We start from the raw sequence: 105573 nt of genomic DNA, 5'->3' as shown, positions 1-105573 counted from the left end.
TGTCCCCGTGGAGCTGGGGACACCTCTGGACCCTGTCACTTGTGTCCCCACAGAAGAGCACCCACGGGTGTGATCCTCAGGGCCCGCCCCGACTCCCTGCCTCAGTTTCCCTCACAGCCCAAGTGGCACCCATCCATCGCGGTCAGCCTCCGTGGCATGGGATGCCACCGCTGGTGGCACAGTGACAGCGGGACAGCCGCAGGTGCCACCGCCGGGCTGTGCCAAAGAGCCGTGCCCGGGGCCGGGCCCCCGAGGGCTCATGGCACGGGGGACACGCGGCTGCGCCCGCTCCGTCGCCTGCCATCTCCATCAGCCTCGGCGGGGACAGCGGGACGCGATGGCAAGTGACAGGCGCCGCCAGCGCCGGGGGTGAGCGAAGGACGCGGGGATGGGGGAGGGCGACACGGACACACGGGCACAGAGCGGCCCGGGGCCACCGCCAGTGCCATCCGCCACAGCGCTTGGGTGACAAAACTGAGGTGGCATCAACCTCAGTGGCACCTGTGAGCTCCATAGGGTCATCAACCCCCTGCCCCCCAAAAAACACCCTGAGGGGGCTTCCCCTCATCCCCCTCACTGCCAAAGCCCAGGGGACACACGGGGGACAAGCCCCAGCCCCGCCCCACAAGAGGGGGAACCAAGGGGACTTTTGACAGGCATCGATCGCCCCCGCATGTCCCCCGGCTCCCGCAGAGGCTTTAATCAGCCAGCAGAAATCAATTAGCTACCTTTAAGGAGGCAATTATTGCTGGGGTCTTTACAAGGCTGGGGAGGGGGAGAGCATTTTGGGGTGGGGGCGCTGCCAGCACCGTGTCCCCCCCTCAAAGTTTGTCACCAGCTGTTTCCCTGATGCTTTTCTCCATCATTTTTGTCACCCCCCCCTGCACACCCCCCCATTCCTCGTTATCTTTCTGCTTTAACAAGTGCCTAAAAATACGCCTGGCGAGGTCACGGGCTGCGTGAGTCACCAGCAGCACGGGGACAGGGTGGCCCGGGTGGGCAGGGGGCTCTGCGTGGGGACAGGGTGGCCGTGGTGGAGACACAGAGGGAGGACAGGCCCACGCTGGGGCCTCGTCTCACCTGGAGGCTCAGGGGACATCCCTGGTCGTGGCTGCTGCATCCTCGTGGTGGGGACACTGCCCCAGGTCACCTTGTTGCCACAGGACATCGTGTCCCCTTGGCATAGTCACCACCCCAGGCCACAGCATCACTCTGGGCCGCCCTGTCCCCATGGCAAGGCCACCACTCTTGGCCACCCTGTCCCCAAGCTGTGGCATTACAGAGCCAGGATGGCCCGTGGGACAGCAGCACCCCAGGTGACACTGCTGGAGCCCCTGAGGCGCTCCCTGTCCCCAAGCCCCTTGAACCAGCTCCATGCACAGGGAATGGATGGCAAAGCTCCAAATGGCCACACTTGGGAGTGCAGGAGGTGGGAAAGGGACAAAGGCGGGAGGTGGCAGCAGCAGTGGCTGCCGTGGTTGTGGTGGCAGCGATGGCAGCAGCGATTGCAGTGACAGCATGACTCCTGTGGGAGTGGTGGTGGCCACAGTGGCTGTGGTGACAGTGGTGGCAGCAGTGGTGACAACAGTGGCTGTCACAGCTGCAGTGGTTGTGGTGTGGCTGCAGCGATGGTGTTGGCAGTGGTGGCTGTGGTGACAGTGGTGGCTGTGGTGACAGCAGTGGCTGCAGGGGTTGCAGTGGTGGCAACGATGGCCGTGGTGACAGCAGTGGCAGTGGCGGCTGCAGGGGTTACAGCAGTAGCTGTAGGGGCTGTGGTGACAGTGGTGGCAGCAGTGGCTGCAAGGGTTGTGACAGTGGGTGGAGAGGATGCGGTGACAGCAGTGGCAGCAGTGGCAGTGGTGGGTGCAGAGGATATGGTGACAGCAGTGGCAGCAGTGGCGGCAGCTGTTGCGGTGGTGACTGTGGTGGTGGCTGCAGGGGTTGTGATGACAGTAGCGGCTGTGGTGGCTGCAGGGGATGTGGTGACAGCAGTGGCAGTGGTGGCAGCAGTGGCTGCAGGGGTTGTGGTGGCTGCAGCGGCAGCAGTGGCTGCAGCTGTTGTGGCAGTGGGTGCACAGCTGGATGCGGTGACAGCAGTGGCAGTGGTGGCTGCAGAGGATATGGTGACAGCAGTAGCTGCAGCTGCGGTGGCTGCGGTGGCTGCAGGGTTGTGACAGTGGGTGCAGAGGATGCAGTGACAGCAGTGGCAGCAGTGGCTGCAGCTGTTGCGGCAGTGGCTGCGGTGGTGGCTGCAGGGGTTGTGGTGGCTGCAGTGGCAGTGGTGGCTGCAGCTGCTGTCACGGCGGTGGCTGCGGTGGCTGCGGCTCCGCTCGACGCCCGCCGCTCCTCTGCAAAGGTTAAGCAAACAGCAGCTCCCGCAGAATCGATGCCGGCCCAGCCCTTGGCTGTTTGCTTTGGCAACGCGGGCGGGGGCGGCTGGGCCGTGCTGGGGACGCCGGCAGCGGGGACGGGGACGATCGATGCTCCAGGGGCGCAGCTTGGGCCGGGGGTGGCTGTGCCCGACACCCAGCACCTCCTGGAACTCATGGAGGAGGATTTGGGAAAGGGAAGCGTGACCGGGCCAGGGCAGGGGGCTAGTGGGGCTGGCACTGTGCCCTGCCTCAGTTTCCCCTCCTGGCATTGTGGCAGATGGTGCCCATAGGACCACGCTTGGCATGGGGGACAGGGACATTGTGCCACCGTGGCTCAGCATGGGCAGGCTCAGCTGGAATTAGGACAGAGCTGGACACAACCAATGAGCCCAATGTCATCTCACGGTGACAAGCAGCCATTTGCAGGCCCCAAGGAGTCGGGTTGCTGTCCCCCAAATTCCAACTGTGTCCTCAGGATGGGCTCTGGAAGGACATGGGACATGGGATGGGGACATTCTGCTGTGGGCAGGGAGGCCCAGCTGTCTGCTGGCCTTGAAGGACAAGTGGATGGCTGGGTGGTGAGCAGGTGGTTGGTGGCCAAGTGGCTCACTGGCAGTGACCAGGCTGGTGGGACACCCAGGCGGGGTGGGCTGGCTGGTGGCTTGGTTGCCTGGCTGGCCAGTTGGCTAGATGGCTGATTGGCTGGCTGGCCAGTGGACCACCAGCCTGTCCAGCTGTCCATCTGCTTGTCTGGCTAGCTGAGCAGTTGGCTGGTGGCCAGCCAACACCGTCCCAACATGTCCCGGCCCCACATCAGGCACTGTCCCCATCCCCACTGTCCCCAGCCCAGCACCAGGCACTGTCCCCATCCCCACTGTCCCCAGCCCAGCACCAGGCACTGTCCCCAGCCCAGCGGGGACAGCCCGGCCGCAGGCAGGGGGAGGGCACAAGGTGTGGGGGGCACATCCCCGTCGCTGTCCCCGTCACGCCGCCTCTCATTACGGACACGGCGGGGCTGTCACCCTCCCACCGCGCGGCAATTAAGGGCTGCCAACACCGCAGTTAATTAGCGCCGGCGGTGAGCGCTGCGAGGCGACGGCCACACGGCTGGCGGAGGGGACGGGCTCGGGGACGTGTCCCCAGGGGGAGCAGCCGGGATTTGGGGTGCTGGGACAGCTGTGCTGTCGCGGGGTGTGCTGTCGCGGGGTGTGACACGGAGGGGGTGCCAGCGATGGGGTGTGCCGGGGTGGCATCGGGAGTGTCCTGCACCCCGGGCTGTGCAGTGATGGTGACAGTGGGTGACACGCCGTGGGCCGTGCAGTGACAGTGACACTGGGTGATCCACTGTGGGCCGGCAGTGACGGTGACAGTGGGTGACACGCCGTGGGCCACGCGGTGACATAGCGTTGTGTGACAGCCCCAGCACCAGGCGCTGACGGTGACTCTGTGTGACAATCCACGGGAGCTGCAGTGACACTGCGTGGCACCCGGCGGCCCCACAGTGACAGTGACACCCTGTGCACCGCGCGGTGACAGTGACACCATGTGACACTCCGGGGAGCAACAGTGAAGCTGTGCAGCACCGCAGGGCTGTGCAGCAACTCCGTGTGACACGAGTGGGGCTGTGCAGCCACGGTGACACTATGTGCCACCCCGGGGAGGTGTGCAGTGACACTGACACTGTGCCACACCCCGGGGCCGTGCAGTGACAGTGACACCTGTGACAACAGATGCCATGCAGTGACACCACACTCACAGCCCCGGCTTGTTCCCCCTTGTGGCTATTGAGGTGCCCACCCAGTTCACACCTGGGGACATGTCCCATGGGGGGACATCACCCTGTACCTGCAGCTTCGTGAGGGGACATCTGACCCCTCTTCCTGGCCAAGTGGGTGTCCCATGGAGGGTGTGCCAAGGAAAGGGGGCTCCAGGAATGGGGTACACCAGAGAAGGGGGGCTGCAGGAATGGGGTACACGAGGGAAGGGGAGCTCCAGGAACGGGGTACAGCAGGGAAGGGGGGCTCTAAAGAAGGGGTTACCCCAGGGAGGGGGTGCTCTGTGAAGGGGGTGCTCCAAGGATGGAGCTCCAAGAAAGGAGGGCTCCAGGAATGGGGTACACCAAGGAAAGGGGGCTCCAGGAATGGGGTTACAGCAGGGAGAAGGGGTTCCAGGAATGGGGTACAGCAGGGAGAAGGGGCTCCAGGAATGGGGTACACCAGGGAAGGGGGCTCCAGGAATGGGGTACAGCAGGAAAGGGGGTGCTCGGTGAAGGGGGTGCTCCAGGGATGGAGCTCCAGAAAAAGGAGGTTTCAGGAATGGGGAATGGATGCTCCAAGGAAGGGGTGCAGAGGAGAGGGGGCACCCCAGGAATGGGGTACACTGAGGAAGGAAATGCTCCGGTTCGGAAGGGGCTGCAGGAGCAGGGGTGCGGCAGGAGCAGGGTCCGTCTGTCACAGCCCCCGCCAGCCGCAGCAGCATCGATCCGGCCGCCAATTTGCACAGTCAAATATTTGGCTTCGCGGCGCGGGGCCGGCTCTGCTCGAGCCGCCCCGGTGGGCGCGGGGCCCGCGGTGACGGTGGCGGCGGCTCCGCGATCGATGGCGGGACGTGCGGGGAGCTGGGGCGGCCTCAACGCGCGGGGCCAGGGCTGGGGTCGAGGTGCAGCACCCGCGACCCTCCATCAGCATCCACGACCCTCCATCAGCACCCATAACCCTCTATCAGCACCCAGGGGCTTTGGGAGCCCACGTGGGCTCAGGGGGCAGAACCTGTTCCAGGAGCTCAGGGGCTCAGCCAGGGCGTCCTCCAGGGCCACCTCCATGGTCACTGATGGCCGGTGCAGGGAGCTGAGCCATCTGTCACCGACGGGATGGCTGAGGCTTGGCCACACGGCCACTGGTGGCCATGGAGCTCCATCCCTGGAGCACCCCCTTCACAGAGCACCCCCTCCCTGGGGTAACTCCTTCCTCAGAGCACCCTTCCCTGGTGTACCCCATTCCTGGAGCCCCCCTTCCCTTCTGTACCCCATTCCTGGAGCCCTCTTTCCTGGTGTACCCCATTCCTGGAGCCCCCTCCCTTGGTGTACCCCATTCCTGGAGCCCTCTTCCCTGCTGTACCCCATTCCTGGAGCCCCCTTCCTTGGTGTACCCCATTCCTGGAGCCCCCTTCCTTGGTGTACCCCATTCCTGGAGCCCCCCCTTCCTTGGTGTACCCCATTCCTGGAGCCCCCTTCCTTGGTGTACCCCATTCCTGGAGCCCCCCTTCCTTGGGCTTGTCCCCGAGGGGGTTTGGCTGGGGTGTGGGATGTTCAGGAGTGGGGCTGGTGCAATCCTGGGGCAGCTCCCACCGACACAACTCCATAGCCACGCTCCAGAGCCCTTTCCCCGTGGGTGCAGCCCACGCAGGGGGCTCAGTCCAGGCTCCCCCGGCCTCAGCATCCCCCTGGATCCTCTCGCTTTCCCGGCCCCGCTAAACTCGTTAGCGGCGGGTGAACGAACGTCAGCCGGGCGGGAGCGCAGCGCCAAATGCGATTATTCCCCGTCTTGCTCCATCCTCCCACCCCGGGCTCCATTTATCCGAGGGAGGCGGAACTGGCTCTTATCTCGGCCGAGAAATCTCGCTCCGGCCCTGATTGATGGCTGCCTGCGAGGGATTCCAGCGGCATTGCACAATTAGGGAGCGTTTAGAGCAGGAGGGGTCAGCGCTGGGGTACAGCTAAGGGAGGCTCCCTGGAACTGCACAGGGACCACCAGGTCTCTCCTCTCTCAGGAGAGGATGGAGGTGGAAGAGTGTGGCCCCAAAAAGGGGCAGGTGCTGGCTGGGGACACCCTGGGAAGGTCCCTGTGCCTAAAAGATGGCACAGGGGACAGGCAGGACAGGCTCAAGGGCAGGCAGGAGGGTGGGAACACCCTGGAGGATCCCAGGGATCACCATGGTCATGGTGTGGGGACAAGCAGTGGCATTGGGGACAGGGGGAACAAAGAACCACAGCAGAGCCAGGATCACATCCCAACAAGCCAGACCCACCCCAGAGCCAACACTGAGCCACAGTCCCCCCAAAGGAAGGTCATGATGATCCAAGCAGCTCCTGGAGCAGCTCAGGGATGTTTACTGGGAAAAGCAGGAGCAGGCAGCAGCTCTTCCTGCGTGTGCTGAACTTTACAGAGTGCAGCCGTGCCCAGGCATAGGAACAGCCTGGGAAGAGCCACGGGATGTGCAGCAGCTGCTTGCAGTGTTTTATTAAAACAAAAGTGAAGACCCAGCACCCGCCTCGCCCGGGCTCGGCTCTCCCACCAGGGAACTGCTGCCAAAGGAAGCTCAAACAGCAGGAAATGAGTTGGAATGAGGCAGAGCCCTGGTCTCAGCCTGCTCCAGGCTGGATCACAGCCCTGGATCCAAAGCCAAGGGTGACCCTTGAGTGATGGCCACAGAGGCAGAGGGGAGGAGCAGCAAGCTGAGCACCCCATCCATGTGAATGAGGTGCTGTCCTCCCCCTCACTGATTTAACAGCTTTCCTTTAAATCAACATGAAAGAAAGAAAATCCCAAATCTAAATTTGCATTAAGAGGGCTGAGCTACGGGGAATCACCCCAGGGGACACTGCAGGCCTGAGAAGGCCCCAGCCCTAGGGAGGAGATGGTCCTAGAAGACATTAAAGTGAGATTGTACCTGATTAAAGTGGTATTGTCCCAGATTAAAGTGAGATTGTCCCAGATTAAAGTGCCTCAACTCACTGAAGTCCCACAGTGGACCCACATGGGAACGAGGGCATCATCCCACAGGCACAGCTGGTGGGTGAGAACCTGAGCAGGAAGAATGTGCCTGAAAAAAACCTCTGGCTGTGTTCACCTTGGGAAGAGTGCAAGGAGACGCCTCTGTCTGCATTCAGCTGGCAAAGCTCATTAACAGAGGTGGCCTTTCAGTGCCCTTTTCAAACGGGGAAATTCAGGCCCCCTTCCCTGCCTAAGAGAAAAGGTGAATTAAGAGATGAAATGCCGGATGAGGAGGAACACCAGCCCGCCCAGCCCGGCCACAGCCGTGCCCACGGCCAGCCGTGCCCAGAGGAAATCCAGGGAATCCTCGAGGCGGGTGTGCAGCTGCAGGACCTGCCGGCGAGTGCTCTCCCAGTCCCCGGAGTTGTCGATGACGTGCGTGGCCCACCTGCGCTTCTCCTCCAGGGGCAGCTGCGAGCTGATCCGAGCTTCGGCCTCGGCCACGCCCAGCCCGCTCCTCCTCATCAGCCGCGCCAGCTGAGTCGGGGGGTCACTGCAGGGCGGAGCACGGGGATGAGCTGGGGGTGGGAGGGATGAAAGGGGGATCTGCCCTCCTCGGGATAAAGTGGGAATGAGAGAGGTGCCCCCTTGTCATTTCTGGGGGAGCAGCCTGCACTTGGAGCAGCAGAGGCACGGCTGCCTGGGCTGTTCTGAGCATTGACACAATGCCCCAGATGCTGCCCTGATAGAACATGGGCTGTGGAAAGCCCAAGGGCAGTGAATTCCCCTCTATGATGGTGCCAGGGAAGCTCAGGAAGGCCCTCATGCACTACAAAGGGAGATATCACTTCTCTCAATTGCACCAGGGCTGAGGCTGAACCTCCAGAGTGGATGATGGTCCCCTCTGAGAGAGGTGGCTTTGTCCCTGTCCCCGTGGTTCCCAGAGCACTTACCAATAAACCAGCACTGTGTATTTCATCAGCCTGGTCAGCCCACGGGTCTCAAAGAGCAGAGGGATGTCGAGGATCACGTAGCGGTAACCTGTGGAAATGGAAACATTCCCCAAAAAAAAGGAACAGAGTTAACCCCCATTCCCAAATCCCTTCATGCTGCACACACACCATGACCAGGAAAAGCAAAGCAAGCAGGAGATCTTCAGCTCCATGATCACAGCCGAGCACAGCAGAGCCTGCTGGCCCTCCTCCCTCTCACAGGGAGGAAATGGTTTCATTCCAAGTTTCCAGAGGGGAAAAAAAAATAAAAAATCAACCCTAACCTGGCTGCTCCAGAGCAAAGGTGAAACTGCAGAAATATAATGAGGAGCTGAAATGAGGAGCTGAAATGAGAGCAGCAGTGCCTGGCTGGCAGCAGCAGCAGCTGTGTGCTGTGCTGGCCTCTCCTGGGAAGCAGTGCCCACAGCAGGATCTGCTCTCCTCTCCTTCTCTTGTCCAAGACTTCACCAGGCTGCAGCCATCTGAGCCAGCATTTCCCTGCTCAGCTTTCCTCCCTTTATGAGAAGCTTTGGTTAAACAGCTCCATTTTTCCAAGGGGAGCAAGGAAATCTCCACAGACCTCCTGCAGCTGTGACACTGAAATGTGAGGGGAGCCTCCAGGCACAGCCCAGGGGCTGAACTTTCACCAAAACTGGCTGAGTTTGGTTTAAAACCTCTGACAGCACAGGGAGCAGAGCTTCTCACAGCCAATCACTGTTCCCCTGGCTCTCTCCATGCCTCTGCCCTTGGGGAGGTGGGAGATGTTCTGGTGAGTCTGGGGGAGAGGGAAAAGCTCTAAGTCAGGATTTCACTTCCCTGTGTGTCTCCCTGTAATGGGGACATCTCAGGTTTTGTTGGTGTCTCCTCTTTATAATCCCTCTAAAACCGAGCTGCCCACAGCAAATCTTGACAAAGACATCATCATCCAAGGGGCTTTTCAGCTTTTCACAGTCCATCACTGTCCCCCCGGTCCTCTCCATGCCTCTGCCCTTGGCCAGTGTTTGGGGAGGTGGGAGATGCCCTGCTCAGTCTGGGGGAGAGGGTGAGGAGAGGGGAAAGTTTTAAGTCAGGATTTCACTTCCCTGTGTGTCCCCCTGTAATGGGGACATCTCAGGTTTTGTTGGTGTCCCCTCTTTATGATCCCTCTAAAACCGAGCTGCCCACAGCAAATCTTGACAAAGACATCATCATCCAAGGGGCTTTTCACAGTCCATCACTGCCCCCCTGGTCCTCTCCATGCCTCTGCCCTTGGGGAGGTGGGAGATGCCCTGCTGAGTCTGGGGGAGAGGACAAAGCTCTAAGTCAGGACTTCACTCCCCTGTGTATCCCCCAGTCATGGGGACATCTCAGGCTGGTGTCCCTTCTTTATAACCCCCCTAAAACTGAGCTGCCCACAGCAAGTGAAATCTTGACAAAAGACATCATCATCCAAGGAGCCACCATTCCACCGGCACCTCCTCCCTGAGAGGCTTCTCATGCCCTCTGATTCAATCGATCAGAGCTTTCCTTACACAGCCATCCTCAGAGACATCATCCAGCTATCCCAAATCATTAAATCCTGACTAATGAGGACAAAGCAGCCTGCTGAGGCCACACAGAGCTCTAGCCAAGGGCCAGGACAGCATCCGCCTCCTCAGCCCGCAGCCCCGAGTTCAAGACTCCATCTCTGGCTCCTGGCACTCCTGCCTGTTGCTTCCTTTGTGCTTCCTCCTCCTCCTCCTCCTCACCCCGCAGCAGAGCTCGGCCCCGTGGTGCCCCAGCCTGTTCAGCTCTCTCAGGGCTCTGATAAGCAGCACCAATCCAGACTGACTCTATTAAGGCATCCTTCTGTCTACACGGGGACCTCTGGAACAGCTGCTGATCTTATCTGGCATTTCCCCAGCCCAGCCTGACAGCTGCATTTGTTCCTTTTATCAGGGGGAACGTGGCACTTTGGAAGCCACAGCTGTCAGCCCATCCCTCACCTTATCAACACTCAGAGGGCTCCAGAGCTTGCAGTGAAGCCGGAGCAGGCAGGGGGCAGGGAGGGATGTGTGGCCATTTCAGGATTGTGGCATTATCCAGTGGGGAATCTCAGCAAAGCTGCTCCCAGGCCCTACAGATACACTTGAAACCACAGGGGAAAGCGGTGAAGGGCAGCAGTGAAAGGCAGGAGTGAATCAGGAATGAATCCTCCAAACACTGACACCAAAGATCACTGCAGGCAGAGCACAAAGGCTGTCACTCAACGTCCTGTCCCTCCCTCTGTCACCCCTGTCCCTCTCCCCACATTCAAGGGAGCAGGAGCCTGGACAAAGCCTCTTACCAAGCACAAAATACTTCAGGATCTGCTTCAGCATCTCCTTCAGGATCTCAGGGTGGGTGATGGAGTTCAGCAGCCGCCGTTTCTCTGGCTGGGAGAAGATGATGCTTCCGAGAGCCTCGCGGTTTATCTCACCGTTCTCCAGGAGGATCTCGGTGCCAAAGTGCTGCAGGATCTGCTGATGGGCCTTGGAGTGGGGCTGCACCACTGAGAACATCAAACAGCTGGGGGTGAGAGGCAGTTTTACAGCTTTACACTTGGTGTTTGCATCAGCAGTCGCCCTCAGATGGGCTTTGCTCATTCACCACAGAGCTGATGCTCGCCCTGGCAGCACATCTGTCCTGGCACCACATCTGCAGCTGCTGCCAGCCCAAGGTCCCTAATCCCTTTGCTGACATGAATTCAGCACCACAACCCTCGTGGCACTCTGTGCTGCTGCTCAGGGTGACCATTCAGCAGGGAGGACAAGGTGATGGCCACAAGCCAAGGCTGGGGGAGCAGCTGGGCTGAGCCAATTCCCACCAGGATGGAGCAGGGAGATCCTAAAGGAACCAGGACCAGCTGGAAACTTCTGTGTAGATATTCACATGGCTCTGGATGCTGCTGAGGTGGTTTGTTTTTATTATCTTTCACATCAGTCACTAAATTCTTCAGAAAAATGAACAGAAAAAGCTCAATCCCCAACCAGCCCTTGCAGGGGCTCTGATGTTACAGGAGTATACAACTTTAAAGCCACCACAAAAAAAAAAAAAATCCCCAACAAAAGGGATGAAGCAATAAAACCATAATTAAGCTCCAGCTGAGGGTAACCACAGCGAGGACAGAGCACAGATAATCATCTCTCCCAAATCCAGGAACATTGCCACAGGTTGGAACCTCAGGCCAAGCTCATAAAAGTCTTTAAGAGCAATTTTTTTTCTCCTGTGGAAGGCAGTTTCAGGATGGGTGAAATCCATACAGTAAACAAACACATATAAAAAAGGAATTGGTGCAAAATAAAGTGATTGGCAGAAAACTTTCACAGGGTATCTGTAGTGTTTTCCTACTGTCTCTGAGGGCTTTTAGCACCTCCAGCAAATTTCTCCTGCACCTCCAGGGGAATTACAGTGCAATAAAATGTTAAAGCATCACAGCTTTAAGTGGCTACACAGTAAGTTCTTCACCAAACAGAAAAGCTCAGGCATTTCCAAATGACACCATTGTTCAAGAGCAGACCCCAAACCTGCTGCATGCAGAAACTCAGAAACCCAGACTGGTTTGGGGGAAAACCTCACCCAGGCCATGGCAGGGACACTTCCCACTATCCCAGGCTGCTCCAAGCCCCATCCAGCCTGACCTGAGACACTTCCAGGGATCCAGGGGCAGCCACAGCTGCTCTGGGCACCCTCTGCTCTCCTCATTACCCTGGTGGGGTGAAGGGATTAACATCTCATAGGTAATCAGGAAAATCAAGTTCTGCTGTGGTCCTACTGAGTCAACAGAGCTGGGATTTTGGGGTTTTTCTCCAGCCCAAGCAGCATAAGCCCTTTTTTTGTTGTTGTTTGGGTTTTTGGTTTGTTTTGTTTTGGGTTTTTGGTTTGGTTTTTGTTGTTGTTTTGGGATTTTTTTGTTGTTTGGCTTTTTTTCTGAGCACATTAATTTTGTGCTCTGATCTCTCAGTATCACCAGAATAACAACATGAAGCACAAAGGGACATTCTCTTTCAGCCACCAACATACCCGAGTGACAGGATGGGTGTCCTGGGGCTCAGGGGGTGTGTTAGACTCACCAAGGGATTCCACTTGCCAGGAAACCACATTTCCTTTTGCTTTCAAATCATCACACTCCAGAGGATGGAAACTCAGAGTACAACATCCCCACGGTGTTTATTAGGTCATGATCTTCTTTTTTTCCTTTATTAAAAACATATCCCCGTTCCAATCCCCCTCCCGGGGCAGCTGGGACTGGGAAGCAGGAGGGAAAAACCTTTTTGCGATGTACCCAGAGCACCCTCTGCCGTCAGCGATCCCGGCTGTCAGGGGAACCTCATGGACAGGGAGGAGCGCTGGAAACTCACCCTGCCTGGCGATAACATCGGCATCGATCACGGCACAGCCCAGCTCCCGCAGCACGGCCACCACCGCGCTCTTCCCCGACGCGATGCCACCCGAGAGTCCCACCAGGAACATGGTGCAGAGCTGCAAAACACGCCAGGATATTGTCTGAATTCTGCTCACGCTGAGCACATCAAATATTTAGTCCCAAACAGGCAACGTTGTTCAAAGCTGGTGGTTTTATTTTCTCAGGGTGTCACTGAGATATCAGCAGGATTTTGGCAGCCTCTGAGCTGGGTGTTCCACAGGCTGGAGGACAATTTTGGATTAAAAAATGCTTTTCTGGATGTGGCATTTGAGCCAGCCCTAAGTCCCTCCTGGTTTAGCAATTCCTTCCCCTTTAGCATCTCCACTTATCAAAGCACAGCCCCATCTACAGCACTGTCACAGACACATTTTATGAAAAATCCTTTTTTTTTAGGATTTTTCCTCCTGAGAAGCTGAGAGGCCTCGAGAACAAAATGTAAACAATGGTTATCTGCTGCTGTGGAATGCAACAGGTGCATCTGGGATTGGTCTCATGTGGTTGTTTCTAATTAATGGACAATCACAGTGAGCTGGCTCAGACTCTCTGTCCCAGCCACAAACCTTTGTTATCATTCTTTCTTTTTCTATTCTTAGCCAGCCTTGTGATGAAATCCTTTCTTCTATTCTTTTAGTATAGTTTTAATAGAATATATATCATAAAATAATAAATCAGCCTTCTGAAACGTGGGGTCAGATCCTCATCTCTTCCCTCACCCTCAGACCCCTGTGAACACCATCACAAGCACCCTGAGCATGGAATTATGGAATTTTTTGGATTGGAAGAGATTTTAAAGCCCATCCAACTCCATCTCTTGGTATGGACAGGGATTTCCACTATCCCAGGCTGCTCCAAGCCCTGTCCAACCTGGCCTGGAACATTTTTAGGGATGGGGCAGCCCCAGCTGCTCTGGGCACCCTGTGCCAGGGCCTGCCCACCCTCACAGGGAAAAATTCCTTCCCAATATCCCATTTCCCCTTTTCCTGTCCCTCCATCTCTTGTCCAAAACCAGGGAGGAATTCCTTCCCAACATCCCATTTCCACTTGTCCAAAATCTCTCCTGGAGCCCCTTTAAGCCCTGGAAGGGGCTCTGAGCTCTCCCTGGATCCCTCTTTTCTCCAGGTGATCATCCCCAGCTGGATCCAGAGCAGAGGAGCTCCAGCCCTTGATGGATCTCCACGGCCCCCTCTGGATCTGCTCAGAGAAATCAGGAAATTTCTGGCAGGTTTGTTGAGGGTGACACAGGAGCAGTGAAAAAATGGCAGAATTCAGAAAATATCTGAGCCAGGACTGGAAAAAGGGCAGAATTCATAAAATACCTGAGCCAGGGACACAGGAGCAGGGGAAAAGGGCAGAATTCAGATCTGAGCCAGGAGTGGAACACAAAAGCAATAAAAAAGGGCAGAATTCAGACAATTTTTCCCTGCTCATGGGTCCCAGTCGTGGCTCAGATATTGTCTGAGTTCTGCCCCATCTGAGCCAGGAGTGGGACACAAAAGCAATAAAAAAGGGCAGAATTCAGACAATTTTACCCTGCCAGGTACAAACTGCCCAGGGTGCCCCTCAGGACAGCAGGTGGGCACAGAGGATGGCTGGGAACACAACAAAACAGAAAACAACAACAGAAAAAAAGATGTTTCAGTCATAATTCAGTCCTCAAACAGGACCCAAATTCACATTTTATGGGGGAGGAAGGGGTGGGCAGGTCCTGTGGCAGAGCTGGAGCAGACACCAGGACAGCAGGTGGGAACATCTTCCCTTTCCCTTCTCTTTTCCACACACCAGGCCAGCAGATGGGAACATCTGTTCCCCTGCAGCAACAAGAGAAAACGGAGGGCCAAAATATGAACAGCAAAAGCAGAGGCTGTGGAGGTTTATCTACATCCCAAACAGGACCTGAACCCCACAGGGGTGTCCCAAGGGGCTTGGAGTGACAGAGGAGCTGGTTATTTATTATTTATTTGCCATCCCACCAGGATTTTATCCTCCCACTGCTGCAGCTTGTAGGAGGAGCTGGATCAGTGCAGGCTCCTGCTTTGTAAAAATACATTTTGTAAAAATACATTTTGTAAAAATACCCTGAAAACTCTCCTGCCCTTGTAAACAGGGTTTTAACTGCAGTAATTCCAGAGTTCTGGGACTTGCTCCCAAACCCTGCTATTTCTGTCCCTCCTCCACAGGAATCACTGCAGGGTAGAGCAGCCCTTGGAAGGGTTATCCTGGAAAGCAGGGCCAGGCAGGGATGTTCAGATCTGTCCAAGGGCCTGCACAGATCTCACCCATCAATATTTAACGAGCTCTGCTTTGAACTGCATACGAGGGGAGAGGGCAGCTTGCTCCTGCAGATGTTACTGGCAGGAGCCAGAAGTAGTTTCCCCCAAAATACAGCATTTTTTATATATTTGGCCTGTTCCAACTAAACCAGACATGGGGAAAAACCAGAACACGACCCAAAGAAGAAAATTCGGTGAGCTTTTTAGGGGAGATGCACCCAGAGCACTGAGGAAATGTTTTTCAAAGAATTAAGTGCCTAAAAATTCCCGTGTCTCAGTTCCTGGGGGGTTTGAGCACAGCACAAGCTTCCAGCCTCAACCCATCCACTAGGCAGGCACAGGGAGGGGGGATGAAGCTCCAGCACCATCCTCACCCCGCTCTCCTCCTCTCTGCTGCGGCTAAGAGGTGTTTGGCTGGAGGAGGCTGCAGCCAAAGGGAAGAATCATCGTTAATTGGCGGGGAAAGAGCCGCCACAAACACCGTGACCGACCCCGCGGGCACCGCCATGGCCGCCGCCGCCCTCACACTCACCCTCCGCCCGGCTTCACCCACGCCGCAGTGTCCCGCGCTCCCATTGGCTGGCGGGCAGCGGAGGCGTCTCTCCCAGCCAATCAGCGCTGCCCTCATTAGACTCGACCCATCCCTCAACCATCCCTTCCATCCCTCACGGGTGGAGACGCGGCGTCAGCGGGGAACGGGTCGCGTCTCTCCGTCCGCCGGGACATCCACGCGGCTGCCCGGTGTGAGGGAGCTCTCCCGCCACCGGCGGCCCGCCCCTAGACACCACCAGAGGCCTCACGGGAATTGTAGTTCCGGTCCCGGCGCAGCCCGGCCCCCGCAAACCCACGCGGACTACCACTCCCGGCATGCCTCACGGCCCGCCGGCCAATCGCGGCGCGCTTTGTTGCGGGGGCGCGGCACGCGCGGAGGCCCCGTTCAAGATGGCGGACGACAGTGAGACAGCAGTGAGGCGGCCACCGGCGAGGCCTTCGCGGCCGGCGGCGGAGGAGAACGACCACGAGCATTGCAGCGACTGCGAGAACGAGGCGGAGCATGGCTCCAACCGGGGGTGAGCGGCGGCCGGGACCGCGTGCCACGGCGGCGGCCGGGCCCATTGAGGCGAGGAACGGCCGGGAAGTGAGAGGCGCCCCGCCCCTTGCGTGCGCTGATTGGTCGTTGGGCAGCGTCCTGGGCAGCGATTGGTCGAGGCGCCTATCAGTCTGGCGGGGGGGCGGTGCCGCTGGCGCCCATTCACGCCCGCTGCGGGAGCGTGTCCGAAGCTCAGCAGGGTCGGGCGCGGCCGCGGCGTGGATGGGTGGCGGCCCCGGTGCTGCAGGGCGGCCGGGATGGGTCCGGAGCGCCTTTTTGGGGCAGAAACGAGCGCATTTAGCAGCTCTTCCTGGCTGTGCATTAGGGTGTGTCTCCCCGCATTCCCTCTGCCCTTCCACAGGAGCCTCAGCCCACTCGTGGCATCTCCATCCCCGCGGTGCCACCCAGGGTGGTGGCACGGTGACACGCTGCTGTGCGGAGCGTGTGGCATCCCCGGGATAATCGCGGCGTTCTGCACACTCATGCCGTCGTTATCCTAAACACAGCGCAGGGTTTTGCAAAGCTCTGCCTACATTGTCTCGTGGTCGGAGCCTGCAGGGGAATGGAGTGGTGGAATAACAACAACACAGGCAGGTCCTTATCTCAGCAGAAATGCTCAACGTAGCACCCTCATTACTCACTGCCTTAATTAGTACAGTGCAGAGCTGCCTCACCATGCCTGGGATTCGGGGGAGAGGCTCTGTCCTCGTTCCTGCTGGGAATCCAACACCAACGTGTGGCTTTCCAGAGGTTCCCTGCAGTTTTCACTTTGTTTTTCCTGGGCTCCCCTTTCTCTCTTGATGCTGCTTCCCCACCATGGGCTTGGAGAGCCATTCCCCCTCCAATCCTGCCCGCCCAGGACCCAAAAGTGAATAAAAGGTCACCCAAGAAATATCACAGAGGTTTTTTATTCTGACAGCACAGCTGCCCATTTATATTTCATTTGCCTCCCGGGTGTGGCACCGTGTCTCACTTTAATCTCTTTAGCCGTGCTTGGGGGAGATTTTTATTTTCTTTGCCTCTGACATGATTAGGTTTGTGCAAGCCAGAGCTGAGCACAGGAGACAGGGTGCTCAATCACTGCTGCAGCAGTTCCTCATGCCCTTTGCCAGGAAAAGGTGTTTTCTGGAGCCCTCCTTGGCATCCTGGGCACCAAGAGGAGCTGGGAATATCCACTAGGAAATAATTTGGATAATTTGGGAAATAGCACCAAAATTGTGGCTGGTGGGCAAATAAAGGAGCATGAAACAGGGAGGTTTTTCTCTGGGAAACCCCCAAAAACCATCAGGGAGAGGCCAAGTGCTGGGAAGGAGGATGGAATTCTTACAGGATGCATTAATTCTGTTGATTCCATAGCATCCATCCCATTAGAGCAGTGTGTGGGAGTGTTTCCTGTCACCCCAGTGCCACTGTCCCCAAAACCAGGGCAAGGGAAGGGCTTTGAGCTGCTGAGCCACACTCAGAGCCCTTCCTATGCCTGGGACTCACTGGATTTTGGCCCTGAGGTTTAAAACATAAAAGTATTCCTCAGTGAAAGCAACACTTCCTTTCCTTTTAAGGACAGGAAAGAGGAATTGAGTTTCAGACAGGGAAGTGGCTGCCCTGCTCTCTGCTGTGCCTATCCAAGCTGGTTTTCCAAAAAAAAAAAAAAAAAAAAAAAAGTGGGATTACACTTGGTTGTTTTTCACATTTCCTTTTGTGTGGAGGGAGCTTCTGCTGTGGAGGATTTATTCCCTGGTTCTGGAAGGGCATGGGGTCAGGCACTGGTGACAGCAAGATCAGGAGTGTCCCAATCCCCTGAAACAGCTCAGAGCCACCTGGGGAAGCTGCTCCAGGCTGGGAGAGTTTGGGAGTGCCCCTGTGTGAGGGGACAGAGGGGTTTTAGCCACAAGAAAAGGTTCCTGGGACAGGCACTGGTGGCAATCTGAGCTCTGCCATCTGGAGATCCTCCCTAACGAGATTACAGAGATTACAGCCTAAGCACCCTGCCTGATTAGCCCCTGGCATGGCAGGAGGATTTTCCATCCCCTAAATACAGAGCAGGGATCTCATCTGACACTTCCAGCCTCCCACCAGGCTCAGGGAGCTGCTCACAGCTGGATTTGTTCCCCTTGTGCTCCCTCCCTGAGCTTTGGGAGCAGCCAGGGGTGGATGAGTGGGTGCTGAGCACCAGTTTGGTGTTACTGGGTGAGCTTGGTGTTTTCCAGTTTGGTACTGGGTGAGCCTGGTATTTTGCAGCCTCTAGAGGGGCTGAGCAGTTTCACCCTGAAAAAGCCTGGTTGCTGTCTTTAAATGCTTCCAAAAATCAATTTTCAAGATCTCTCAGGTCACAGGAGTTGTTTCTGGGCAGTGGAGCCTTTGCAGACACCTGGAAACAGGAAAGCAGGGATTGGAGCAATGGCCATGGTGATGGGGATGCCTTTCCCAGCATGAAGGATTTTCCATCCCCTAAATACAGAGCAGGGATCTCATCTGACACTTCCAGCCTCCCACCAGGCTCAGGGGGCTGCCCAAAACTGGATTTGTTCCCCTTGTGCTCCCTCCCTGAGCTTTGGGAGCAGCCAGGGGTGGATGAGTGGGTGCTGAGCACCAGTTTGTTACTGGGTGAGCCTGTTGTTTTCCAGTTTGTTACTGGGTGAGCCTGCTGTTTTCCAGTTTGTTACTGGGTGAGCCTGCTGTTTTCCAGTTTGGTACTGGGTGAGCCTGCTGTTTTCCAGTTTGGTACTGGGTGAGCCTGCTGTTTTCCAGTTTGTTACTGGGTGAGCCTGGTGTTTTCCAGTTTGTTACTGGGTGAGCCTGCTGTTTTCCAGTTTGTTACTGGGTGAGCCTGCTGTTTTCCAGCCTCTGGAGGGGCTGAGCCAATCTAAGCAGGTCTCACCCTGACCAAGCCTGGTTGCTGTCTTTAAATGCTCCCAAAAATCAATTTTCAAGATCACTCAGGTCACAGAGGTTGAGTTCTGGGCAGTGGAGCCTTTGCAGACACCTGGAAACAGGAAAGGAGGGATTGGAGTAGTGACAATGGTGGTGGGGATGCCTTTCCCAGGAGAAGGGAAAAGTTTTCCTTAACCAGAAAAAGAGCCCATGGTGATCCCACAGGGAGCTGGGAGATGTTTGCAGCTTTGCCTTTGTCCTGCTGCAAAGGGATTTGGGAGGGAAAAAGCCCTAAAATGCATCTGGGAAAGCTGTGGGATGTGGAATTTAGGATGTGGGATTTGGGATGTGGGATTTAGGATGCACCTCACCCCTCCTGGGGATGAAACTCCTCCAGCCCTCTCAGCTTTTTCAGGCCAGCTGCAGATTTTGGGTGGTGGTGGTTTGTCCCACACATTGTCATTAATTTGGGGAGTATCTGGGAGGTGTAGCTACCTTGGGGGAAGAAGATACTTGCTTTCCTAAATAGATTTAAAATAAAAAATACCTGTAATTGTTGCTTCTCTGGGTGTAGTGAGTGGGAACTTTGGGTTTTCCAGCATTTTCCAGCTGGTGCTTCCTCTGCCAGGTTGGTTTTCATCTCCTGGCCATGCCACCTGCAATGCCAAACCTCATGGCACCTTCTGGCACCCTGATTTCTTCCAGCTCATAAATCAGGGAGGAATTTTCTCCGAGCTTTCACCTGCCTGCTTGGGCTGAGCTCATTAGCACCAAGCTGGGAGTTGGCAGCTCTGATTTCTGAAGCAAAGCAATGCTGACAGAGGATGAGGAGAGCATTTTGTCTGTCCCAGCATCCCAAGGTGCAGGTGAGCTGGGAACTTGTGTCCTTCCCCTTTGGAAGGGACAACTTCAGTGCCAGCCCTTGGGGTGTGCTCAGGCATTCTCCTGGTGCTGTCAGAATTGCTAGGAAATGGTTTGGATGTGTTTGTGGCAGCTCCAAGGTGGCTTTGCTCATGCCAGCACTTCAGAGTGGCCAATATTTGCCTGTGCTTCTCCCCAGAGAGTTCAAAAAGTGACATTTGTCACTAAAATCAATAGTGGTGTCATTGCTGCTCTGCCATGTCCAAGCTGCATCTCCCAGGTGGGGGCAAAGCCCTTTCCTGGCAGAGGGAGGGAAGGTGACATTCCCCCCAGGGATGCTGGGCCTTGGAGCTTTGCTCCTGCTCCTCTCCTTCATGTTCTTCTGGAGAAAAGGGGGTTTATCTTCACCCTCTTTTGTGGAGCAGCTTGCCCTGAACCTCTGCTTGTTCCACACCAGGAATGCTCCATCTCTTGGTGTCTGTTCCATCTGCAGGTGTCCCCTCAATCTGCTGGTGACCAATCTCCAGGTGTCCCTTCCCTTTCCAGGTGTCCCTTCCATTTCCTAATGTCCTTTCCATCTCCTGGTGTCCAATCTGCAGGTGTCCCTTCCCTCTCCAGGTGTCCCTTCCACCTCCTGGTGTCCCTTTTGTCTCCAGGTGTCCCTTTTGTCTCCAGGTGTCCCTTCCCTCTCCAGATGTCCCTTCCATCTCCAGGTGTCCCTTCCATCCATCTCTTGGTGTCCCTTCCATCTCCTGATATCCCTTCCACCTCCTCATGTCCCTTCCCTCTCCAGATGTCCCTTCCACTTCCTGGTGTCCAATCTCCAGGTGTCCCTTCCATCCCCAGGTGTCCCTTCCATCCATCCCCAGGTGTCCCTTCAATCCATCCCCAGGTGTCCCTTCCATCCATCTCCAGGTGTCCCTTCCATCCATCTCCAGGTGTCCCTTCCATCCCCAGGTGTCCCTTCCATCCATCCCCAGGTGTCCCTTCCATCTCCAGGTGTCCCTTCCATCCCCAGGTGTCCCTTCCATCCATCTCCAGGTGTCCCTTCCATCTCCAGGTGTCCCTTCCTTCCATCCCCAGGTGTCCCACACAGGCTCTGCTGATGGATGGGGATCCTTTCTGCAGAGTCTCTGCTGCTGCTCAGGTTTTATCCAGAGGAAAACCCTCCCCAGTGTCCTGCAAACCCTTCTCTGCTCCCCATCATGATGGATTTCCATTCCACATCCCATTTTCCATCCTCCAAAACCATTTCTCCATCCACTTTTCCCCAGTTTCGTAACCTGGCTGCTCAGCCCAGGGATTGCACAGAGTGCTTGGGTTGGAAGGGACCTTGAAGATCATCCAGGCAGGGACACCTTCCACCTTCCAAGCTCTGTTTTCCTCCCTGAAATAAATATTTGGATGCTGCTCCAACATATTTTCCAACACATTTCTTCTTTTATTTCCCTTCTCCACCATTTTCACCACTATTTTGTGTTTGTAAAGACATTAAATTGGGGTTTATTTTGGGGGGATTCCAGGCTGTACCTCTGGGCAGGTCAGATCTGTGGGGTTTCCCTGTTTTGGGGTGCAAGGAGGGGAACACCTGTGCTGTGTCTCAGAGGCTCCCAGCTCCCCCATAATGTTGAATATCCTGTGTCAGGTCATTCCATGCAGGATCACAAGATCATCATCATCATCATCATCATCATCATGAGTTGCCCTCTGCCATGCTGGGAGCAGGAACCCGTCCTGCATTTTGGCATCAGGATGGCAAACAAAGGCCAGGCTTAGTGAGGGGAAAAATGGAACAAAATCCAGGATCAGTGAGGGGACAAATCTGGAATAAAAGCCAGGCTCAGTGAGGGGAAAAACTGGAATAAAATCCAGGATCAGTGAGGGGAAAAACTGGAATAAAATCCAGGATCCGTGAGGGGAAAAACTGGAACAAAATCCAGGATCGGTGAGGGGAAAAACTGGAACAAAATCCCAGGATCAGTGAGGGGAAAAACTGGAACAAAATCCCAGGATCAGTGAGGGGAAAAACTGGAATAAAATCCAGATCAGTGAGGGGAAAAACTGGAACAAAATCCAGGATCAGTGAGGGGAAAAACTGGAACAAAATCCCAGGATCAGTGAGGGGAAAAACTGGAACAAAATCCCAGGATCAGTGAGGGGAAAAACTGGAATAAAATCCAGATCAGTGAGGGGAAAAACTGGAACAAAATCCCAGGATCAGTGAGGGGAAAAACTGGAACAAAATCCCAGGATCAGTGAGGGGAAAAACTGGAGCAAAATCCCAGGATCAGTGAGGGGAAAAACTGGAATAAAATCCAGATCAGTGAGGGGAAAAACTGGAATAAAATCCAGATCAGTGAGGGGAAAAACTGGAACAAAATCCCAGGATCGGTGAGGGGAAAAACTGGAACAAAATCCCAGGATCAGTGAGGGGAAAAACTGGAGCAAAATCCCAGGATCAGTGAGGGGAAAAACTGGAACAAAATCCAGGATCAGTGAGGGGAAAAACTGGAACAAAATCCCAGGATCAGTGAGGGGAAAAACTGGAGCAAAATCCCAGGATCAGTGAGGGGAAAAACTGGAACAAAATCCAGGATCAGTGAGGGGTTTCACACCAGCAGCTGTTTGGAGATGATGATGGTGATGGTGATGATGATCTGGATGGCCAGGGCTGCCCTGCAGCTGTGGAAGGAGCAGCTGTGCCCTGCTGTGGGCATTTCCCACCTGTTCTCCCAGAAATTTGCTCCTCACTCTCAATTTTCCAGCTCCAGCATGACAGTATGGTGATTTCCCAATAAACAGCTTCGCCTCTGCAGGTGAGGTGACACTTGGCACAGTGTCACCACCTCTGTGGTACCTGACCCTGCTCTGGGGCCTCATCTCTGGGGCTGGATCAGTTATTTCTGCTTCCACATTCATCCTTGGGCTTGGAAAAGAGGAAAAAGCCAAAGCTGAGCACCCCAGCACTCCCCAGGGTGGGTTTGGGCACAGGTGGCAGAGCAGGGATGGGGTCACCTGCAGCACAGGGCACAGTCCCCACTGCCCAGCACACCTGTGTTGGTGCTGTCCCTTTTTGGGAGCTCCCAGGGATTTCTGTGCACAGAATATTCCTCTTCCTGGACGCTTGGACTCAGCAGGAGCTTGCATTTTCTTTAGAGTGCCTCAGAAACCAAAAAATGTTGTCCCAAAAGAAAAAACCCAAAGCTCCAATGATGTTTGTTTTATTCCCCAGGGGCCTGAGTCCAGCAAATGACAGTGGAGCCAAAAAGAAGAAAAAGAAACCCAAAAGGAAGAAAGAGAAGGGAGGAGGTGACCAGGCAGACCAGGCTCAGGACCAGCCAGTGAAGGTGAGCACACCTTCCCAAAATCCCAGCCCCATCCCAAACCCCTCCATGTTACTTAGACCAAGGACAGAATTCCCAGCTCTGGGTTTTGGCACTTGGTTGCTCAAAAACCTTCAGATTTTGAATTATTTTTCCATGTGTGGGGATTCCTGTTGGTGCAGAAAGTGTTTGCAGGGTTATCCATGGGTAGTGCAGTCCTTGGCTGGATATCTCAGCCAGTTCCAGGGTCAGACTGGCACCTCCAAGTTATTCTTCCCAGATTCACCCTGCCAGGTGAGTCCTGCCCTCAGCAGCACAGATGGGACATCTGCTGGTGTTGATTTTTTGCTTGATGATCCCAAGAACAGGCTCAGGAGCAGCCAGTGAAGGTGAGCACCCCTTTCCCAAAATCCCAGCCCCATCCCAAACCCCTCCATGTTACTTAGGCCAAGGAAAGAATTCCCAGCTCTGGGTTTTGGCACTTGGTTGCTCAAAAAACTTCAGATTTTGAATGATTTTTCCATGTGTGGGGATTCCTGTTGGTGCAGAAGGTGTTTGCAGAGCCCTCCAGGGATAATCTCAGCCAGTTCCAGGGTCAGATTAACACCTCCAAGTTATTCTTCCCATTCAGCATCTGCTGTCACAGGCAGGAGCTGCCAGTGCCAGGTGAGTCCTGCCCTCAGCAGCACAGAGGGGACATCTGCTGGTGTTGATTTTTTGCTTGATGATCCCAAGAACAGGCTCAGGAGCAGCCAGTGAAGGTGAGCACCCCTTTCCCAAAATCCAGGCCCCTCCACAATCCCAGCCCCGTCCCAAACCTCTCCAGTGTTACTTAGGCCAAGGAAAGAGTTCCCAGCCCTGGTTTTTGGCACTTGGTTACTCAAAAAAACTTCAGATTAAAGGGATTTCTCCACGTGTGGGAATTCCTGTTGGTGCAGGAAGTGTTTGCAGAGCCCTCCAGGGGTAATGAAGTCTTTGGCTGGATATCTCAGCCAGTTCCAGGGTCAGACTGGCACCTCCAAGTTATTCTTCCCAGACTCACCCTGCCAGGTGAGTCCTGCCCTCAGCAGCACAGAGGGGACATCTGCTGGTGTTGATTTTTTGCTTGATGATCCCAAGAACAGCAGCTGGGGAGAGCAGGGTCTGTTTTATCCCTCTGGGCTTTGCCTGATCCTGTCCAGCAGTCAGGGACTCAGGAATGGGACACACAGGGTTTGTCCCTCTTGTCCCCTCTGCTCCTGTGGCAGAGGACACACATCAGCACAGGTTGTTTTCTGTCCAAATATTTTGAATATTTTGTCCATCTGACACTGCAGAGCTTTAAATTTGGGCTTTGTGTTTTTCAAATTGAATTCCTCAGGGATCAGAGAGGAGCTGGGGTTGGGAATTCAGAGCAGAGCCATCCACCCTGAGGAAGAGGAGGATGAAAGTGTCTTTTATCTTGACTCAACTTCTCTGCCTTGTCCCAGTCCCTGGTGTCCAGGCTGCAGTTTGTGGATGCAGATCCAGCTTAGAGGGAGGAGGCTGAACAGTGAGAGAAAAGCCACAGAAAGCATCTCAAGTGCTGGGTGTGGGCTGATCCATCTGTCTGTGCAGGATGGCAGGTGGGGAGGTTTGCTCCTGGGGCTCACAGCACCCACTTCAAGCATTTTTCAGAAATTTTTTCCATCCCCTTTGTCCTGGGAGTGCCTGGAACCAGATCTAGGTGAGGGGCAGGTGACTGGTAAAAAATCAAGGATTGAGGATGGGACAGGAGGTTCCTGCCTGCTCTCCATGACAGAATCAGCTCCATATTCCCCTGATGAGGAGCCCTGCTGGCTCACCTTACACATTTTGTCTTTCTGTGCCCTCAGGTGAACTCTTTACCTGCTGAGAGGATCCAGGAGATTCAAAAAGCCATTGAGCTCTTCTCTGTAGGTCAGGGACCTGCCAAAACCATGGAGGAAGCCAGCAAGAGGAGCTACCAGTTCTGGGACACACAGCCAGTGCCCAAGTTAGGTATGTGCAGCCCCTCAATGTCCTGTGGGCCCTGGGGGAGGCCCTGTGGTCCCCAGGAAACCCTCAGAGAATCCTGGAGATGCTGATCTGTGGCCACCAGGTGAGTCCCTGCTTGGCCTGGGCTTCAAAGGCACCAAAATCACTTCCCCACCATGCTGGGTGAGTGGGGAGGGTCTGAAGAGCTGTGCAAGCATTTCAGGGGGTACAGAGTGACAAGGAATCCCTTCAGACACCTCACCTGATGCTTCCTGTATTTGTGTATCCCTTAATCCCAGTCCTGTTCTGGGTCTCAAATCACCCAGAGCAACGTCCTGGGTCCCAACAGGTCTCCTCCAGCCAGGTCTCAGAAACTCTTAGAGATCTATTTCACACAAGTTTCTTTTTCCCAGCCCTGAGACCAAAAAAGAAGTTAGGATTCATCAGTTCTGCTTTTCAATTTCTATTATCGATTCCATTCTTTCTCTGACCTGCTGAGATCCTTCCAGCACCCTTGGGGTGGTGTTAACTTTTTATACTAAAAGCTACATGTACTTTATTTACAATATACTTAATTTTCCAATATCTATCACCTATGTCAGACAGTCTGTCTCTACTCTAAACCAATCCAAAAGTGTCACCAGCACAGCAGAAGGTGGAGGTCAAGAAGGAGAAGAAGGACAGGACATGCCCAGATTCCTCCATCTTGCTTCTTGAATCCCCATTCTAAAACCCCAAAATTCTACTTTTTCAGCCTGTGATAAATTCACTATCATTCTACTCAAAGTCTTGTGGCTTGTCACTCCTCACACAAGGTTGGTAATTGTTTCCATGGGCTAAAATCAAAGGCACAGGTGTCTGTGACTCCATGCCAAGGTCTCTGAGCCCCCTGTCAGGGCCTTGAATCACCCAGGGCAGCCAGATCAATGTCCTGGGTCCCAACAGGTCTCCTCCAGCCAGGTCTCAGAAGCTCTTGGAGATCTATTTCACACCCAAGATAGCTCAGCTACCTCAGAAAGCATCAAATCAGCAGGATGGCTTCTGTGGCAGTGTTGGAAACAAAAAGGTTTTAATAAAAGACAAAATAACAAAACTCTTTACAGAGAAAAACCAATCCAGGTGCAAGAGGTTCTCGTTGCTGGTAAAACACCTCACAAAAGCAATTTAGTTCCTTTGTTCTCTTCTTTTTCTAGTGAATTGCTCAGGCAGGACTTTTTGGCTCCTGTCTAATTGGGTGTCCTTAGGTTTGAGGTGAAGTCCCCCAGGTCCTATGAGGTGTCTTTTTTGCTAATTGAGGAAAGAAACTTCTGAGCTTTTTTCCTTTTTAAGGAGACAAAAGACACTTTTGTCACTCTGTCAACAAGGGCCACACTCCTACAGAAGTTCTCTGCTGTGTGAGGCCTCCACAACACCTCAGTCTCACATCTCCCACCCCTGCAGTGGCACACAGGGATTGTCACCTCACCCACCCAGTCTGGGATGTGACAATGGGCAGGGAATCAAAACTTCCAGGGCCAGGCTGGAGCCCCCTGGGTGACCAAACACAGCCACAGCTGCATCCTCCAGCTCCAGCTTTCCCTTCATGGGTTTGTGTCCCTTTTACTGCAGTGTTTCATTCCCATTCCATGTTGTCTACACCACTATGAGGTTTTTTTGGGTCTCAGAAACTTTCCTGGGAGCACCAATCTCAGAGCTTCAGACTTGCTGCTCTTCAGGATTTCCCTTCAGGATTTTCCTTTTCTCTCCTCATCTGCATCCCCCAGAGCTCTGGGGAATTAGAGAGGGAGTCCAAACCCACAATTTTCTAGATTTATCTAAAACTTCTCATGGCTTCAGACTTGCTGCTCTTCAGGATTTCCCTTCATGGGTTTGTGTTCCTTTTGCTGCAGTGTTTCATTCCCATTCCATGTTGTCCACACCACTTTTTTGAGGCTTTTTTGGGTCTCAAAAACTTTCCTGGGAGCACCAATCTCAGAGCTTCAAGCTTGCTGCTCTTCAGGATTTCCCTTCAGGATTTTCCTTCCCTCTCCTCATCTGCATCCCCCAGAACTCAGGGGAATTAGAGACTGAGTCCAAGTCCACAGTTTATAGATTTATCCAAAACTTGTCATGGCTTCAGACATGCTGCTCTTCAGGACTTCCCTTCGTGAGTTGTGATGGTGTTCACAGGGGTCTGAGGGTGAGGGAAGAGATGAGGATCTGACTCCATGTTTCAGAAGGCTGATTTATTATTTTATGTTATATTTTATATTAAAACTATACTAAAAGAATAGAAGAAAGGATTTCCTCAGAAGCCTAGCTAAGAATAGAATAATAAGGAATGATAACAAAGGCTTGTGGCTCAGACTCTCTGTCTGAGCCAGCTGACTGTGATTGGCAATTAATTAGAAACAACCACATGAGACCAATCCCAGATGCACCTGTTGCATTCCACAGCAGCAGATAACCATTGTTTACATTTTGTTCCTGAGGCCTCCCAGCTTCTCAGGAGGAAAAATCCTAAGGAAAGGATTTTTCATAAAAGATGTCTGTGACAATGAGTTTGTATCCCTTTTGCTGCAGGTGCAGTGTTTGATTCCCATTCCATGTTGTCCACACCACTTTTCTGAGGCCTTTTTGGGTCTCAAAAACTTTCCTGGGAGCACCAATCTTGGCAGCACCACACACAAAACTTGGATACAGAGGGCTGGGGAGATCCCTGTCCCCTGAAGGGGCTCCCAGGGAAGTGCTGGGATTGTGGGGCTGGGGAAGGATCAGGCTCCACGTGAGGAGCTGGAGGATGCAGCTGTGGCTGTGTTTGGTCACCCAGGGGGCTCCAGCCTGGCCCTGGAAGTTTTGATTCCCTGCCCATTGTCACATCCCAGACTGGGTGGGTGAGGTGACAATCCCTGTGTGCCACTGCAGGGGTGGGAGATGTGAGACTGAGGTGTTGTGGAGGCCTCACACAGCAGAGAACTTCTGTAGGAGTGTGGCCCTTGTTGACAGAGTGACAAAAGTGTCTTTTGTCTCCTTAAAAAGGAAAAAAGCTCAGAAGTTTCTTTCCTCAATTAGCAAAAAAGACACCTCATAGGACCTGGGGGACTTCACCTCAAACCTAAGGACACCCAATTGGACAGGAGCCAAAAAGTCCTGCCTGAGCAATTCACTAGAAAAAGAAGAGAACAAAGGAACTAAATTGCTTTTGTGAGGTGTTTTACCAGCAACGAGAACCTCTTGCACCTGGATTGGTTTTTCTCTGTAAAGAGTTTTGTTATTTTGCCTTGTATTATAAAACCTTTTTGTTTCCAACACTGCCACAGAAGCCATCCTGCTGATTTGATGCTTTCTGAGGTAGCTGAGCTATCCTGGCTGTGAAATAGATCTCCAAGAGCTTCTGAGACCTGGCTGGAGGAGACCTGTTGGGACCCAGGACATTGCTCTGACTGCCCTGGGTGATTTTAGACTCTGGCAGGGGCTCAGAGACCTTGGCATGGAGTCACAGACACCTGTGCCTTTGATTTTAGCCCATGGAAACAATTACCAACCTTGTGTGAGGAGTGACAAGCCACAAGAGTTTGAGTAGAATGATAGTGAATTTATCACAGCGTGAAAAAGTAGAATTTTGGGGTTTTAGAAGCAAGATGGAGGAATCTGGGCATGTCCTGTCCTTCTCCTTCTTGACCTCCATCTCCTGCTATGATGGTGACACTTTTGGATTGGTTTAGAGTAGAGACAGACTGTCTGACATAGGTGATAGGTATTGGAAAATTATTGTAAATAAAGTACAGTAGTTTTTCATATAAAAAGTTAACATCACCCCAAGGGCAGTCACTGTGTCACAACCTGACCTCAGCAGGTCAGAGAAAGAATGAAATAGATAAAATAAACCTTGAAAAGCAGAACTGATGAATTTCGACTTCTTCGGTCACAGGGCTGGGAAAAAGAAACTTTCTGATACCTCAGGGGTCATCTCAACCACAGAAACTCGAGGGAGACCCCTGTTTCAAACTTCTTCATGTCTCCCTGCTCTGTCTTACAGGAGAAGTGGTGAACACCCACGGCCCAGTGGAGCCAGACAAGGACAACATCCGCCAGGAGCCCTACACCCTGCCCCAGGGCTTCACCTGGGACGCCCTGGACCTGGGGGATAGAGGTGTGGTGAGTACAGGCAGCTCAGCACATTCATTTTGGAGTGTTTTGGGTGGCAGCTCAATGCTTGGGCTGTTGGAGATGGTTTTTGGGATGGAAATGTGTCCTTCAGCACAGCAGGTGACTCCATGGCTTGGATGGGTCAGGCAGCTCAGCACAGCTCCTGATTCTTCCCCACAATCCCAGGCAGTTCAGCACATTAATTTTGGAGTGTTTTTCATGGCAGTTCAATGCTTAGGCTGTAGGAGGTGGTTTTGGGGATGGAAATGTGTCCTTCAGCACAGCAGGTGACTCTGGCTCTGTCACACCTTGGGCTTGGATGGGTCAGGCAGCTCAGCACAGCTCCACACATGGATCATTCCCCACAATGCCACAATCCCAGACAGCTCAGCACATTCATTTTGGAGTGTTTTGGGTGGCAGCTCAATGTTTGGACTGTTGGAGATGGTTTTGGGGATGGAAATGTGTCCTGCAGCACAGTAGGTGACTCCATGGCTTGGATGGGTCAGGCAGCTCAGCACAGCTCCACATGTGGTGCCTGATCTTTTCCCACAGTCCCAGGCAGCTCAGCACATTCATTTTGGAGTGTTTTGGGTGGCATTTCAATGCCCGGGCTGTTGGAGATGGTTTTGGGGATGGAAACGTGTCCTGCAGCACAGCAGATGACTCTGGTTCTGTCACAGCTTGGGCTTGCATGGGTCTGACTCCCCCCACTGCAGTTCCATCCCACACTGGGCAGCTTGGCCTGGTTTTCCAAGGGGATGTAAGGATGCCTGAAGCCTGGAGTTCTGTGAGAACCCCTTTAGAGCATGTCCCACCGCCCTGGGAGGTGACACAGGGTTTATTTACCTCACCACCAGCCTCCTCCTATCCACTGTCATAAAACTCCCTCCAGTCACAATACTCTACATATCCTAACCCTCATTAAACCCTGCACTCCTAACTATCCTGGCTATCCTCTCAGCAGCCCTGGGAGGATGAATAGGACTCAACCAAACACAAATCTGAAAAATCCTGGCCTTTTGTTCCATCTCCCACCCAGGCTGAATAGGAATCATTACCATCTACAACCCTAAACTCACCCTCCTCAACTTCTACCTATACATTATAATAACTGCAACTGTTTTTCCTCACCCTAAACACAACCAAAGCCCTAAAGCCATCTACCCTAATAACTGCATGGACCAAAATTCTGTGTCCTGCTGCTGCCCTGCTCTGTGTGACACTGCTCCACTGCAGCAGGGGCATGGCTGCACATGGTGCCCCAGTGCTGTGGCCACACATTAAATGTTCAGAATCCTGTCTGGGGGTGAATAAACTCCTTAACCTGAGTGTTCTGTGCTGCAGCTGAAGGAGCTGTACACTCTGCTCAACGAGAACTACGTGGAGGATGATGACAACATGTTCCGCTTCGATTACTCGCCCGAGTTCCTGCTGTGGTGAGTGGCAGCAGCACTGCAGAGCAGGAGTGTGGGGTGCTGACAGGCCTGATCCCCCTGACAGAGCTGCAGATGCCTTTGCTTCTGCCATCTCCCTTCTTGCTGAAATGTCCCTTCCCCATCTGTCACTGTGGATGGTGTCCCAGGGACATGGTGAGAGGGGCTGTCACCCAGCCCTGCCTGCCTCTGGCTCCTTGGGGATGTGGGAGCTTAAAAGTGGATTTTTCTCCTCTTTGGTTTGATCCCTCAAGTGTTTGTGAAAATCCCAGTAGCTCCTCAGTGCCCTGGAGCTGTGGGATGAAGACAGCTGCCAAGTTACCCTTGGAGTCCTGTTGCAGCAGATCTGCTGTATCCTCAGGGTGTTCCTAAATCCAGGAACAGATTTCCTGCTGTGTCCCTAGTGAGGACTGGCTGTGGGGTGCAGGAATTGTCCTGGATGATCCCTACAGTCCTTGTCACATCCCTGTCACTCTGTCATCCTCCTGCTGGCCAGCAGGACTCAGGGTGTCCCAGGGCAGGGTGGGAGGCAGGAGCAGGTACACCAGGGACCATGGATGTGGTCCTGAGGTGTGTCCCCTCCCCAGGGCACTGCGTCCTCCAGGCTGGCTGCCCCAGTGGCACTGTGGGGTCCGAGTGGTGTCCAGCAAGAAGCTGGTGGGATTTATCAGCGCCATTCCAGCCACCATCCACATCTATGACACGTGAGTGCTGCTGCATTGCTCATCCTGCCCCTTGCTGGGGCTCCAGGAGTGCTCAGGGGTCTGGCTCCATTGTCTTCCCCAGCAAACACCTGCACCCTTCAGCTTTGGAGGTGTTTTACTGCTTGGAGGGGAGGGTGGGGAATATTTAAGGGGTATTTAAGGGTTGGCAGGGAGGTTCTGGGCAGGGACATTGGTAGTTAACCATTGTGAAGGCTGTTTTCCTCAAGGAGGTGGGTTAACTTAGGGCTTACAGAAATTATCCAGGGTTAGATGGAGATGTAAAATCATAGAATATCCTGAGCTGGAAGGAATCTCTTAAGGATCATCCAGCTCCTAGCCCTGCACAGGGCAACCCAGCAATCCACGCTGTCCCTGAGAGCATTGTCCAAACTCTCCTGCAGCTCTGGCAGCCTTGGGGCTGTGACCATTCCCTGGGCAGTGTCCAGCCACCCTCTGGGGCAAGAACCTTTCCCTAATATGCAACCTGACCCTCCCCTGACCCAGATTCAGACCATTTTCCCTGAGAATCCCTGGGTGACACCTTAAGGAAGGTTTCTCCAAAACCCCTGCCCCTTCCTTGAGGTGTTGATTCCTCATTCCCTTGAAAGGGTTTGGAGGTTGGCCAGGGTGTTGGCCTGACCCTCCCAGGTCAGGACAGTCAATTCTCATGCTCTGCATTATTTCTTCCCCAAGAGAGAAGAAGATGGTGGAGATAAACTTCCTGTGTGTGCACAAAAAGCTGCGCTCCAAACGGGTGGCTCCGGTTCTGATCCGTGAGATCACCAGGAGGGTGCATCTAGAGGGAATCTTCCAGGCTGTTTACACTGCAGGAGTGGTGCTGCCAAAGCCTGTGGGGACTTGCAGGTGAGTGTCTGTGGCTCTCCCAAGATTTCTGTCTGCAGATCTTCCCTCTGTGGCCAGTGTGGGATTCCCCAGCACAGGGGAGTGTGATCCCAGCCCAGATTTCTCCTCTCAGGATTAAATGCAGTGGCTTTGCTAAAGCTGCTCATGTAACACAGGAGAGGAGGCTTTGGCAGCAGAATCACTTCAGAACTGTTGGGGAAGATGAAACAGGAAAGCTTTATCAATATGATTGTCTGGCAAAAGATTTTGAGAATATGGAAACTGTAAGTGAGATTGAAATGAAAGCAAGCTTTGAGATCCCTCAGTTACTGAACAACTGGAAAACAATGGTGTGGCCAGCTGAAGGTGATCCCCTTTTGATGGAACAACACCCTCTGCTTGCAGACAGGCCCAAGGGTCAGAGCAGACCCTACAGCTTGGCAGAGGGGGCCCAAAGAGGAGTTTTTAGGGTTTAAAATGTAACACAGTATGGTAATGTAATGATTCTTATAGGCTGTATGTAAATGCTATAGGATTTGTATCTTGTACTAGATTGGTTAGTGAGAATTAGAATATTCAACACAGAAGATTGTAATGGGAGCCTCGCTCTCTTACCCTTTTACTCTCTCACCCTCTCATCCTCTCTCCCCCTCTCTTCTCTCAGCCTGCTCTGAGCTGTGTTTGGCAGCTCCCAGCAGGGCCCTGCACCCAGGCCCTTTGCAATGAACCCCAAGTTCCAAACCTGGCTGCAGAGATCTCTCATCTCCATCCACCCCGACCCTCCTACCCCCATCTCACCTACAATAACCATGTTGCTGTCAGTGAGGAGCTGCTTCCCTGATGTTCTCCCTTGCCCCTGCAGCCACCCCACTGCCCCAGCACGAGTTTCCCACTGCCAGTTTGTTTCTGCAGGTACTGGCACCGCTCCCTGAACCCTCGGAAACTCATCGAGGTCAAGTTCTCCCACCTGAGCAGGAACATGACTATGCAAAGAACCACGAAGCTGTACCGCCTGCCTGAGGTGGGTGACAGCCAGACAGGGCTCAGGGCTTGCTCCTCCCTGGGCAAAACACACAAAGGAGGTCGAGGTCAGGTCCTCTGCCTGGAGACTCAGGGTTTGCTCCATGTAGTAAATGGCTCTGTCAAGCTGTTGTGCTTTATTTAATCTTGATGTATATTTGCTTGGGTACCTGCATTTTAAGGGCAAGTTCTTGCAGTTAGAGGAGCCTGGGAGGTTTTGTTTGCTGGTGAGTCACAGCCTGTCGTTCTGGTAAAACAAGCAGGCAGATGTGACAGCCTTCATCTGTCCAAACACAGCCTCAGTGTGACCTTGGATCGAGTTAGTCCCTCATTCCTCAGTCACACTGATCAGTTCTGGCACTGCAGTTGTCCTGCTGGGGAAGTTCCCCAGCTGGAGATGGAAGAGAAAGAAGCAAACTGCATTCAAATTGCCACCACCTTCCCTGACCTTGTTGGCTCCTTTCTGTCCCCCCTTTGGGGTGGAAAGTGCTGCTTTCATGCTGGGCAGCTCCCAGCTCCTGCCTCCCACAGCCCACAGATGCAGTTGCTGGGCTGGAGCTACTGGTTTTTGCACAGAAACTCAGCCCCAGAGCAGATCTGGGCTTGCTGAGCCATCCCAACCCTAAATTAGTAATTGAGGCCAACTGGGAATTACATCTTGTGGAGCCTGGGACACATCTCCCAACCTGTGCTTGCTGTGAGTGGGAACAGGACCCTGAGGGAAGCACAGTTTGTGTTGTTAGTGGGTAGCAGCACTTCCAGTGGGACCTGACCTGGCACTTGGGGCCTTGGGGCATGCTGTGCTCTCTGTGATCTTTGCCATCAGTGTCACAGCAGATCACATCCATCCTTTGCTGGGCACACGGGGCTGGGGGGCTGGAAATGGGCTGATCTCAGCACAGAGTGTCTCTGTGCTGCTCGTTGGAGAGCCCTTGGGTGATGAAAACCACTGTGCAAGCAACAAAACAACTTGTTCCACTTGCTGCAGACTCCCAAGACTCCTGGCCTGCGGCCCATGGAGCACAAGGACATCCCTGCTGTGCACAAGCTCTTGACTGAGTACCTGAAGCAGTTCCACCTGACCCCTGTGATGAGCAGAGAGGAGGTGGAGCACTGGTTTGTACCTCAGGAGAACATCATCGACACCTTCGTGGTGGAGGTGAGGGCAGCAGCACCATGGGAGGGGTGTTCTCCTGGGATTTGGCCTCTGCTGGAGCTGTGGGAGCCATCAGGGAGCAGCTCCATGGCTCTCCAGGATGGGAGTTTGCTGGAGATGGTGCCTCCATGCTGGGCCTGGGTGTCCTTGCAGCCACCACTCCAACTGGGAGAGCTTCTAAGGCCCTGGCCAGGTTTTATCCCAGCCTGACGTGTCATGGGTGGTGTTTCCAGGGTCCTCTGTGGCAGGGAGGAAATGATGAATGTGACTCCATGTTCTTAGAAGGCTAATATAATATAATATAATATAATATAATATAATATAATATATATTACATCACATTACATTACATCACATCGTATCTTATGATATAATCTCATACTATATAATCTCATACTATAATATATAATATAATATATCACATATAAATTATATAATATATCACATCATATCATATCATATATCATATTATGTTAACTTATATTACATTACATTGCATTTCATTATATTGCAGTACATTATATTACATGGTATTATATTACATTATATTGTATCTTATATAATCTCATACTATATAATCTCATACTGTACTATATCATACTATACTATATAATATATATAATATATAAATTATATTATTTCATATATTATATCATATATAATATTATGCAATAGTATATATTATATTATATTATATTATATTATATTATATTATATTATATTATATTATATTATATTATATTATATTATATTATATTATATTATATTATATTATATTATGCTATATTTTGCTATACTAAAACTTACTAAAGAATAAGAAAAGGATATTTACAGAAGGTTTAATAAGATAATAATGAAAAAGCTGTGACTCCCCCCAGAGTCCTGACACAGCTGATAGTGATTGCTCATTAAGTCAAAACAATTCCCACGAAACCAATCAAACAAGCACCTGTTGGATAAACAATCTCCAAACCACATTCCAAGGCAGCAAAACATAAGAGAAGCAATCAGATAATTATTGTTTTCCTTTTTCTCTGAGGCTTCTCAGCTTCCCAGGGGAAGAGTCCTGGGCAAAGAGGATTTTTCAGAAAATATCCCAGTGACAGTCATGATGTCACTTCTGCCTTCCAGAGTGCCCCAGGAGAGGTGACAGACTTCCTGAGCTTTTACACCCTGCCCTCCACCATCATGAACCACCCAACTCACAAGAGCCTGAAAGCTGCTTACTCCTTCTACAACGTCCACACCAAGACGCCTCTCATCGACCTCATGAGCGACGCGCTCATCCTCGCCAAGTCGGTGAGTGCTGCCCTGAGCCCTTCCCTGAGCCACACGTGGGGCAGCTGAGGGGTGTTTTAAAAAGCTTTCACTCCATTTTCAGCCTCATGTGAAGGGTGAGACAATACAGATGTTAGAATTCACGCCATCACGATTAGAAGCCAAATATTTCCTAATTATGTTATAAGTGTATTTTGGCCTAGCAGCTTTTGTCACACCATGCTGTAAATGCCTTAAAGCCAATCATCTAAAATTGCCGTCAAAGCCTTCTGTCAGGCTTTGAAAATTCTTACAAATCCATTTTTCCCTCAGGTGAGGGATGCAGGGCTGGGCTGGCACTGTGGGACATTGGGCAGCTCACAGGAACTCACTGCAGGCTGGCCACCCTTGGGTTGTGGGAAGGGCTTGATCCCAGCACTATAAAAATTAAAATCCAAAAGGATCTGCCACCCAGGAGAGGGATACTGGGGTACCTGAACCTTCCAGCTTGTGTTACTCATGTCCTACAGCAGTCTGTAGTAGTTGGATTGAGGGTGAGAACACCAAGGTGTTACAATTCACACCGTCACAATCAGAAGTCAATTATTTCCTAATTACAATACACTATAAGTGTTTCTTGGCCTGTCAGCTTTTTACCATGCTGTAAATGCCTTAAAGCAAATAATCTCAAATTACCCTCAAAGCCTTCTGTCAAGCTTTGAGAATCCTTACAAATCCATTTTTCCCACAGGTGAGGGATGCAGGGCTGGGCTGGCACTGTGGGACATTGGGCAGCTCACAGGAACTCACTGCAGGCTGGCCACCCTGGGTTTGTGGGAAGGGCTTGATCCCAGCACTATAAAAATCCAAATCCAAAATCTGCCACCCAGGAGAGGGATGCTGGGGTACCTTGAACCTTCCAGCTTGTGGTGGTTGCTCATGTCCTACAGCAAAGAGTTGGATTGAGGATGAGAACACCAAAAGCTCTTCCCTTTTTCTGGGATTCAAAGCCAGTCAGGAAAGGGGGCCAGGCTGCTCACACAGGTGAGAGGAACTGCCCAGCACTAAAGCAGGAGCTGATGGCTTCATGTCTCCCTGTGCAGAAAGGATTTGATGTCTTCAATGCACTGGATCTCATGGAGAACAAAACCTTCCTGGAGAAGCTGAAGTTTGGGATCGGGGATGGGAACCTGCAGTATTACCTGTACAATTGGAAATGTCCCAGCATGGCACCAGAGAAGGTCAGTGCTGTGAGGAGGGGGCTTGTCCCCTCAGCCCTGGGGACAGGGGTTGGCTGTCACCTCAGCATTCCAGCCCAGCTGGTGTCCCTGCAGTGTCACACACAGGGAGGGTGGATCCCTCTGTCACCTCCTGTGCATGCAGACTGTGTCCCTGGAAAAAGCCCCTCCACACTCATCTTCCAAAGTTAATTTTATTCTTGGACTAGTGCAGGTTCAGTCCTTCACACCAATTCTTTCCCTCTAAGGAAGGAGGCCAAGCACAGAGGGCTGCAGGGTGACAGATGTGACATCGGGGGTTGTGACAGCCACCTGTGATCCCTCATGGGTGTCACTGTGTCCTGGTGGACTGGGAGGAGCTGCCACCTGTGACAGTGTTCACAGGGGTTCTTGGATGAGGGAAGAGACAAAGATCTGACTCCATGTTTCAGAAGGTTTGATTTATTATTTTATGATATATATTATATTAAAACTATACTAAAAGAATAGAAGAAAGGATTTAATCAGAAGGCTAGCTAAGAATAGAAAAAGAAAGAATGATAACAAAGGTTTGTATCTCGGACAGAGAGTCTGAGCCAGCTGACTGTGATTGGCCATTAATCAGAAACAACCACAGACCAATCCCAGATGCACCTGTTGCATCCCACAGCAGCAGATAACCATTGTTCACATTTTGTTCCTGAGGCTTTTCAGCTTCTCAGGAGGAAAAATCCTAAGGAAAGGATTTTTCATAAAAGATGTCTGTGACAGCCACCCCTCTGGAGAGAGCAGGCGGGCTGGAGCAGCACCTGTGACAAAGGAGCTGAGCCACAGGATCCCAGGATGTCATTTGTCCCCAAGGCCAGCAGCCTGTTCTCCCCAGAGCTGTGCTGGGTCCCCACCTGCCTGTCCTGGGCCATTCTGAGGCAGCCCCTGCTTGCTGCTGTCCCTCCACACCAGGGATGTGATTCAGCACCTTGCAGACCAGAATCTGCCCAGCTACATCACAGCTAATTAATGCCTTAACAGCTAATTAATGCCTTGATGGCAGTCACAGGGTTTTGGTTCCCTGGTGTGAAGCCAGGTCTGTCCTTGGGCACAAGCCCTGTGCCCTAAACCAGCCTCACCTGCTTGCTCTTAGGAAGCCCCAGGAGGTTCCCTGGAGGTGTCCAACCTGGCCTTGGGCACTGCCAGGGATCCAGGGGCAGCCACAGCTGCTCTGGGCACCCTGTGCCAGGGCCCCACCTCACAGAGAGCAATTCATCCCAATATCCCATCCATCCCTGCCCTCTGGCAGTGGGAAGCCATTCCTCTTGTCCTGTCACTCCAGATACTTGTCCAAAGTCCCTCCTGGTGGCCCTTTTGGCACTGGCAGAGGCTCTGAGGCCTCCCTGCAGCCTTCTGCAGGCTGAACAGCCCCACCTCCCAGCAAAGCTGTTCCATCCCTCTACTCACCATGAGCTGAGAAACACCCCTGGCTCATGAATCAAGGCTGTCTCATAACCTGGTGGGGCTTGTCACACCCCAAACATTGGTCACCTCCCCAGATCAGAGCTGGGCAGGGCCTGTGTGCCCACTCAGCCACAAACCCAGGGCTCTGCTGCTCTCAAACACCCCAAAACCAGTGGGGAAACCTGTGATGGTGTTCACAGGGGTCTGAGGATGAGGGAAGAGATGAGGATCTGGCTCCATGTTTCAGAAGGTTTGGTTTATTATTTTATGATATATATTATATTAAAACTATACTAAAAGAATAGAAGAAAGGATTTCATCAGAAGGCTGGCTAAGAATAGAAAAGGAAAGAATGATAACAAAGGCTTGTGGCTTGGACAGAGAGTCTGAGCCAGCTGACTGTGATTGGCCATTAATTACAAACAACCACATGAGACCAATCACAGATGCACCTGTTGCATCCCACAGCAGCAGATAATCAATGTTTACATTTTGTTCTCGAGGCCTCTCAGCTTCTCAGGAGGAAAAATCCTAAGGAAAGGATTTTTCATAAAAGATGTGTGTGACAGTGCTGTAGATGGGGCTGTAGTTTGATGATTTGAGATGCTAAAGGGGAAGGAATTGCTGGAGCTGCAGATAAACCAGCTGGAGGAACTTAGGGCTGGCTCAAGTGCCACATCCAGAGCAGCATTTTTTAATCCAGCACTGTGGAATTTCCATATGGATTTTCCATAAAAGATGGGTGTGACAGAAACCAACACAGGCAGCACCGAGCTGGGTATGGAGCAGAGGGCACCTCCTGAGCCCAATTTCTGTCCTGATGAGCCCAATTTCTGTCCTGATCCCCATTTCCAGGTTGGATTGGTGCTGCAGTAAGGGAGCCCTTGCCAGGAGAGCGTGGAGGAGCCGGGCCTGAGGAGGTGCTGCCCTCATCCTTTCTGCCAAAGCCGGAGCCACGCCAGGAGAGAGGGGCACCAGAGCCCCCCTGCTGCTGCCAGCCACCTCCTTGTTTGATTTAACTGCATCCTCCTAAAGACATGATCAAGGGAATGTAACTGCTGAAACTAGATCATGATTGGCATATAATGGATTTAACGGGTGAATAATAAAAGTATATATTATATATATTTTAAAATCTTTCCTGTTCCCAACTGCCATGAGTTACATTCGGCTGCTGGAGGTCACCACTGGGCTGCTGGACTGGGACTTTTTTTCTCCTTTGGGACAGCTGAGGTTGATGCTGATGGTGGCTGCTGGTCAAAACCCTCCTGCCTGCCCCGAGGGTGCTTCAGGCTCTTTGCCCCAGGTTTGCTCCTGACTCTGTTTAACAGGGGAGATTCCTTTCCAAGGGCTATTTGTGCAAGAGATGCCTTGTCCCACCTCCTGCCCAGCCACAGAGACTCCAACCCTTCCTGCTGGATGGATCCAGGGGGGTTCAGCTCCAGGCACACCCTGCTCTGCTTTTGGGGCTGCTTCCCCTCAGCCTCCCCATGGGGATGCTCCACTGTCACTGCCACAGCCTCTCTGCTCAGCTGCTTTTCTCTGGAAGCATGGAAATCTGGATTCTCCATTGGCATCATCCTCCCCGGTGTCACCTCGTGCTGTGGGATCCTCTGAGAGAAAGGAAACGTTGTCATGGCAACCCTCCATCCCATCCAGGAGTGCCAGGGCATCCTCCTGCCACGTGCTGAGCCCAGAGCTCCGAGCTGCTCCTGCCTGCCCAGCCAAAGGTTTCCAAAGCTGCACACCAAGGCCAAGACCCCGTCTATGCACTGTCACACCTCCCTGTGCTGCCGTGTCCCTGTCACACCCCGTGGCACCTGAGAGCCTGTGCCCACCTCAGCCCGGACCTGTGGGGCCTCAGAGGGGACCAGGAGCCCATCACACCCCCCTGGCAGTGCCATCACACCCCCTGCTCGGGGTCCTGTGTCACCTATGCAAGTACCTCTGTGTCCCCCCCTGTGTGTCCCTGCTGTCCTGGCCGTGGGTGGGGGACCCTCCCCTTGTCCCCATGGCTGCTCCAGTGAATCCCCCCAGCTCCCTGCTGGTCTGGGGGTGGGCTCAGCCCTGATCCAGCCACGATGGGCCCCGGAGGGTGACAGGGACACTGGGACAGGCTCTGTTAAAATAAAACCTTTATTCCACTGGCTTGATCCCAGGGCTGTAAATCTGTGCCAGAGCTTGGCAATGTGTCCCCACCTGGGCACAATGGAGTGTGTGGTGGCAGGGTCCCCTCAAGGACTCCAGGGTGGTGATGGCACCATCCTTGCACTCCAAGAGAGGGGTGGGGACCAAACGTGGCCAAAGCTGGTGAGATTTGCTGGTTGTTGTCACCCATGTCACCCCCGTGGGGCTGATCCATGGTTGTCACAGCATCTCTGTCCCCTCAAGGACAGGAGTGGGACACCAGTGGGTGGCACTGGGTAGGGGAGCCACAGACTGGGTGAGCAGTGTCCTCAGGCTGTCCACTCATGGAGGAGCCTATTGTCCCCCCCACAGCCACAATGTCCCCCATGGGCACCTCCATGGGGACACCAGGCTGTCCCTGCTGTGCTCCCTCACAGCCACAATGTCCCTCCATGGGGACACCAGGCTGTCCCTGCTGTGCTCCCTCACAGCCACAATGTCCCCCTGGCACCTCCATGGGGACACCAGGCTGTCCCAGCTGTGCTCCCTCACAGCCACAATGTCCCCCTGGCACCTCCATGGGGACACCAGGCTGTCCCAGCTGTGCTCCCTCACAGCCACAATGTCCCCCTGGCACCTCCATGGGGACACCAGGCTGTCCCAGCTGTGCTCCCTCACAGGCTCTTGGCTCGAACGTGCACGAACAGCGTGGCAGGGGCCAGGGAGGTGCCATCCTTGGAGAGCAGGTGGATGTGGCGGTACCCTGGGGACACACAGGGGGCTCAGCCCGTGCCAGGGGCTGTCCCCGTGTCCCCCCAGGGTGGCACTTGCCCCCACCTTGGCGCATGCTGGGCAGGGGCAGCGTGAACTGCCCCACGAAGTCGTTGCAGGAGGTGCTGTCGTAATCCTCCACCACGAAGCGCACCAGGGCCAGCTCGGGCACCCGCAGCTGGAACCGCAGCGTCTCCTCCCAGCGCGGGTTGAAACCTGAGGCACCGGCGGGGGCTGGGTGGGGCCACCGGGGACTGGCGGGGACCGGCAGGAGCCCGGGCACTGCCCCTGCCCCGCTGCGCTGCCGTGCTGCACTGGGGGGTGTGGGGATGGGGGTGATGCTGGGACTACAGTGGGGTGTACTGGGGAAAAGGGCGTCGTACTGGGGCTGTGGTGCAGTGTACTGGGGGAATGGGGGTCATACTGGGGCTGTACTGGGGGAATGGGGGTCATACTGGGGCTGGGTGGAGTGTACTGGGAAAAAGGGGGTCATACTGGGGCTGTGGTGCAGTGTACTGGGGGAATGGGGGTCATACTGGGGCTGTACTGGGGGAATGGGGGTCATACTGGGGCTGTACTGGGGGAATGGGGGTCATACTGGGGCTGTACTGGGGGAATAGGGGTCATACTGGGGCTGTACTGGGGGTATTGGGGTCATACTGGGGCAGTACTGGGGGAATGGGGGTCATACTGGGGCTGGGGTGGAGTGTACTGGGAAAAAGGGGGTCATACTGGGGGTATTGGGGTCATACTGGAGCCGTGATGGAGTGTACTGGGGCAGTGGAGGTTATACTGGGGCTGGGCTGGACCATACTGGGAGAATGGGGGTTATACTGGGGCTGTACTGGGGTGTGCTGGGGGCATGGGGATCACACTGGGCTTGGGCTGGGTGTACTGGGGACCATGAGGGAGCAGCACTGGGAGAACTGGGACATGATGGACCCTGCCACTGGTGGAAATCTGGCTGTGCTGGGGAGGGGACTGGGATGTGCTGGGCACTGCTTCAACTGGCAGTGAGTGCTGGGCTGTGGGTGCCCATGTCCCTCACGGGGATTAGGGTGCCCCTGGCATCAAGGTGTCCCTGGATCAGGGTGCCCTGAGGTGTCCCTGAGGAACCCTGGGTGTCCTGGAGCACCCCTGGAGATCAGGTTCCATGGATCAGGGTGCCCTGGGGTGTCCCTGAGGAACCCTGGGTGTCCTGGAGCACCCCTGGAGATCAGGTTCCATGGGGTGTCTGCAGGGATCAGGGTGCCCTGAGGAACCCTGGCTTGTCCTTGGGCATTGCTGGGATTTGGGCAGTAATGGGGTTGTGACTGGATGTCCCCACGGTGCCCAGGGGTGTCCCCAGGGTGCCCAGGTGACCCCACTCACCGTTGTTGAGCTTGTGGTGGGTTTGCTGCTTGGCGCAGTCGGCCGGGACCCCGTGGATCTCCACACGCACGAATGGATCCACGATGGAGCTGCCCTTGTCCCTGTTGAGCTTGGGCAGCTGCTGGGCTGTGATCACCTGGGCACAGGGGACATGTGGGTGTCCCCAGAAGGGACCTGGGTGGCACCTGGCTGGGGCTGGGGACGCGGTGAAAGGAGGGAGGTGGCTGATGCCACCCAGTGGCTGACGGCAGCTGGGTTTGGGGACAGGGTGGTGTCACCCAGACGTGTCATGGGTGGCACGGTCAGGATGGGATGAGGAGGAGGGAGGTGGCTGGTGCCATCCAGGAGAAGGGACAAGGTGGTGTCCCCCAGAAAGGGATGGCACTCAGCCAGGAGTGGGGATCAGGTGAAGGGGAGGGACATTGTTGGTCCCACACAGGAGAAGGGACATGAGTGACATGTGGCTGGGTCCTCAGGAGAAGGAATGTGGGTGGCACTTGGCTGGGATTGGGGACATGGTGGCTGATGCCATCTCAGAGAAGGGACATAGCTGATACCAGCTGGATTTGGGGACAGGGTTGGTGTCCCCCTGAAGTGTCATGGGGGGCACAGTCAGGAGTGGGGATGGGGTGAGGAGGAGGGAGATGGGTGGTGCCATCCAGGAGAAGGTGACACATGACTGGGGACAAGGTGGTGTCCCCAGAAGGGGATGTCCCCCAGCCAGGAGTGAGGATGGGGTGAAGAGGAGGGACATTGTTGGTACCACACAGGAGAAGGAACATGAGTGACATGTGGCTAGGTCCTCAGGAGAAGAGATGTGGGTGGCACTTGGCTGGGATTGGGGACATGGTGGGGAGGAAGGAGGTGGCTGATGCCATCTCAGAGAAGGGACATGGCTGATACCAGCGGGATTTGGGGACAGGGTTGGTGTCACCCAGAAGTGTCATGGGTGGCACAGTCAGGATGGGATGAGGAGGAGGCAGGTGGCTGATGCCATCTCAGAGAAGGGACATAGCTGATACCAGCTGAATATGGGGACAGGGTTTGTGTCACCTGCGAAAAGACGCGGGTGGCACCCACATAGCCATTGGAATGTCACGGATGTGACCCCGCAGGGATGTGGGTGGCACTCAGCTGGCCCTGGGGACAGGCTGGTGGCGTGTCCTCACCCTGATGTGCAGGGCCAGGCGCCGGGAGCCCTCTCTGGGGGGGCAGTGCAGGCAGGGCGGTTTCAGGACGTAGCCACAGCGCCCGTTGGGCAGGAAGCGCCCGGCGTTCAGGTCCATCTCATAGCCCGGCGTCTGGAAGTTCAGGGCCACTGTGGGGACAGCAGGATGGGCTGTCAGGGGTGGGTGACACCTCCAGGGATGGGTGCCAGGTCAGGGGGACTGGGGTCTCACCCAGCTGGCAGCCAGCGTTCCACATCTCCTGGGGGTTGTAGTTGGCAGAGTTCATCTTGAGCCCCAGCGGGTACACGCGGCTGAGCTGGCGGGCGTTGTACCGGACCAGGGCTGGGCCTGGGGAGGGGGACACGGCTCAGGGGGGCTGCTGGGGGTCCCTACAGAGGCTGAGGGGCCCAAGGACACAGAGCCTGCCCAGATGGGTGGGACAGCCTGACATATGACCCTGAAACCAGACCCCAAACCTGGACCTTGACCTTGGACCCCTGACCCCAAACCTCTGACCCCTGATCGTGATCTTGACCCCACACTTGGACTTTAGACCCCTGACCCTGGACCTTGACCATGGAACCCAGACCCTGACCCTGATCCTTGGACCTCAGGCTCCAAACCAAGACCCTCAAGCCTATGCCCTGACACTGATCCTAACCCTTAACTCCAGACCCTGGACTGACCCTAAACCCCAGACCCTGAGCACTGACTCAGATCTTAATCTCAGGCCCTGCCTAACCTCAGATTCTGACCCTGACCCTGACCCCAAGCCCTTGACCCCACACTTCAGTCCCTGGGCTCTGACCCAGACCTTATTCCCAGCCCCAAGCCCTGACCCAGATCCTAATCCTTGACTCCAGACACTGACCCTGGCCCCCAGACCCTGAACACCCAAAACCTGACTCAGATCTTAATCTCAGGCCCTGACCTCAGATTCTGACCCTGACCCCAGACTTCAGTCCTGGACTCTGACCCAGACCTTATTCCCATCCCCAGATCCTGGACCCAGATGCCACATCCCAAATCCTGATCCCAGACTTTTATCCTGTTTGTGTGACCCCATCCCTGGCCTCAGGCCCTGCCAGCAGACCCCAGTCCCACCCATCCAGGGTACCCTGGGTGAGACCAGCATGGCCCTGACCCCTCATGGAGCCACCCTAGAGACCGAGCCCATCATTCCCAGCCCATCCTGCATCCGAGTGACTCAGGAATGGGCACCCACCCTGTCCCCACCCTGTCCCCATCTGGTGGCCCTCACCTGCTTCCTTGATGAGCTTCCGAGCCTTCCTCTCGCTGAAGGAGGACACGTGGCAGGGCTGGGGGTGGCGCAGGGCCTGGGCCAGCCCGGGGAAGGGCACAGCCTGGCAGTACACGACCAGCGCCGACAGCTCTGGGGACACCTGCGATGCGTCCTTGGCCTGCGGGAGCCACAGGGACAAGCTGGCCTTGGTGCCATCTGAGACCCCCTGCCCTGCTAGTGCTGAGTGCTGAGACCCCCAGGGCTGTGGAGAACCCAAAGTGGTGCAGAACCCCAGGAGTGATGGACCTGGGGCTGATGGGGAACCCAAGCAGGTTGAGAACCTGGAGAACCCAAGGGGATGGACAGCCCGAGATGTTACACATGCAAAGATGAGGGAGATCCCAAAGTGCTGGAGACCCCAAGAGGATGGAACACTTGAGGTGACAGAGACCCCAAGGTGGTGCAGAACCCCAGGCAATGGAGTGATGAACCAGGGGCTTGGGGGAACCCAAGGAGGTTGAGAACCTGAAGTCATGGAGAACCCAAGGGGATGGACAGCCCAAGATGTTACAGACCCCAAGATGAGGGAGACTCCAAAGTGCTGGAGACCCTGAGGTGATGAGCACCCCAAAAGGATAAATTTTTGAGGTGGCAGAGACCCCAAAGGGGTGCAGAACCCCAGGCAATGGAGTGATGGACCCAGGGCTGATGGGGAACCCAAGGAGGTTGAGAACCTGGACAACCCAAGGGAATGGACAGCCCAAGATGTTCCAGACCCCAAGATGAAGGAGACCCCAGAGTGCTGGAGACCCTGAGGTGATGGGCACCCCAAGAGGATGGGATACTTGAGGTGACAGAGACCCCAAAGTGATGCCAACCCCAAGAGGTCACCCTGGATGTGATGAAGGCCCAACATGATGGAGAACTTGAGGTGACAGAGAAATCAAAGTGTTGGAAACCCCAGAAACAGGAAGAGGGAGGCACAGCTGAGGAGTCCCCAAGCTCTGTCCCCTCTGACAGTCACTCATCACCCCCACAGCACCCACCCCGTCAGCCCCCCCAGCTCCAGCATCACCCACCTGCAGAGGTTTGATCTCCTGCAGTGACTGCAGCGACTGAAAGAGGAGAGAGCAGGGCTGCAGAGGGCATGGCAGAGCTGGCAGTGCCCACCTGGGACAGCCCCAGGATGCCCTGGCACCACCAGGGTGCTCTGATCCACCAGGACCACCAGGATTCCATGGTCCCCCAAAACCACCAGCATGCTCTGATCCATCAGGACCACCAAGATCCTGTGATCCCCCAAAACCACCAGGATGCTCTGATCCAGGACCACCAGGATTCCATGGTCCCCCAAAACCACCAGCATGCTCTGATCCATCAGGACCACCAGGATTCCATGGTCCCCCAAAACCACCAGCATGCTCTGATCCATCAGGACCACCAGGATTCCATGGTCCCCCAAAACCACATCCCTGGGGAAGTCTCTCACCCGCCGGGGGCTTCTCTCTTGCACTTTCTCCTCCTCTTCTTCCTCCTCTTCCTCTTCCTCCTCCTCGGGGTCCAGAAGGGAGGTGACACCCCGTGGCTCCTGCCACAGCTCTGGCAGCTTCTTGCCCTTCACCAGGATCTTCTCCTTCAGCTGCTGCAGAGGGCAGGTGCGAGCTCAGGGCTCGAAGGGGACACGGGGACGCCGTGGTGGTGGCACACGGGTGGCCTTACCTCTGGTGAGGGGAGCTCGTGGGGGTCCTGTCCCTGCAGGGGCTGTGTCAGCAGCCTGTCCCCAAGGATGGCCTTCATGTGCCGGGCCATGGTGGCCTGCTGCTCCAGCCCGCAGTGGTTCTCCAGGGACAGGATGACGGGGTAGGGCGATTTCTGGGCGTGGGGAGGGCAGCCCTCAGCACCGGGCACCAGGTACCAGGCACCGGGCACCCCTACACCCCACACTCAGCACCAGGCACTGGACACCTCACACCCCACACTCCACACTCAGCACTGGGCACCGGTCACTGGGCACACCACACTCAGCACTGGGCACCAAGCACCAGGCACCCCACACTCCACACTCAGCAACGGGCACTGGGCACCCTACACTCCACACTTAGCACTGGGTAGCGGGCACTGAGCACCAGGCACCCCACACTCCACACTCAACATCGGGCACCCCACAGTCAGCACTGGGCACTGGGCACTTCACACTCCACACTCAGCACCAAGCACCGGGCACCGTACACTCCATACTCAGCACTGGGCACCAGGCACTGGGCACTCCACACTCAGCACCGGGCACCGGGCACTGGGCACCAGGCACCCACGCTCAGCGCTGGGCACCGGGCACCCCACACTCCACGCTCCATACTCAGCACTGGGCACCAGGCACTGGGCACTCCACACTCAGCACCGGGCACCCCACACTCAGCACCGGGCACCAGGCACCCCACACTCCATACTCAGCACTGAGCCCCGGGCACTGTACACTCCACACTCCACACTCTGCACCGGGCACCCCACACCCCACACTCCACACTCCACACTCTGCACCGGGCACCAGGCACCCCCAGGGCTCCTGCCCAGTGTCACCTCGAAGGCGGAGTCGCGGATGCTCTCGATGACGTCTCGGAAGAGGATTTTGGAGGTGAGGGTGTGCCCGTGGTACACCACAGGTTCCCCGTCCGGGCCCTCCCAGCAGTCCAGCTCCACACAGCGGCACCCGGCCCGCAGCGCCCTGCACACACCGGCACCGGTCAGCCCTGTGCCCTGGGGCCACGGGAGCTGCTGTGTGTCCTGTGTCCCTGTGTCCGTGTGTCCCTGTGGCTGTGTGTCCCTGTGTCCGTGTGTCCTCCCACCCATCTGTCCCTGAACTTCTATATCCACACATCCACGTGTCCATCTGTCCCTGCACCTCTATATCCATGTGTCCCTCTGTCCATCTGTCCTTTACCTTGATATCCACACATCCATATGTCTATCTGTCCCTGTACCCCTATACCTACACATCCACGTGTCCCTCTGTCCCTGCACCTCTATATCCACATACCCACGTGTCCGTCTATCCCTCTGTCCTTGTTCCTCTATACCCACACACCCACGTGTCCATCTGTCCTTGTTCCTCTCTATCCACACATCCATATGTCCATCTGTCCATCAGTCCTTGTTCCTCTATACCCACACACCCACGTGTCCATCTGTCCTTGTTCCTCTCTATCCACACATCCATATGTCCATCTGTCCATCAGTCCTTGTTCCTCTATATCCACACACCCACGTGTCCATCTGTCCTTGTTCCTCTATATCCACACACCCATGTGTCCATCTGTCCTTATTCCTCTCTATCCACACACCCACACGTCCATCTGTCCCTGTACCTCTATATCCACACACCCATGTGTCCATCTGTCCGTCTGGCCCCAGGACACACACACCTGACATAGGCCTCGGTGCTGCTGCTGCCGCCGACCTGGTTGCGGGTCAGGTAGGTGTTGTGGGACGAGGAGATGAAGTAGTGGCTCAGGGGCTGGCTCATGTCCTGGTGCACCTTGGTGTGCTCCTGGTTGAGGATGTCCCCAGCAGCTGACAGCAGGTACATCATGAAACCATCCAGCATCATCAGGTCCTGCTGCTTGGCTGTGGGACACAGTGGCAGGTGTCACTTGGAGGTGCCATGTTCGTCCCTGACCTGGCACTGTGGCACCCAGGAGATGTGTAAGTGTGTCTCATCTCCATCCTGATGTCACCCAAACTGCTGGTGCCACATTCACTCTGGATGTGGCATGGTGACACCCATGAGCTGTGGAGGTTCCCTGTCCTCACCCTGATGCCCTCTGTCCTCCCAGTGCTGTGTCACCCCGACCTGGCACTGTAGCACTCAGGGGAGGTCCCCTTTGTGTCCCATCTCCCATCTGATGTCCTCCATCAGTGCCACATCTGCCTTAAGGGTACTACATGGAGCTCCTTCATCCCCACCATGATGTCCCCTAGAGCTGTGCTCACCCTGCACCTGCCATGGTGGCACCTGAGGAGGACAAAAGTCCCTCAGCAGTGTCACATTCATGCCAGAGCTGGCATCACACCACCCCTAAGACACAGAAGTCCACCACCTGCCCATCCTCACCATCCCCAAGGGACGTGCCCTGTCCCCATGGTGTCACATCCACCAGGTGCCAGCCAGGCCATGTGTTGGATGGTTGACACTGGGAATGGGTACCAGGACAGTGTAGAAACCTTGCAGGACCCCATACCCATTTGGGGTGGTGATACCCCAAATCAGAGCCCCATCCCTACATCCATGAGCGCCCACCCCACGATCCCACACCTCACCCTTGTCGTTGAGCTCGTGGGTGCGGATGATGGCGCGGGCCTGGCGCAGGCTGCTCTCCTCGCCCTGGTCCCTCAGGAAATCCTGCAGCTCCTCGGCCGACAGCACCCGGTCCTCTCCCGAGTAGCGCCCAAAGAGCTCCTCGAGCTCGGGGCGCCGCAGCAGCCGCCGGCAGAACTCCTCCAGCTCCCGGCCCTCCAGCCGCTCGTTGCCCGAGTGGTCGCACTCCTGGTGGCACAGCCCAGCCTCAGGGACTGTCCCCTGCCTGTGGGGACGGGGTACAGCCACCCCTTGCCTTGTTCTGCCTGTCCCTGGAGCGGGCAGGGTGAGTGGGGTGAGTCCTGTGCCCTCTGATCCCCCTGCCAGAGCCCCCTGAGCCCCCACTCTGGGATGGAGCAGAGCAGAGCCCCGTGCCTCAGTTTCTGTCCTTGTGCCTCTATATCTACACATTCATAGCAGAACTGGCATCATACCACCCATGAGATGTGGAAGTCCACCACCTGCCCATCCTCACCATCCCCAAGGGACGTGCCCTGTCCCCATGTCCACACATCCACATGTCCATCTGTCCCTGCACCTCTATATCCACACATCCATGTGTCCATCTGTCCTTGTTCCTCTATATCCACACATCCACATGTCCATCTGTCCTTGTTCCTCTATGTCCACACATCCATGAGTCCATCTGTCCTTGTTCCTCTATGTCCACACATCCATGAGTCCATCTGTCCTTGTTCCTCTATATCCACACATCCACGTGTCCATCTGTCCTTGTTCCTCTATATCCACACATCCACGTGTCCATCTGTCCTTGTTCCTCTATATCCACACATCCACGTGTCCATCTGTCTCTGTAGCTCTATATCCACACATCCACATGTCCATGTGTGGGAGATGCCCTGAGGAGCAGCTCTCCATGGAGGAGAAATGTCCCACCTTGGGGACACACAGAGCAGTGGCTGGGACAGCTCAGCCAACCTCACCCCTCTCCACCACGTGCTCTTGGTGGGACCCAGCCCTTGGTGGCTTTGGTGTCAGGAGTTTGTCAGCTCTCTGTGCTGGGAAATGCAGAGAAGGAGCCACTGGGTGGTGCAGCTCAGGTACCTTGAAGAGCTTGGAGGCGTAGACATCGTCCATGTCGATGTTGAGCATCCTCAGCATGCTCTTCACCTCCCGGAAGGACATCTTGTTGTCCTTGTTCCTGTCTGCTCGCTGCAGGACCCCATGGATCCAACTGCACCGGGCTAAGGAAACCTCTCAGAGTCACCCACAGCCATCCCCACCTGTTGCAGTGTGATGGAATAGCCTGTTTCAGCTATCCCAGTTCCTCCCCCAGGTGTGCCAACACCCTCTCCTTTCCCCTCCCTTGCTACCTGCTGAGAGCTGTCAGCCAATCTCGGTATGCCAGCAAGGGCATCGTGTGATTGGCAGAGTTCAAAAGATGCCTCTCAATGCTGGGGGACATTGAGCCATCCAGGTGTCATTTGTCCCCTGACACTTCCCCCTCCTTACCTGGTTGGTGGCTCCCTACCCTTTCCCTCCCCCTCTCCCTGGGTTTAAAAGTCACAGCAACCACACAGTTCTTGTTCTGTTGGAGCTGTTGCAGCATTCAGAGGCCTGAGGGCAGGGAAAAAAACTCTGGATCGAAACCCTCCAGCAGGACCCGTGTCCTTTTCCTTCACCTCGCCTAAAGCCTTTCCACCAGAGGTAAACCTGAGCTCCTGCATGACTGGACTTGTTCCAAGTGCCAGCGGCAGCATCCAGCTTAACCAAAGGTGTCTCTGAGGTGAAACCACCACACCTGCTGCCCTTGGTCAAGGAGCAAGGGCCAGACGAGCCCAGGCATGTCCCATCCAGCTATATTGTCATTTAATTCCAATATATTGGCGCCCAATGTGGGGCAGCTCCATCCTGGGGATGGATCAGTCAGGGAAGAGACCCCTGAGGTGGCACCCTCACTTTTGCTGCAGCATCCAGCCAGCCAAAGGTGTCTCTGAGGTGAAACCACCACGGCTGCCGCCCTTGGTCAAGCAGCAAGGGCCAGACGAGCCCAGGCACTTTCCATCTGGCAATATTGGCATTATATCCCACATACCCACCCTGTCCCCAACCCCTCCTCCAAGGATACTGGTCGAGCTTCTCCATCTGGCTCATGGCCTGCAGCCTCCCCATCAGCTTGCCCAGCCCCTGCACCCAGTGCCGGGCGTCCTCCTCCCCTCGGGCTGCCAGGTCCAGGTTCTTGCGGCGGCCCTTGAAGGCCAGGCTGAAGCAGTGGCGCTCGGGGAAGGCGGCGCCGTGCTTGCGCAGCCCCTCGGAGCGGCGACCCTCGCGCACGGCCTCGATCAGCGCCACCGAGACTGCGGGGACGGGGGGGACAGCGGGCGGGTCAGACACCTGCCAGCATCCTGCGGGACACCCCGTTCTGCTGATGGACAGACACCCCCCGGGACGGACAGACACCCCGGGTGCTGACGGACAGACACCCCACGGGGTGGACAGACACCCCCCAGGAAAGACAGACACCCCCCGGGACAGACAGACACCCTGGGTGCTGACGGACAGACACCCCCCGGGACAGACAGATGCCCCCCGGGATTGACAGACACCCCGCAGGACAGACAGACAGCCCCTGGGACGGACAGACACCTCCCAGGAAGGACAAACACCCCAGCTGCTGACAGACAGACACCCCCCGGGACGGACAGACACCCCTTGGGATGGGCAGACACCCTGGCTGCTGATGGACAGACACCCCTGGGAAGGACAGACACCTCCCCAGGACAGACAGACACCCCCGGGACGGACAGACATCCCCCGGGACGGACAGACACCCTGGCTGCTGACGGACAGACACCCCCGAGACAGACACACACCCCCGGGACAGACAGACACCCCCGGGACAGACACACACCCCCGAGACAGACAGACACCCCCGGGACAGACACACACCCCCCGGGACAGACAGACACCCCCGGGACAGACAGACACCCCCGGGACAGACAGACACTCCCCGGGACAGACAGACACGCCCGGGACAGACACACACCTCCCCAGGACAGACACACACCCCCCGAGACAGACACACACCCCCCGGGACAGACAGACACTCCCCGGGACAGACAGACACCCCCGGGACAGACACACACCCCCCGGGACAGACAGACACCCCCGGGACAGACACACACCCCCCGGGACAGACCGACACTCCCCGGGACAGACAGACACCCCTGGCATGAGGCCGGGCCCCGCTCGGTGCCGCTGCCGGGCTTATCCCGCTAATCCCAGGCGCGCCAGGAGCCGCTGTCCCCGCGGGGATGGGCACGGGGACACTGCCAGGGAGGGGACGGAGCCGCCGTGCCCCGGGCACCCGTCCCGGATGGGTGACACCGGGGAGGGGGACAAAGTCTGGCCGGGATGGGGACGGGACCTCGGGGGGATGGGGAAGGGTGGGGGCTCTCCCAGCTCCATGTACTGGGAGGCACTGGGAAGGGTTGGAAGGCTCTGGGAGCCGCTGGGTGAAGGGTGCTGGAGGGCCGGTATTGGGTGGGGGTCCCCATTCTGGGTTGGATTCAGCTCAGGTGAGGGTCTGGAGCCCAGGATTGGGGTGCAGGGTTGGGGTCTGGGTCCTCAGCTGGGGTCTGAGTGAGGGGGGATGTCTGGGTCCAGGTCACAGGTGGGGACCCAGGCAGGAATCTGGGGCACAGGTGGGGTCTGGATTGTGGAGTTCCATGTCCCAGGAGTGGGAATCCCCTGGTTCTCACTGCGGGATTTGGGTCTGGGCTGGGATCTGGGTCCTGGAACTCAGGGAGGGGTCTGGGTTCTGAGTGGGGATCCAGGTGTTGGGTGGGGGTCTGGGAACTGGGCTGTGCTCAGGATCCAGGGGGGTTCTGGGTGCTGGGAATGGATCTGGGTCCTGGGGTAGGGTCTGGATTCCAGGTGGGGGTCCTGGGTTGGGGTCTGGGTCTCACATGGACATGTCAATATCTGGATTCTGTGTGGGAATCCAGACCCAAGGCTGTGGACGAGGTCCTGGATTGGGATCGGGGTCCCAGGTGGGGTCTGGATAAGGGTCAGGTCCTAGGTGGGGTGTAGGGATGGGTCTGGGGCAGTGCCCAGCTCCTGTTCCCTGCAGCTGGTGGCAGCTCTGGCTATGTCTGGTGTCCCCAAGCCCCGTGGGACAATGGCAGGACTCACAGCTCCGGTGTGGGACAGTGACAGTGACAGTGACAGTGGCAGCACTCACACCTCTGGGGACAGTGACAGTGGCAGTGACAGTGGCAGCACTCACACCTCTGGGGACGGGACAGTGGCAGTGACAGTGACAGTGGCAGCACTCACACCTCTGGGGACAGTGACAGTGGCAGTGACAGTGACAGTGGCAGCACTCACACCTCTGGGGACAGTGACAGTGGCAGCACTCACACCTCTGGGGACAGTGACAGTGACAGTGACAGTGGCAGCACTCACACCTCTGGGGACGGGACAGTGGCAGTGACAGTGACAGTGGCAGCACTCACACCTCTGGGGACAGTGACAGTGGCAGTGACAGTGGCAGCACTCACACCTCTGGGGACAGTGACAGTGGCAGTGACAGTGGCAGCACTCACAGCTCCGGGGGGCGCGGGCGCGCCGGAACCGTCCCTCGAAGCACACGGTGACCCCGTCCTCCTGCAGGCGGAACAGCCGCGCCCTGGAGCCCCCCCGGGCCTTCACCTTCCACAGCAGCGACCCCTGGAGCATCCGCTGCACATCCTCATCCTCCGTCAGCCCTGCGGGGACAGCCCTGGGATACCGCGGGCACGGGGGGCACTGGGGGCTCTGGGGGCTCTGGGGGCACAGGCTGGGGGGGATTGGTGCACATCTGGGTGCACATCTGTATCCTGTGGGATGGCATGGGACAAATGGGAGAGGAGGGATGGGATGGGATGGGATGGGATGGGATGGGATGGGATGGGATGGGATGGGATGGGATCCATGGGATGGGATGGGATGGGATGGGATGGGATGGGATGGGATGGGATGGGATGGGATGGGATGGGATGGGATGGGATGGGATGGGATGGGATGGGATGGGATGGTGTGGGATGGGATGGTGTGGGATGGGATGGGATCCATGGAATGGCACAGGACAGGGTGAGATGGACAGGAGAGGCTGATGGGGTGGGACGTGAATGACACAATGTGACAATGCAGATGGGACAAGATGGGACAAGATGGGACAAGTAGGACTGGACAGGATGGGACAGGGTGGGCAGGGACAAGATGAGGCAGATGGGATGGGACAGAGCAGATGGGATGTGGTGGAACAAACAGGTTGGAATGGGAATGGGAATGGGAATGGGAATGGGAATGGGAATGAGAATATGGGATGGGACAGGACAGGCAGGAGAGAACAGACAGGACATGTCACTGCCCTGGGCCCCCGTGGAGCCCAGTGTGGCTGTTCAGGGCACAGCAGGGACACAGCCCAGCTGCCAAATCCCAGCAAAGCTGCCCAGATCCTGCATGGAGAGTGCCAGGACAGCGCCAGCAGCAGAGCTCAGGCTGGGAACAATGACAGGGTGGCCTCGGGGGACTGGCAGGCCCACGCCTCACTCAGCCAGGATTTTTCCATCTGTTCTCAGCATGGTTATTTCCTCCCTTTATTGTTTTGGCAGCCATTCCCATGATCTCCAGTGGCCACGTCCTGCTCTGGATGGAGATTCCACTCCTGGGCTGGCAAAGGGTGGTCTGGGGGCTCTGGGGACACCGTGAGCCACCGTGGCCTCGGGGACACGGCCACAGCTGCCAGCACCCCCTGCACGGTCACATCCTGCCCGAGGTGCAGGACAGAGGGTATGGGGACATGGGGACACAAACATGGGGCTGCAGGGATCTGGGGGCACATGGGCATAGGGATGGGCACGTGGATACAGGGATGGACATGGATATAGGGATGGGCACATGGATATAGGGATGGACATGTGGATACAGCTCCATGGGCATAGGGATGGGCACATGGAATGTCAGATCCATGGGCACAGAGATTGTTACACGGATACAGCTCCATGGGCATAGGGATGGGCACAGGAATGTCAGATCCATGGGCACAGGGATGAGCACAGGCAATGTCAGATCTGTGGGCACGAGGAATGTCAGGTCCATGGGCACAGGCAATGTCGGATCTGTGGGCACCAGGATGGGCACAAGAATGTCAGATCTGTGGGCACATGGAATGTCAGGTCTGTGGGCACAGGGAATGTCATATCCATGGGCACAGGGATGTAGGGACACATAGATACAGGTCTGTGGGCACGAGGAATGTGAGATCCATGGGCACAGGGATGGACACATGGATACAGGTCCATGGGCACAGGAAATATCAGATCCATGGGCACATGGAATGTCAGATCCATGGGCACTGGGATGGACACATGGATACAGGTCCATGGGCACAGGGATGGGCACAGGAATATCAGATCCATGGGCACAGGTTTGTGGGTGCACAGACACAAGGACACGTGGGTGATGGATACAGAGACGCAGGGATGTGTGGATCCATGGGGATCTGCTGATGGAAGGACAGACAGATACACGGACATTCAGGAGGGTGGGTGCATGCACAGGTGCATGGACACAGGTGTTCAGTCACAGTGGACAAAGGGATGCACTGACAGGATGCAGGAATGCATGGATCCACATGGATGCACTGCTGCAGGACACACAGACATGTGGGAACGTGGGTGCACGAGCATTGGGAGGCACAGACAGACACATGGACATGCATGGACATGGGGGTGGGTGCTCCCAGACACTGCCCAGGAGAGGCATGGACACACGGGTGCCGGGAGGCAGGGACAGACAGACACGCATGGATATAGAGGTGCAGGGACAGACGGACACATGGATGTGTGGATATAGAGGTGCAGGGACAGACGGACACATGGATGTGTGGATATAGAGGAAGAAGGACAGATGGACACATGGATGTGTGGATATAGAGGTGCAGGGACAGATGGACATGTGGATGTGTGGATATAGAGGTACAGGGACAGATGGGTGCAAGGACACACAGACACACGGACACACGGACACACGGAGCTGCAGCAGCTCCAGACACACAGCCCCATGTCCAAGGCTGGGGGCACAGGGCCAGCCCTGCCCCTTCCTGCTGCTCCCACCCTGCCGGGCCCCCTGTGCCCCCTGTGCCAGGGGAAACTGAGGCACGGTGTTGGGGAGTGGCACCCGAGCCTTGGGGACAGCAAATGCCCTGAGCAGGGGCGCTCCTGTCCCCTGTGATGTGGCCAAACCCCGACCCTGCTGTCCCCCAAAGGCTGGGGCCGTGCACAGATATTTTGGGGACCCCTCCCTGCTTGGGGGACCCTTCCGTCCCTGGGGACCCATCCCAGCCATGGGGACCTGTTCCTGTCACAGGGGTCCCCAACAACCTCGGGGACCCTCCCGGACCCCCCTGCCCCATCCCCGCCGCGGTTCCTGCCCGGTTCCCCCCGGACTCACCCATTTTCTTCAGGGCTCTCCCGGGCCGGCGGCAGCCACCGGCACCGTCGGACGGGGCTCGGAGCTGCTCGGCGGCGGGACGCGCCCTCCTGCCGCAGATCATGGCCCGGGACCGCCGGTATCCCCGGTACCGCCGGTGTCTCGGGAGTGTTTCGGGACTCCGGTGCTCCCGGTGTCCCGGCCGGTTGTGTCGCTCCCGGTGTCCCGGCCGGTGTAACCGGGCTGGGCGGTGGCGAAGGTCGGGGCTGGGGCTGGGGCTGGGGCTGGGGCTGGGCGGTCGGGCCGTGACCGGGGCCGGCCCGCGGGGAGGGACCGGGAGGAGCCACGGGGCAGCCGGGCCCTGTTAACCGTTTGTGCCGGGACTGACCGGGACTGACCGGGGCTGAACGGGGCTGAGCGGGGCTGAGCGGGGCTGAGCGGGACTGAACGGGGCTGAACGGGGCTGACCGGGGCTGAGCGGGGCTGAGCGGGGCTGAACGGGGCTGACCGGGGCTGAACGGGGCTGAGCGGGGCTGAACGGGGCTGAGCGGGGCTGAACGGGGCTGAGCGGGGCTGAACGGGGCTGAGCGGGGCTGAACGGGGCTGAACGGGGCTGACCGGGGCTGAGCGGGGCTGAACGGGGCTGAGCGGGGCTGAACGGGGCTGACCGGGGCTGAACGGGGCTGAACGGGGCTGACCGGGGCTGAGCGGGGCTGAGCGGGGCTGACCGGGGCTGAACGGGGCTGAGCGGGGCTGACCAGCAGAGGGACACCCGGGGACACCCAGGGGACTGTCCCCAGTGAGGGGACACCGGGGAGGGGCAGCAGAAGGAGCCGGGAGGTGCCAGTCCCAGAGCCCTGAGTGTGAGTGTGAGTGTGTGAGTGTGAGTGTGTGAGTGAGTGTGAGAGTGTGAGTGTGAGTGTGAGTGGGTGAGTGGAGTGTGTGAGTGTGTGAGTGTGAGTGTGTGACTGTGAGTGAGTGTGAGTGTGAGTGTGTGTGTCAGTGTGTGTGTGTGAGTGTGTGAGTGTGAGTGTGTGAGTGTGAGTGTGAGTGTGAGTGTGTGAGTGAGTGTGAGTGTGAGAGTGTGAGTGTGAGTGTGAGTGTGCAGCCTCACTCACACAGACCCCAGAAGGGTTTAGGGTGGGAAGGACCCCTGGGATCATCGAGGCTGTGCCTGACCCCTCCCCTTGTCCCCAGCCCGGGGCACTCAGTGCCACATCCAGGAATTCCTTGGACACTCCAGGGATGGGCACTCCAAACCTGCCTGGGCAGCTTTTCCCAAGGCCTGGGCACCCTTTCCATGGGGAAATTCCTGCTGTGCCCACCCTGAGCCTGCCCTGAGGCCCCCGAGAGCAGGGCAGGCTGGAGCAACATCTGGGCAACATCTGGAGTGATACCTGAGTATCCTGGGGTGACATCTGGGCTCTTAGGGCAGCATCTGGGCACCCTGGGTGATGTCTGTGTGTCCTGAGCAACATCTGGGCACCCAGAGCAACCACTGGGGGCTCCTGGGACAATCTCTGCTTGTCCCAGAGCAACACCTGTGCATGCAGGGAGACATCTGGACAGCGCCTGAGCAGCCTGGGACAGAGTTTTAGTGCTGTGGTTCCAGACCTGGGCAGCTGCTGCCACAGCTGGGGACACATCTGGGCTGTGTTTGGGGGGATAAAGCTCTTCCTGAGGACTTTGGGGACAGGGTGTTGAAGATTGCAATGCAAGATGTTTCCATCACCATCTGTATGGCAGATTACCTTTGTCAAGTGGGCAGTTTGCCTTATCTCTCTCTTTGAATGACCACAATCACACCTCCCTGGGAGGGGACATTGCTGATAACAGCTATTGAATGTCCCTGCATGGCTGATAAGAACTGTAACATCCCACTGGGAGATGTGAGCCCAGAGGGAGGAGCCAAGCATTGCTGCCCAGATATAATCCAGAGGTTCTGAGACACCAGCACGGCTTTCTGCACTGGATTCCCCAGAGGAACAGCAGCTGCCTCTTCTCCACTGGATCTTCAGAGGCAGAATACATCCTTCTCTGCAGATCCCCCTGCTCCAACAGAACCACCCCTGACACTGCAGGAGGGCTGAGCCACAATTCCAATGGCACTGCCACCAACACCCTGACCCACAGGGTGTCAGGCTGGGTTCTGACTCTCTCAGTGTTGTTCTAGTGCACTGCATTGTTTATTTTATCCTTTTATTTATTTTCCTTTTCCCTATTAAAGAACTGTTATTTCCTGCTCCCATATTTTTGCCTGAGAGCCCCTGAATTTAAAATTTATAGCAATTTGGAGGGGTGGGGAGGGTTTACATTCTCCATTTCAGGGGAGGCTCCTGCCTTCCTTAGTGTGAAAAATGCATGTATTTTATGATTGGCTTTTTGCAAATATTCAAATGAATATTATATGTGTTGTGTTAGAAAGTAATGGTGTATTAATTCTTTTAAGTACTGTGTTAAATATAGTTTTAGGTTATAAAAAATATTAAAATAGAAACTATGCTGTGTAGGATACTTTGTTTAAAGAAAGGACTCACAGGGAGGTAGCAGCCACAGGACACCTGAATCTTTCAGAGAATAAGAATTTATTGCTCCATTATCAGAATAAACAAACTTTTTCCTGCCTTGAAGGTGCTGTTAGGATTCAGAGGAAGAAGCTGACAATGACCAGACAGAATCCTGTGTTTGAATGGAATTTATGCATCATGTATGAAGTGTATGAATATGCAACAGGCTGTTGCTTTTAAGGGTTAATCCTTTGTTAATGTGGATCCTTTTTTGGGCTGTGCTGCCCAGAAAAGGTACCCGGATATCCGTAACTCTTTGTAATTATTGTCTCATATTTTCCTAATTCAATTTGTCCAAATTATTATTACTCTAATTGTATTCCCATTTTTAAAACCATTTTATTACTATTCAACTTTTAACATTTTAAAAACAAGTGACTGGCGCTTTTCACACTTTACAGATTCCTGTCTTTCCAATCCGAGACACAGGGGGACACCGGCGTCACGCCAAAAATGCAATTTCAAACCACATCAGTGGGCTTTGCTCCAAGCTCTGTTCCTGCCAGGAATTCATCAGAGTGGGATGAGCAGGATAAACACCTCTGGCTGCAAAAACCCCGTGGTGTAGGATTGATGAGGATGGTCAGGATGGATGGAGATGAGAGATCTCTGCAGCCAGGTTTGGAATTTGGGGTTTATTGCAAAGGGCCTGGGTGCAGGGCCCTGCTGGGAGCTGCCAAACACAGCTCAGAGCAGGCTGAGAGAAGAGAGGGGGAGAGAGGGTGAGAGGGTGAGAGAGTAAAAGGGTGAGAGAGCGAGGTTTCTGTTACAATACAATAAATCTTCTCCTGTGTTGAATATTCTAATTCTCATTAACCAATCCAGTACAAGATACAAATCCTATAGCATTTACATACAGCCTATAAGAATCATTACATTACCATCCTGTGTTACATTTTAAACCCTAAAAACTCCTCTTTGGCCCCTTCTGCCAAGCTGTAGGGTCTGCTCTGACCCTTGGGCCTGTCTGCAAGCAGAGGGTGTTGTTCCATCAAAAGGGGATCACCTTCAGCTGGCCACACCATTGTTTTCCAGTTGTTCAGCAGCTGAGGGATCTCAAAGCTTGCTTTCATTTCAATCTCACTTACAGCTTCCATATTCTCAAAATCTTTTGCCAGACAATCATATTGATAAGGCTTTCCTGTTTCATCTTCCCCAACCCCAGGGCACAACAAATCCCAAATCCCGGCTCGGTCCCTCCCCTCCCTGGCGCTGCTGGTTCTGTTTTCTGGACGGGATCCCGCGGGACCCGGGCTCGCATTCCCGGCCGATTATAGCACAGCACGAGTGCCGTGAATCAGCGCAGCTCTCCTGAGTCACAGCTGGGAAATGGCCGGGGCCTTCAAAGATTTTACTGCTTTTGTTTCATTCTTTATTATTATGGTTTATTTCTTTTTATTTACTTGTCTTTAATTGGGAAAGGGAATGTATCCCCAGGCGATGTGGGTGGGGTTTAGAAGGGTTTGGGAGGTGTTGACCCGCTTGGATTTGGGGTTTGGAGGTGGGGTTAAGGTTGGGAAACCAGAGTGGAAGCAAGGATGAAACAGGGATGCTGAAAGGTGCTCTGCATCCCAACCCCAGCACCCTGGGCCAGGCTGGATCCAGGGGGTCCCCATGGCACCTCAGAACCTCCCATGGCATCCCAGAACCTCCTAATGCACTTCAGAACTTCCCACGGCCCTCCAGAACCTCCCACAACACCCCAGAACCTTCCATGGTACCTCAGAACCTCCCATGGCCCTCCAGAACCTTCCATGGCACCTCAGAACATCCCATGGCATCCCAGAACCTCCCATGACATCCCAGAACCTTCCTTGGTACCTCAGAACCTTCCACGCCCCTCCAGAACCGTCTATGGTACCCTAGAACCTCCCATGGCACCCCAGAACATCCCACGGCACCCCAGAACCTTCCATGGCCCTCCAGAACCTTCCAATGGCACCCCAGAACCTCCCATGGCCTTCCAGAACCTTCCACAGCACCCCAGAGCCTCCCACGTCACCTCAGAACCTCCATTGGCCTCCCAGAACTTCCCATGGCCCTCCAGAACCTCCCACGGCCCTCCAGAACCTTCCATGGCACCTCAGAACACCCCACAGCACCCCAGAACCTCCCATGGCACCCCAGAACTTCCCACCCCCCCCAGGGCACCTTGTTCTGCCAGGTCACACCTGTCCCCATGTCCCCATGTCCCCACAGCCCTTGGAGCAGGGGGGTTCACCCCTCACGGACCCCAAATCCTGCCCCTTCCTCGCTACCGTCATTAATGCAGTTGGATAATAATTAACAGCGGTTAAAAGTATCCAGTGAATAAAAGAACAGTGGATCCAATTGGGTAATAATTAACAATTCTCTGCCTGACCCAGCTGTCCCCTCTGCTGCCCGGTGGCCTGGTGGCACTGTCCCAGTGCCATGTTCCAGATCCCAGTGCCACGTTCCACATCCCAGTGCCATGTTCCACATCCCAGTGCAGTGTCCAACCCTCCCAGTGCCATGTTCCAGATCCCAGTGAGGTGTCCCAGTCCCTGGTCCCTTCCCCTGGCACCTTTGCATTGTCCCTGTCCCCACTGCAGTGTCCTGGTGTCACAGTGCATGGCCCCAGTGTCCCCACATGTGTCCCCAGGATCCTGGATGATTGTCACAGAATTCCAGGATGGTTTGGGTTGGAAAGGACCTCAAAGCCACCCAGTGCCACCCCTGCCATGGCAGGGACACCTCCCACTGTCCCAGGGTGCCCCAAGCCCCAGTGTCCAACCTGGCCCTGGGGCTCCACACCTGGGCACAGCCTGGGTGCTCCGGGGGGCTGGAACTGTCCATAGGCAGTGTCCCCTGTCCCTGGGCACTGTCCCTGGGCACTGTCCTTGTCCTGTCTGTCACTGTCCCTGTGCACTCTCATTGCCCTGGCTCACTATCCCTGTGCACTGTCCTCCTGTCCCTGTCCTGCTATGCCACTGTCCCTGTTTGGGTGTCCTTGTCCCACTGTCTGGCTGTTCCTGCTTCTGTCCCAGTCCCTCTGTCCCTCTATCCCCCTGTCCCTGTCCCCTGTCTCTGTCCTAGTCCCCTTGTCCCTGTGTCCCTCTGTCTCTGTCCCACTGTCCCTGTGTCCCTCTGTCTCTGTCCCACTGTCCCTGTGTCCCTGTCCCCATCCCTGTCCCTCCGCCCCCTGTCCCTCTGTCCCCCTATCCCAATCCCCCTGTCTCCCTGCCCCTCTCTCCCTGTCCCCATCCCTGTCCCTGTCTCCCTGTCCCTCTGTCCCGGTTGCTGTCCCTGTCCCTCTGTCCATCTGTCCCCATCCCTGTCCCTCTGTCCCTCTGTCCTGTCCATCTGTCCATCTGTCCCTGTCCCTGCAGTCCCTCCCATCCCCGCCAGGCGGCGCCTCCCATCCTCGCTCTCCGTGCACTGCCCGCTCCGGCCGCCAGGGGGCGCCGACAGCGCAGCGCCGGGAGGGGCCCGTTCCTGGAGCCGCGCGCTGATTGGTCGCGGAGGGGAGGGAGCCTATGTAAAGCGACCGCTGATTGGGCGCAGTGCTGGGAAGCCGATGCAAGGCGGGCTCTGATTGGCCGCGCGCTGTCCCAGCACGGAGAGGGAGCGGGACCGGGAGCGGAGCCGGGGCCGGTGCGGGGCCGGTCCCGCCATGGACGAGCCGGGCTGCGGGGCCGGTCCCGCCATAGAGGAGCCGGGCTGCGGGGCGCAGTTCCGCGCCGCCGTGCAGGTGATCCAGGGGCTGCCGCGGAGCGGTGAGTAGCGGCCGGGAGCGGGGCCGGGCGGGCGCGGCGTGGGCGGCCCCGCTGACCGTGCCCCGCAGGTGCGTACCGGCCCTCGTACGAGGAGATGCTGCGCTTCTACAGCTACTACAAACAGGCAACGGCGGGGCGCTGCCAGGGCCCGCGGCCCGGCTTCTGGGACCCCATCGGCCGATACAAGTGGTAAGGGGGGGTCCCGGTCCTGCTCCCGGTCCCGGTCCGGTTCTAGTCCGGGTCCGGGTCCAGGAGCGGTCTGGTTCCGGTCCCACTCTGGTCCCCCTCCGGTCCCAGTCCCGCTCCGGGGCCGCTCCCGGTCCCGGTCCCCGTCCCGGTCCCTGTCTTGGTCCTACTCCCGCTCAGGTTCCGGTCCGGTCCCGCTCCCCATCCGGTTCGGATCCGGGTCCGTTCCCGGTCCCTCTCCTGCTCCGGGTCCGGTCTCGCTCCAGATCCCAGTGCCTGTTCCGGTCTGGGTCCGGTTCTGCTCCTGTCCCGCTTCGGTTCTGGTCCAGTCCCGCTCCCGGTTCTGCTCCCCCTCCGGTTCCGGTCCCGGTCAACTCTGGTCCCGCTCCGGTTCCGGTCCCGCTCCGGTTCTGGTCTGGTCCCGGTCCCGCTCCTGCTCCCGGTCCCAGTCCCGCTCCGGTTCTGGTCCAGTCACGATTCCAGTTCCGCTCCGGTTCCGCTCCAGGTCCGGTCCCGATCCCCGTCCCGGGCCCCCTCCCGCTCCCCCTCCGGTTCCGGTCCCGCTCTGGGTCCAGTCCTGCTCCCGGTCCCTGTCCCTGTCCAGTCCCGCTCCCGCTCCGGTTCCTCTCCGGTCCGGTTCCGGTTCCTGTCGGGTTCCGGTCCCGCTGACGGCCCGGGCCCCGCAGGGACGCCTGGCACAGCCTGGGCGCGATGTCCAAGGAGGAGGCGATGGCCGCGTACGTGGCGGAGATGAAGAAGGTGGCGCAGAAGGTACCGGGGCGGGCGGCGGGGCCGGGCCGGGCAGTGCCCGGTGCCGCCCGGTGCCCGTGCCCAGCCGCGGCCTCCGCAGGTCATTGACACCGTGCCCATGGACGAGAGCACGCGGGAGATGTTCCGCTACTTCGAGCCGCTCTACGAGGTCATCCACGACATGCCCCGGCCCCCCGAGGCCTTCTTCAGGAGCACGGCGGGTGAGTGCGGCCGGGACCGGTGCTGCCATTCTCGGTGCCCCCTGTGCTACCCTGCCCCCGGTGCTGCCCTCCCGGTGATGCCCTGTCCTGGTGCCCCCTGTGCTACCCTGTGCCCGGTGCTGCCCTCCCGGTGATGCCCTGTCCCGGTGCTGCCCTCCTGCTGCCACCGGTACCGGCACCGGGTCCCGTTTGGCCCCGAGGGGACACGGGGGGGACACAGAACATCCCAGAGACCCTGCAGGGGCACTGCTGCTGCTGCCAGAGGCTCTCTGGGCACACCGGTGTCCCTTTGTGTGACAGAGGTGTCCCCTTGTGTGGCGCTGATGTGTGGCGCTGGTGTCCCCATGTGTGATACTGGTTCCCTTGTGTGAGACTGGTGTCCCTGTGTGTGACAGAGGTGTCCCTGTGTGACACTAGTGTCCTGGTGTGTGATTCAGGTGTCCCCTTGTGTGACACTGGTGTGCCCGTGTGTGGCACTGATGTGACACTGGTGTCCCTGTATGTGGCACTGGTTTGCCTGTGTGTGACAGAGGTGTCCCCTTGTGTGACAGAGGTGTCCCTGTCTGTGATATTTGTGTCCCCTTGTGTGAGACTGCTGTCCCCTTGTGTGGCACCAGTGTCCCCATGTGTGACAGAGGTGTCCCCATGTGTGATACTGGTTCCCTGTGTGTGACACTGGTGTGACACAGGTGTCCCTCTGTGTGTGACAGAGGTGTCCCTGTGTGTGACACTGCTGTCCCTGTGTGTGACAAACGTGTCTCTCTGTGTGTCACCAGTGTCCCTCTGTGTCCCAGGTGCTTTGTTCTCCATTTTGCTGCTGAACCCCTTTGAAAGGCAGACTTGGTTTTCCTCTGAAATTCAAAAGCTGTGCCTAAACTGGTCATTATCCACTTGGAGTGTCCTTTACAGGTGTCATTGTCACTTGGGAATGTCACTTACAGGTGACATTGTCACTTAAATCCAAACCTGGTGGCACAACCAGCCCGAGGTGGCTGGAACTGAGGTGCAAAGCCCTGAGCTCCTCAAGGTGTGGCGTCATTTGTGTTAAAGGCTCCTAAATCACCTTCAGCCCCTGCAATCACAGCTGTGGTGGAGCAGAAAGGGAATTCCAGAGTGTGGAGTGTGGCACGTGCCTCCAGCAGCTTCTGGTGTCCCTGTGTGTGACACTGGTGTCCCTGTGTGTGACACTGGTGTCCCTGTGCGACTCTGGTGTCCCTGTGCATGGCTCTGGTGTCCCTGGGTGTGGCTCTGGTGTCCCTGTGTGTGACTGGTGTCCCTGTGTGTGTGACTGGTGTCCCTGTGTGTGGCTCTGGTGTCCCTGTGTGTGACTGGTGTCCCTGTGTGTGACTCTGGTGTCCCTCTATGTGACTCTGGTGTCCCTGTGTGTGGCTCTGGTGTCCCTCTATGTGACTCTGGTGTCCCTGTGTGTGGCTCTGGTGTCCCTCTATGTGACTCTGGTGTCTCTCTGTGTGCGGCTCTGGTGTCCCTGTGTGCGGCTCTGGTGTCCCTGTGTGTGGCTCTGGTGTCCCTGTGTGTGACTCTGGTCTCTCTGTGTGTGGCTCTGGTGTCCCTGTGTGTGTGACACTGGTGTCCCTCTATGTGACTCTGTCCCTGTGTGCGGCTCTGGTGTCCCTGTGTGTGTGACTGGTGTCCCTGTGTGTGGCTCTGGTGTCCCTCTATGTGACTCTGTCCCTCTGTGTGACTCTGGTGTCCCTCTATGTGACTCTGGTGTCCCCATGTGTGGCTCTGGTGTCCCTGTGTGTGTGACAGCTCACAGAGCTGGGGCTCTGGGCAGCTTTGGGTTTGTTTATTTATATATAAAGTATATAAAGTTATAAAGCAGCATTTGGAACCCAAACCATGGATGGGTCCCGCTCCCACCAGGTCTCCAGAGCCTGGTGAATGTGGTGGCTGGGGCCAGGTCTGTCCTGGTGCTCTGGGAGGTGACAGGAGCCACACTCTGTGGGTCACAGCACACCCTGAGCAGGATCTGGGGCTGGGGAGGAGGATTTGGGGAATTTGAGGAGGATTTGGGAGGAGTGGCACTGCCCCTGTGTGGGGTGCAGCTGCCTTGTCCCCTCAGTGTCCCTGTGATGGTGAGGACAGGCTGGGGACAGCAGGGACAGCAGAGTGAGGGAAGGAGCAGCAGGGCAGCGTTGCCACACACCTGCCCAGGAGCAGGGAGCAAAGTCCTGGGGGCTGCTGGAAACCTGCTGGCATTAACCCCTTGGGCACCAGGGCCTGCTGGGGAGGGCTGGGGGCTGGCAGGACCTCTCAGGGGGCTGCTGGGCCAGGTCCTGGGGTGCTGTTGGCCCAGGTCCTTGGGGTGCTGCTCTCCCAGCTCTTCTCAAGGTGCTGCTGGCCCAGGTCCTTGGGGTGCTGCTGCCCAGGTCCTTGGGGTGCTTCTCTCCCAGGTTCTGGGGTGCTGCTGGCCCAGGTCTGTGAGGTGCTGCTGGCTCAAATATTCGGGTGCTTCTCTCCCAGATCCCTGAGGTGCTGCGGGCCCAGGTTCTGGGGTGCTGCTGGTCCAGATCTTGGGGTGCCTCTGGTCCAGATCTTTGGGGTGCTGCTCTCCCAGGTTCTTGGGGTGCTGTTGGCCCAGATCTTGGGGTGCTGCTGATCCAGGTGCTGGGATGCTGCTGGTCCAGATCTTGGGGTGCTGCTGGCCCAGATCTTTAGGGTGCTTTTCTCCCAGATCCTGGGGTGCTTCTCTCCCAGGTCCTCTCAGGGTGCTGCTCTCCCAGGTCTTGGGGTGCTTCTCTCCCAGATCCTCTCAGGGTGCTGCTAGCCCAGGTCTTTGTGGTTCTTCTCTCCCAGGTCCCTGGGGTGCTGCTGGCCCAGATTTGTGGGCTGTTTCTCTCCCAGGTTCTGGGGTGCTGCAGGCCACACAAGGCTCCTCCATCCAGCACCTCTTGCCCTGGGCTCTGTTACTGTGGCTGTGCCCTGGGCTGTGGGCACTGCCAGGGGACAGCACTGTCACTCACCCTCTGCCTGCTGCCCCAGGGGTTGGGGACAGGGACACCCCACCACTCCTGGGTGAGCAGGGTGCTGTGCACAGGGTGAGCCCAGGTGGGTTCCTGGCTCCTCTCCTTCCCTTGCCAGCTGCTGGCACCTCCCTGGCATTTCCACGGCCAGCCCAGCCAGGACAGCAGCTCTGAGGGCACCAAATGACCCAGCTGTGCCTTTCCCTCTGTGCAGAGAGCCAGGGGCAGCAGGATGGCACCAGCCAGGATGGCACAGAGGGCAGCCCAGCTCCAGAGATCCCCAGGGACAGCCTGCCAGGGCAGCAGCACGTGCCAGGTTGGTGTTCCTGCCTTGGCAGAGCCCTGTGCAGCATAACCAGGGCTGGGGAATGGAGCTCTTGGCACCTCTGCTCCAGCCCTGGATGCTCTGGGCACTGCCCAGTCACAGGTCCAGCTCTCACTGCACTTGTGGGGTTGGCTCTGCCTCATTCCTGCTGTGCAAAGGGGCCAAGACCTGCTAAACTGCAGCGACAAGGGGAGGCTGGGCTGGCAAATATCACCCTGGAAGGCCCCTGATCCATGGGGGGATGTTCTCCCGTGGCTCAAGCCCTGTTTGCAGCTTCCTTGGCACTGGGATTCACAGCACCAAGCCCTGGTGGCACCTCAGCCCTGGCTTTTGTCTCAGCCCTGCCTCGCTGTGCCCCCTCAAGGGCCCCTGGCTGTGCCCTGGGCTGGGCAGGGTGCTGCAGGGAGGTTCCTCCTCCTCCTGCTGCTGCTGCTCCAGCCTTCCCCAGGAGCAAATATGGTCACAGAGCGAGTGCCAGTGTGCCAGCCTTGGGCTGTGTCCCTGCCTGTGCCACGGCTGCCCTGGGGGCTGTGCCAGTGGGGCACCGTGGGCAGCAGAAGGGGGAATTCAGTCCTTGGCTTCATGGCCATGTGAGCAGAGCTGCAGTGCCTCAGTTTCCCTCTCCAGCCTCGCCCTGGGCGTGCTCATCCCCCGCTCCAGCTGTGCCCTCCACACAGCTGGGCACCCCTGCCCTGCCCTGGGCTCAGCCCTGTGCTTCCCTTCCAGGACCTGGGCTGGCTCCAGGCCCCGAGGTGACCCAGGTGACGAGTGACTCTGAGGGGGACACGTTCAGTGACACCCCGGAGCAGATGGAGCCTGAGAAGGTAATGGAGGAAGCGCTGGAGGCTTTGCCACCCCTGCTCTGCACAGCAGCACCAACCTGGGAGCTTCATAAAACCAGCAGGGACACCCTCGTGCAGCTCTCTGTGCTTTGTGTCACTCCTGGAGCCTGTCCCTGTCACTGGGGGATGCTGAGGAGCCTCCCCAGCCTCCCCATTGCTGTGGTGAGGCTCCACCACATGGGTGCCACCACCTGCATTGTTCCCCTGCCACATTTGGTGCCATGCTGAGGCCTGTGGGTCTGGTGGAAGAAAGAAGGAAACCCCTCACTCTTTTTCCACCTCAAATCTGGGCGCTAACTCCCCTCAAATGTCACCACCCGAACCAGAAATGCCACCAAAAATGCCACCCCAAGGGAAGCCCTGCACTGCTGCCCTGGCATTGCCCCCCTGCCCTGGGATGGGAACTGGGGTCTCAGGGCCCTTCTCTCCCCTCTCACAGGCCGGGCAGGTGCAGGGGCTCCCCCCAAAGAGCCCCCAGGCCGGGGCTGAGCCCCCAGAGCCCCTCAGTGCTGGGCAGGGCGAGCGGGGTGAAGGCAGAAGAGCCGAGGGGAGCAGCAGCAGCAGCAGCACAGACCTGCCAGCCCTGGGCTCTGACACAGGTGGGTGCAGAGCTTGTCCCCAAGTCCCCTCCTGCTGCTGCCACCTCCGTGGGCTGGCCTGGGGGTGGGATGGGGCTGAGTTTGGCTCCAGCACCCACAGCTGGGTGGTCAGAAGCTGAAGGAAGCCACAAGTGTCCTGTGTGTGCATCCCCAAGCAGTTCAGCCCCTCCTTTGCCCATTTCCTGCTGTGGTACTGAATTGTCTGAGTTTGGGGGATGCAGGGCCCTGGTTCCCCATGCCCAGCTCCTGCCCCTTGTCCTTTGGGTGTGGGTGGTGCCAAGGGTGAGCTGTGCCCAGCGGGGCAGGGGGGAAGCTGTTCCCTGTGCTCTGGAGGCCTTGGGGACAGCAGTGCCACTCACCTGGGCACCACCAGGCCTTGAGCTGTGCCACTGCACCCTCTGTGCTGTCCCCAGACACTCTGGGGTGGCATTGCCACCCTGACCCGTGGGACTGGTGCCATTGCCTCACCTGGCACAGCCCACGTGTCTCACCCTTTCCCCTGTTGCTGTTCCCTTCCGGGCTGCCTGACCTTGGCACTGAACTTGTCCCCAGGGCTGGCAGCGAGTCCCTGCCTGTGTCCTGCTCCCTGCCTGGATTATCCAGGGTTTGCCAGCCTGATTTGGGCCTGGGGACAGCCAGGGAGGAGCTGCCCTGGCCCTGGCTGTCCTGCCCCATGGTGGCACCTTCACCAGGTGACCCACAGCACCCACTGCCACCACCAGGCAGTGTCACAGCAGTGCACGGCCCTGGGGACATCCTGTGGGTGGGCAGGTGCCCCATGGGTGTCACTGCCCAGCAGTGGGTGCCAGCGCGCCCTGGCAGCCGTGTGCCCGTGGCTGTGCCCGCAGATGCCCGGCTGCCCGGGGAGCTGGAGGCGCAGGTGGCCGGCGCGGTGCGGGCGCTGCAGGAGGAGCTGCGGCGGGTGCGGGAGCGGCTCAGCCGCCTGGAGACGCTCGGGGCTGCCCAGGTACGGCCGGGGACAGCGCTGGGACAGACTGGGCTCGGCTCCGGGCCGTGCCACACAGCCGGGGACAGCGCTGGGACAGACGGGGCTCGGCTCCGGGCCGTGCCACACGGCTGGCCCTGTTGTGGGGACACCCTGGTGGTTGCTGGTGACAAATCCTGGTGGGGTGAGGCTGGTGGTGGCCTGATCCTGCCAACAGAGGCAGGGCTGCTGCCCCTCGCTGCCAGTGTCCCCCTCAGTCCCACTGCCCTTTCATTCCTGTTTCCCCCTCATTCCCACTGCACTCCTTATTCCCACTGCTCCCTCATTCCAAGTGCCTCCTCATTCCCATTTTCCCCCTCATTCCAAGTGCCTCCTCATTCCCATTTTCCCCTCATTCCTGCCCCACTCATTCCCACTGCCCCCTTCATTCCCACTGCCCCCCTCATTCCTGTTTCCCCCTCATTTCCACTGCCCACTTTGTTCCCAATGCCCCCCTCATTCCCACTGCCCCCTTCATTCCTGTTTCCCCCTCATTCCCATTGCCCTGCTTATTCTCTCTGCTCCTTCATTCCCGTTTCCCGCCTCATTCCCAGCACACCCCTCATTCCCATTGTCCCCTCATTCCTGTTTTCTCTTTATTCCTGCCCCCCTCATTCCCACTGCCCCCCTCATTCCTGCTGCCCTTTCACTCCTGTTTCCCCCTCATTCCCACTGCCCCCCTTATTCCCACTGCTCGCCTCATCCCCATTTCCCCCCTCATTTCTGTTTCCCCTCTCATTCCCATTGTCCCCTCACTCCCACTGCCCCCTTACTCCTGGTGTCCCCCTCATTCCCATTTTCCCCTAATTCCCATTTCCCCCCCATTCCTGCCTCACTCCTTCCTGTTTCCCCCCTCATTCCCATTTGTCCCCTCATTCTCTCTGTCCCCCAATTCCCATTTCCCCCCTCATTCCCACTGCCCCCCTCATTCCCTCTGCCCCTTCATTCCTGTTTCCCCCTCATTCCCACTGCTCCCCTCATTCCCATTTCCCCCCTCATTCCTGTTTCTCCCCTCATTGCTGTTTCCCCCTCATTCCCATTTCCCCTGTCATTCCCGTTTCCCCCTCATTCCCACTGTCCCTTCATTCCTGTTTTCCCCCAACTCCCATTTTCCCCCTCACTCCCTCTGCCCCCCTCATTCCCTCTGCCCCCATGCTCCCGGCCCAGCTGCCCCCTCTGATCCCTGCACGGCCTCTCCAGCCATTCCCTCCCTCTCCCAGGGCACAGGGGGTGCCCACCCCAGCTGCACCCCAAACCCTCTCCTGTCTTGCAGGGGCAGACAGACCTGGGCCCGGCACTCGCTCCACAGGTGAGTTAGGGCTGAAGGACGTGCTGGGGTGGCCCTGCTGTGCCCCTGCCCACCTGAGCCCACAGGGGTGTGGGGACACATCTGGGGAGCAGGTGACATCCATGGGGACACTGCCAGGGATGCACAGAGGAGGGGGGATGTCACCGGGACACCGAGCAGTGCTGAGGGCCTGTTCGCTGCCATCGGTGCCACCTCTGTCCCCGTTTGCCCGGCCAGGCCGTGTCCCGATGGCGCCTGCCCGTGTCCCCACGCACGCTGCTCTTCCTGGCCACCTGGCCCTTCGTCACGCAGTGGCTGCTGCGCCACTGGCAGGGCAGGAAGAGGTGACCCCCGAGCATCGCCACTGCCACCGTTCCTCGCCATCCCGCTTCGCACGGAGCCACGCGGGAACCGCCTCAGCAGCCACCGGGACACCGGCACCGACACTGAGGGCCAGCACCGGGCCCCGCGCCGCCGCCGCCACGCACAGCCGGAGCAGGAGCAGCCCCGGGCCCGGCCCGGCCTCACCGGGGACAGCACCGAGCCTGCCTCGATTAAAGTCGCATTTTCGGTTCAGCCCCGCTGCCTGTGCCTTGCTATCGGGGGAGGAGAGCGCGGCCAAACGCTCCGGCCTGGCCACTGTCCCCGGCTGGTCACCCCCTGTCCCCGGCTGGTCACCCCCTGTCCCCGGCTGGTCACCCCTGTCCCCGGAGGTGGCCGTGGCCGCCCTGTCCCCCCGGCCGGCTCTGTCCCAGGCCCCAGGCTGTCCCCTGACCGGGTGCCATGCCCACCCTGAGGGTGCCACCGGCCCTGATCGGGAAGCCCCAGGGAAACCCGGGACCTCCGTGAGGGGGTGCCCGGTGCGGGGCTGGGCAGGGCGGGTTCCTCCCCCCGTGAGGCCGCGGCTGCCCCGGGGCCCTCCTGTGCTGCTCCCCCTGAGGCACGGTGCCCCCACATGGCTCCCCCCGCCCTGTGTCCCTCAGAGGGGCCCCCAAACCCCGCCAGCCCCCCCCGAACGTGGGGCCCGAGGGGGACATGGCCGCCGTGGCTAAGGGTGGCAGGGCCGGGAACGGGATCGGTACCGGGACCGGCACAAGGCCCGAGGGCTCCCCATCCCCCTCCTTGGCCGTGCCCCTCCCCCCGCACCCCCCGGGCCTCGTGAGCGCGGCTCCGCACCGCCCCTGCCAAAAGGGACGCGGCGCCTTTAAGAGGGGACTTCTTTCCGCTTCGGTTTGTTTACATCTCCCTCCGCCAACTGCAGCACAGCCGCACACCACACAGCGCCGGGATCCTTCCGCTCGCCCCCTTCTCCCCCGGGCCCGCGCACCCCCGGAGGCCCTCCCGGCCCCCCCTACGGCCCAGCCTGGCTCGGCCCGGCCCGGCCCAGCCCTGTACAACCCCCCGGTCCCGGGGTCGCAGCACGGCCGGCGAAACCTCCGCCGCGCGGGGACTCTTTTCGGACCGTGCCACAGCCCCGCCGTGGGGGTGGCGCGCGCGCTGCCCTCGGCGCGGGCCTGAAGGTCGCGGGGCGCGCGCGGCCCCGCGCATGGGGACTCCCCCGCCTCGTGGTACGGTCCGGTCCCGCCTTCTCCCCCTCGCGATTGGTGGCGCCGCGAAAGAGTGACGACCATCTCGGCCAATGGTGGCCAGTCCCTGCAACGGCCAGGGGCGTGTCCTGGATGGCCGGCCCGCCTCTCGCGCCCGTTGATTGGCCGAGGGGCGGCACCGCCCGCGCGCTCGGGGCCGTGGCGGCGGCGCGGGGCGCGCGGCGGGGGCGGGTCCCGACGCGCGGCGGGGCGGGGCGCGCAGGGCGCCTGCGCCGGGCGGGGCGGGGCGCGCGCGGCTATAAAGGGAGCGGCCGCGGCCGAGGAGAGGCAGTCGGGAGCGGGCGGCGGCGGGCGCGGGTTGGGCCGTGGGGTGGGATTGCGGCGGGAGCGGCGGCGGCGGCGCGTGCAGTGCGCGCGGGGAGGCGGGCCCGGCGGCGTTAAACCTCCCCCGGGCCATGTCCCGGGCGGCCTGAGCGGGGCAGCCCCCATGCGGCGCCGGTAGCGCCCGTCAGCGAGCGTAGCCGAGCGCAGCGCTATGGCCGACGCGGCGCCCGCTGAACCGGGGCCGGAGCCCCAGTGCGAAGCGGAGCCTCGCTCCGAGCCCGAGGCGCGGCCGGAGCCGCAGTCCGAGCCCGAGCCGCAGCCCGAGCGCGGAGAGGCGCCGACGGAGGACGGCGATGCCGGGCGGCTGCCGCCCCCCGGGGCGGAGGCGGCGGCGGCGGGCGGCGCCGAGGGGCGGCCGCCGGCGGGCGGAGCGGGGCGTCCCGGCCTGGGCCCGCGGTACCGGGCCGTGGGACGCACCGAGGAGTGGCCGGTGAAGAAGAAGCACCGTCGGCGGCCGTCGAAGAAGAAGCGGCGCTGGAAGCCGTACTCGAAGCTGAGCTGGGAGGAGAAACAGCAGTTCGACGAGCGGCAAAGCCTCCGCGCCTCCCGGCTGCGAGCGGAGATGTTCGCCAAGGGGCAGCCGGTGGCTCCCTACAACACCACGCAGTTCCTCATGGAGGACCATGACCAGGAGGAGCCCGACCTGAAAACCGGGCTGTACCCGCGGCGAGCGGCCGCCAAGTCGGACGACACGAGCGAGGAGGATTTCCTGGACGACGCGGCCGACGAGGACGGGGGCAGCGACGGGATGGGGGGGGACGGCAGCGAGTTTCTGCAGAGGGACTTCTCGGAGACCTACGAGCGGTACCATGTGGAGAGCCTGCAGAACATGAGCAAGCAGGAGCTGGTGAAGGAGTACCTGGAGCTGGAGAAGTGCCTGTCGCGCATGGAGGAGGAGAACAACCGGCTGAGGATGGAGAGCAAAAAAGCCGGCGGGGAAGCGGCGGACCCGGCGCGGGTGCAGGCGCTGGAGCGGGAGGTGGACAGGCTGCGAGCCGAGAACCTGCGGCTGCTGCGGGAGCAGGAGCTGCTGCCCCGGCAGGAAAAGGGCCCCTGCAAGCCGGGGGAGTGACACTGGGCCAGGGGGGCGCGGGGGGGTTTTTACAGTGCTGGGTGGAACATTCGGTCCTTGTACAGAGTCGCCGCGGACCCTTTTTACGGGCTAAACTGCAGCTGGGTGGGCCGAGGGCTCCCCCTTTTTTAGGTGGCTGTGATGGGGTGAGGGGGGGGTTGATGTGTTGGTGATATCTGGTTTATGGGTTTTTTTGGTTTTTTTTTTTTTTTTTTTTTTGTGTCTAAACCAAAAAAGAGAAAAAAAATTCCCCAGGAAAGCTGTAAATTGGCCAAAACTGACTATAAAAAAAAAAATACAGAGGTCTAATAAATTTAATTACTTGTAACTGTAATAGTTTTGGTGTGATTTCTCGAAAATAATCAGGATGGCATTCCACCAGGGAATACATCCTGGATTATTTTCATCCTGTTATAACTGTTTGATTAAACTTAGTTGTAATTCCCCGCTTAACCCTTTTTGTTATTATTTTCCCCTATTTATTTTCAATTTTAATTCTGGTTAATGAGCTGAAATAGTTTAAAGTACCTGGAAGGGGGGTTGAAATGGTGTATGATGGACACAGAGGAGTAGGAGTAGCCTCAAGTCTCTCTGTTTGCCTAAGGCTCACTTAAACTTGACTCTGTTTCCCAGCAGCTGTGCAGGAATCCAGGTCATTAACTGAAATCTGGGCAAAAAACTGCCCCAAAATAATAATAATAAAAAAAAATACTTAAAGCTGCAAGTGAGAAGAAAAACCTTAAAGTTTTGGAGCAGCCCAAGGAAAAGTTTTGGTAGTCAGCACTTGGCCTCTGAAATGGCTGACGAGGGAAAGGCGATGGCTCAACCTCCCTCCTGCTGCACCTGAGAGAGAGGAGGAGGAGGAGGGAGAAGCTCCGAGCCTGGAGCTTTTTTTGGGGGGTGAACAGGTCCATGAAGGGGTGAAGCAGGGGAGGAGGGGCTGGGATGGGGATGGGGCTGGGAGGTGATGAAAGCTGGGCCTGGAAATGGGGGAACGGGGCATTTACACGGAGCCTGAGGGGAGAGGAGGGGACGGGGCTGTCCCAGCGCTCCGGGGACAGCGGGAACCGGCATGGGCCCAGGAATGGGGGAATTTGGCATTTCCATAAAACCTGAGGGGCTCGGGAAGGGCAGGGGAGGGGGACCGGGCTGTCCCAGAGCTCCGGGGACAGCAGGAGCGGGATGGGCCCGGGCAGCTTCCCAGCAATGGGGGATTTTGGCATTTCCACAGAACCGGAGGGGGATGGGGCTGTCCCAGCGCTCCAGGGACAGCAAGAGCCTGGATGTGCCCGGGCAGCTGCCCTGCAATGGGGGAATTGGACATTTCCATATAACCTGAGGGGATTGGGGCTGTCCCAGCGCTCCGGGGACAGCAGGAACCAGGATGGGCCTGGGAATGGGGGAATTGGGCATTTCCCCAAAACCCAAGGGGAGAAGAGGGGACGGGGGTGTCCCAGGGCTCGGGGGGGACAGCAGGAGCGGGATGTGCCCTGGCAGCTGCCCGGGAATGGGGGAATTGGACATTTCCACAAAACCTGAGGGGGACGGGGCTGTCCCAGCGCTCCGGGGGCAGCACGAACTGGGATGGGCCTGGAAATGGGGGAATTGGGCATTTCCACAAAACCCAAGGGGAGGGGAAGGACGGGACGGGGCTATCCCAGTTCTCTGGGGACAGCAGGAGCCGGGACAGGCCTGGGCAGCTGCCCAGCAATGGGGGAATCGGGCATTTCCATAAAACCCGACGGGAGAGGAGGGCATGGGGCCGTCCCAGAGCTCCGGGGGCTGCAGGAACCGGGATGGGCCTGGGAATGGGGTAATTGTGCATTTCCACAGATCCCGATGGGGACGGGGCCGTCCCAGCACTGCCAGGCAGCCCGGTGTGACCGCCTCGGGGCTGGAACGGTCCCACCAGGTTTAACCCCAGCCTGGCCAAACCCCCGCGGCTCCATGGGGGAAAAGCAGCCGTGCTCAGGGGGAGAGCACAGCGATGTCCCCAGAGCAGACAGGGCGGTGTAAAATCGGGGGGAGGGGGAATTACAGCGATTTCTGTCCCCCCCAGCCCCCATGCAGCTCCGGGGCACGGCGGGGGGAAGGAAACGAGCCAGGGCCACTTGCTCAAGGGCCCGGGAGTCCTTCCCTGTGCCATGACATCACCGCAGCGCCGGGGAGGGGACAGCGATGGTGTGCGGGATCCTGCGGGCTGCGATGGGGCCGAGCCCCCCTGCTCCTCCGGCCCGATGCTTTCCCGCTGTTTATTCCCCTGCAGAGCGATTTTCTGTCCGCGATTCCCACAAGAGGCATTTCCTCACCGGGTCCCTGATGGTCCCAGCTTTGTGAAATGCAGCTCCTCGCACCTGTTTTGTGGGAAAAGCTCCATCCAAGGGGATATTCTCAGGTTTTGCCCTCATCCACTCACCCCACACCCTGTCAGCCAGGTTCAAGTCTCTGGAAGAAATATTTTCTCTGCAAATGCTTTTTAAAAATACAACCTAGAAAAACCCAAAGCAAACAAACCAACTAAAGGGACCATAACGATCAACTCTCCAACCTCCTCTGCCCACACCAAGTTCTCCTGCTTTATTCCATGGTGTTTTATCCTGATCCCAAGGGCTCAGGGCAGCTCCTGCAGACACAGACCGGGGACATTTGGGGACCTTTGGAACCTCTGAGTGGCTCAGTAATGGACAGGGAGTTCCTCATCCCAAGGCTTCCCACAAACTCCTGACTGGAGCTCATCTGTGTGAGCACAGAGCCACAGCAGCAGACATCAGCCTGGCACAGCTCAGCTTGCAACCAGAATCATGGAATGGTTTGGGTTGGATGTGACCTTCAAGACCACCCAGTGCCAACCTTGCCAGGGTGGGGAGGCGCTGGCAGAGGTGCCCAGAGCAGCTGTGGCTGGTCCTGGATTCCTGGAAGTGTCCAAGGCCAGGCTGGAGCAGGCTTGGAGCAGCTGCCATGGCAAGGGGTGGAATGAGATGGGCTTTAGGGTCTCTTCCCACCCAAAGCATTCCATGATTCTCTGGACAAGCAGGAATCACTTCCACAGGGCTCCACGGCAACACCAACACTGGATTTGGGGCACTTGGAAACACAGAGCATTGGGAGACCCTCTTTTGTTTTCAGAAGAAAGGGCTGAAATTCTGCCAGCACCAACACAAAAATGGAGACTGCTCCATCCCACGTGCAGGAATGGCCTTTCCCCTTGGACAGATGCAGTGCAGATCCCTGGAAACACCACAAATCCAAGAAGGAAGTGTCTGTTGGGGTGAGGTGAGCCCCAAATCCTGCCCTGGGATTGAGCAGCCCCTTGGAGTTGCTCCTGGTGCTCCTTCTGTGCCAGGGTTACACCCAGGGCACAGCTTGGGCACATCACCTGCCCCAGCTCCTCCTCACTGTCCCCACCTTCCCAGGACACTGGTGACTCTGGGTGGCACAAGTGGCATTTTGGTGAAGCAAGAGGACAATCTGCAGCTGGTCACAAAAAACCTGGCAGCTCCAGCCCCTCGGGATTGCTCCCCTTCTGCTCCCCACAAACCCTCTGACACCTGGGCAGGTGCAAAGCTCACAGCTCAAACCAAGTGTGACCCTCATGGGTTTGACAAAATCAGCTTGAAATGGCATTTTCAGCTGTCACAAGCATTTGAAGACACACACAATAAACATCCCAGCCCTGGAAATGCAGTTGGGATGTAAAATATTATGGAATTATAGAATGGATGGGGTTGGAGGAACCTTAAAGATCAGTTCCACCCCACTGCCATAGGCAGGGACACCTTCCAGTGTCCCAGGTTGCTCCAAGCCCTGCCCAACGTGGCCTTGGACACCTTCCAGGGCTGGGGCAGCCATCACCTTTCCATATAATGCTTTGGAATTCAGGACCTGCTAAAGCAACATCTGCAGAGTCACAACAACAAATACAATTTAAAAAAAAAAAAAAAAGAAAAAAGAGAAAAATACAACACCCCACCCACCAAGTGCCTAAATGTAAAATAATCTGGTTTTAACTGGCTGACCCACGTCTGACAGCACAATCCACACTTGAAGCAGAAGGCTCCCAAATCTCCCTGTTTTAAACCTAAACCCAGGCCCACAAATACCAGGGGATGAGCTGGTGTTATCGAGGCAACAACAGGGCTGGCAACTGGAGCTCCACTGAGGAACCGCGGGGAGGCTGCGCCAGCTCAATCCCTCCCCCCAAAAAAAGCCATTTTTAGTTTTTAAAGAGCTGGGGTTTGACTTTGCACGGGGTAAACAACCCAGCAGGTGCTTGGCCAGCCCCGGAGGGGCATCGCTCCCTGCGAGCCCGGGTCGGTCGGGTTTGTTACCGCCCGAGAAGTTCCCCCGGGCCCTGGCAACAACCGAACGCTTTTGTTTTTGAGTCTCGGAGCTCCCCGCCGGGGAGGCCATGTTAGCTGAGATCCACTGGATCCGGCCGGGATCGCTCCGGGAACCCCGCGGGCTTTGGCTGAAATGTGTGAAACAAAGGATTAAATAAATATCAGGGATTATCTCCCCCCCCACACAAGAAACCGCGGGGTGTGAGGGACGGGACCCCGGCACACCCAGCCCCGATTTCCCTCAGAGCTGCGCTGTTCCTCCCCTCGCTGCTCCTCACGGGGCTCAGGCAGGGCCAGCCCCGCACCAGATCGGGCTGCGGCCGTGAGAAACCTTCAGATACCGTTTAACGCTAATTTTGATCGAAAAACAGCCCCAGCCCCCACCCAGTAACGCAGTTACAGCCGGAGAGCTCCGGGCCGGGCTCCTCCACCGGCTCAGCTCCGTGAGCTCCGGTCCCGGTGGCGCCGCGGTACCGCCCCCCATTAGGGGCCCCACGCTCCGCTCGCGGGACAGAGCCTCGGCTGGGCCGCCCGTGCTGCCGCCTCAGGGCCACGGACGGGAGGGGGCCCGGCCCGGCCTCTCACACACAAAATGGCGGCGGCGGCACCGCTCCCGCTCCCGCTCCGCCCGCCCGGCCGCCATAGTCGCCGTCCCGGCTCCGCCGCTCTCCAGCCAATCAGAATCCGCCGTGCCGCTGCGTGACGGCCCGGCGGAGCCAATAGAAACGCGACTAGTACAGGAAAAGGCGGTGCCTCCTCCACCGCAGGGCATTATGGGGGTTGTAGTCCGCCAGCGATTTGCGGTAGTGGGACCGGGGCGGTTGCGGACTCGCCGCCCCAGGATGCCCCGCGGCCGCACGTGGCGGGCGCTGTGTCACGGCGGGAGGCGGAGGAACCGGCCCCGGTTCGCCGCGGGACAGCGAACACCGAACATCGAGGCCTCCCTCAGGCCTTGATATCGTCAGGGGGGCCTTGCAGGCCCCGTAGGGCTCCGGGAGGAGGGTTTTGGCCGGGACGGCGACACCGAAAGCCCTGAGGGCTGCTCGGCCGGGGCGGCCCAGGGACCGAGGCCTTGCTCAGGGCCGGGCCTGGATCGAGGGGGTGACCCCAGAGCCTCAGGGCCCCAAATGAGAGTGCCTTTCTCTTCAGCCGTCTGAATTTAACTCCTTCATGCTCTGTCCTTCTCCAGAACCGTTCCAGCAGCAGCAGCCACAGATCAGGATTAAAATTGGCACCCAGAGATCGCAATTAGATGGATCTCAATTAGCAGACACGGACCACAATGTCCCCTCAGCACGGTGGGAGCTCGGTGTGCTCAGGGGGTGACAGCTCTCCCCCAAAATCACCCAGTTTGTCACAATTCTCCCCTAAAATCACCAGTCTGCCCAATTCCATCTCTCCCAAGGGCTCCTCCCAGGCTTATCTGGCCTCCATCTCACGTCTCAAGGAGAGAAGTGACCCACAAGGCAAAGTCCATGAGCTTTCTCAAGGGTTTCAAGGGATTTTTTCCCCACTGGTTGTGCTCTTTGCTGGCTGAGCCCTGTGGGGTGTGGACAGGGGGGTTCAGTGAGCAGGAATTTTAAGAGAATGTGTCCTGGGTGATCAGGGCATGTAAAAGGCAAAAATAAGCAATACAGTTTGTAAATAAAAGGAAAAAAACCCTCACTGCCAACCTAAAATGTCTCCCTTCAAAGTCGGTTGTCTTGGGGTCCCATTTTCTGGGGCAGGCTGGGCCCAGGCCCTGTCCTGTGTGATTTTTGGGAAGGAACAGTTCAGGGAATGAGCCTGAGCAGCCACTTGAAGATTTTGGAATTAAGTTCTGATGTTACTAAACAACAAAGGGGGGTGGGTTTGTTTTTTTCTTTTTTGGTGTGGCGGGGTGATTTTTGTTTTGTCTTTTCCCTTCCCTTCCCTTCCCTTCCCTTCCCTTCCCTTCCCTTCCCTTCCCTTCCCTTCCCTTCCCTTCCCTTCCCTTCCCTTCCCTTCCCTTCCCTTCCCTTCCCTCAGCACCAGCTTTGCCCGCAGGGCTTTGGATGAGGCAGGAACACCCTGGGCTGCTGATAAAGCTGATAACGCCTCGGGGCGTTGTGCTTATCTCTGAGCCCAGCTCCGTGCCTTTAGCCACCGTGGGCTCTCTGAAGTGCCATTATTTGTCACCTTGTGGGGTTTTTGCGAGGCTGCAGAGTCAATCCCCCTCCCCAGGGCTCTCCCCAGCCCATCCCTGACTCCCTGCACCCTCTTGGGGCTGCAGGAGCAGCTCCAGGGTCCCGGGGCTGCCTGGAGGAGCTGGATCAGCCAAGCCCACACAGGCACAGGCTGATTCCTGAGCTGCTGCCAGAAATACCGTGCTTTATAGATCCAGATTGATTTATTTTTATTTGCCATGGGTTTGGGTCTTTTCCAGCCACATTTTAGCTCCTCCACACCCTGGCTGAGCACTGCCACCCCTCGTGGCATCCCAAATCCAGAATGCCACAACCCTTTCCACGCTGTCAGGAATAAATTTGGGGTGATGGATGTTTGCACAACCCTGATCCTGCAGAACAGGGCTTGACCCCAGCTCCCGGCAGCCACCACAACTCCCAGTGCCTACAGCCAGCACTGAGCTGCCAGCACTCAAATCTGCAGCTCCAGGCATCCATCCCCCAGAATTCCACATCCCAGCATCCCAGAGTTCCATATCCCATCATCCCACATCCATCCCCCAGCATTCCCTGTCCTCTCATCCCGCATCCATCCCCCAGAATTCCATATCCCAACATCCTGCATCCATCCCTCAGCATTCCCTGTCCTCTCATCCCGCATCCATCCCCCAGAATTCCATATCCCAGCATCCCAGAATTCCATATCCCAGCATCCCACATACATCCCCCAGCATTCCCTGTCCTCTCATCCCGCATCCATCCCCCAGAATTCCATATCCCAACATCCCGCATCCATCCCTCAGCATTCTAGCACCCCCAACTCCCGGATCCCAGTGCTCCCAGTGCTCCCAGCGCTCCCACCGTGCATCAGCCATGACTTCCAGCACCCAACACTCATCTCCCAGTGCTCCCATTTCCACCCGCAGCCTGCGCCCAGCTCCAGTGCTCCCAGCACATGCACCCAGTTCCCAGTAATTCCAGTATTCCCAGCACTGATCTCCCAGTGCTCCCAGAACCCAGTTCCCACTGCTCCCAGTGCTCCTATCTCCCAGTATCCAGCTCCCAGCATTCCCAGTATCCACCTCCCAGTGCTCCCAGCATCCAGCTCCCAGAGCTTCCAGTGCTCCCAGCATTCATCTCCCAATGCTCCCAGCGCTCCCAACACTCCCAGTGCTCTCAGTGCTCCCAGCATCCAGCTCCCAGTGCTCCCAGTAACTCCAGTATTCCCAGCACTGATCTCCCAGTGCTTCCAGAACCCAGTTCCCACTGCTCCCAGTGCTCCCAGCATCCAGCTCCCAGTGCTCCCAATGTTCCCGTCTCCCAGTGCTCCCAATGTTCCTGTCTCCCAGTATCCAGCTCCCAGTGCTCCCAGCACTCCCAGTGCTCCCAGAATACAGCTCCCAATGCTCCCATCTCCCAGCACTCCCAGTGCTGCCAGCATCCATCTCCCAGTGCTCCCAACACTCCCAGTGCTCTCAGCGCTCCCAGCATCCAGCTCCCAGTGCTCCCATTTCCCAGCGCTCCCAGAGCTCCCAGCACTCCCAGTGCTCTCAGCGTCCCCAGTGTTCCCATCACTCCCAGCGTTACCAGTGTTCCCATCACTCCCAGTGCTCCCATCACTCCCAGTGTTCCCAGTGTTCCCAGCACTCCCAGCGCTCTCAGCATTCCCAGTGTTCCCATCACTCCCAGTGTTCCCAGTGTTCCCATCACTCCCAGTGCTCCCAGTGTTCCCAGTGTTCCCATCACTCCCAGTGTTCCCAGTGCTCCCATCACTCCCATCACTCCCAGTGTTCCCAGTGCTCCCATCACTCCCATCACTCCCAGTGCTCCCATCACTCCCAGTGTTCCCATCGCTCCCAGTGTTCCCAGTGCTCCCATCACTCCCAGTGTTCCCATCGCTCCCAGTGTTCCCAGTGCTCCCATCACTCCCAGTGTTCCCAGTGCTCCCATCACTCCCAGTGTTCCCATCACTCCCAGTGTTCCCATCACTCCCAGTGTTCCCATCACTCCCAGTGTTCCCAGTGCTCCCAGTTCCCGGCCGCTCCCCCTCCCGCGAGCGCTGCGGGGCGCCAGAGCCGCACACGCGCGCTCCCCCTGGCCCCGCCCACATCTCCCAATAAGGGCATGGCCACGCCCACCGCGAACGCAACGCGCCGGCCCCGCCCAACCCGGAAGCCGCGCTCCGAACATCCCGCCCACCACCGTAGCCCCGCCCCCAGCGCGTGCGCGGCCGGCCCCGCCCACCAGCGGCGCCCCCCATGCTGTTGGCCCCGCCCCCCGTGTCCCCCCCGTCCCTTCCCGTGTCCCCCAGGTGTCCCCAAACCTTGCCATGTGCCCTGTGCTTCCTTGTCCCTCCATCCGGGGTGTCCCTGCTGTCCCCACCTCTGGTGTTCCCCCTGAAGTCCCCCATGTCCCCTCCCGTGTCCCTCCGATGTCCCCTGTGTCCCTCTGGTGTCCCCTGTGTCCCTCCGATGTCCCCTGTCCTTCGCATGTCTCCTGCACCCCTCCATCTGCTCCATGGCCTCTGCGGGCCCCTGTGACTCCCATGTCCCCCCCTGTCCCCAGTGTCCGCTGCCCTCCCTGTGTCCCCTCCATGCTCCCTTGGTCCCCCTAAGTCCCTTGACTACCCCCCTGTGTCCCCATGCCCATGGTGTCCCCTGTGCTCATGTCCTTCCTGTGTCCCCCAAGTCCACAGTGCCCTTCATGTCCCCATGTCACCCATGTCTCCATGCACATCTGGCACATGTGCTGAGTCTTTCATCCTGGGGAAAGGGGGAACAGGGGCTGTGTCCCCTCTGGGTGATGGGAACAGGGATTGTGTCCCCTCTGGGATAACAGGGAGCAGGGACTGTGTCCCCCTGAGGCCATCGAGCCCTTCCCTCAGGCACAAGAGGCTCAAGGACAGCCAGCCAGCCAGCACCCACTGATGTGACCCTGTCCGTCCTGCTGTCACTCAGCACCAAGGTGACCCCGTTTATTGAGGTGTCACCTCAAGCAGAGGAGCTGAAGCTGCCCTGAGGGTCCTGACCGAGCCCAAAGGGGAAGGAGGGGATGCAGAGGGCGTCAGGGTGAACTGGGGGGTCTGGTGGGCACCCCATGGGCAGCACGAGTGGGTTTGGGGTTGGGGGAATCCCTGGGCAGATGGGGACACCTTGACCCCCAAAGCACCACACATGGCTGCCTGCTGTGACTACTAATGATTAATTAATTCGATTAATTAATTAATTTTATAAAGCACAAGGAGAAGGGGTTAAGGCACAAGGGAGGGGACAAATCCGGAGGCAGGGGGGTGGGACAGGGCCGGTAAATGGAGCCGTCGGTAACGAGACAGGATTGATCTGCTGTCGATCCCTGCCGCTGCTGCTGTCTCATGGCTGCGATGCTCCATCCCCTGAGGGATTCCCCTCCATCCCGGCACATCCCGCAGGACCTGGGTGCTCCCAGCCCTCCCCAGATCCCCCAGACCCCAAATCTTTCTTTTTCTGCTCCTTTCTCCAGCATCAGGCCGACACTGACATCCAGCGGCTGCCGGCATCGCTCTCGCTCCGGGGCTGTCTCCGGTGCACGGGGAGCTGCCCAGCCCGGCCTCGCCGTACCCCGGGGCCCCGGGATGCACCCAGCCGTGCTCCAGCCGCCTGTCCCCATGGCGGCCACCCCCGTGTCCCCGCAGTCGATAACATCGCAGCGGGGTCCGGCCGAGCGCCGAGCCCGGAGCATCCGCGCATCCCCGGGGGTGACGCTGGGACACCCCCGGGCTCCAAGGTCGCGGTGACAAAGGCACGGCGAGGTCGTGGTGACCCCGCCATTGCCCTGGGGACATTTGTCACCTACTCCCTGCCGGAGCCCGTGGACTTTGAGCCGAGCCTGGGAGCGGCGCTGGGACGAGTCTGGAGGCGTCCCAAAGGTCCCCGAGAGGGGCTGCGGGCACAGGTAACCCCAGGTGACACCCCCTGTTGTGCCACCGCGGTCCCCAGGGGTTTCGTGTCCCTTTGAGGTGCCACTGCCTGATCCTCGCGTTTGGAGTCAGCTCCGGGAGGAAATCACGGCGTTCTTCCCATTTCAAATCTGGGCAAACCAGGAAAACCACAGTACCGGGCACGGAGCGGCTGCGCGCTGCTGCTTTTAGGGGATAAAAGCTGGGAAACACATTTTTCCTTTAAATCACCCACTTTGGAGGCCAGGAGGAGTTTTTTAACTCGCCATTCACCTGGAGCATTCCCGGGAAGCCAAAACTCGGGGTTGGGATATTGGCTGCAGGTGGAGCAGGGCCAGGGGGGCAGCTGTGGGTGCTCAGCCCCTCTGCAGGAACCCACCCATGGGTGGGACGGGGGCGGGGGCTGTGGATTTAACCTGGGAGAGGGTCAAATCTGTGGTGGGCTGTGGATTTAACCTGGGAGAGGCCCCAGTCTGTGGATTTAACCTGTGGGAGGCCCCAAATCCTGTGCAGGAATTAGGAGGGTAAAGCTGGGGGTCTCTGCTGTGCTGAGGTGTGTCAGCCTCTGCAGCCCCCGGGGTTCCACAGCTCTGTGTTGCAGACCTGGGACCCAAAAGGTGAATTGGGGGCAGCTCATGGGTGGTGGGTGTTGTTTATCCCCCAGGGTGGGCTGTGGATTTAATCTGGGAGAGGGTTAAATCTGTGGTGGGCTGTGGGTTTAACCTGTGAGAGCCCCAAACCCTGCACAGAGGTTGGGAGGGCAGAGCTGGGGGTCTCTGCTGTGTGGTCAGCTCTCTGCAGCCCCCCTTGCCCTGGGGTTCCACAGCTCTGTGTTGGAGACCTGGGACCCAAAAGGGACATTGGGGACAGCTCATGGGTGGTGGGGGTTGTTTATCTTCTAGGGTGGGCTGTGGGTTTAACCTGGGAGAGCCCCAAATCCTGCACAGAGGTTGGGAGGGCAGAGCTGGGGGTCTCTGCTGTGTGGTCAGCTCTCTGCATTCCCCCTGCCCTGGGGTTCCACAGCTCTGTGTTGCAGACCTGGGACTCAAAGGGGACACTGGGGACAGGGTTTGGGGACAGCTTGTAGGTGATGGGGGTTGTTTATCCTCTAGGGTGGGCTGTGGCTTTAACCTGGGAGAGCCCCAAATCCTGCACAGGGCAGAGCTGGGGGGCTCTGCTGTGTGCTGAGGTGTGTCAGCCTCTGCAGCCCCTGGGGTTTCACAGCTCTGTATTACAGACCGGGGACTCAAATGGGATGTTGGGGACAGGGTTTGGGGACAGCTCATGGGTGGTGGGGGTTGTTTACCCCCAGGGTGGGCTGTGGATTTAACCTGTGAGAGCCCCAAATCCTGCACAGAGGTTGGGAGGGCAGAGCTGGGGGTCTCTGCTGTGTGGTCAGCTCTCTGCAGCCCCCCTTGCCCTGGGGTTCCACAGCTCTGTGTTGCAGACCTGGGACTCAAAGGGGACATTGGGGACAGCTCAGGCTGGTGGGGGTTGTTTATCCCCCATGTCCGGAAGCGCTGTGCTGGGAAGGAAAGGGAGGGGACAGCCAGGGCTGCTTCCAGTGCTGGAGTGGGAGGGATGCTCCCAGCTGGACCCCGAGATATCCCCATTTTTGTGGTTCCAGTTGTGGTTCCTCAGCCTCCAGCATCACCCCTTCCCTCTCTACCCAGCTTTTGTGGCTCTGCAGTGACTGAAAGGGCAGCGAGCTGCAGGAGGGGCTGGACGGTGCCAGGTCAGTGCTGGGGGTCCCGGGTTGGGGTATGGGTGTCACTGCCTGACACCCTTGGGTGTCACTGTCTGTCCCCCCAACCCTCTGGGTTCTGGCATGTAAGGAAGCAGCTCCTTTGCCCTACAAGTGAGGCTTTCCTGGGGATTTCCTGCCTGATGTAAGACAGTGCATGGGAAAAACATCGCCTTGGAGCCTGGGGAGGGCTGTCCCCATCCAAAAAGGGGCCTTGCTTTAAAATCTGTCTTGGTTCTTTTGGGTCCATCGGTGGAATGGGGAGTGGGGTGATGTTGGGGTCATGCTGGTGGTCTCCTGTGGCAGGGAGAAGGTGCAGAGCCCCAGGGAGCAGCTGAAGCAGAGACTATCACCAGGGGGACACATCCTGACTGTTCCAGCACCCTGTGAGGAGCCAGTGGCACCACCATGTCCCTGGAAGAAGGTACAGCAGAGGCACAGGGGACCCCAGCAATGGTGTGACCCCTGTCCAACCCCCTATCAGCACCAGTCTCTATCCCATCCTGGCCTCATTTCTCTTGGATTTTTGATCCTAAAAGCACCTTTCACCCCAAACCTGACTTGCAGAGTGCTGGGCTGCACCAGCTCCTGTCCCCAGGTGCCATGCACACTGGGTGCAGAGGGTGGTTGGTCCCAGATGGACCGGGGGGACACAGAAATCATCACTGGAGGGGAAGACAGGCCTGTGGTCCCCAAATCAGGGTGGAATCCCTGCATGGCCCACCTTAATCCATCCCCCAGGAGCTGAGGAGCCCTTTGAACACCGTGACGTGGTCATCAACAGCCAGGACAAGGTTTCAGATGTGTACACACAGCTGGAGAAGCTCGGGGAGTGAGTGAAGCTCCTGTGTCCCACCCTGGGCATTGCCCTGGCTGTCCATGCACGGCCCTGGTGCTGCTGGTGGGTCCTCCATCCTTCCTCTTCCTCTGTGCCAGGGGGAAGTTTGGGACGGTGTACAGGCTGCAGGAGAAGGCCACGGGCAGGATCCGGGCCGGGAAATATTTCCGAGCGCGCACGGCCAAGGAGAGGCAGGCGGCGCGCGCCGAGGTGGAGCTGATGAACCTCCTGCACCACCCACGCCTTGTGCAGTGCCTGGAGGCCTTCCAGGAGCCCACCCAGCTGGTGATGGTCATGGAGTAGTGAGTGAGGGGCTGGGGGCTGCCAGGGCGGGCTCTGAAGGTGGCGAGGGGTCCCTGTGCTGTGGGATGGATGGATGGATGGATGGATGGATGGATGGATGGATGGATGGAGAACCTGGAAACTCTGGAATGGTGAGGTCCTCCCAGAGCACTGGGTTCTTGCCGGGCTTCCCCTCTTTGGGGCTGGTGAGACCCTAAAAGGGTCCCCAGCAGCTCATTGTCCCCACAATGGCAGGTGGGGATGGATGGATGGATGGATGGATGGATGGATGGATGGATGGAGAACCTGGAAACTCTGGAATTACGAATGGTGAGGTCCTCCCAGAGCACTGGGTTCTCTGCTGGGCCTCCTCTCCTTGGAGGTGGTAGATCCCAAAGGGGTCCCCAGAATTTTGTTGTCCCTCAGTGTGGAGAGTCCCCAGTATGGAGGGTCCCAAAGGGGTCCCCAGCACCTCGTTGCCCCCACAGTGGCAGGTGGGGAGGGGTCTCTGTGCCATGGGGTGCTGGTGGGATGGATGGGGAACCTACAGCTCCCGGAGATAAGGGTGGAGAGATGAGTTCTCCACTGGGGCTTCCCCTCTTTGGGGCTGGTAGATCCCAAAGAGGTCCCCAGCACCTGGGTGTCCCCACAGTGACAGGTGGAGAGGGGTCCCTGTGCCATGGGGTGCTGGTGTGGGTTGGATGAGGAACCCTCAGCTCCTGGAGATAAGGGTGGAGAGATGCTCCCAGAGTGCTGAGTCTGGGTTCTCCACTGGGGCTTCCCCTCCTTGGCGCTGGTGAAACCCCAAAGTGTCCCCATCACGTCTGTCCCCAGCGTGGCAGGCGGGGAGCTCTTTGAGCGCATTGTGGACGATGACTTCGAGCACACAGAGCCCAGCAGTGCCCAGTACATGCAGCAGATCCTGGAGGGGCTGCAGTTCATGCACGGCCAGGCCATCGTGCACCTGGACCTGAAACCCGAGAACATCGTCTGCGTCAGCCCCGGCAGCCACCGCGTCAAGATCATCGACTTCGGGCTGGCACGGAGGCTGGGTGAGTGTGGGAATCCCTAAAATCAGAGAGTTTTGGGGGTAGGATGGTCGGGATGGATGGAGATGAGAGATCTCTGCAGCCAGGCTGTGGAATTTGGGGTTTATTGCAAAGGGCTTGGGTGCAGGGCCCTGCTGGGAGCTGCCAAACACAGCTCAGAGCAGGCTGAGAGAAGAGAGAGGGTGAGAGAGTAAAAAAATAAGAGAGCAAAAGCATAAGAGAGTAAAAGGCAAGAGGATGAAGTTCCCCAGGAGATCCCGCCTGGGCCTCGTGGCCTGTGGAGATCCCAACTGGCCCCAGGGAGATCCCATGGAGAGCCCAGCAGGGCCTTGTGGCCCATGGAGAGCCCAACTCCCAATGGAGATCCTGGCCAGGCCTCCTTGGCCCCTGGAGATGCCGGCCTGGGCCTCCTGCCCCAGGGCGATCCCAGCTCCCCATGGGGATGCCAGGCTGGGCCTCCTTGGCCCATGGGGATGCCAGGCTGGGCCTCCTTGGCCCAGGGAGATCCCAGCTCCCCATTGGGATCCCAGGCTGGGCCTCCTTGGCCCCCTGGAGATCCCAGCCTGGGCCTCCTGCCCCAGGGAGATCCCATGGAGAAGCCAACGGGGCCTCCTGCCCATTGAGAGCCTAGCTGGCCTCCCGCCCCAGGGAGATCCCAACTCCTCAGGACCATCCCAGCTGGGCCTTCTGCCCCATGGAGATCCCAGCTGGGCCTCGTGTGCCCTATGGAAATCCCAGCTGGGCCTCCTTGGGCCGTGGAGATCCCAACTGGCCTCCTGCTCCAGGAGATCCCAAGTGACCCCAAGGAGATCCCAGCTGATCTCCTGCCTCCTCTCTGCAGCTCCAGACACCCCTGTGAAGGTTCTCCACGGCACTCCCGAGTTCATGGCTCCAGAAGTGGTCGCCTTCGAGCCCGTGAGCTTCTCCACGGACATGTGGAGCGTTGGTGTCATCTGCTACATCCTGTGAGTGTCCTCCTGGGCAGGGCAGGCTGGGTGCAGGGGGCTGAGCTCTCACTGATGCCCTGGGCTCCCCTCTCCAGGCTGAGTGGGGAGTCACCCTTCCAGGGGGACACGGACATGGAGACCCTGAGCAATGTCACAGCTGCCTGGTGGGACTTTGAGGAGGAGAGCTTCTCTGAGATCTCCCAGCAAGCCAAGGACTTCATCAGCCAACTGCTGCAGAAGGAGCCCAGGTAGGGCCTGGGGGCTGCTCAGCTGGGGCTGGGCTGGGTTTTGGGGTGCTGAGGGGGTGGGTGAGGGGAAGCTCTGTGTGTTTGGGGTGGGGGGATGCTCCAGGGTGGAGGAGCCCCCCGTGACCCCCTGTGTGTGCTGCAGCCGGCGGCTCCCCAGTGCAGGGGCTCTGCTGCACCCCTGGCTGCAGCAGCCCCAGCCCAGCAGCCCCAAGGTGCTGTCCAAGGAGAGGATCAGGCAGTTCCTGGCACGGAGGAAGTGGCAGGTACCTGCTGGGGACGTGGGGACAAGGGGGTGGCTCTGCTGAAGGGCTCAGTGCCTCTGGTGGGGATGTGAGGGTGGCTCTGAAGGGCTCAGTGCCTCTGATGGGGACATGGTGGTGGCTCTGCAGAAGGGCTCAGTGCCCTGGTGAGGTGATGGGGACATGGGGAGTGGTCAGTGCCCTTGGTGGGGACATGGGGGTGGCTCAGTGCCCTTGGTGGGGTGATGGGGACATTGGGGTGGCTCTGCTGAAGGGCTCAGTGCCCTTGGTGAGGACATGGGGGCATGGGGGTGGCTCTGCCCAAGGGCTCAGTGTCCCTGGTGGGACATGGGGACAGAGGGGTGGCTCTGAAGAGCTCAGAGCCCTTGTGGGGACATGGGGGTGGCTCAGTGCCCATGGTGGGGACATGGGGTGGCTCTGAAGAGCTCAGTGCTCCTGGTGGGGTGATGGGGACATGGGGGTGACTCTAATGAAGGCTCAGTGCCAATTCTCCTCCCTCCAGAAAACAGGGAAAGCCCTGCTGGCCCTCAAGAGGCTGACCCTGCTGTCCCAGAGCCTGGAGGGGAAGGCATCAGAGGCTCAGGATGAGGAAGGTGATGGCCCCTGAGACACCCCCAGCCCATTCTCTCTGCTTTGCCATCTCCACCTTGTGCTCCTGGGCAGCCTCCTCCTCTTTTTGCTCCACCCTGGGTATCCCTAAACACCCAGGCATGGCCCCACTGTGCCATTTCTGCTCCAGGGCCTGAGGTTCTCTCCATCCCCATCCCTGGGGGGGATTGAAATACAGCCCTTGATGGGCTCATCCTGCTCTGTGTGATCCCCATGAGTGTCTCCTGCACCTCACCATTCCCTTTCTGCCCATCTCCTGCAGGCCTAGAGGAGGACCAGCCCTCCAGAGCTCTGCCCCAACCAGGTGCCAACCCCTCCGAGCTGCTGCCAGACCAGGAGGAGGAGGAGGATGGTGAGAGCACTGCAGCCTCGGGGCAGTGACAGCATGGCCCTGTCACCCCATCCTGGAGCACCTGGAGATGGGGATGGAGCCCCACAGCAGCTCCCAGAGTGTCCTGGCCAGTGTGGGGCACACCCAGACCCTCATGGAGTGAGCTCTGGTGTCCCTTGGTGCTGTCCCTGTCACCAATAAAGCACTGACAACCTCTGCACTCCCTGTGCTGCTCCAGTTTTCCCCAGATTCATTGGCACAGGTAGGAAGGAGCTGCTGAAGCTGTGGCCACCCTTTGGGAGCTGGCATCAGGCTCTGGGCCACCAGCCTGGTCATCTCCAGCAGTGATGGGCACAGCAGCCATGGGTACTCCTTGCTCAGAAGGGAATTCCTTCCTTATCAGAGGGGTTGTTATCATTCCTGAGCTCACATGGGCCAGGATCAGCCTTGAGGCCTCTGCTCTGCCCATTTCTGGGGCTGGAAATGGCTGTGGGAGCTCCAGCCATGGCCTGAGGAGGCAGAACTTGGTGTTTGGGAGCCCTGGGGAGGAGCCCAGGCACACCCTGAGGGACACCCAGCTGGGACAGGGACTGGGCTGGGCTCCTGCTGGGCACTGGTGTGGCCACTGAGCCTCAGGGTGCCCTTGGGAAGGGTGGGGATGGAGCCTGGGCTGCAGGAGGAGGGAAATTGCCGAATTCAGGGTGGGGATGGAGCCTGGGCTGCAGGGGGAGGGAGGGATCATTCCCACATTCAGTGAGGGATTCCCAAAATCAGTGGGGGAATAATTCCCACGTTCAATGAGGGGTCACTCCCAAAATCAGTGAGGAATCATTCCCAAGTTCAGTGGGGGATCACGCCCAAATTCAGGGAGGGATCATCCCCAAAGTCAAGGAGGGATTCCCAAACTCAGGGAAGGATCATTCCCAAACTCAGAGAGGCATCACTCTCAAATTCTGTGGGGAATCACTCCCAAAGTCAGGGAGGGATAATTCCCAAATTCAGGGAGGGAATCACTCCCAAATTCAGTGAGGGATCACCCCCAAATTCAATGAGAGATCACTCCCAAATTCAGAGAGAGATAATTCCCAAATTCTATGAGGGGTCAGTCCCACATTCAGCAAGTGGTCACTCCCAAATTCAATGGGTCACTCCCAAAATCAGTGAGGAGTCACTCCCAAGTTCAGTGAGGGATAATTCCCACATTCAGGGAGGAGTCACTCCCAAAGCGAGTTGAGGGATCATGCCCAAATTCAGTGTGGAATCATGCTCAAATTCAATGAGGAATCACTCCCAATTCAGTGACAGGTCACTCCCAAATTCAGTGAGGGATCATTCCCAAATTCAGTGAGGTCACCCTGCAGGGCTGTGCTGTGTTCTGGGCCCCACTGCAGCAATGACACGAACACACGGGACAGTTTGATAAAAAATTGGAGGAAAACTGGAGTTCCTCACCCACGAGGAATGTCTGGGAGAGCTGGGGTTGTGTGGGGAAGAGAAGGCTCAGAGGCACCTCCTCACCTCACCTGGAGGGAGGGTGACACCAGGTGAAACTCAGCAGGGCCCAAAGCCCATGGGCACCATCTGATCCTCAGGAAAACACTTTTATTTACTGCTGATGGGAATTAGGGAAGATTTCTTCCCCCAAAGGGTTCTCCAGGCCTGACAGGGGTGGGGTTTCAAAGCCCTGTGCATGTGGCACTTGGGGACAGGGGGCAGTGGTGGCCTTGGCCGTGCTGGGTGATCTCAGGGGGCTTTTCCAACCTCAATGTTTTTCACTGGCACAGGTTGCCCGGGGGGATGTGCGCTCTCCATCCTTGCTGATACTAAAACTCTGTCTGGGCACAGTCCTGGAGCAGAGATGGGCACCAGGTGCCCTCCAGAGGCTCCTTCCAGCAATAACCTCGCTGTGATTCCATGAAAACCTGCTGGAGCAGGGCTGGGTGCTGCTCTCTTCCCTGCTCTCCTTCCTGCTCACCAGAGAGGCCTCCTGGAGGTGCCCTGGGTGGGGCAGAGCGGTGCCCAGTGCCAGGCTCCAGCTGTGCCAAATAATGCCAGCCTTCCACCCTTCCTCCTCCTCTGCCTGGAGCAGGGGCCAGGAGGAAACTGCTCTTTTTATGAAACAGAACCAAATCGAAACCAAATTCATCAATTAAATTAAACAGAATCAAGTTAATTATTAAAAGAGAACCAAATACAAAACAAAATAAAATAAATAAATAAATAAAATTAAACAGAATTAAATTAATTATTAAAGAGAACCAAATCCAAACCAGAATTAAATTAATTAATTAAATGAAATTAATTAAACAGAATTAAATTAATTATTAAAGAGAACCAAATCTAAAATTAAATAAATTAATTTAAATAAATTAATTTATTTAAATTTATTTATTTCTTTAAATTAATCAGAATTAAATTAATTATTAAAGAGAACCAAATCCAAACCAGAATTAAATTAATTAATTAAATGAAATTAATTAAACAGAATTAAATTAGTTATTAAACATAACCAAATCTAAAATTAAATAAATTAATTTAAATAAATTAATTTAAATAAATAAATAAATTTAAATAAATTAAACAGAATTAAATTAATTATTAAACAGAACTAAATCCAAACCAGAATTAAATTAATTAATTAAAATAAACAGAATGAAATTAATTATTAAACATAACCAAATCCAAACCAAATAAAATTAATTAAATTAATTAAATTAATTGAAAATAATTAATTTAATTATTAAACATAACCAAATCCAAACCAATTAAATAAATTAATTAAACAATCTGATTATTAAAGAGAACCAAATCCAAACCAGAATTAATTAATTAAAATAAACAGAATTAAATTAATTATTGAAGAGAACCAAATCCAAAACAATTAAACTAAATTAATTATTAAAGAGAACCAAATCCAAACCAGAATTCGATTAATTAAATTAATTAAAAATAATGAAATTAATTATTAAAGAGAGCCAAATCCAAACCAGAATTCAATTAATTAATTAAATTAATTAAACAGAACCAAATCCAAACCGAATTCAATTAATTAATTTAGAAGAATTAATTATTAAACAGAATCAAATCCACCCACTCCATGGGGGGACATGTCTGAGAGCTCTGCCTGGGACCCAGCTGGAAGGGACACCAAGCCTGGGAGCTGCTCTTGGAGCAGAGGTGACAAATCCACTCTGGCCACCTTGCTGAACCCTCTGGGAGCTGGTGGCCACCACAGCAGGAGGATCCAGGCAGGATTTGGCATCCGGATGCCACCTTGGCATCTGCAGCCTGCAGAGATGGCAGAGCAGCCCCTGCCTGCACCCTAGGGCTGGTGGGGAGGGATTTGTCACCTCCCTGTCCCCTCCTGTGGCACAGACTCTCCAGCTGCCAGGGCCTTATCAGTGCCCAGGCCTTGGGCACTGATAATTTCGGAATTTTGGTGGCCAAACCTGTTCCTGTTCCTGATATCCTTGGCTGCTGGCTCCGTGTGACCACTGGGGGGTGGCACTGGATTGTCACCTGGCCAGGGCTTGGTGCTCTGATCTCCTGTTGGAAATGGAGGGTGGAATTTGAGGAGGAAATTATTTTGGAAATGTGTGTATGAACCTGCTAGTGGTGAAAGGGGAGCACTTTTGGAAATCCCAAATGTTCCCTGGAGAAAAGGGGGATCAGGGGGTCCCTTGTGACAGGAGGGGACAGGCAGGGGCTGTTGGGCTCTGCTCTCAGGGAACAGGGACAGGAGGAGAGGGAGCAGCCTCAGGCTGGCCAAGGGGAGGTTTAGGGTGGATATTAAGGAAAGTTTCTTCCCCCAAAGGGTTCTCCAGCCCTGACCTGGCTGCTCAGGGTTTAAAACCCCTGTGGATGTGGCACTTGGGGACAGGGGTCAGTGGTGGCAGTGCTGGGGAATGGCTGGGCTTGGTCTCAGAGGGATTTTCCAACCTGAATGACTCCTCACAGGGAGAGACATCCTGACAGAGCTCACCTGCTTCCTCTTCCTCCCCTGTTCCCAGCAGGAGCTGTGGATTCCCTCCTCCTTGCTGGAGAAGAAACTCCTTAGAAACAAATAAACAAACAGAAATATTCCATGTTCTGCCCTCAGCATTTCCCATGCCAGAACAGCACAGGGAGGCTCAGGAGCCCCTTTCCCACACATCACATCCCAGATTTTTTTCCCCTCCATCTATTCCATGTTTTCCTCATTACCCTCATTCCAAGCCCATCCCTGGGGAACAGGCTGAGTGTGCTCAAGCTGCAGATGATAAGCAAACACCAAGTTGGGTATAATCAATCCCTTGATGAGCTATTTACCATGTGACATGACCAAAATATTTCTGGTTGGGAAAGATGTTTATCTTCCTCTGCTTTCCAAACTCCTTGTAGCCCTGAAAATCCAAGTCCCAGGACTGCAGGCATGAAAACTTTTCCTCTCCTAACCTATATTTATACTGTAAAAAATCTGATTTATCTACATAAGCAGCTTATTCGCTGACAGAAGACACGTGTTCCTTCTCCTTCTGCTGCTTGCTATGGTTTAACACATTAAAATCTGTAATTCAGGAAGGAATGGAGAGTGAATTATACCTGGAACTCATTACAGCCACTGAGAAATTCAGCAGTGCTGAAAATAGAATTCTAATCTCAGCATCTCAGAGGCAAAGGAATTAAGATCTTGTCCTTCCACCAAGGCAGACTCTTGGGCTGACCTTCACTTCAACCACAGAACCCCAGAAAATGTCTTTAAATCCTCAGGGATGCTCCATGGGGGTGGAAAGGATGAGTGGTGTCACCTGGGGAATGTTGAGAAGGGGTTCCCACCTTATCTCAGGAATTTCAGGTGCCCTCAGGTCCAGCTCTTTGGGGAACATGAGGTGGGCTCAGCTCTCCAAACACCTTCAATTTTCTGGAGCTTCATCCTTTAGGGGATCAGACAACCTCAGGCTGCACAATCTAAACTGGGAATTCTTGTTTGGATGAGGGGATATTGCCTGGGTAGCTCTAACATCAAGAAATAGTTTTTGTTTTTTCTTTGTGGACCTGCTAATTTAGGGGAAGAAAAACCCATTCCTGCTTGTGCTTTCCAGGGAATTGAAATAAATTAGGGAAACAAAAGTGTCTGAAATCACCTTTAATGTAAGAAATGTAGCCCTGGGCACTTAGTGAAGATGATTATTTGAATGTGTAGTTTCTAGAATGGTTTTTTAAGGACTTTTATCACAGGAATTGAGCAGCCCTGGGCTAATTGGAGTTGTCAGGTAAACACCCCAAACACCAGGAAAGAAATGAAAGGAGAGAAAACACAGGAGAATGAGGACAGGGTGGTGACAAGGACCAGATCTTTGTCCCCATGGACAGGCTGAGGTGAGGGTGGCTCGATGGAGAGAGAAGCTCTGTGCTGGAGAAACATCAGGAACACCTGAGCTGGGGTTCAGTCTCCTCCAAACAAAGCTCCTCAGGTGAAGAGGACACCCAGGGAGGTTTCCTCACTTCCCAAAGGTCCCAGCCAGGTTCTGAGGTGTCTGTTTCTTGGCTGTTTAGGTGGCCTGGAAAGGCCCAGGGATGACCTTGAAGAGCCGACGCTTCAAAGGACGAGGAGAGACTTCTGATCTTGTCTCGGTCTCGGTGTTTATTAATTGTTTATCTAAAAGATTTTCTTTCAGCCCGACAGAGGTTTGCACAGCAGCCAGCCATGAGCACACTGCGAGCCCCCGGGGCGGTCACTTATCTTTATACCCTAAGTTACGTGTACAATATTTATCATTTTTCCCCAATACCTTCTACCCTTATTAACCGGTGCACTTCTAGTAATAACCAATCCCCAAGTGCCACCACCACCACAGAAGATGGAGGCCAAGAAGAAGAAGAACAGGACACGCCCCAATTCCTCCATCTTACTTCTTTAGACCCCCCTGTACAGAAATCCTAAACCCTGTGTTTTACACTCTAATTAACTTATCCCTTCACCATTCACCCAGTGAAACCTTCCCAGTCCTCATACAGGTCTCATCTCCTGTGTAGGATCAAAGTCCAGCCACCAGACACTTCTGGCAACATTCCAGGACTCCCGAGCCCCCCAAGGGTGGTCTCGGCCACTCTGCACCTCCATCCTGAGGTGCTGAGATCCCACACTGAGGGGTCAGGAGGCTCTTGGAGGTCACAGGAGCTCCAGAACCATCACTCTGGAGAAGAGCAGTGAATCCCCTCATCCCCCATGGGCAGTCTGGGCGGTTTCCCACCTCCAGGGACATCCCAGTGCCTGGAGCTGGGTTAAGGGGTGGGCAGGATGGCAGGATGCTCCTCCAGAGACATCCTGGTGCTCAGGGCAGGGATAAAGGGTGGCAGGATGTTCCTCCAGAGACATCTCAGTGCCTGAGGATGGGATAAGGGTGGGCAGGATGAGAGGATGCTCCAGAATCATCCCAGGGCCCAGGGATGGGATTAGGGGTGTCAGGATGTTCCTCCAGAGACATCCCAGGGCCCAGGGATGGGATCAGGGTGGGCAGGATGAGAGGATGCTGCTTCAGAGACATCCCAGTGCCCAGAGCAGGAATGAGGGGTGGGCAGGATGGCAGGATGCCCCTTCAAAGACATCCCAGAGCCTGAGGATGGGATAAGGGGTGGCAGGATGGCAGGACGTTCCTCAAGAAACATCCCAGTGCCCAGGGATGGGATGAGAGGTGGACAAGGTTCTCCTCCAGAGACGTCCCAGTGCCCAAAGCAGGGATAAGGGGTGGCAGGATGCTCCTCCAGAGACATGCTAGTGTCTGGAGCAGGGATGAAGGGTGGCTGTCGGTTTCTCGGCTGTTTAGGTGGCCTGGAAAGGCCCAGGGTGGCCTTGCACAGCCGGCGCTTCAAAGGACGAGAAGAGACTTCTGATCTTTTCTAGGTCTCGGTGTTTATTAATTGTTTATCTAAAAGATTTTCTTTCAGCCCGACAGAGGTCTGCACAGCAAGTCAGCCATGGGCACACTGAGAGCCCCCGGGGTGGTCACCTATCTTTATACTCAAAATTACATATACAATATTTATCATTTTTCCCCAATACCTTTTACCCTTATTAACCAGTGCACTTTTAGTAATAACCAATCCCAAAGTGCCACCATCACCACAGAAGATGGAGGCCAAGAAGAAGAAGAAGGACAGGACACACCCCAATTCCTCCATCTTACTTCTCTAAACCCCCTTGTACAGAAATCCTAAACCCTGTGTTTCACACTCTAATTAACTTATCCCTTCACCATTCACCCAGTGAATTCCTCCCATCCTCATACAGGTGTCGTCTCCTGTGTAGGATCAAAGTCCAGCCACCAGACACTTCTGGCAACATTCCAGGACTCCCGAGCCCCCCAAGGATGGTCTTGGTCACTCTGCACCTCCATCCTGAGGTGCTGAGATCCCACAGGTGGCAGGATGTCCCTCCAGAGCCATCCCAGTGCCCAGGAATGGGAAGAGGGTGGGCAGGATGCTCCCCCAGCTCATCTCCTGCTGCCACTGATGCACCAAAGACCTCCAGCAGCCCAAGTTCCCTCCTGGCTCCCTGTTCCCGTCTCGGTGGAGACCAGCAGGACCCAAACCCCTCACAGAACACCCAGCCCTGCCCAGGACGTGTCACAGGAGGCTCTGCCAGCCCTGCCCCTCGCAGCCCTCCCTGCGGCCAGGAGATGGAACTGTTGGTCTGGTTTGGTCCTGCTGGGGCTCCAGAGCTCCAGATCCTCGGGGCTTTTTCCAGCTGAGGGCAGGGAGGTGCTGCCTGGATCTAGAATTCTAAAATTAAATCTAAAATCTACAATGAAATAAAAATAAATTGTATAAAACAGTAATAAACCCCACAGCTCTGGGGTTTCATGGCCAGAACATCCTGGAAGTGTCCAAGGACAGGGCTTGGAGCAGCCTGGCCTGGTGGAAAATGTCCCTGCCCATGGCAGGGGTGGCACTGGGTGCTGTTTCAGGCCCAAACTAAACCAAACCATTCCATAATTCCACAATCCTGGAGCTCCCAGAGCTTGGAATCCCCACAGCAGAGCCTGTCCCCGGTGTGGGATGGAAGCCCTGGTGCCACCCATGGTCCAGGGGACAATATTCACCCTGGACACACCTCTGGGACCACACCAGGATGTCCCTGTGCCCACAGAGCGCTGCAATGCCTTCCCTTAAAAACCTGGATCAGGAAATTAATGTAAAACATTTAACGAGAAGCTGAAATATTTAACTGGCTGCAAAATTCAGCTTTGGGACGTCAGAACGACCCCGAACATGGGTGACCCCAATTCTGGTGCTGCTGAGTCCTCTCCAAGCTCCCAAATCCCCAGGGATGATGGGATGGGTGCCTGCTGTCCTGGTGTGTCCCCTGCCTGGAATTTGGGGTTGGCAGAACAGGCTGGGCGCGTTCACCTGGTCCTGGTGGCGCTGTGGGGACACCTGGGGACACCTGGCAGGGCCTGTGGTGAGGATGTGGCAGCGCCGGGGCTGGGCAGGGGTTGGGATCCCCCAGGGCTGTTGGGATCCCCTCTGGATCCGTCCCAGTCCCTTGGCATGGCTCTCCTCAAATCTTGGGGTTCAACAAATTTCACCAAAACTCGGGGAATCCCACCCAGTCTCAGCCAGTCCTGGTGGATCTCACCAAACCTCACAAAATTTTAATGAATGTCATCAAATCTCACCAAATTTTGGTGAATGTCGCCGAATCTCATCATATCTCACCAAATCTCTCCAAATTTTGGCGAATCGCGTCAAGTCTCACCAAATCTCTTCAAATTATGGTGACTCTCACCAAATCTCAACAAATTTTGGCCAATGTCATCAAATCTCACCAAATTGTACCAAATCTAACAAAATCTTGCCGAGTCTCACCAAATCTCACCAAATCTTGCTGAATCTCACCAAATTTCGGTGAATCTCACCAAATCTCACCAAATTGTGGTGAATCTCACCAAATGACACCAAATTTTGGTGAATCTCCTCAAAAGTCTTACCAAATCTTTCAAATTTTTGGTGAATCTCATAAAATCTTATGAAATATTGGTGAATTTCACCAAGTCTTGCCAAATAAAAAAAAAATTTGGTGAATCTCACCGAATCTTGCCAAATCTCACCGAATTTTGGTGAATCTCACCAAATATCACCAGATTTTGGTAAATATAATGAAATTTAGGTGAATCTCCCCAAATCTTGGTGAATCTCATCAAGTCTCACCAAATCTCTCCAAATTTTGGTAAATCGCACCAAGTCTCTCCAAATTTTGGTGAATCTCATCAAATCTCATGAAATCTCACCAAATATCACCACATTTTGATGAATCTCACCAAATTTTGGTGAATCTCCTCAAATTTTGGTGAATCTCCTCAGAAGTCTTGCCAAATATTTCCAAATTTTGGTGAATCTCATGAAATCTTACCGAATCTTATGAAATATTGGTTAATCTCACAAAATCTTGCCAAAGCTCCCTAAATTTTGGTGAATCTCATAAAATCTCACCAAATCTCACCAAATTGTACCAAATCTAACAAAGTCTTGCCAAATCTCACTGAATCTCACCAAATTTTTGTGAATCTCCTAACAAATCTCACCAAATATTTCGAAATTTTGGTGAATCTCATCAAGTCTCACCAAATCTCTCCAAATTTTGGTAAATCGCACCAAGTCTCTCCAAATTTTGGTTAATCTCACCAAATATCTCCAAATCTTGGTGAATCTCACCAAGTCTTGCTAAATCTCACCAGATTTTGGTGAATCTCATAAAAATCTTACGAAATCTCACCAAATTTTGGTGAATCTCATCAAGTCTCTCCAAGTACCTCCAAATTTTGGTCAACCTCACTAAATCTCAACAAATTTTGGTGAATGTCATCAAATCTCATCAAATCTCAGTGTCTGTCCCTGAACCTCACCGGGTCTCAGCAGATCTGGTCTCTGCCATGCCCCGCTGCCCTGGCAGTGCCCCCAGAAGGATTCCAGGAGGTGCCACATCCCCATCCCAGGGCACACTAAATTTATTGTTATTTAATTACAAATTAAAATGTATTATTATATATAAGAAAAATCTAAAATGAAATAAAAATAAATGGTATAAAACAGTAATAAGTTACTGTAAGATAGAAGGAAAGTCAAACAAAAAGCCTAAATAAAAAAAGAAATAAATGGAAATTTTAAAACAAAATAACTAATAGAATGAAATAAGATGGAAATAAAGTAGTTAAAGAAAATGTAATGAAAGAATGCACTGATAGAACATAAAAATTGAATAGATAAATAGAATGAAAGTGAATTTAAAATAAGGAATAGAATTAAATTAAATAAATGAGGACAAAATAAAGGGAAAGCAGGAATAAAAATTAAAAAAGTAAAATAATAAAAGAAAAAACTTAAGAACAATATTTTGAAAAAATAAATAAAATTAAATAACAATAAATAAAAAATTAAAAAATAAAATTAAAATATAACATAAATTTTACTTAACATAATATAAATTAATATTAATTACATTTAATGATAAATGATATTTAATATAATTTTAAAAGTAAGCCTAAAATAAAGTAAAAAAGAAAGAAAATAAAAATGAAAATTAAAAAGTAAAACAAATTTAATTTAATATCATATAAATTATTATTTATATGATCTTTAATGACATTTAATATTAAATTTGACATTTATGACAAAACATGACATTTAAAACTAAACTTCATTTAATATAATAGAAAAGTAAGTTTAAAATAAGGTAAAAAAATAAAATAAAGTAAATAAATGATAATAAAATAAAATAACGTAAGATAAAAATAAAATAAAGTAAAATAAAATAAAGTAAAAATAATAAAAAATAAAATAAAATAAAATAAATAAATAAAATAAAATAAGGTAAAATAAAATAAAATAAAATAAGGTAAAATAAAATAAAGTAAATAAAATAAAATAAAATAATAAAAATAAAATAAGGTAAAAAATAAAGTAAAAAATTAAAATAAAATAAAATGTAACAAAATAAATTAAATAAAGTAAAAAAGGAAATAAAATAAAATAAAATAAATAAAATAAATAGAATAAATAAAATAAATGAAGTAAAATAGGAAATAAAAAAATTAAAATAAAATAAAATAAAATAAAATAAAATAAAATAAAATAAAATAAATAAAATAAATAAAATAAAATAAGGTAAAAAAATAAAGTAAAAATTAAAATAAAATAAAATAAAATAAAATAAAATATAACAAAATAAATTAAATAAAGTAAATAAAGTAAAAAAGGAAATAAAATAAAATAAAATAAATAAAATAAATAGAATAAATAAAATAACATAAAGTAAAATAGGAAATAAAAAAATAAAAATAAAAAAAAATAAAATAAATAAAATAAATAAAATAAAATAAGGTAAAATAAAATAAATTAAAATAAGGTAAAATAAAATAAATTAAAATAAGGTAAAATAAAATAAAGTAAATAAAATAAAATAAAAAAATAAAAATAAAATAAGGTAAAAAAATAAAGTAAAAAATTAAAATAAAATAAAATAAAATAAAATAAAATAAAATAAAATAAAATAAAACAAAATAAATTAAATAAAGTTAAAAAGGATATAAAATAAAATAAAATAAATAAAATAAATATAATAAATTAAATAACATAAAGTAAAATAGGAAATAAAAAAATAAAAATAAAATAAAATAAAATAAAATAAAATAAATAAAGCAAAAGGGCTGCAGTGAGCCTGGCCGGGGCAGCAGCGCTCCGCTCCCTCCCCGCAGCCTCGCAGGTGCCGGGGCCGCCTCTGGCCGCGGCCGGGGCGGGGGCCGGGGGCGGGCTGAGCGTTTATAGCGCGATAACGCCCGCAGAAGTTGCAAACGCCGGCGAGCGGCGCCGGGGACGGGCGAGGACGGAGCTGGGCTGGGAACCGGGGCCGCCCCGCCATGGGCAACGCGGCCGGGGGGCTGGAGGGGGGCGCGGCCCCGCGGGAGCCCCGCGACCACCGCCCGCAGCCCGGGGCCGCCCCCGCCGCCGCCGCGCCGCCGCCCCCCCGGCAGCCCATGCCCGGCAACGCCGAGCTGGAGGAGCGATTCGGCCGCGTCCTGGTGAGCGGGGACGGCGCCGGGCAGGACAGGGGGGTGCCACCAAACGGGGGGACGGGGTGGGGGTCCCTCCGGTATCGGCATCCCTACCGGTGTCACCATCATTAGCGTTATCATCGTCGGATTGTGACTGTTGCGTAGTTCTGTTAGTTATTCGGTTTATTATTTAATTGATGTTCTTATTAATAATGATGATGCCTGCCCCGCTGTCGCCTCGTTCTGCCGGGGACGCTCAGCCCTGGCCCGGGATGACCCCAGCGCTCCCTCCCCTCCTCGCTCTCACCTTGAGGGGGGGATCCGACCCCCAGATTCCCGGGGTGACCCCGAGTCCCGGAGCCCGGGCAGGCTCCGCCATGGCGGGATGGGCGGCAGGGCCGGAGCGCGCCGGTGCTGCGGATGGCGATGCTTCGCTCACCTCCTCCTCTTCCTCCTCTTCCTCCTCTTCCTTCTCTTCCTCCTCACGGAGCAGGGGAAGCCCCGGCCGGTGGGCAGCGGGCGATGGATGGATGGATGGATGGATGGATGGATGGATGGATGGATGGATGGATGGAGGGCTGGCAGCCCCGGGAGCCGCTCGGTTCTGCGGGAGAGCAGCTCCCGCTCGCTGCTCCGTCCTTGAGCGGGGCGGCCCGGCCGTGACCTTCGCGCCGGGTCCCTCCACCGCGCCACCCGCTGCAAACCCTGCCCGTGCCCTCCCCAAAAACGCCCCGAGGAAAAGGAATCGCTGCTTTAACCCCCGAGGAACAGAAATCTCTGCTTTAACCCCCCGAGCCCCTGGCAGGTGACGGAGCCGTTCGTGCCCATCCCGCTCCGGGCGCAGCTCCCTCAATGCCGGGACGCGCTCGGTGGGACCGGCCGGGATCTGCTGGGCTGGGTGTCCCCATCCCAACCCCGAGCGCGAATTCCTTGGGAGCTTTTTTATCTTGTGGAGTTTATGGGATTTTTTGGGGTGAGTGATCCCCGCAGCCGCAGGGGGTGAAGGTGATGAAGGTGAGGAAGGTGATGAAGGTGATGAAGGTGATGAAGGTGATGAAGGTGGAGGTGAGGAAGGTGATGAAGATGAGGGACCCCGCGGCACTCCCGGGGGACAGGGTGTGGCGGCGGTGCCTCTGATGGCTCCGGGGCAGGAAGAGCCCCGCGGTGTTTCCGCTGTGAGGCCCCAGGAAGCGCCGCTTTCAGCCGGGCTGGGCCCTGCAGGTTGCAAATTCTGAACCAAAGAATGGTCAGAAAAGGGGAAAGCGCTGCTCCAGGCTCTCAGCAGCACTTTCTGTGCCCTCATCCCGAGGGAAAGGCCTTTTCCAGGGGAAGGGGCACCCAAGGGGCTGGATGTGGCCTGAGGGGAAGCGAGGGCTTGTGAAAGTGGCTGTCCCAATTCTGCTTCCTCCTTTCACAGTCCCTTCCCCATTCTCGTGGCTCCGGGGGGGTGGGGACAGGGGGTCCCCTCTGCCCTCACCCACCACAAACACATTCCCCAACTCTGCCTTCAACTTTCCTACCCCTGAGCTCGCTGGTGGAGCAGGTGGTGATGAGCTGGGAATCTCCTGGTGGGACACAATCCAGAACTCAATGTTGCCATGGCTGCAGTGATGCCATGAGAGAACCAGTTTTGGGCTGGACATCCCAAACTGGGACAGCTGGTGGTGCAGAAAAAGCCAGGGAGGAGCCATGGGGATCCAGATTGCTGCCAGGAAGGGGATACACCCATTCAGTGCCAAGAAATGGGAATTTAAGTTTCCCAAAATTTCATTCTCAAAAATTGGCTCCCTCCCAGCTGGGGCACTGTGGCAGATGCTGCCTTGGCAGAGCCATGGGAGGGTTGTCCTGTGCCAGGCAGTTTGGGATGTGACCAGGTGGAATTTTGGGATGGAGCAGCTTTGCTGCTGGGATAGGGATGCCCAGATACTCCTGCTTGAAGGATTTCCCCCCTTTTGCAGGTCAAGGGGCATTAATTGGGAGTATATAAATGGAGTTGTGAGTTGTGGTGGAGTCAAAATCAAGCAGTGTCAGGCTGGGACAGGGGCTGCTCCAGCTGGGAGCTTTGCCTGGTTGAGGCTTTGCTGCCTCTTCTCCCTGGAGCTGGGGCAGTGCAAGGCCAGCGTCACCACTGCAGATGTTTGCAGATGTTTGCAGATGTTTGCAGATGTGCTGTTGGCCCCAGCAGCAGGACAGGTCAGCAGCAAGTCCTGGCTACAGTGTCAGCCTCAGCTCCAGCAGGAAACAGAGCTGGTCCTGATCTTCCTGCTGGATCCATCTCCAGCACGGTGGCCAAGGCTGGCTGGGGGATGTGGGGCTGCCCCAGGATGTCCCCAGCAGTGTCCTGGGTGGGACATTTTGCCACCAGCTGCTGGACCAGGGCCTGGAGAATGCCCTGTGCTGCTGGAGCCCTCCCGTGCTGCTGGATCCAGGAGAACATCCCAGTGCAGGGTGGGCAGGCAGGACCCCAGCAGGGATGAGGGGACACTGGTGGGATCAGGCTCCTCTCCCTGCTTTGAGCTACAGCAGCTTCTGCTTGCTCTTAAAATAGAGCTGGAGCCACAGGAGTCAGTGGCAGCCCAGCCCATCCCATCCCATCCCATCCCATCCCATCCCATCCCATCCCATCCCCTCCCATCCCATCCCATCCCATCCCATCCCCTCCCAGCCCATCCCATCCCATCCCATCCCATCCCATCCCATCCCATCCCATCCCATCCCATCCCATCCCATCCCAGCCCATCCCAGCCCAGCCCATCCCAGC

At 56.0% G+C, this 105573-nt stretch overlaps 7 protein-coding genes across 8 annotated transcripts in view; 5 read left to right on the top strand and 2 right to left on the bottom strand.

Annotated features, from left to right (window-relative positions):
- Positions 1-6648: 6648 nt before the first annotated feature.
- On the bottom strand, positions 6649-15502 carry DCAKD (dephospho-CoA kinase domain containing). The gene is made up of 5 exons (XM_058820661.1): positions 15302-15502; positions 12435-12555; positions 10382-10585; positions 8038-8125; positions 6649-7637 (listed from the first exon to the last, which is right to left on the bottom strand). The coding sequence occupies exons 1-5, from the start codon at positions 15395-15397 to the stop codon at positions 7352-7354; spliced, it is 795 nt and encodes a 264-aa protein (XP_058676644.1). The 5' UTR covers positions 15398-15502; the 3' UTR covers positions 6649-7351.
- Positions 15503-15684: 182 nt separating this feature from the next.
- Positions 15685-40248, top strand: NMT1 (N-myristoyltransferase 1). The gene is made up of 12 exons (XM_058820482.1): positions 15685-15839; positions 22824-22938; positions 24768-24912; positions 28907-29025; positions 30364-30455; positions 31040-31156; positions 31850-32020; positions 32912-33020; positions 34008-34178; positions 35307-35474; positions 36536-36673; positions 38957-40248. The coding sequence occupies exons 1-12, from the start codon at positions 15712-15714 to the stop codon at positions 38975-38977; spliced, it is 1494 nt and encodes a 497-aa protein (XP_058676465.1). The 5' UTR covers positions 15685-15711; the 3' UTR covers positions 38978-40248.
- Positions 39277-56779, bottom strand: PLCD3 (phospholipase C delta 3). Its single transcript, XM_058820484.1, has 17 exons — positions 56592-56779; positions 53702-53863; positions 51223-51451; positions 50199-50328; positions 49097-49322; positions 48202-48403; positions 47360-47504; positions 46502-46654; positions 46272-46424; positions 45862-45897; positions 44801-44960; positions 43771-43887; positions 43589-43688; positions 42371-42594; positions 41066-41215; positions 40866-40991; positions 39277-39714 (listed from the first exon to the last, which is right to left on the bottom strand). Exons 1-16 carry the CDS (start codon positions 56692-56694, stop codon positions 40903-40905), a joined length of 2379 nt encoding a protein of 792 aa, XP_058676467.1. The 5' UTR covers positions 56695-56779; the 3' UTR covers positions 39277-39714; positions 40866-40902.
- A 5980-nt stretch (positions 56780-62759) lies between these two features.
- On the top strand, positions 62760-71630 carry ACBD4 (acyl-CoA binding domain containing 4). The gene is made up of 10 exons (XM_058820647.1): positions 62760-62874; positions 62943-63063; positions 63747-63831; positions 63911-64031; positions 67230-67331; positions 68067-68164; positions 68622-68781; positions 69630-69748; positions 71040-71075; positions 71292-71630. The coding sequence occupies exons 1-10, from the start codon at positions 62772-62774 to the stop codon at positions 71400-71402; spliced, it is 1056 nt and encodes a 351-aa protein (XP_058676630.1). The 5' UTR covers positions 62760-62771; the 3' UTR covers positions 71403-71630.
- Positions 71631-72975: 1345 nt separating this feature from the next.
- Positions 72976-74238, top strand: HEXIM1 (HEXIM P-TEFb complex subunit 1). The gene has a single exon (XM_058820534.1). It carries the CDS (start codon positions 73137-73139, stop codon positions 74055-74057), a length of 921 nt encoding a protein of 306 aa, XP_058676517.1. The 5' UTR covers positions 72976-73136; the 3' UTR covers positions 74058-74238.
- A 10663-nt stretch (positions 74239-84901) lies between these two features.
- On the top strand, positions 84902-90933 carry LOC131568615 (myosin light chain kinase, smooth muscle-like). Of its 2 annotated transcripts, none has more exons than XM_058820717.1 (11): positions 84902-85092; positions 86103-86210; positions 86526-86643; positions 86961-87051; positions 87156-87359; positions 88174-88391; positions 89230-89353; positions 89431-89583; positions 89726-89846; positions 90346-90436; positions 90715-90933. In XM_058820717.1, the coding sequence occupies exons 3-11, from the start codon at positions 86628-86630 to the stop codon at positions 90831-90833; spliced, it is 1137 nt and encodes a 378-aa protein (XP_058676700.1). In that variant the 5' UTR covers positions 84902-85092; positions 86103-86210; positions 86526-86627; the 3' UTR covers positions 90834-90933. The 2 variants fall into 2 exon arrangements, with proteins under 2 accessions (XP_058676700.1, XP_058676701.1); XM_058820718.1 differs by having other exon boundaries at positions 84923-85092; positions 86149-86210.
- Positions 90934-102627: 11694 nt separating this feature from the next.
- Positions 102628-105573, top strand: part of FMNL1 (formin like 1) — a 21438-nt gene continuing 18492 nt past the window's right edge. Inside the window, 1 exon segment of the mRNA XM_058820514.1 lies at positions 102628-102839. Within this exon segment, the coding sequence (XP_058676497.1) occupies positions 102678-102839 (162 nt within the window). The 5' untranslated portion in view covers positions 102628-102677.

This window comes from Ammospiza caudacuta, chromosome 27 (genome assembly GCF_027887145.1).
Source record: "Ammospiza caudacuta isolate bAmmCau1 chromosome 27, bAmmCau1.pri, whole genome shotgun sequence".
In the NCBI taxonomy this organism is placed as follows: Eukaryota; Metazoa; Chordata; class Aves; order Passeriformes; family Passerellidae; genus Ammospiza; species Ammospiza caudacuta.
This window is presented reverse-complemented; position numbering and strand designations above follow the sequence as displayed.

What these genes read in the sequence shown, in the direction of transcription:
- LOC131568615 (XM_058820717.1), top strand. An exon ending in CGGGCTGGCACGGAGGCTGG is followed by an intron (nt 88,392 to 89,229) that starts GTGAGTGTGGGA and finishes TCCTCTCTGCAG; the next exon opens with CTCCAGACACCCCTGTGAAG. An exon ending in GGTGTCATCTGCTACATCCT is followed by an intron (nt 89,354 to 89,430) that starts GTGAGTGTCCTC and finishes TCCCCTCTCCAG; the next exon opens with GCTGAGTGGGGAGTCACCCT.
- DCAKD (XM_058820661.1), bottom strand. Translation starts at nt 15,397, where the DNA reads ATGAGGGCAGCGCTGATTGGCTGGGAGAGACGCCTCCGCTGCCCGCCA. An exon ending in TGGGTGAAGCCGGGCGGAGG is followed by an intron (nt 12,556 to 15,301) that starts GTGAGTGTGAGG and finishes CGTGTTTTGCAG; the next exon opens with CTCTGCACCATGTTCCTGGT. An exon ending in CCTGAAGTATTTTGTGCTTG is followed by an intron (nt 8,126 to 10,381) that starts GTAAGAGGCTTT and finishes CCATTTCCACAG; the next exon opens with GTTACCGCTACGTGATCCTC.
- NMT1 (XM_058820482.1), top strand. Translation starts at nt 15,712, where the DNA reads ATGGCGGACGACAGTGAGACAGCAGTGAGGCGGCCACCGGCGAGGCCT. An exon ending in ACCATCCACATCTATGACAC is followed by an intron (nt 31,157 to 31,849) that starts GTGAGTGCTGCT and finishes TTCTTCCCCAAG; the next exon opens with AGAGAAGAAGATGGTGGAGA. An exon ending in AGCTGTACCGCCTGCCTGAG is followed by an intron (nt 33,021 to 34,007) that starts GTGGGTGACAGC and finishes CACTTGCTGCAG; the next exon opens with ACTCCCAAGACTCCTGGCCT.
- HEXIM1 (XM_058820534.1), top strand. Translation starts at nt 73,137, where the DNA reads ATGGCCGACGCGGCGCCCGCTGAACCGGGGCCGGAGCCCCAGTGCGAA.
- ACBD4 (XM_058820647.1), top strand. Translation starts at nt 62,772, where the DNA reads ATGGACGAGCCGGGCTGCGGGGCCGGTCCCGCCATAGAGGAGCCGGGC. An exon ending in TGAAGAAGGTGGCGCAGAAG is followed by an intron (nt 63,832 to 63,910) that starts GTACCGGGGCGG and finishes CGGCCTCCGCAG; the next exon opens with GTCATTGACACCGTGCCCAT. An exon ending in AGCCCTGGGCTCTGACACAG is followed by an intron (nt 68,782 to 69,629) that starts GTGGGTGCAGAG and finishes CTGTGCCCGCAG; the next exon opens with ATGCCCGGCTGCCCGGGGAG.
- PLCD3 (XM_058820484.1), bottom strand. Translation starts at nt 56,694, where the DNA reads ATGATCTGCGGCAGGAGGGCGCGTCCCGCCGCCGAGCAGCTCCGAGCC. An exon ending in CCACGAGCTCAACGACAAGG is followed by an intron (nt 48,404 to 49,096) that starts GTGAGGTGTGGG and finishes TGTGTCCCACAG; the next exon opens with CCAAGCAGCAGGACCTGATG. An exon ending in GAAGCTCATCAAGGAAGCAG is followed by an intron (nt 43,888 to 44,800) that starts GTGAGGGCCACC and finishes CCCCCTCCCCAG; the next exon opens with GCCCAGCCCTGGTCCGGTAC.